Below are 141,853 nucleotides of genomic sequence, written 5' to 3'. Positions count from 1 at the left end.
GGATCATATGTATTCAAGTATGGAAAAACGGTGCCAAGTGATAACTTGAAAATTTGCTTTAGGTTAGGGGCCACATACATGTATTTAATGCCGGATTTGGAGGAACCTTCCTCCATTAAGTGCAAGCCTTCATTCCACACACACTCCCCAGCAATTATATATTCTTACTTATCAGCCTTCATTCCACACACACTCCCCAGCAATTATATATTCTTACTTATCAGCCTTCATTCCACACACACACACCAGCAATTGTATATTTTTACTTATCTCCGTAACATACTCTACACTTTTCATATTTGTTGTATTTATTGATTGCTCCTACTAGAATGAACACTCCATGATGGCAGGGATCTTTGTAAGCTAATGCGTCTCAAACACCTAGAACAGTTTCTGTACAAGGTAGGCCTCTAAAAAATATTTGTGTGAATATTCAGTGAATTAATAAAATTAGTTACCCTGGTTACAGGTCTTCTTTCTTGTGTGCGTTCTTCGAAGTATATGCTGTGTATCCCTTTATCACTTAATTCTTATTCCCCAGGGTGCCCTCAGAAGCCTCCAGTTGAAACTCCAGCAGAAGCCAGGAATGATGGCCGTGGACACAAGAAAGTCTGCTGGCCAGCTGTTCCAAGCCCCATGGGGTCAGCAGGGGCCTGTGATGGTGAAAGTGAAGTTGGAGGAAGACCACCTCAGGAATCAGGGTCTCAGCCTTCCAGAGAACCAGCCTCCTGCCTGGGAGATCTTCAGGCAGCAGTTTAGACACTTCTGCTACCAGGATTCCCCTGGTCCCCAAGAAGCACTGAGCCGGCTCCGGGAGCTCTGCCATCAGTGGCTTAGGCCAGAGACACATACCAAGGAGCAGATCCTGGAGCTGCTGGTGCTGGAGCAGTTCCTCTCCATCCTGCCCCAGGAGCTCCAGGCCCAGCTGCAGGAACATCATCCAGAGAGTGGGGAGGAGGTGGTGACCATGCTGGAGAATCTGGAAAGAAAGAGAAATGTACACATAGGAAGAGACTAGTATGATGTGGTTGCGGGGAACTGGGAGCAAAACTTTCTCAAGTGTGAAGGCTCTGAGAGAACAGTGGGAAAACCTAGCATTCAGCAGGGAACTGAGCTTCTTGCTAAGCCAGTCAGGAGGGGAAGAAGGGGAAGGGTGGGAAACAGCAGATTCGGGGATGGTGAGTAAAGATACTGAAGGCATCGTGCTCCTTTACTGGTCATTCATCGTTCACAGCAGCAAAGACGTAGATGGTATCACACATGAAAACTAAGTTCGGTGAGGTTGTGTAACTTAGCCAAGGACACATAGCCAATAAATGATGTGACAGAAACAATATTTGATCAAACTTTACTTTGCTTACCTTTCTGGCTGCCTCTCAGCGCCCTAGGGCCTGGTTTCTAGCTTCTTCTTCCTAGTCTTTGTTGGGGGATGTTTCTTGGGGACTCCTCCCTGAGGTTTGGTTCCTGTTAAATTCATGATATCCTTACAGGCCTAATGAGTGCTGCTTGTCTCTAGCTTTCAGCCTGTGCTCTGGAACAGAAGATCCTTTTGCAGACAGTGACACTTAAGACACTAGATGAAGAATCTTCATGTACCAGAGTTCAACCTCCAGCAGTCCAGTTCAAGGGCAAAGGACCTGAGCCCCACGCATCAGAGGAAAGAGGTGAGGCAAGAATTTCTCTAAGGAATTTGGACTGAAATCAACTCCCCTTTGGTTTTTTTGTGGAGTGTGACTTGTTAATTCCTTGTGATGAGAGTTGTTAAAGAGTGACAGAGCTGACATTTTAGGTAATAATGATTAACAGGTGATAAGTCATCTCAGAACAACCTCAGCAGTATGTCGGTTTTAAACATCCACAGTTGAATTTTCTGCAGATTGTCTATAGCAAATGTTACTTTCAAGTATTTTGATGCTTACATAAATAGACCCTGATAGGATATTAACATTGTAAAACTACATTGACTTTTTTGAAAGTTACCTCTTATTACTACCAGAGAAGTATATATGCATTGTAGAAAGTTAGAAAATACAGAGTTGCAAAATAAGAAAGCAAATCATGATATTCTTATCACCCAGAGATTACGATTGATGACTTTTTATTTTATATCTGTATATCTTTTATGTGCACATGTGTGTATACACACATATACACATTCCTTTCACCAAAAAGGGATCATTTCTATGTGCTATTTTATAATCTATTTTGCTCAGTTAATAATCTTCCCTTTTCCCTGTCAATACATCTTAATGTTATCTAAACTCAATCCAAATTCAAACTGGTCCATTTTTTTCCAAAATGTCTTTAAAGCTGATTTGTGCAAACCAGGATAGAAGCCAGGGTCACATAACACATCTGGTTGTTATGCCTTTTAATTCTTTTTTACTTTAGAACAGTTTCACTGTCCCATTTTCCCTCTCACAGCCCAGACTTTTTGATGAGCCCAGGCCAGTCTCCTACCCTCTGTATTTTTCTGGTTGCTTCCTCATTGTATCATTCATTTTGCTGTCCCTGTACCCTGGATTTCCATAAACTGGAAAAAAGGTTGAAAGACTCAAGTTAAACATTTTTGGCTAGAATTAATATTAGTTAAGTAGACATGAATACCTGGGTGACCCACTATAAAATCCCTGGATGGCTTAGGATGATGACAGTATGATCCCTCCATTGAACAGCTAATTTTCCCCCTTGTAATGGTGTGGTGTCACTTTGGCAGTTTGTGAATGGCCAGTTTCCTATCAACAAAATACAAAATATTTGAGAATTCTTGTGTGGGTCAACCATTTTATTAAGGGTTACAGAATGATTTTATAATTCTTTCATTCCTTCTACATTATTAACTGGCATTCTTCTTTATAGTAAAGAAACGGTCAAATCATCTATTTGTTGATTAGATTGACTTGACTTCATATTAGACAGTCAAGATTGATGCTTAGTTTTCCCCCTTTATTTACCAATTTTCATATTCAAGGAATGGTTTAATAGGTACCTCAAATGGCAACGTGAGATTTTAGGACTTTCTCTGTGTTCGTATCATTATGGACTTAGTAATTTTCATTGAGTCAGTGTGTTTCAATCTACCAGTTATTACTCTTTTTAATGCTCAGACTGACACATCTTTGCCTTGTATGGATGTCTCACATCTTGCCCCTGTCTCTTTTTGCCATGACCCTATGAATTTTGAATCCTTGCTTTCTGAACAAAATTAATTGTTCCAGGCTCACCTTGTACTTTCCCTAGACCCAGATTTGGTATCAACCCTTTCTGAAGGAGCCTTGATTCTTCTAAATGGAGAATGCTACTGAGGTATAAAATCTGGGTGCTAGGGGAGTTCTTTACCACTAGGGTAACAATACTTCTAGCACATTTTATGGGTAGAGCTAGAAGTACATTTTTTTTTTCTAAAAAATATGAGTTCACAATGGTGTATTCACACTACAATGTTCCATTATTTTTCTATATTTTATTTCTGCATTTATTTTTGTTAATTCCTTCCTTATGTTCTCACTTGTTTTTTAAATTTATTTATTTTACATTGTAGTAATTTTGTATCAGAGGTGTTCCCAGGAAGCATAAGGAAGGGGAATGAGACACAGAAGGGAGAAAAGCCAGTAAAGTGTTCCTAAATGAGCAAGTTATCTTGGTTAATTAGTTGTCCTTTTTATTTTTTAACTTTTGAGCTGGATTGATCTATATATCTGTTACTAATATAAATATTTGATGCTACAGATGAACACAGGTTTTGATGAATCCCAAATGTTTTGAAATGTAGTGTTTTGTTATTTTCTAGAAAATCGGAAATGTATGCTTGTATTTTGCCTTTGAACCAATAATTGGAAATTTTAAAATTTTCAGATGGAAGGGCTTATTTTCTGATTTTGTTATTAATTTTAGATTTATTCTATTGTAATCAGAGAATGTTTGTGTTGTTTTTACACCTTTGGGACTTTATTATGGTTTTCCTATGACCCCAAAAATAGTTTTCATTAAAGGTCACTGCACATCTGAAAAGATGTTCTATTTTCAGGATACAGAGCTTGATATACATATTTATCCATAAAATTTAATTTTGTTGATTTCATTTTGTAAATCTTCCGTATCTTTATTTTTTTGCCCATTTGGTGTTTTTTCAGACAGAGAAAGGATGATTAAAGTCAGTTATTTGTTTCGTCTCTTTATGTCATCTATAATTTCTGCTCTAGGAAAGTTGCTCCTCTGTTATTTTCTGCATAATTAGACATATCTGTTCCATTGTCACTGTAAATTGTATATTTTAGCATTATAAAGTTCTCTTCTTTGTCTAATTTCATGCTTTTGGCCCGAATCTCTCCTTTTTTCTGAAACTGAGATCATGATGCCTTCTTTCTTTTATTTGCATTTGCTTAATTTTCTCTTGTTCATCATTTATTCATAACTTTTCTCTGTCATTTTATTTTAGATGTGTTTCTTGTATATATAATAGAGTTGGGTTTTGCTCTGTGACCAAATCTATTTTTTTTCTTTTTCTTTTTCTTTTTTTTTTTTTCTGGCCACACTTTGCTGCTTGCAGGATCTTAGTTCGCCAACCAGGGATCAAACCCGGGTAATGAAAGCGCCAAGTCCTAGCCACTGAACCACCAGGGAATTCCCTAATTCTTTTCTTTTAATAGTTAAGTTAAGCCATTTGCATTTATTGATAATAAGTATAAACATATATATACACATATGCATAAATACTTATCTGTGTGTGTTCACGTGTGTATGGATATACATATACATGCATATGATTTTAAGTGTGTGGTTTGTTTTCCCTCCTCTTTTTTAAATTGTAGTAGTTCTTATAGTTAGGAAGCTTTGTATTTTTGTAGTAGTGGTACATTAGTTATCAATTGCTGCTTAATGAATTACCACAAACCTAGCAGTTAAACGACTCACGTTTATTGTCTCATAGTTTCTATGGGTCAAGAGTCTGGGTATGGCTTACCTGGGCCCTCTACTTCTGGGTCTCTCACAAGGTTGCAGTCAAAATGCCAAAGATGGGATCTCATCTGAGTTGTGACTGAAAGATCCACTTCCACCCTCACATGGATGGTGGCAGGACTCAGTTCTCTGTCAGTCACTCACACAGACACAGGGCCTCAGTTCTTTGCTGGCTACTGGCCATAACCCACCTTCAGTTCCTTGCCACATGGGCTTCTTCATATGGTGGCTTTCTTCATCAAAGCCAGCAAACCAGCAAGGGAGAGTGTCAATAGAGAAAATCTCATAGTAGGTGGAACTTACAGTCTTAGGTAATCACAGAAGTGACATCCTATCAATTTTACCATACTCTATTGGTAACTTGGCCATGCTTTATTCTTTCTCACTCCCACACCTGTATTACTCCCATTCCTTCTACTTGGCTGACCTGTTTCTCTGAATGCCTGACACTAAATAAAGAAAAGATATAAAATCCTCTGTTAAATCTAAAATAAAGATTAACCCTCCTACCTGTCTGTTTCTTAATTTTGAGTTGCCTTTTCTCCTCGAGTTATATGATGTGTTGTTTCAGATGGTGGTGTGAGGACTGAGAACCTGACATTAGAAGTGAAGCAGGAACCTTATGAAGAAATATTATGGTGTAGGGAGGGGTCTGATGGACATCATGAAACTGTGTGTCAGCATGCCACATACAGAGGAGACAGTGAGCCTAGTGGAAGTTTGGAGTTGCAGGATGGGGATGCCACAGGTGAAAAAACATATGAATGTGATGAATGTAGGAAAACCTTCACTTGGATAAGAGGCCTTCAGCTGCATAGGAGGATCCACATTGGGAAGAAACCATATTCCAGTACAGAATATGGAAAGGCCTTCATCAGACGTGTAGAACTTACCCAGCATCAGGGGCTTCAAAGCAAGGGAAGACCTTATCAGTGTAAAGAGTGTGGCAAAGGCTTCAGTCAGAAAGCAGGCCTCTCCCAACATCTCAAAATCCACACTGGAGAAGAGCCCCATCAGTGTAATAAATGTGGCAAATTTTTTAGTCAGAGATCGGTTCTTACAAAGCATCAAAGCTTCCACACTGGAAAGAAACCTTTTGAATGTATATACTGTGGGAAAACCTTCTGCCATAGTGCAGACCTCACTGAACATAGGCAATTCCACAACAAAGAGAAGCCTTATGAATGTAATGAATGTGGAAAAACCTTCAGGCAGCGTTCAAATCTTACTGAGCATCAGCGAATTCACAGTAAAGAAAAACTCTATGAATGTAAAGTATGTGGAAAAGCCTTCGCTCAGTATGCAGGACTTAACCAACACCGGAGAATCCACACTGGAGAGAAACCTTTTGAATGTCCTGTATGTGGACGAGCCTTTAGCCGGAGCTCAGAACTTATAATACATCACAGAATTCACTCAGGGGAAAAACCCTATGAATGTGCCGAGTGTGGAAAAACCTTTAGAGTGAACTCAACCCTGGTCATACATCAAAGAATTCACACTGGGGAGAAGCCCTATAAATGTGATGAGTGTGGTGAAGCCTTCAGTCAACACTCAGGCCTCAACAAACACAAGTTAGGAGGGAAGCACGGAAACCCTCCTAAACCAAGAAAATATACGTGTGATATATGTGGGAAGACCTTCACGCTGTTAACTGGCCTAAGAAACCACAAAAGAATCCACACTGGGGATAAGACCTACCAATGTCCTGAGTGTGGCAAGGCCTTCACAAGGGGAGAGCATCTTATTGAACATCAGGGGATTCACAACAAGGAGAAGCCTTATCAATGTAAAGAGTGTGGCAAAGCCTTCAGTCAGAAGACAGGTCTTAGTCATCATCTCAAAATCCACACAGTAGAGAAACCTTTCAAATGTTCTGAATGTGGGCGAGCCTTCAGCTGTAAGTCAAATCTCAATAAACATAAGAGAGTCCACTCTGAGGAAAAATCCTGTACGTGTAAGTAGTGTGGGAAGGCATACAAGCAGAGAGCAATGCTGATCCAACATCAGAGAGGCCACATCCTACTAAGCCCCAGCAGTGGTGAATGAGGTGAAGCCTGCAGTAGAAGCTCAGTTCTGATTAAGCACCAGACAATCCACTAAAATGACTCCTTGCCAAGGTGTTTGGTGACAACTTCAAGTAGAATTCAGAATTTTTTTTAATTGAGATAAAATGTTTCTTGAACTTCCTTATTTAAAGAATGTCAGAGATAACACATTGAAAAGTTGTTTAAAGGTCATAAATGCTGGAAAAGTTGAGATTTTGGAAAAATAAACATCAACAAGAAATTTACCTGTGATTACCTTTGTTAAATGCAGTGTCATTTAATACAATGAAAAGGTACACAAGGGCAGCTATAAAAAATATATTTTTTATACTGAATTCATGAATATGTTTTGCTTTTTCAAATAATTCTGATTTCTAACTAGCCTTAGCCTAGTCAGTCTAATGTTGAAATTGCTTCTCTTAGTACCAGTTGAGGTCACAGGACTATCCGAGAGCTTAGAATGTGTGAGATGAGTTGTCTCTGTTTCCCTCCCACCTTCGCTACCTAACCAAGCCTCTTGACCATACGTGGGTGGCCTGCAGACCCTTCCTGATCCCCACCCCCAGAACTAGCATTTCCTGGTGAAAAAGGACATGTTATATTCTAAGTGACATGGAGAGCATAGAGGTTTGGGCCCCAGTACATCAAAATCTAGTGTGGCCATCATGGCTAAAGCACAAAGCGTACATTTTGATTGTGAACACAGCTCCTTGAGCTCACAACAGAGGACAAAAGAGAAGAGGGGAAAGCAAGCCTTTCATTCCAGCATTTTCCATCTCCTACAAAGTATATTTATACAACTGAAACCTCTTTCAGCTTCAGCACTGCCTATATCCCTCAGTCAATGTAGTGAGGGACTTTGCTGAAGCTGATGATAGTTTTCAAGTACTGGAAGAATATTTCCTCATTTTTGTAACTGCTTCTGACTTCTACTAGAGTTACAGTATTTATAGGGCAACATAATTCCCTGTCAATAGAAACTCTGGCCCAGCTGTGGTAAAAAATTTTGGTGAATTTAAGTCTCCCTTAGGCTATCTAGTCTGCTAATTCGTCATTCTTTCGCTTTTCTTTTCTGCTCTACTGCCTCTGATACTCTGAATATAAGACTCTTGAAACTTTCCTGGTCATAGAGAATGTTTCCCATTGTCTCCTTTTATAGTTTTTTTGGTGTTTTTTTTTGGCGGTACACGGGCCTCTCACTGTCATGGCCTCTCTCGTTGCAGAGCACAGGTTCCAGACGCACAGGCTCAGCGGCCGTGGCTCACAGGCTCAGCGGCCATGGCTCACGGGCCCAGCCGCTCCACGGCATGTGGGATCTTCCTGGACCGGGGCACGAACCCATGTCCCCTGCATCAGCAGGCAAACTCTCAACCACTGCGCCACCAGGGAAGCCCTCTTTTTATAGTTTTTACCTCTCACTTCCATGGTGAATAGAAGTGGCGTTTCTATTACAGGCCAGTGATATTTAACTATCTCCAGGTTCCAGCCTATCCATGTAAATGCAATGTTTTCTTAAAAGAAATGGCAAATATGGGAGCATCAAAAGTTATTAAATGTTGTGTCAGTCCTTAAAACCCAACTCAAGTGTGAATCGCCACAAGCCCAACACTTTTTTGAGATGTAATTGACATAACATTATATTAGCTTCAGATCTACAACAAAACAATTCAATATTTGTACATACTGTGGATCACCACAATAAGTCTAGTTAATATCCATCAACATATACAGTTAAATTTTTTTTCTTTTGATGAGAGCACTTAAGATCTACTCTCTTAGCAACTTTCAAATATACAGTACAGTATTAACTGTAGTCACCATGCTATACATTACATCCCCATGACATTTATTTTATAACTTGAGAATTGTACCTTTTGACACCCTTCACCCATTTCACCCCTACGCTCTCTCCCAACTCTGGCAACCACCAATCTATTCTCTGTATCTGTGAGTTTGGTTTGTTCTTGTTTTAGATTCCACATATGAGATCGTATGGTATTTGTCTTTCTCTGTCTGACTTATTTCACTCAGCATAATGTCCTCAAGTTGTTGCAAATGGCAAGATTTTCTTTTTTATGGCTGAACTGTATACACACACACACACAACATTTTCTTTATCCATTCATCTATTGATGGACACTTAGGTTGCTTTCATGTGTTGGCTATTGTAAATAATGCTGCAGTGAACAGGGGTGGGAGGAGCATTGTGGGCTGGTGCAGATATCTTTTTGAGTTCGTGTTTTTGTTCCCTTTGGATAAATACCAAGGAATGGAATTGCCGGATCATGTTCTATTTTTTGAGGAATCTCAATACTGTTTTCCATAATGGCTGCACCTATTTACATTCCCACCAACAGTGTACAAGCATTCCCTTTTCGCCACATCCTTACCAACACTTATTTCTTGTCTTTTTGATAATTGCCATTCTAACAGGTGTGAGGTAATATCTCCTTGTGGTTTTAATTTGCTTTTCCCTGGTGATTGGTGACATAGAGCTCCTTTTCATGTACCTATTGACCATCTGTATGTCTTCTTTGGGAAAATGTCTATGCAGATCCTCTGCCCATTTTTTAATCTTTTTCTTTTTTTTCCTTTTGAGTTGTATAAGTTGTTTATACATCTTGGATTTTGCAGATATTTTCTCCCATTTGGTAGGTAGGTTGCCTTTTCATTTTGTTGATGGTTTCCTTTGCTGTGCAGAAGCTTTTTAATTTGATGTAGCCTCACTTTTTTTTTTCTTTTACATTTGTTCCCTCTGCTTTTGGTGTCAAATCCAAAAAATCACCAAGACCAGGATCAAGGAAACTACCCCCTATGTTTTTTCTAGGAGTCTTATGGTTTCAGGTCTTATATTCAAGTCTTTAATCCATTTTTACTTAATTTTTGTGTATGGTGTAAGATAGTGGCCCAGTTTCATTCTTTTGCATGTGGTGGTTCAGTTTCCTTAACACTATTTTTTGAAGGGACTGTCTTTCCCCATTGTATATTCTTGGATCCTTTGTTGTAAATTAATTGATCATATATGCATGGGTTTATTTTTGGACTCTGTTCTGTCCCATTGATCTGTGTATCTGTTGTATGCCAATACCATACTGTTTTGATTATTATAGTTTTGTAATATAGTTTGAAATCAGGAAGTGTGTTGCTTCCAGCTTCTTTCTCAACATTGCTTTTGCTATTTGGCATCTTTTGTGGTTCCATATGAATTTTAGGATTGTTTGTTCTATTTCTGTGAAAAATACCATTGGAATTTTGATAGGGATTGCACTGAATCTGTAGATTGCTCTGGATTGTGTGGTACAGTGTCAAAGTTTAACTTCTTATAAGGGATTTTTTTTGTTTGTTTGTTTGCGGTATGTGGGCCTCTCATTGTTGTGGCCTCTCCCGTTGCGGAGCACAGGCTCTGGATGCACAGGCTTAGCGGCCATGGCTCACGGGCCTAACCGCTCCGTGGCATGTGGGATCTTCCCGGACCGGGGCACGAACCCATGTCCCCTGCATCGGCAGGCGGACTCTCAACCACTGCGCCACCAGGGAAGCCCAGGGATTCTTAGCTCAGTGAAAATATTGGTTCCCAGCCTTCAGCACTGGGTTATTAACCAAAACAAGTCCTTTATAAGGCACAGCCTTACCCACAGACAGTAAAATCTTGTAAGGCATTCTGAAGACCCTCAATAAGGACAACTAGTCACTTCCAGAAAATGGAAAGAGGTTTTTTTGAGATTCTATTCTTTAGGAACATGAGAGCTTTGTATTCTCTTAAAAGTGATGTTAAAGGTAGAATTTCAGGAATGTTTGTAATTTCTTTTAAAAATGAGAAATATCCATTTTAAAAATAAGTGTAGGGAAGAAAACAACTAAATAGTATTGATTCATCAGAGACTGGGAAAGTAAGCCTACCATATGACCCAGCAATTCCACTCCTGCTTATATACCTGAAAAAAATTAAAACACTAAATCGAAAGGATACCATGCACCCCAGTGTTCATAGCTGCATTATTTATAATTGCCAAGATATGGAAGCAACCTAAGTATCCATCAACAAATGAATGGCTAAAGATGTTGTATATATATATACAATGGAATATTATTCATCCATAAAAAACAATGAAATAATGCTACTTGCAGCAATATGGATGGACTTGGAAGGGTATTATGCTAAGTGAAATAAATCAGAGAAAGCCACTGTATATCACTTATATGTGGAATCTAAAAAATAAACTAGTGAATATAACAAAAGGAACACAGATACAGAGAACAAACTAGTGGTTACCAGTGGGGAGAGTGAAGAGAGGAGGGGGTAGGGGTAGGATTAAGAGGTACAAACTATCATGTAAAAAGGAAGTTACAATGATATATTGTACAACACAGGAAATATAGTCAATATTTTATAATAACTATAAATGGAGTATAACCTTTAAAATTTTTGAATCACTATATTGTACACCTGTAACTTACATAATATTGTACATCAACTATACTTAAATTAAAAAAACAAGTGAGCACTGATTCATCAGAGACTCTGGCAAAGCAATTCCTTCAACTACAGAGAAGCTTGGCAGAAAGATAGGGGTCTTAATCTCAAGGTCCAAGCAATACCCAGGGAGTGCTCCTGCACTGGACAAATTTCCACGAAGCTCTTCCGGCATCCAGCTCATTAGCATTCCCGGGTAAGAGGAAAAGTCAGCCACGCTCCCCACCAGATTTTCCCTATATCTGGTCTCCTGGAAACAGGGAAGGAGGGCAATTTGAAAGAAAAGTCTGTGGTCTTGGGAACCTCCGAAAGCTAGTTGGGTGGATGAAAATGATGGCCCTGCTAGGATCCAGATGTTAACACGGGAAATTGTTGGATCCTTTTCCTGGTCATTATCCACCCTATCGTCCCCTCTCTCCCGGCTTTGACTATTTCGAAATTCCAAGATACTCTATTAACACTATACCTACAGAAAGAACGGGAGGGATACAGCCAAAGGAAGGGATCGGGCTGCTTTCCTGGGATTTCACAACCTAGACTGATTTCAGAAACTCAAGTGCATATCCCAGAAGGAGTGAGAAAGGCTGCAATCACGTCACTGCCTCCGAAATTCCCTGCAATTCACGTTATCCTCCTTGACTTTTCTTCTCCGTGCGCCTGGGGACACATACTTCTCGGAGAGGGTGGTGAGTACCTGGTCCCCAGTTCCCTTCAGGATGCAAAGAGGCGCAGTTTTGAAATATTAGCTAGGATTCTCCTTCAGATGGGAAAGGTTCGGCTCTGGGCAACTGATTTGAATAGAAGTGGGGAGTGTGACCAGGGCAAGAAGAGCCAAGCGGAGCGCGTTATAGAGCTAGTTACAATCACAGCTTTCTCCGTCTAGAGAACCGAAGCCCAGAGCAATATCCTTCAAAAATCTCCAGAAAAATCGAGGGAAGCCTTCACCTCCGCACTGAGCAGACTTTGTCTCCCGGCTTTTGGTTTGTTATTTGGCAGATTAAGTCCTAAGAATGACTTCTGGTTTTCCCAGCGTTCTGTTTCTCTTTAAGACTTTTGACACCACTGGTTTCCCCTTCTCCCTTCCCTCTCAAGCCTAAAACAAACCACTCAATCAAACACGATCGCGTCTCCATTGAATTTTAGGGGAAAATAATTTGCCATTTTCGCGTTTGAAATACTGCGTGGTAGTTAACAGCATGGGCTATGGAGACGGACTGCCCCGTTTAAACCTCATCCCGGCAACTCTGCGTGAGGCCCTCGGCAGGCCCCCACCTTACCAGGACGGTGCTGGGATTGCCTTAAATTTTTTTTTTATTTATTTTATTGAAGTATAGTTGATTTACAATGTTGTGTTAATTTCTGCTGTACAGCAAAGTGATACAGCTACACACACACACACATATACACACTTTTTTCCATTATGGTTTATCACAGGGTATTGAATATAGTTCCTTATGCTATACAGTAGGACCTTGTTGTTTACCCATTCTATATATAATACTTTGCATCTCCTATGGGATTCCCTTAATTAATGCATGTAAAGCAATTAGGAGTGTGCTAGGCAAAGTAGGCTCTGTGTAGGAGTTTGCCATTATTATTATTATTATTACCCAGCTATGAAAGACTTTAGAAGACAGAAACCAGAAATTTTGTAAACCTCCAGAGAGGTCCTCACCTCCCCCCACAAGGAGCATGTCCGGTTTAGCAGCATCGCCACCAGCTTGTGCTCCACAACCGTCTGCGCTTTCCAGGGAATAAAGTAAAAGCTAAAGCTTAGAGCGCGGGGGCTTTGCTGGCGAGGGGTCTTCACCGTCGGGTGGAAAGGTTTGCGGCCTGCGGGCGGGTGAGCACTTCTCATGCAGCTGTCAACCCGTGGACGGCGACGCTCTTCAATTTTGCAGTTTTACCTGCATGCCTTTAGGTTCTCGATAAGGAGTTTCCGACAAATAGGGTATTAACTCCTCCCTCACCTTTCCTTGTCAGCAGTTATATATGTCTTGCTTATTTACTTGTACTCTCCCTGACCACTGCATTAATTCTTCCTTGCAGGGACCATGACATCGGGAATATTTATGCAATAAAGTGAAGTTAAACATATTATAACTTTTAGTATGGACATTTAAATACACAAAGAAAATGATATGACGTAGCCTAATGTATTCATCACCCAACTGCAAGAATTAGCAATATTTTTGCCAATCTCTCTCCCTATATATATGTATATATATATTATTTATTTATTTATTCATTTATTTATTTATATTTCCGACCTTTTTCTCCTGTATTTTAAAGAAAATCCAGGCATCATATAATTTTATCCATAAAGACTTCAATATGTAAGAGAGATAGAATTTCTAAATATATGCCCTTCTTATTTAATGGGGATGGCTAGCAGGGGGGAAATGGCTTCTTCAGATTCCTTTGTTTTGTCCTATTTTATTTTGATCAGTGTGTTAATTTTCTTAGAATGATCTTAAAGGCTCAAGAGAACAATTCCATTGCACAAAGTTGGTGGGGTGTCAGTCCCATGTCAGTCCCAATCTCCCAGTTCATCACACCCCCAGCCCCGCCCCCGCCGCTTTCCCCCCTTGGTGTCCATACATTTGTTCTCTACATCTGTGTCTCTATTTCTGCCCTGCAGACCGGTTCATCTGTACCATTTTTCTAGGTTCCACATATATGCGTTAATATACAATATTTGTTTTTCTCTTTCTGACTTACTTCACTCTGTATGACAGTCTCTAGATCCATCCACGTGCAAGACAATTTTCTAAGCATTTCACTGATATTAACTAATTTAATACTCATCGTAACCTTATGGTTTTTTAAAAAGTAGGATTATTAACCCAAAAGTTTTAATTAATTGAAAATATCCTTTCTAGGAGGCTTAATTCTAAGGCTTAGATTTGGTATTAAATCTGTGAAAAATAGTTATCGTTTGCTTACACGGACACTGGTGTATTAAGACCAAAACAAATACATTCCATGTCCTCTTGCTGTAGCGAGAGTGGTCTAAGTCAAACTTCACCGAAGCTCTTAGTTAACAGCAGAAATCCAGCCCCGCCCGAGGCTTTCCCTAGGAACAGTTCTGAAGTCACTGGTGTGAAATGAGCTTGCTTTTGAGTCTCTGAAAAGTAAGTGTGAGTGGTAGCGGATGACTCAAAGTGTAACAATACTCAAAGGAACAAGTATTGTTTCATTCAGTATTGCGGATGAAGTACCTCTAAAGGTTTCGTGCTGATCGAAGATATTTTGAAATTCGGTGAACTGGGGTGAGAAAGAAGAGTCCCTCCCAACAAAGCTGAGAATAGAGCTAAGAGATTTCGTAGAGAGGAAAAAGGCAACAACATTTTTGTAGAAAAGAACAATTCAACCTCCAAAATTCTGCACTAAATATTTAAAAGTACACAAACTCTCACGAGTGGGAGAGGTTTTTTGCTTTTGTTTTTGTTTTTTTGCCGTGCCGTGCGGCTTGTGGGATCTTATTTCCCCCACGAGGGATCGAACCTCGGCCCCCGGGATTCTTAATGGTCGCTTTATCACAGAGGTTGTCAGAGCTGCAGGGGACGTTAGGGGTTACTCCGTCCGGCCACCCTAGTGGGGCTTAGGAAAGAGCCACAACCAGGAACTGCACCCTGCCTCCTGCATCAGGGATTACCCACCTCACCGGCCCTTCCCAGCGTTAATAGTAGTCAAGCTAAGCCGCTCTTGCGCTATGATACAAGTATCTTCCCATTGGGGCTCTTTCTCTTGTCTACTTTTTTCCAAAACATGTTCTCATGCGTTGCTGATTTTTCATAGACTGATCAATACCAAGTCCTAAAGTGGATAACAAAAGACAAATGAGGGCGTCTCCAGGCTGGCGGGCATATCACAAAAGCAAATGGAAAGGAATCGCAGAGCCGGGATTCTTGTACCACTCAGAAAACGGGAATCCCGGGATTTCTGATCAGGTGGTGGGGAAATCAGTCCCTCGAATGCGGAATGCAGCGGCGGAGGGACCCTGTGAACGTCCGGGTGTGTGTCTCCCCGGCACGCAGAGCTGAGTTGGCCAGCCAGGGTTGGCTTGCGTCCAACAACGTGTGTCAGGCCTAGTTCCACCTGTTATAAGGTATTTGCCAAGTAAATTCACCACTCCAAGTGTTGTGCATCAGTTTTGTGGTGGTTGTGAAATTTACTTTGACACCTGACTTACACTGTGGTTGTGACGATTAATCCAGGAAAAGAGCGATCAGATGCATTGCTATAAAATGCCTGGAAGTACTGCAGGAAGAAGCTGAATAAAAGAGAGTCACATGTGACGAGGTGGCCGAGTGGTTAAGGCGATGGACTGCTAATCCATTGTGCTCTGCACGCGTGGGTTCGAATCCCATCCTCGTCGGTTTGCTGTGCATAAGAAGAGTGAATGTTCCTTTTTGGTGAGTTAATTCTTTACTCATCACTCACTTGAGTAGTTCCTTCTAATCCCCCCTATTCTCCACTTCCTCAGTAGCATTTTCCTGGCTGTGAACTTTGTTAACTGATATGCTTGATTCATGTTTCATTCTCCCACAAAATGTTCATTCCATTACAAGTTTTGCTTAGCAGGGATTCCCCATTGAGGAAATAATTGAAGAATTAATTGAGGACCATAGAAAAACCTAATAAATTTAGAGGAGCTGATAAAATTGTCTGTAGAGTAATGTACACAAAATTATGGGTTATTTAAGGCATTATCGGGCTGATTTTATCTCTATGCAATTTTTGTCTATTATCTTTTAACTTTAAAAGCAACCATTATTGTCTAGGTATCCCAGTCTTTGACAAGGAAGAGTATGTATCTCTTAGAGATATGACAAAACTAAAAAGTACACGCTATACAACATTCTCAGTTAGGGCTAAATATTTCCTCCTGAGAAAAGGTAATAAAAATATAGGACTCCCCTGGTGGTCCAGCGGTTAAGACTGCATTTTCCCTGCAGGGGGCAGGGGTTTGATCCCCGGTCGGGGAAGTAAGATCCTGCCCGCATGCCATGCGCGATACACACCCCCGCCCCCCCAAAAATGTTAGTAACGTGTAGTTTCTACATGTGACTTCCATATTAGACCTTGGGAGGAAAAAAAAAAGAATAATGTATTTCTTCATTTTTTAATTTATTTATTGCCATTCTGGAGTAAGTACTACATTCACATGATTCAAAAACTATAAAAATCTAGACACCAAAGTTTTGTCACCAATACTGGCCTTCATGTGTCATTCCAGAAAAAAAGAATGCACGTATAATATTATGCTCTCCAAGATATATTATTTTTTAATTGAAGTATAGTTGATTTACAATATTGTGTTAATTTCTGCTGTACAGCAAAGTGATTCAGATATATATACACCCACACACACACATTCTTTTTATATATATGTTCTTTTCCATCGTGATTTATCACGGGATTTGAATATAGCTCCCTGTGCTATACAGTAGGACCTTGTTGTCATCCATTCTATATATAATAGTTTGCATCTGTTAACCCCAAACTCCCAATCTTTCCCTCCCGAACCACCCCTCCCCTTGGCAACCACAAGTCTGTTCTCTATGTCTGTGAGCCCATTTCTGTTTCATAGATAAGTTCATTTGTGTCATATTTTAGATTCCACATATAAGTGATATCATATGGTATTTGTCTTTATCTTTCTGACTTACTTCACTTAGTATGATAATCTCTAGTTCCATCCATGTTGCTGCAAATGGCATTATTTCATTCTTTTTTAATGGCTGAGCAATATTCATTGTGTATATGTACCACATCTTCTTTATCTATTCATCTGTCGATGGACATTTAGTTTGTTTCCATGTCTTGGCTATTGTGAATAGTGCTACTTTGAACACAGGGGTACATGAAACCAAGATATATTGTTAAATGAAAAAGAGCATAGTGCAAGACAATGTGTATAATTCTACTTATAAAAAAAAGGTAAATATATCTATATCTGAATATATACAACATTTTGCATATGTGTGTCTATAGCTATAATATAAATGTCTAGAAGGAGATAAGCTGTGTTCTAGGGTGTATTCATTTGTAAGATGTTGCCACATTTCCTCCATAGGAATTGTACTGATTTGCACCCCCAATCGAATAAGTAGAAAGGAGACCAGACCACACCTGCTTCTGCAGCCCTGTAAGAGGGATTATTTCAACTAGCATTGTCACAGATCATCTAAATGGAAGCACAAGCACCCACAGTGGAAGGAAATAGGAATCCTGATTTCTCATAAGCTTGGTGACTTTGGTTTATTACAGACTTTCTGGATAATCAGTGGCAGTTTATAAACTGGACTGATTAAAAATTCAAGATTTAATGGATTTGGGATATTGGTGAGATTGAGCTGCTGTGTGGTTTTAAGGTAGAACTCATTTGATTGATTTATTAGAATGAAAATTTTATATGTCTAAATCAGAGATCTGAAATTAGATCACTGGATTTGAAGCATTAGATCATATGCAACTGATGAGATTACTCTAGTTCAGTCGTTCTCTAAAGTGCAGTTCCTCCCAAGCAACAGCATTATTATCACCTGCAAACTTGTTAGAAGTACAAACTCCAGGGCTGGGACCCAACAATTTGTGCTTGAACAAGCTCTTAGGATAATCCTGATTTATGCTAAAGTTTGAAACTCTAGTTTTGTTTTGTTTTATTTCAAAACATGGTTAACCTAGTTTCTGTCCATCTTGGTAATATCTTTTCTCCCCAGGATGCACATTTCTCCCATCATTCCAACATCAACATGAGTGTCTATCTTGATTTTTCCCTGCTCTGCCAGGATTAATCGTTCTAACCCCTACTCTGCCTACAGAGCTAGGACCCACAGAGCAAGCTAATGTGGTGTAAAGACACCAGCCAAAGATCACCAGAACCAAACCTGACAAAATCAGTGTAATGAATTAATGCAGCGACAGGATACTCCAAGGTAACCGGGAAATACCTCTCAACAAGATAAATGAGAGAAACCTCTTTTATTAATAATTGAGTTTAGACGACTCTGAAGAGGCCCTAAGGGGAGCGGGTCTGGGTTGGTGGCTATTTCTGAGGCGGGATTAGAAGAAGCGCGGATTAGCTAGGGATTGGGTATGGTCATGAAGAGAGAGGGCTGTTATCCCAATAATAGGTGGACATAGCCGATCGGGTCTGGGGCGTCGTAAGAAGGCAGTTATCACTCAAAGTGGGGGCCGTAGTGGCATTTTACAGCTGCGGCATGATCTTGGGGAAAACATTGTTTCCTGTTTACTTTGCAGCTGGCATTACCTGTATCTGTCCTCCCAGCCCAATAACAGCAGCTTCACTTTTTTCTTTTTCAATTGAAGTAGGTTTTCTTCCTTTTAATCTAGACAAGGTTCCTGAGCCTCGGCTTCAAGGAACTACTCCCCGGTTGTTTCGACTTTGGTTGTTCAGGAGACTTTGGAGAGGACGGAGGCCGAGGTTTCCTCCTTTTCACCCCAATCCAAGGGGCCTAAGAGACGAGGCGCGGGAGAACGGCCCGCAGAGGGAACTTACGCTCTCGCATTCTCTGCCTGCTGCTGGGTTTTGAGGCCTTTCCAGGCTAGGGTTGGGGTCGTGGTGGGTGGTGAGGAAGGTAGAACAGAAGGCCGACTCGCGTGAATTATCCCGGCGAATTGCGAGGTCTCCTCCCGCGGACGCCCAGCAGCGAAGAAAGCGCCTCCCGCTGGAGGTCGGCGGTAGGGTTGCCGGGTAAAACAGAACTCCCAGTTAATTTGAGTTTCAGATAAAGAACGAACAATTTTTACATACAAATGTGGCAAACCTAATTGGTGGCTGCGCGTCCGTGAGCGGCCTTCAGGGCAGGGCGGGCGGCAGGGAGGGTTCCCTTCCTCGACGATTCAGAGGCCAGAGGGCGTCTCCATCTCAGGAAATGTCACTCTCCCGCCCTTTCCACCGGCTCCCGAGGGTTTGTAAACCTCCAAGAGAAAATGCCCATTTCTGACCTCTCCCGGGCTCAGCCCACTTGGGAATCCCAGAAAGAGGCATTAAATGATGGCTTGAGAACTCCTTCGCTTTGAAATATAACTCTCACTCCTTGAAGCTGAATGAATATATCATTACGTCGGAAAGGAGTGTTACTCAAAAAAAGGGGAGAAATGAGCTCCTTCAAGTCACTTACCCGAGAGGCAAATGCAAAACCAGACCCAAAAGTCGCATCGAGATATGAACTCCGATCATCAGATTCAAAGCCCATAATGCTAACCGTTACACAGCAGGACAGTTACCTGGCGGTGTTTACGGTGATGTTTAAGTGAAATGAACTAGCGGCCTCGGCTGCGGTGGAACGGGCGGCTCCTGAGCTCCCACTGCGCCGGCGGAATCCCCCGGCCTCCGCCTTCCGCTCTCTCAGTCCGCTTTTTTGCTCCAAGTCCAATTCTTTCGTTTCTTCATTCTCTTGCATCTCCAGTTCCCGCGAGTCTTCAAATAACCTGGCTGGAAGAGCGAGCCTGTCGAAATGGTGTGTTATGCGGCGATGCGGTGCCCCCTTCCGCTCCAGTTTCAATCCTGAGGTTCGCTGTTCTCTTTCGGGTGAGCTCCTGAAACGCTGTCGGTCGCCGGGCACAGCCCGTGGTGGCCGGAATGTTCGTAACCGCAAATGCAGGTAAAACTAAAAGATACTACCCTAATCAACGCTATGCAGAATAGTTTTAAGAACCTGGTTGCAATGTATATGTATTTCTAGAAAATATAATATACCGAAACAACTTTAGAAGAAATAGAAAATCCGAGCAGACCAGTTACAATTGAAGACATAAAGTTGTCAACAAACTACCCCCGAAAAAATATCAGACATAAGTTTCACAGGTGAATTTTAATAAACTAGTTACAGAACAGATAATTCCAATGCATTTAAAACTGTTCCAGAGTATAGATAAAGAAGAGAATCTTCGGTCTTGGAAGGCGGTGGCGGGGGGCGGAGAACAATCCAAATAATGATCTTGAAACCAAAACTGATTACCAACAAGAAAACCACATATTCTTATTCTTATTTATGCTTAATTCTAAATAAAATAGGAGCAGAATCCAGCAGCACGTTAGAGTAAATCATTTACTATGGCAAAGTGGAAATGAGATGAACATTGTTTAAAATTTTCAGAGCTTTAAATACAATTCACCATATTAGCATATCTAAGGAGAAACAGCATATATGCATTTAATACACGTGGGGATGGCATTTTATTATGTTAACATCCATTTTGATATATTAAAATTTTAAAATAAAAAGAATAGATTGTTCCTTACTTAACGTGATAAACATATCTAACTAACATCAACATCATCCTGCTTTTCAGAGGAAACATTTTATGCCTTCTCTTTGAAGCTAGCTAGCAACATGTTAGAAAAATGTCCATTCTCACTAGTATTATTTTATATTGTTCTGGAGGAACTAGACAATGCATTTAACAAGAGAAATAAATGAATTTGAAAGAAAGAGTTAAAATTATATGAAGGTATCCAAGGATTTGATAATAAAATTAAATATATTTATAAAAATAAACAAGAGAAATCAATTGCCTTCACACACACACACACAACATGAAAGACCCCCATTTACAATAGCAACAAAAGAGATAAAACGTTGAGAAATAAATTTTCTTCAGTTTTGTTTATTCATTTGTTTTTTTTTAAGATTCCACATATAAGTGATAATATTATAAATATAAATATAATACAATATTCCATTGTGTATATATACCACATCTTCTTTATCCATTCATCTGTTGATTGACACTTAGATTGCTTTCACATCGTGGCTATTATAAATAATGCTGCTATGAACATTGGTGTGCATGTATATTTTTGAATTAGTGTTTTCATTTTCTCTGGACACATACCCAGGAATGGAATTCCTAGATCATATGGCAGTTCTATTTTTATTTTTTTGAGGAATCTCCATACTGTTTTTCATAGTGGCTGCACCAATGCACATTCCCACCAACAGTGTATGAGGGTTCCCCTTTCTCCACATCCTCTCTAACATTTGTTATTTACAGACTTTTTGATGATAGCCATTCTGACAGGTGTGAGGTGATATTTCATTGTGGTTTTGATTTGCACTTCTCTAATGATTAGAGATGTTGAACATATTTTCATGTGCCTGTTGGCTATCTGTATGTCTTCTTTGGAAAAATGTCTATTCTGGTCTTCTGCTCATTTTTTAATCAGGTTGTTTGTTTGTTTGTTGATATTGAGTTGTATGAGCTGTTTATATATTTTGGGTATTAACCCATTATCAGTCATATCATTTGCAAATGCTTTCTCTCATTCAGTAGGTTTTCTTTTCGTTTTGTTGAGAAATAAATTTAAGAGAAAATTACAAGATCAATAGGAAGAAAACTTTAAATATTGTTGACTGAATCAAGATATGGAGAGGAAGGCATATCAATTTTCTCGACATGTTAGTCTAGGTGTTTAATTTAATGCCAATAAAAATTAACATAGAATTTCATTTTCAGATTGGATAAACAGCTTCTAAAGTTTATGTAAAAAGTAAACAAGCATTGGTAGTCAGGAAAATTCAGAAAAGAATAACAAAGAAGACACAGGCCTTTTGGGTTTTAAAACATATTACAAGCTATAATGAATAAAATATTGTAGTATGAACAGGATAGAAAAATCCAAGAGTAGGCACAAATATTTAAGAATTTGATAAAAATGGCATTTCAAGTCAGTGGAGAAAAGATAGATCATTCAGTAAATGGTACTGGGACATCTGGGTAGACTTCTAAAAAAAATTAAGTGTAATCCACACCTCACAGTTTACAACTGAATAGTTTCTAGGTGGTTCAAAAATTTTAAAAGGAAAAAGATAAAACCATAAAATTCCTAGAAGAAACCACATGAGAATTTTCCTTTATAGTCTTGGCACAAGGGAGGCCTTTCTTGAAATCACAGGAAACATAAAGGATTAGTAAATTTACTTAAAAATTTAAAATTTCTGTGTAACTAAAATGAACATAAACTAGAGTGGAAAAATTCCAAGTTACCACAACGGGCTAATTTCCCTAATATAAAATGATCATGCAAATCAGTGTAAAGACCGTCACAAAAGGAAAAAGGGAAAGGGTATGAACACAAACTTCACAGAAAGAAAATGTACATGAATATTAATTTATTCAATTTTGTTCATATTTAAAGAAATGCTAATTAATACTACAATAATATACCATTTTTCTTCTTTTGGCAAAGATCAAAAAGTTTGTTGAAGATTGGGGGTGGTATCACTTTCAGATATTATTAGAGAGCTGCAAATTTTCATAACTATTAATACTTTTGAGGGCAATTTAGTAGTCTATATACATAAGTGCATATATTCTTTGACTCAGAAATTCTACGTCTAGGAATTTACCCTAGAGATATACTCATACATGGGTAAGATGATGTATGTATGAAACTATTTAATTTAGTATGGTTTATAAATAGAAAATAATTGGAAAAAATGTAATTGTTCATCCATAGAGGACTGCCTAAAAAAAAAAAAAAATCTACATGATGAAATATTATACAACTGTCAAAAATAAAGAGGTAAATCTATGTCTATGGCTATGGGAAAAACTCCAAGATATATTGTTAAATTAAATAAGCAAAATGGAGAGCTTATGCATAATATTCTACTATTTGTGTAAAATAATGGAGATAAATTATAAATAAATATTTGCCTCTATATGTATAAAATATTTCTGAAAACCTACAGAAGAAATCAAAAGTTTTGGCTGTTTCTAGGGGATGAAATTAGATGACGGGGGGTAGGAGTAGGATGGAAATTTTTATTAAATAGTTCTTAAATTTGAAAATGTTTAAATAGACGGGGAGGGGGGAGGAGAGGGAGAGAGGGAGACTAGTACATATCCAGGATCCCTTATCCACAGTTCCAAAATCTATAAAATTCTGAAAACTTTTTTCCCCCATGAATTTGGCACTAAAACTCATCTGAGGCAAATCTCGAAGTGAACTGAACTCGGATTTTTTTTTTAATAGTCTTAAAAAATCTGAATTCTGAAACACAGTTACTCCCAAAGGTTTATGTGTAACGAACACCATATACTCGCCTACATTTATAAGTATTCATTTTGCCATATTTGCACTCTCTCTCACATACTCTCTGGCTGAAGTATTTGATAGCAAATTATAGACATCATGATATACCACCCTTGAACACTTCAGTTCCCATCTCTAAAAAATAAGGACATTTTCCGGGACTTCCCTGTGGTCCAATGGTTAAGACTCTGTGCTCTCAATGCAGGGGGCACAGGTTGAATCCCTGGTTGGGGAAATAAGACCCCACATTCCACACAGTGCAGCCAAAAAAAAATCTTAAAAAAAAGGATATTTTCCTACAGAACTGCAATACCATTGTCAAGCTCAACAGAAGAGAAAAGTCAAAGGGAGATGTTTCAATGTATTCCCTTTTGTACTTTTTGTATTTTGAATCTGTGGCTCTATAACTTATTCCATAGATAACACAATTTTAAATTAGAAACAAATTGGATGGGACCTTTAATACATAAAATTGACCAGAAAGCTTGGGATCTGTCAAGCCATCATTAAAGGACAGGAAAGGATTCACAAGTACCCAATTAATAATAGAGATTGAGAGAAAAATCATTTCACTTTAATGTCCAACTAATTTGGGGCTGGTGTGCGTAGAGCTTTCATCAAGTCAGTACTGACAGAAGCATGGTAGGCACAGAAAGCCAACCCAAATCCAACACAAGTGTCTATTGCTTTGAAGTAAGATTTTGTTCTCTCTGTCATAGAGAGTCCAATGTAATCAACTTGCCATTAGGTGACTGGCTGTTCCCACTGGGATATTACACCATATCTAGGGTTTCGGATTTGTTGTGGTTCAACAGTGGTGCTGTCTTGATTAGCTTTAATGAAAGAAAGTCTTTTTTTCTTTTTTTGAGAGTATGCACACCCTTTATCATGGTAGTCATGGTCACCATGTTCAAAAGTTCCTTGATCAAACACTGAGCTGAAAAAACAGTTGCTGACATCCATAGGGCAGATCAGCGTACCCACTTGCTTACTGAAACCTCTTACATGGTGGGTTAATGAAGATTTGTATGGGACACAAATAGTTTTACACTTGAATCTCACCACATACCAGCTAGTTCCCTCAATCTCTGTGTTACCAATCCTCCAAAACATTTCCTCCTCCTTCCTCTCCTCCTTCTTCTTTTCTTGAACTTACGACATAACACACAGTAGAGTTAGTATCCCAATATGCCTGTTTCCAGATTCAGGTGACCCTCGATCTTTTTAGTAAGCCATGTAGTCAGCATTTCTTCTTGTCTCTGAGCTAATGGCATTTTAAATATTTTGAGTAGAAAGTCCCAATTCTAAGTTAAAAATAATCCCTTCTGTACCAAGACACTCATCAAGCTACTGCTATAGGGGAATCTTCCTCCAAACAGACAAGTGGGAGCCAGTCTTTCTCTGGACCACAAGGAAGTCCAATGTGCTGTCCACTTGACCCTAGAGTCTAACTGGCCTGAGTCCTATAGTTGACCTACTTAACAAGCACACATAAGCCAGTTAAAGAGCCTAATTAACTGTTAGTGAGACATTTGAGAGCATGAAAACTGTGTTTACTTGTCACAGATAGGCATCAAAAATGGAAGAGAATAACACATTTAAAGCCCAAGAGAAGTTGAGCATTTACTCCCATTTTATAGTTTTTAGGAAAGTTGTACTGAGGGCTTTGCAAGTGAGGTATGCTGGAGAAAGTGATCAGGATTGGGGGCAAGTTTTCTTCATGCTGGTGCTCTTAATACACAGTTACTGGATATTTGGAAGAAGCTAAAGTAAAGGATGAAGCTTGAGCTTATTTAATGACCTCAGATGGCTAGGTTGTGTAAAACAACTAAAGAAATTTACACAGCTACAGTTTTGGAGTTAAAATGCATCATGGGGGCTTCCCTGGTGGCGCAGTGGTTGAGGGTCTGCCTGCAGATGCAGGGGAGACGGGCTCGTGCCCGGTCTGGGAAGATCCCACATGCCGCGGAACGGCTGGGCCCATGAGCCATGGCCGCTGAGCCTGCGCGTCCGGAGCCTATGCTCCGCAACGGGAGAGGCCACAACAATGAGAGGCCCGCATACCGCAAAAAAAAAAAAAAAAAAAAAGCATCATGGAACCTCCATTAACATACAAGATGCTTTTTTAGTACTGTGATAAAATAAATAAACAACGAGGTTCCATTAAAACAAAGCAAAACATAATCTATGAATTACCACCATTCTTTTTGGCATAATAAAATTAATGAATGACAAACAGTACTTATAATTATGCTCTTTGGTACTAATAAAGGTAATTTAATAGGTTTTGGACTGATTTTATATTACTACTAAGAATCCAGACAACTTTGTAGCAAACAAACAAACATATAAAACCAAAACCAAACCAAACAAACAAAAAAAAGGAAGGAAGGAGGGAAGAAAAGTAGGAAGGAAAGAAGACCTCTATCAATATGTAAGGGCCTGGTCAAATAAATTGCCAGGCATGTACTTGATGTACTATTATTATGCAGCCACTAAATGAGTTAGACCTGCCTGACTGATAAAGATGTCTGGGATACATGACGTGAAAACGTTAAAATAAGTGATGGGGGAAAAGCTAAATGTAAAATAGCTCAATGCCTGTCTATCCATCTATCTATCTAACGTGTGTGAGAGAGAGACAGAGATGAGAATTATACATGCAAATTCCAAGCTAACGGTGACAGCGGTTATCTCAGGGAACTGAGGCTTAGGAGGGACAGGATGGGATTTCACCTTTTACTTTATTAATTTTGGCATTGTCTGAGCCTTTTAAAAAGTCATAGGTAATGTATTAATTTTTTAAATGTGTTAAAAATAAGCATTTTCAATAATTAACGTTTTGTGCTTCATCTGTGTTTTCAGTTTAAAACCTATCTGAGGTCCACACACGTAACGAATTCTGATTATGTGATTCACAGTTGAAATCGAACCGGACGCCCAGGAAATTGGCGGCTGGTTCCAGGTGAGGCACGCGTAGGAGGTAGGAAACGAGACACTGAATCCTAGACCGGCCGGAAGTGCCCGTGCGCGGTGGGCCCCGCGGCGGGCTGGCGTCTTTCCCGCAGGGCCATTGTTCCCGGCGCGGTCCTCCCAGCGTCGGGGCGGGAGCCCCCAACCTCCTCACCTTTTCCAGGTCCGGTGAGTCGGCCCGGGAACCGGGGTTGGGTGGGTGTGGCTGAGAAAGGGGTGTGGAAAGTGAGCTTCGGCCCCGGGCCACTGGGTCGTGCCCCGCGATCCTGGAGCCGATCCGTCACCCGGGCTGGGGGGACGTTACGCGGGAGAGGTCTCGGGGAGGTTCACTGCGGTGAATAACGGCAGCAGGATTAGGACTCAGGGCAGGAAACGCCTGGAGTCTGGGGAAATATCCTCGGGGACAAGGAAGTTAAGGATAAATTTGTAAAGACTTTTTGCAGCCTTCCTCTTGGAGAGCCAGTGTCTATACACTCTCACTCTTTGGTTCTAAAAGCAGATGAAGGGGCGTTGAATGACTGCTTGTCAAGTGCAGAATGTGACATTTTCCGATTCCCTTTCCCTTAGTTCATTGATTCTCAAACCTTGGAGTGCGTACAAATCCCTGGGGAGCCTAGAAATTAAAAGTACATAATCAGGGCTCCCTGCTCTTCCCCTCCCACCCCTAAGCCCCGGATTCCGATTCCCTAGCTGTCTGCCACAGGGCCTGTCAAGCTGGAATTCAGCTTCTGGTCTGCACTCCTGACATTTTGGAGACACTCAGACCTCCTGGGTCTCAGGCACTGCCTGGATATGAGCACACTTTTCTCTTGGGCTTCTGTGGATTCTTAGAACTGTCCGCACAAAGAATTTGACCTTAAGAAACTTACTTAACTTCCCCTGGCTCCCATTTCTTATCTAGTGAAATAGTGATTGTAATCAAACCTCAGAGGGTAATTGTGAGGGTTAAATGTGGTCTTGTATCTGAAAGCATGTTGTAGACTGTTGTACAGTGTTGGCTGTTACTCTTAGGAAGCAGCAGAGCAGTGTGGAAAGCTTACAGGACTTGCAGTCGACCTAAGCTTTCCTTTCTGTAAATTTAGTAAAAATGAAACCAGCCTTAATGGTTGTTTTGAAGATTAATTTAAAAAACTCAAGTAAAGATTTCAATAAAAGTTAGTTCATTTAGTCAAAGACAAGAACAACAGGGACTTCCCTGGTGGTACAGTGGGTAAGACGCTGCGCTCCCAATGCCAGGGGCCCGGGTTCTATCCCTGGTCAGGGAACTAGATCCCGCCCCCCCCTAACTAAATGATCCCCCGTGCCGCAAATAAGACCCGGCGCAGCCAAATAAATAAATTTTAAAAAATTATTTTTAAAGGCAAGAGCAATATTTCCATTTATTCTTTCTCTAATTTGATTTTTATACAGTGAGTCTGAACTTTTTAACCATTCTGAGTGATCTGTATGGCCCTTAATTCCTCCATGAACTCCGTATGGTATTATTGCTATTTCTTTTTCACATTAAAAAAGTGAGATTGAAACAAGATAAGAAATTGGCACAAGGTCAAACAATTAGTAAAAGTTAGAACTGGAATAAAACCTAGGTCTGGGTAACTTGAAAACCTATGCTTTTTGTACATTATGACCTTATATTTTCCACTATTCTCATCTTTGGTTACCAAGTCACTTTACTTTCAGTGAAGAGCTTTAGGTGTATGACAGTTGCTTATATTATCAGTTTTTTGTCATTAACTATTGCCATTTTTCTACCTAAACAGTGATTTTTACTGCTTAGGAGGGAACTTCCAAAGGTGTTTCTAAAACATAGCTCCAGCTAGAGGGTGCCTTTTAAGCTGTTCGAGATCAAAATGAATACAGACTCCAAGGAGGTTATATCCCTGGATGTTCAAGCTCGTGATGTTTGGGAAGAACTGACAGTGAAAGCAGAGGCAGAAAGTCACCTCCAAATGCAGGAATCCGGACTGAAACGCAATAATCCACTGGCAAGGGAGATCTTCCGAAGGCGCTTTCGACAGCTCTGCTACCAGGAGACCCCTGGACCAAGGGAGGCTCTCACCCGACTCCGGGATCTTTGCTACCAGTGGTTGAGGCCGCATGTGAGCACGAAGGAGCAGATTCTGGACCTGCTGGTGCTGGAGCAGTTCCTGTGTATCCTGCCCAAGGAGGTGCAAGGCTGGGTGCAGGAGCACTGTCCAGAGAGTGGGGAAGAGGCAGTGATTCTGCTGGAGGATCTGGAGAGAGAGCTCGATGAACCACAACATGAGGTAGGAAGGGAGATTCGCCAGGGAAAGAGTATATGTAGGTCACCGAGGACCTTTGTGTCCTCTGCTTTGTATCCTCTTGACTTTGCTGATTAAATGAGACTCAGCTTTCTGCTTCTCTCTGGGAAATGTTTCTTTAGACAATTAATTTCTTCAGAAGTCACATCTTGTCTCTTTATTTCTAGATGGTAGCCTACAGACACCGACGAGAAGTCCTCTCTAAAGAGACAGTGTCTCTAGGAGAGCAGATGTCACTGGGCCTTCAGTCCCAGCCTAAGGAGCCCCAGCTCACATGTGACCCTGCTCAGGAGCCCCACCGTATCGGAAAGACAGGTGAGGGACAGGATTTATCTGGTGTTGAACATATCCCACCTGGTCAAGTACAAACCAACAAAAAAACAGAGCTGGGAAACCAGGGGGTCAGAATACGCTTTACCAGCAATGTTCAGTGCTTCCGAGTGCCTAGTGTGCTTGTCTTTGTCCCGATCCTCTGCATGCAGTCTTCCCCTGGGTACCATCCTGGAAGCTCTCTTGTCTGCTGGCACATGGTACATTAGGAAGACTTTTAGGAATCACTGTGGAGCACAACTTTAGAGAATGGGCTTCAAGGTTTGACAGACAGGTTCATATCATGGCTTTGCCTCTTGGAAGCTGCTTGTACCTGGGCAGGTTACTTAACCGATTGATCAAGGTTTCTTCATCTGCAAAATGGGGTTAATAATAGTATTGTCTTAGTCTGCTCAGGCTGCTGTAACAGAATATCACAGACTGGGTGGCTTAAACAACAGAAGTTTTTTTTCTCATAGTTCTGGAGGCTAGAAATTGAAGATCAGAGTGCCATCAGAGTTGGTTTCTGGTGAGACCTGTCTTCCTGGATTGTAGAGAGCGGCCTTCTTGCTGTGTCCTCACATGGGCATTCCTCTCTGCATGTGCCTGTGGAGAGAGAGAGAGAGAGACAGAGTCAGAGAGCGCTCTGGTAGTTCTTCCTCTTCTTCTAAGAACATCAGTCCTATTGGATTATGGCCCCACCTTTAATTACCTTAATTATCTCCCTAAAGACCTTATCTCCAAAAACAGGGCTTCAGGGCTTCCCTGGTGGTGCAGTGGTTAAGAATCCGCCTGCCAGTGCAGGAGACACGGGTTCGAGCCCTGGTCTGGGAAGATCCCACATGCCGTGGAGCAACTAAGCCCATGTGCCACAACTACTGAGCCTGCACTCTAGAGCCCGCGAGCCACAACTACTGAGCCCACGCTCCTAGAGCCCGTGCTCCGCAACAAGAGAAGCCACCGCAATGAGAAGCCCGCGCACCGCAACGAAGAGTAGCCCCCGCTTGCCGCAACTAGAGAAACCCGGGTGCAGCATCGAACACCCAATGCAACCAAAATTAAACAAATAAATAAACAAAAACAGGGCTTCAACATACGAATTCGCAGTGGGGATAACACAGTTCAGTCTATAACAAAAATGTACCTCAGAAGGTTGTTGTGAGCGTTGAATACAAACAATTTGTGAAAAACACTTGGCACGCATTATGCTTAATATATAGTAACTGTTCTTATCAGAAACTACCAGTGCCACCCTTGTCAATTTGGGTTTACATTTGCAGTCAGAAGATATGAGATACGCTTAGTAGGTGGCAAACTGGATGAGAAAATCCAGTGGAATAGACTTTGCCATTTCCTTGTATGCAATCTCCTTAGTGGTGTCAGTACTGGGCACCAGTGGGTATAGTAGTGGGCACTTGGGGCTGAGTCAGCTGCCTTCCCATTCTAGCTCTCCCTGCAGAATTTGGCTCCAAATTCTGTCTAATTTCCCACACATAACATCACAGCCTCTTTCTGACTTCTTGTTACCCTTCTGGTAACCCATCTACAGCAGAGGTTTCCTGTTTTCATTTTCACATTACTCCATATGTATCCAAGTCACAGCTTTTCTTGCTGCTCTGCCTCCTGCTTCTATTCATTTCATTTATCCTACCAATCATACAGTTATCTTGGATTTTGGAACACATCTCTTGATTTAAATTAAAATTATATTTGATGAGTAAATTCTGTGCACACTGCAGACCTTCCTCTGACTCCCATGACTTCATCTTATTAAAATTCTTTCTGGTTTCATTTTCCCCCTTTATGAGCATCTTTCCAGTCAGTTTCTTTGCTACTTTCTTCCTCCTCTCCCCATGAACTTGGATTTTTCATTTTCCATTTATTTTCTCCTTTCTTCTACTTTCCAAACTGCACCTAGAACCCTGCTGAGAACCCTTCCTCCAGGGTACATCTGAGTAAGTCTGTTCCCCCATCCATCCATCTAGTCATTCATTCATTCAACAAATATTTATTAAGCATCTACAGTGGCTACAGGAGAGTATCCAGAGGGCATCTACAGATCAGAGAATTCTCCCTATAGGACTATCAATGCAGGTGTGTGTTATACATTTAGGACAAGCTTATCTTGTAAAGCAACATAGTGTTTGGGATTAAAAGGACCAAATCGAAGTTCCAGCTGTTTGGTTTTTTAGCCAAGCAACATTTAAAGTTACTTTATATCACCGAGTTTGAATTTCGTTTAGAATTCTTAGTGATAGTAAAAGAAAATACAAATAATGCATAAGTTTACATAGTAAAAAGTAAAAGTTCTCCTCTAAGTCCAACTCCCCAGGAGTAACCACTCTTGTCAAATTGCTGTACATTTTCCAGACTTTTTTCTAAATATAGAGTCTGTCTAGCTATATGTCTGTCTGCCTTTTATTTTTTTCCTAGTTCTTTTTTTTTTCCTAGTTCTTTAAAGAAGTGGGATAATAGCATCAGGGGGTTTGTGGTGAATTAGTTTGATAATGTATGTGAAAGTGCTTTGTAAGTCATGGAAGGCTGTATAAATGATAATTATTAAAAGGTGAGAAATGTCTTCGTTTTTATATCCTACCCAGTTCCTTTGTGCATTTCAGATATAAATGTGAAGTTTGGGCAGCAGTACTGATCTCACTTGTGGCCCATTTCTTCTCTGCAGGCACATTTCTGTTTTGCAAACCTGTTGTCATCTCCCAGCTAAAAGGAGGAGAAGAACCATGGTCTCACCCCACAGGAGTCCTAAGAGGTACCTATCCAGGTGTGTGAGGGACAGTGCAGTTAGATATGGGAGAAAAAGCCAGATGTTGGTTAAAGGAGGGGGTTGGGGGCAATTTTCCTTGGGCTTTTCTGGGTTGCAAGGTGGGAATCACACCTTGGGAACCCTAAGAATTCCACAGCAGCTGCTCTCTAGTGTTTAGACAGTTTGAGTCTGTTTGTCTCCATTCTCACCTTCAACTCTTCCAAGCAGAGAGGGTCTAATTGGGTTGGTTGGACACTGTCCAACATGAACCAGTCCTACAGGCAGCCTTTGCCTCAGTGCTGGTCCCTGGGCCAGTCAATTGAGGCCATAGTAGTAGCACTGATTTCAGTCCTTTCTCTTTTATTCATTCAGCAAATATTTATTGATCAGCCACTATGTGCCAAGCTTGCTTCTCGGGGAATAAACCAGAAAGATCCTGTTTCCGCGGAGATGAGATTGTAGCAAGGGGGAGACAGACAATAAGCATATAAATAAGGAGATGATATGTTAGGAGGTGGTGTTATGGAATGAAGCACAAATAGAACTGCCTAAGGGGGTTATGACTGCTATGGATGGGGCACACAGATTGTAGTTTTAAATAGAAGAATTAGGGTGAGAATTGAGCAAAGACTTGAAGGAAGTGAGAGAGTGAGGGTTGCTGTTATCTGAGGTCCGAGCTTTCCAGAAAGAGAGAGGCGCTAGAGCAAAGGCTTTGTGCTGGGGATGCACCTGGGATGGTTATGGATTAGAAACATAAAGTACTGCCTGAAGCACCTAGAATAGGAGAAGCTCAGTGCTTGTTCCATAAATGACTGACTGAATGAATGTATACATAAGGTCAGTTTCCTTGGAAAGGGTCACTTGGAGGCTCCTTGCCTCACAGAGGGGAGGGAGTTCTCAGGGAAGACTCCAAAGAAGCCACTCTGATCCTGACCCTTCTCTTCCCGTGAAGAAGTATAAAAAAAATTCTCTCCAGGCCCCATCCATGTTGGGGTGGATCAAGCTGCATTTCTCCAAAGAGGGCAAACCTCCCTCATTACCTAGAAGAAGGTGTTAACACACTGGCCCTTCTGCTTCTAACCTCCTGCCTACTCTATGACGTAGAGTGACATCAGAATAGAAGCACCTTGCATTTCTGTGCACATAGTGACCCTCCTGTCACTAGGCTCAGGGGACAAGTGACATTTACCTGGTCTTTTTTGTTTCAGATGGAATGACCAAGACTGAGAACAGAGAGTTGGTGCTAAGGAAAGACTGTCCTAAGAGAGTGGAACCACATGGGAAAATGTCTTACGGACAGACCTGGGAGATATCACAGCAGGATCCGCGACACAGAGAAGTTGGTGACTGCAAGGGTGGGGTAGAGAGGCACTGGGGAAACCCCTTAGGAACCGGACCACACAGATGTGAAGAATGTGGGAAGAGCTTTGCTCAGAGCTCAGGTCTTGTTCGACATCAAAGAGTTCACACTGGAGAAAGACCCTACGAATGTAATGAGTGTGGGAAAACCTTTAGTCGGAGTTCGGGTCTTTTTAATCACCGAGGAATCCACAATATTCAGAAACGGTACCACTGTAAGGAGTGTGGGAAGGCCTTCAGTCAGAGTGCCGGTCTCATCCAGCATCAGAGAATCCACAAGGGAGAAAAGCCCTATCAGTGCAGCCAGTGCAACAAGAGCTACGGTCGGCGTTCATTTCTCATCGAGCATCAGAGAAGCCACACAGGGGAGCGACCTCACCATTGCAACAAATGTGGGAAAAGCTTTAATCGCCACTGCAACCTCATCCGCCATCAGAAGATCCACGTGGTGGCAGAGCTGGTCTAATCCAAGCTGTGTGCAAGTTTTCCAGATCACTGGCCAAGTCGTGCGGGGTAGGTTGAGACTAGAAAACGCCTTTCTTCCTGTCTCCACTAAGTGTATTTTGGTCTGGGGACATTCAAAGAGGGAGGTTTGGGTTTTTGAAGCTGCTACTTTCCCTTTGGTTCCTTTGCACTTTCCTGTTCTTACTACCCCCATCTCTCTTATTTATTCTTTTTGAGATGGCTGCTAAACTTTTCTAATAATGTAATAAATGGCACTGCTATAGCCAACATGCCAGAAAGATCTGTATCTGTGTTTAACCCCTAAAGATCCCGTAGAGCTCTGCTGATGTTTTACAGTAAATGGGTCTTTGGTGTTCCCCGTGACCAGTACCTGCATAGTAAATACCTTTTGTGCCTACTGCTTCCCTCTGACACCTGCGTGATGCTCCCCTGGGATAGTGACCAGCACTGGCTGGGTTCCACTTACTTAACCACAGTTGGTCCTCACAACAACCACACAGGGAAATGAGTATTATCATTATCCTGTTTTACAGATGAGGAATTGAAGATTCACAAAACCCAAGCCTCAGCACCAAGGCTTAAACCCTGGACTTTTATTTTTAGTAACTTTAAATTATGGAATAATTTTAGACTTATAACAAAGTTGCAAAGATAGAGTGCTTATATACCGTTCACCCAGCTTCCTCTAGTGTTAACATCTCACATCAGGTCTTCTTAGTTAAACCCTTGGCTTTTGACTCCAAATTCCAATCTGTTTACAGTGTCATGCTTCATACTGGTATTCTCAGATTCCCTCATTTGAGCTTAGTCACCTGAAATTCCCTTAGTGCTTTCCCGTCACATCTTCAGCGTTACAAAAAGTCATCGGTATTCTGAGTACAAGACATCGGAGCATTGGGTCATCATCCATAAGATGCTTTAAAAACTACCATATTAAATGTCCTGAGTTTTTCCCTTCTGTCGCTTTGCTTAGGTCTGGAGTTGTCTGCTGATGTTCTGATCTAATCTCATGTCCATTGTTTTTTTCACACTTAGGATCCTGGTGAATGCTCTCGTTCAGTGTTCTACATACCTTCCCATATAACTGTATTTTCTTTGGAACTGCTATCCCTTTATCAGTCCTGACCTTTCCATCTGAAACAATAATCCAGTGAAAAGAAGGGACCTGTTGTAAGGGAGAAAATCTTCCAAATGAAATGCAAGAGTAGGAAGTTTGTGTATATCTGAAAAGTATATGAAGAGGGAATAATATGAGAAGGGCATGAGAAAGGTGAAATCTGTGGTGCCAGGGGCCAGAAAGACAGAGAACATGTACGTGGGACGAAGAAAGGAAGGAAAAGTTCAGACAGTGGACATCAGTCGGTAAAAGGACTGAAGATGGGCATAGGAACTTATCCAGAATGGTACAGAATGGTTATGGATGCGTCAAGATTTGACTGTGCAGGGCAAATATGCAACAAACTGTCAACATGGTAACTAGGGTGGATGGGGGATTATATGGCCCTTTCACATTCTGTGTTACTTATCTTTGAACTGTGAATGTGATGATCCTACAGAGGTGGTATGGACCCCGCTTCCCAGTTACTAGAGATGATGCCATGCACACACACAAGAATGTATGAAAAATTTATTACTCTCATCATGGAACTCTCTGGAGATAGCAGGGCAGCACCCAAGCTGGTCCAGAACTGGCTTGAGTAGCATAAGGAGAGTGAGAGTTAGTGGCCCTGGTTTTTATTGTGATTAGGGGATGGGTCCAGGAAATAGTTCTCATTGCACAAATAGATAAGGGCTTGCATAGCTTGAACTTCCTTCAGGTGCCAAGTGAGGAGGCACTGGGATTTCTTATAAACTTGCCCAGATGTGGGGCAGAAGGGAAGGGGAAGATAGAGGTTGAAAGCTGTCAGTGATCAAACATCAAAAATGGAGTCAAGCTTTTTTAAAAATTACAGTTTAAAGAGAATCAGTTCAGGAGATGCTTTTATTTACCATGTGATTCTGGTCTCTCTGTCCTTATAAACTAAGGAGTAATTACAAATTTAGCATTCAATCAATTTTTAAAAGTGTGTAACCAGAAAAAACATGTGTTAAAAAACCAAAAATTCATACTTGTCCATTTGACTTCCTGAAACTCTCACTTCTGCAGAGTGGCTCACCTCCCTGTGAAGTCAGCTGAGGCTTTCTAGAAAAGGTGAGCCCCCAGAGGCAGCCTTTCCCCTCACCAGCCTCTTAAAGGGGATGTGGCTTATGGGACCAGAGGTGAAATTTCAGGGGTTCCTGATCTGTTTGGAGACATAACAACTCCTTCTTTCCTTCTCGAGAGGATCAGCTGGGACCTATGAGTAATTAAGAACATTTAGATTCAAAAGGGCATTACTATGGTAGTGATTAATTTTAATACACTGAGGACCCATAATGTCCATCATATTTTCAAAAGGGTTGGAGAACTAAATGAAGTCAAGAACCACTGCTCGAGGGGTGGTGGAATGACAAGAAATAGGTGTGGTGGAGCCTATTCAGAAAGAGCCCTGACTCACCCACTTTTGTTTTGTATCATACACACACACACACACAAACACACACACACACACACACACACACACACACACAGAGTCCCACATCAACCTTTTCATCTGCTCTCCTGGTTCACCAAGTTCTCTCTCCAGATCCTCCAGCACAGTCACTACCTCCTCTTCACATTCTGGATGACATCCTCACACTCGGACCAGTTGCTGGTCATCCTACCCTTGAATATTTAACAAGATGATACCCAATGCATCAGAGGCCAATGCTTTGGGGGCACTTTCAAGGTATAGAACTAATTGTTGAACAGAAAGGTATTACTATCAGATGAGCTAGATGAAGGCTGTAACCAGGAGATTCTCTGAAGCTCATATAGCAAGAAGTTAACTCAGAACTCAACCCACAATTTGGGAAATCCTAGATGTCTTCTACATTCTGTTCACCCTTAGGAAACTTTCTTTGACTCGTAGAGAAAATGCAGGTATCTGAGGCAGTGTTTCCAGGTTTGCCCAATCCCCTTGGGAGCAAGGTAGAGAAATGGAGAGAGAAGGAATATGCTAGACTTCTCTTTGAGATCACATCAAAGGCTGGCTTTCATCACAGCTCATGCTGTAGCCTTTCACAGTGGCAGTACCTAACCAAGTGCTTGATGTCATTTGCCACTTTCCAACTTCCTCCACTTCTGTTATTTACTTTCCTGAATCTGTTTCCTTAGGTCTGACTGAAATTCCAGTCTTATTCATGGGACTGTGGACTACCCAAGCCAGGAGAGTCACCACTGTTACCTGTACAACAGCTGATGAATAATGTAGGTGAGGGGTACTGTTCATGAGAAACAATATAGGTGGGTAGAAATCTTACTGGATAACTGAAGCTCTGGGTAACAAAGCTTCTAGTGCTAATTTTGCTAGTAATTAGATGGGGAACTTGAGCAGTCCCTAAATTTCTCTGTGTTTCAGCAGAGAAGTGAATCTTTTAGTTTCAAGGGGGTCTTTAAAAGTGACCATGGGGAGGAGTTAATAAACTGAAATATTTTTAAGGAGTCTACAAATTAGCCATAATACCTTTAATTTTGTCTGGCAGCAGGTGACTGTTCCTCAAGAGGTAAAAGCAGTGCAAGAGTTAAAATGTGTCTAGAGTGAGTGCTGGCCTCCTATACCAATATATGTATATATCTTGAGGGAATTTGAATTATTAAAAAATCATTATGCATGCAAAGCTTTATCACTATAATACTGAAAGGGAATATATGTCTAAGGAAAATTCATAAGTAATGCTCCAAATCATGAGATAGGTGTGTATGCATAACCAGAGTCTTTGACCCAAGAACAAATACGTGCAAAAGGACATCGACAAAGACTGTTGGACATATTTTCTCAGATTTTAGGGGTCTGGGATTTCATTTTACTCTAGTAACAAGCTAATTAACTTAGCCTGTGATTGTTTCATGGAATCTGGCATAAAATACGAGTTCCTGGGCCAGAAACAAAGGATTTTATATGATTCTAAGGAGGCCCAATGCCTTTCACATTTTGCCTTCAGAATTTCATTGTGTTTCTCCAATGCATCGATGGCCGCCCACCTCCCCACCCCCCAAATAGCCATACTATTTAAAAGTTCTTGTAATTGTTATTCTTCTCCAATTCTCAAAACCCTTAGGCGTGACAGTCCTCCTTGGGCCTTTTGTGCTCCTACATGTCTTGTTGCATGGGTCCAGGATATAAGGCCCTGATCTTTTTTTTACTTTTTTTCTTTTTTTCCCACCCCATTTCTTATAGATAGCAAGCCTAACACTTGTTATTCATAGATAGCAAGCAGCATGAGATCATCGTATTTACATCAGTTGCCCTTGCCCCCAAGTCCCAAGGAGGTGACATGATGGGCTCAGGTGGATGCTCTACACACAACATGCCTATGCTGCATCCAGGGAAGCCTGAATTTAGGAAATCCTCAGCTTTTATAACAAGCAGTAAGTAAGCCTGGTAATTGACCACTGGGATGTGTTATCTCATCTTTCAAGATTACCAGCTACATAAACAATCTTGAGGAATAGACTGGTAAAAAAATGACCAGGGTCTTGTCCTAATTCTGTTTTATTCTTTTATTCCTTTTTTTAAAACATTGTGCTCGTGACGTCCTATTAAAATTTATGTATTTATTCTTCTCGTAGTTTATTTTTTTGTTAATCCCCACCGGAATATAAACTCCATGAGGGCAGAAATCTTTGTTGTTTTTTTGTTACTGTTGTATCCTGAATATCTAAAACAGTGTCTGGCTCAGAAAAGTGACTCAATTAACATTTTTGTTCATGTACAAGACTCCTACAGGTTAAATAATTTAAAGCTGTTAAGTCCATGTGTATATCATTTTCAACTTTACTATACAGTATATACTGACATAGTTTTTTTTTTTTTTTTGGCCATGCCATGTGGGATCTTAGTTTCCTGATCAGGGATCTAACCCATGCCCCCGGCATTGGGAGTACAGAGTCTTAACCACTGGACCACCAGGGAAGTCCCTGACATTGCTTTTTTTTTTGGCTGTACGCGGGCCTCTCAATGTTGTGGCCTCTCCCGTTGTGGAGCACAGGCTCCGGACGTGCAGGCTCAGCGACCATGGCTCATGGGCCCAGCCGCTCCGCGGCATATGGGATCTTCCCGGACTGGGTCACAAACCCGTGTCCCCTGCATCGGCAGGTGGACTTGCAACCACTGCGCCACCAGGGAAGCCCCTGACATTGCTTTTTAAGATGAGCATACCAGCTTACACACCCATCAGCTGTGTACAAGAGTTCAAAAATTTTCACATTCTTACTAGCAAATATTATTGAAGCTCTGCAAAATTTTGCTGAGGTATGGGTATGAAATGGCTTAAAATTTATCTTCTCTTAGTAAATAATGAGGTTAAGGATCTTTGCTTATGTTTGTTGGTCATTCCAGATTCCACATCTATGAATTGCCTGTGTATGGTTCTTGTCAATTATTCTGTTTGATTGTTGGCTTTTTTCTTGTTTATTTGTTAGTGCTCTCTGTATAGTCTGTATATTGATCCTTGTTGATCATATGGCTTGCAAATATCTTCTGTCAGTCTTCTGTTTGTAGTTTCTACTTGTTTCCAGTATCTTTTGATGTAGTTTTAAATTTTAATGATGTCAAATTTACGAAATTTTTCCTTCACATTTTGTGCAGTTTGTGTATTTTAAAAGAAATCTTGCTTTATTCAAGAGCATAAAAAAATGCTTCTAATTTTTTTCTAAAAGTGTGAAAGTTTTCCTTTTTGACTTTTAAGTCTTTAAACAACTGGAAGTAATTTTTTATTTGTCAACCAAATTTTTTTTTCCACTTATATCAAAACATTGCAGTGCTATTTATCAAATACTGTATATACACGTATACACCTACATGCCTACATCTATATTTATTTCTATAAGTAACTGTAGATATTGGGAATTGAGTTCACGCTGATACCTTCAATTCCAATCCAACACCACAGGATACATTTCGGCCTTTCTCTTTTTCATGTTTGTAACTCCTTTTCTGACATGAGGAATCTGGCTCCCAATATCTTGTGTATTTACTTAATTGATTAATCCTTCCTGTGTGTAATCAATTTCCCCATGTCATCTTGCTCCTCTCATGGGCTCAGACCTCAGATCTTACGTTGGTGAAACTTGAATGGGGTCTGTGGAGTAGGTAGTTGTAATATATCAGTATAAATTTTCCTGCTGTAGCTTCCTTCCTTCACCCCTCTGAACACTCTTCTCACTCACTGGGGCTCCGAACTCACTCTGGGCTGGGATGCCACCTCCTCTCCCACTTCCTTTGGCCCTGCCTTTTGGATGGAATTATTCTGGAAGGAAGGTAGGATTTTGTTTAATTTAAAAGAAAATTACTATGGAAAATTTCAAACATATAAGTGTAAAGAGAATATTACAATGAACCCCCCCTCTGCCTCTCACGTAACTTCAACAACTCTCATCTTTGCACCATTTTCTTTTTTCCTCTGTTTCTTTCTGAGTATTTCAAAGCAAATCTAGACCTTATATCAGTTCACCCACAAGTACAAATTTCAGTATGAATTTCTAACAAATGAGGACTTTTTTCTTAACATGAACATAGTATCATTATGGCAACTAACTTGGTAGTGATTCCTTAATGCCATTGTGATATAGTTTTCCCAGTTGTCTCAAATATGCCATTTTACAGTTGTTTTGGTCTGATTAGGGCCCAAATAAGGTTTACCGTTGCATTTGGTTGGTATATCTATTCAGTCTCTTTTAATATATGACAGCTCCCCTTTCTCCCCTGCCCTTTTGAAAGATGCCATTTATTTGTTGAAGAACCTGAATCTTCTGTTCTATAGAATATAGAATGTCCCACATTCTGGATTTGGTTGATTACTTCTTTTAAGTATCATTTAACTCATTAATTCTCAAACTCAGCTGCATACTGGAATCACCTAGGAAATATTTAAAGTCATTCATGCCTGAGTCCCACCCTCTGACATTCTGATTTAATTGATTTCAGTTTCAGCCAAGGTATCAGGATGTTTTAAAAGCTCCCCAGTGATCCTAATGTGCTGAGGTGTTTGAAAACTGCTTAACTTGCTTCTGTATCTCACCTATACAAAGGCATTAGGATCTAGAAACTAGATTCAGGTTCACTTATTTTGCCAATGCTTCATGGCAGTGCCCTGTACCTAGTGTGGCAGCTCATCAAGAGAAGAATATTTTCTAGTAGTTTTCCTTTGTAACAGCCTTGACATCTCTCATTTTCTTAAGTTTTATCTCTTTGTTATCCCTTGAACTGCAGAGGGAACAAAAACTAGGGAATAAAAACTCAGGAAGGGGGCTTCCCTTGTGGCGCAGTGGTTGAGAGTCTGCTTGCTGATGCAGGGGACACTGGTTTGAGCCCTGGTCTGGGAGGATCCCACATGCCGCGGAGCAACTGGGCCCGTGAGCCACAACTACTGAGCCTGTGCGTCTGGAGCCTGTGCTCCTCAACAAGAGGCCGCGACAGTGAGAGGCCCACACACCGCGATGAAGAGTGGCCCCCGCTCGCTGCAACTGGAGAAAGACCTCACACAGAAATGAAGACCCAACACAGCCAAAAATAAATAAATAAATAAATTTATAAAAACAAACAAACAAAATAACTCAGGAAGGTATCAGCATGGTATTCTTCCATTTAATGAACTTCTACCAAACTTGTATTCCATTGGGTAGAAAGGGGACTTACTGACATCTTGGTCCACCAAAATAACTTTGCAGTCATTTCTGGCTTAAAATCTAATCCTGCCTGGCTCAAAGGAATCTCGGGGCTTCCATTTTAGGGTAGGCCTAATTTATTATAGGCCAGGCATTGTTCTAAGCACTTTACACAAAAACTCACCTTAATGCTCACAACATCCCTTTCATCAATGCAATAATCAATAAACAATCTATAATAATAATAGAAAAGAGTTTCATTTGAGCCAAACTGAGGACTGTAACCCAAGAGACATGGATTCAAGAAGCACTTGAATTGTGTTCTGTCAGACTACAAAATGGGGGGCGGGGGCTTAGGTAGGCAAAAAACAATTTGTACACAAATTGTCAAGAATTAGGATTGGAGGGAACTTCCCTGGTGGTCCAGTGTTTAAGAATCTGCCTTCCAATGCAGGGGACATGGGTACAATCCCTGGTCGGGGAACTAAGATCCCACATGCCACAGGGCATCTAAGCCCACGTGCTCCAAAGCCCACGTGCCACAACTAGAGAGCCTGCATGCTGCAACTACTGAGCCTGCACATGCACCACAACGAAAGATCCCACATGCCACAACTAAGACCTGACACAGCCAAATAAATAAATTAGGATTGAAGCTGGCAAGAAGTAAGGGTGCTTGCTAAGCAAGGGTTGGTTGGGGCCCAAAATGGGTTACATAGTTACAAGGGGAGACCTTGAGACCTTAAGGTTGCAGCTGGCAGCTACTAGCAGATATTGTTTTGAGAACAGCTGGTAGTGTCCTTGAGTTTGATACAGTTTAGAAAATTCAGGTTCTCAGTGACGCAGGAACATTTCTGAAACCACATGCACAATGGTTACCCGGTTCCATTTTGGATGCCCGAACCACAGTTTCATATCTTGTCGGAACAAAGAACAAATATCAAACATGACAGGGGTGATTCCTTCAAGGTTTCAAAAGAGATAGATTAGCACATACACAGCGAGTCAGCATGACCTTGGTGTCTGGGAAGGGACCCTTATCTTCGAAGGAGTAATAGCATTGGCATCATGGGCAGGGTGGGGGGGGCATTTATCTCTGTCTTCAAAGTGGAGATTGTGAACAATATGGTAAATGCATTCTTTTTTAATGGTTAGAACAGATGTACACCATATAAGTCAGAATGACTTCCCCATACCTCAACAGGCAAAAATTTCCTCCATCACTATCTACTGTTACTATCCCCATTTATAGATTGGGAAAGTCAGGCACAGAGAGGATAAGTAATTTACCAAGGTCACCCAGCTAGTACGTGGTACAGCCAAGATTACATACCCAGGTAACTTGGCTTGAGAGTCGGCGGATCTAACCACTATTCCAGACCATAAATGAGGGCTGGAAAGAAACAAGAAGAATGAAAGCCCAAGATAGTATGGTCCCTGATGCCAGGGACTAGAGAGTTTCTGATAGTGGGAAGCCTGGAAATCCTGGTTGCCTGAGAGGAAGCCATGGAAAATAGAAAGTGGTAGCTGTTGTGTGTGGAGGGGAAGAGGGACAGAATCTCTAGTTACTTTTGCAGGAGCAATCTCAATGGCTTTGTTGGCAGTTTGCCGCCTACAGTGTGTTAAGGTGAGGACTAGAGTCAGAGATAGGAGGGCTTTCCTTCAAGTAGTTTAGCCTTGAAAGGGAGGGAAGAATGGCAGCTGGAGTGGAGCAAGAGCCAGGGGCAGCCACTGCTTCTCCAAGCAAGTGCCTGGTGATGTGGTCTTCGATGTTTCTGAGAGAAAGGGCATGTCCTCCTGCCTGGTGCTCTGAGGAAGCTCTGCTTTATACTGAATTTTAGTGTCAATCTTATGCCAGCTCTGTAGTCAAGCTTTACATCAGAGCATGGGGGGGGGCACAACAGCATCCTCACAGGACTGAAAGATCTAGTCTTATTTCTTATGATACAGAGCCTGTCATCCTTTTTTTCTCCTTCCCCTAACTGCTTCGCTTGAGTGGAGGTAAGGGCGTGGTTGCTAACGGGTTAACTCGGGGACAACCACCGAGAGGTGCTTCCTAGAGAGCCCGGGAAGTGGCATTGATTCCCACCGAGGCTTCCTGTGCCCCATCCTCAATTTTTCTCCAGCATCTGGAATCTGTTCATTCCACCAAGACATCCTTTGGGGTTACTTATTGTGGGATTCGGGGTGGGGTGCAGAGGAGGACGCTGCAAAGGCACGGACTACAGGGGGCAATCTGTGAAGTTGCGCCCCAGGGGTGTCCTGGGCCCCTGGACACGCGGAAGGGGACCACTGCAGTTTTACAGTATAATTGTGATTTCCCACCTTTCAAGAATTTTCCGAAGAAATACAGCTCCCAGCTAGACTGAGGCCCAAGTACTGCCTTGGTCCAGGATGGCTAGAGAATCGAAGGAAAGCGCAGCCTTGGACGCCCAGTCTGCAGAGGACCGGACCGGGATCCTGACCGTGAAGGTGGAGAAGGAGGAAGCCTCCGCCTTGGCTGCTGAGGCGGGCGCCCCAGGCAGCCCAGCTCCGGGCTCCGAGCACTCCCGCCAGCGCTTCCGAGGCTTCCGCTACCCGGAGGCTGAGGGGCCCCGCGAGGCTCTGAGCCGGCTCCGGGAGCTCTGCCGACTGTGGCTGCGGCCAGAGGTGCACACTAAGGAGCAGATCCTGGAAGTGCTGGTGCTGGAGCAGTTCCTGACCATCCTGCCGGGGGACCTGCAGAGCTGGGTGCGGAAGCAGCATCCGGAGAGCGGGGAGGAGGTGGTGGTGCTCTTGGAGTATTTGGAGAAGCAGTTGGATGAGCCGATGCCGCAGGTAGAGAGAACAGGTTTAGCCTCTGAAAGCTGTGGTCTGTTTCTTCCTGAAATCTCCAGATCAGAGTGAGGGGATTTTCTTTAAGATCCAGAAGTTCTCAGTCTCTTTTTGTACCTGAACCTCTTTGCCAGTAAGGTGAAGTCCCTGGACTCCTTCACATAATAGTATTTTTTAAATACATAAGGGAAAATATAAAGGATTAAAAAGAACTCAATTATATTGAAATACAGTTAGCAAAACATTAAATGTATTATAAAGTTATATATATGCTTTTTAAAATTAATGCACTAAATATTAACATCTAGAGACAGGCCTAATAACTAGTATAATTTCAAAGTGGCGATGAATGACTTTGACATTTACCTGGTTGTAATGTGGTATGAGAACATCTGCAGTTTCAGTTGGTGACAGATTCCTGTGTACTGCTTATAAAACCTTGGTTTGTTGCTTCCATTCATAATTGAAGGAAATGCTAAATTTTGCTTAGAAGCTAGTAAAAATAAAGTTATTTTTCCTATTCACATTCATGGAATACGTGGGAGGGAGTCGGTGGACCACAAGTTAGAAACCCCAGGGCTCATTTTTACTTGCACCTTCCTGAATGTTGTATGAGTCTATTTTGCCTTTGCAGTATTCTGTGTCCTTGTGTGTTCCTTTCAGCATGTACATAACCAGACCAAAGACTTCTAACCCGTGACCCAGAGACCAAGGTTCTTGAGTTGGCATTTGTGCCCCTTAGCCCTGTAATAGAGAAAAATCATCTCAAGTCTCAGCTTCAGGCTCTTCATTCTTTACAGAAGATATGGGAAATTCTAAGCTGCACATGAGCTAATTATTATGAAAGTGACTCGAAAATTAATTAATGACAAATGTCTGGAAGGAAACCTTCATTTAATGAGGACATACCATGTACCAGGCCCTGTGTTAGGTGATTTCGCACACTGCAATCTTATTTGCTGGTCTCCAAAACCCTATAAGCTAGAAATTATTATTTTCATTTTTTAGATAAGAAAACATATTAGTATTCTCTGAGAACTTAGCCCCAATTCCCAAAGAGTTTTCATAAAAGCACAAATATATGTAATGAGGGAGTACAGAGTAATGCTTAAGAGCGTGGGCGCTAGATTCATTCTGCCTGAGCTCCCATCCAAACATTTCTGCTTTTACCTGGGTGACCTTGGGCAAGTTGCTTAAACATTGTGCCTCAGTTTCCCCATTACAAAAATACAGATAATAAAAGTACCTAGCTCATAAGGTTGTTGTGCTCTACATCAAGTGACTTAATATTCATGAAGCTCTTAGAAATAGTGCCTGGGAAATAGAAAGTACTAGCACATAGAGAGTGTGATAGAAGTGTCTGATGAATAAATAAATGAATGACTTCTAGGTCCCAGGTGGTGACCAGGGGCAAGAACTGTTCTGTTGCAAGATGGCAGTGTTGACACCAGCTCAGAGGTCACGAAATACCCAGTTCCAGCCAAGAAAGGCTCCACTCAAGCATGAATCTCTGGGATCCCACTCCTTACCAGACAGAAGTGAGTATTATCTTCTGGGCAATATGAATTCTGCAGACTCCAACCAATTTTATTTAAGGATCACCTACAAGATCTATTGATGGGTGTCTTATATGCCCCTTGCAGATCTACTTTACTTTGAGACTGAGACTAATAGGGAAATTTCAAACAATAGTGGAAAGCTTTCCTAACCAAACCTAGACATGGTAAATAAGACTTTATTAAAATTGGTGTTTGGAAAGAGTTGATTTTTGTAGCAACACAGTGATCTCCATTCATTCAACATATATTTCTGGAGGCTCCCTACGTGGTAGCCAGTGTTGTAGGTACCAGGGATAGCATTGTCAGTAGGACAGATTTCTTCCTCCAATGGAACTTACATTCTAGTAAGGAGAATAGCAAATAAATTAATATGATTTCAGATATTGGTGAGTGCTATGAGGAATATAAGGCAGAATATGTAAAGCCAGTCAGAATATTCCAGAATTGTAGGATTTCTACAAACCAAAGAGTATAAATCTTCTAAACCTGTCACTTACAACAGGGTGAAAATCACTCAGTAGGAAACTTTTATGTTCCCGAGTGTTCCCCACATGCTGTGAACATCTGGGCAGATTTCCAAGACAAACAACACTGGGATACACCAGCCAACAGGAAATCTTTATTTCTGAACAGAGGTCCTAGCCTAACCTAACTTGTTTACTGCCTCCAGCAAAGTTCACCTTTCATAGGAAAACCTAAAGTTCCCCTTTACTTCTCTCAAATCTGAGCAAGTTCTATATAGGCAGACTCCCATTTCCTCCTTTCTGGGCCCAGCCTTATCTGACTCCTCTTAGTCTTTCAGAACTAAAGAATAAAGCACCCAGGGCTTCCCTGGTGGCACAGTGGTTAAGAATCTACCTGCTGATGCAGGGAACACGGGTTCGAGTCCTGCTCCGGGAAGATCCCACATGCTGTGGAGCAACTGAGCCTGTGTGCCACAACTACTGAGCCTGCGCTCTAGAGCCCACAAGCCACAACTACTGAGCCTGTGTGCCACAACTACTGAAGCCCATGTGCCTAGAGCCCGTGCTCTACAACAAGAGAAACCACCACAATGAGAAGCCTGTGCACCGCAACGAAGAGTAGTCCCCGCTCGCCACAACTAGAGAAAGCCTGCTCACAGCAACGAAGACCCAATGCAGCCAAAAAAAAAAAAAAAAGAAAAGAAAAGAATAAAGCACCCAAAGAGCTACTAAAGAACTTTTAACAACAATGAAAATCTTTGGGACTTCCCTGGTGGTCCAGTGCTTAAGACTCCGTGCTTCCACTGCAGGTTGCGCAGGTTCAATCTCTGGTCAGGGAATTTCCTCATGCCGCATGGTGCGGCCAAAAAAAGAAACCACAGAAATCCTCTTATTCCCTCTCTCAGCAAAATTCAAGATTAAAGACTCTTCAGATGGAATGCTTTGTTTTGTTTTTATGTTGCTACCACTTCTTACCAAGGATCCAGCCCATTGTTTTGTGCATCTGTGGAGTACATCACATCTCTTCAGGCCATAGGATTTGAGCTGCCAGGGATCAGGAATTTTGGAAAGACACACTGTATAAACTTCTTTATGGGAATTTATGCAGTTTTTGAACTTGGACTTCACGGCTCACGGAGGCTGAATGCCAGGGAGGTTGAATGTCAGGGTCAATCTCATCCAGAGCTTCTTTCCTTCTTAGTTCTCCAGGTTCCTAGGCTTGCCTCTGGAGGGCGCTGCAGAGGAGATGAAGTGGTAGCCGCCAGGCTTGCCCCAGAGTCCCAGGTGAGGTGGAACCCCTGTCCCTCCCCCAGCACCCAGCACCCTTCACTGCTGATGGGCTTCCCATCAGATCCCTTTCTCTCCATGCCTCCTCCACCCTCATCCTGGATCTACATGGAGTTTGAGTATTCTCATTTATCCCAAGGTTGCTAATCATCATCTGTCATTATTTTGGTATTCACTTAAGAAGATTTTCCTGTTTCACTCCTAGCTTGGAGACTGTGCTTCCCTGCTCTTCCTAGCCATCTGTTTGGTCAGCTCCTTCATCAAGGAGATTTTCTCTTCAGCAAGGGAAATTTAGCAAATACAAACTGAAGATTTTGTTGTGATGGTGATGTAGTTTTGTTTTTTTAAGTATCATAAACTGTGCTGCTAGTGAGGGATATAGAGTCATGCCCGCTGCCCTCTAGGAACTTAAACTTGAAGGAACAGATAAGGCATGTGCTTTTAGTCTAAGATTTAATATTACAATTTGAATAGTCTTTACTTAACCTGGATTTTAATTTCTTATCCAGTCTTTCATGTCCTGCTTGAAGATCTCAGTATTTGAGGCTCCGTAGAACCTATTTTCCCTGATTTTTCCTCACCTCAGACCTAGATTTCACTGTATTTTAAAATCATTAATACAAATAAGCCCCCATCCCCACTTTGCCAAAGCACACCACAAATATTTTGAAAAGTTTGGATATGGTTCCACTCCTTTCACTGCACTGGCCCTTGTTTTTCCAAACCTTTCACCTTCTGGACTGTTTAGATGTTTATGTGAAAGTACTGATAATGTGTGTATTTCTTTCCTTTAATGGTTATTTTTTTGACAGAGATGTTATTAGAGATAGGGTTAAGTAGGCATAAGTATGCCATACTTGCTTTTTTGTAAAGAGCTCCTGTAAAGGGGATGCTCCTTCATTGCATGTACCCAGCTTTGGGAGTGATTTTGGGCAAGAGGAATTACATGGCATTACTCACTGTTTCAGGGGCTGCTGAAAATGGAAGATGTGGCCCTGACCCTCACTCCTGGATGGACACAGCTGGATTCATCTCAGGTGAACTTCTACAGAGATGAAAGGCAGGAGAACTGTGGCAGCCTGATCTCCTTGGGTAAGACTAATGGGCACTGATTTCTTATAAGGTTTCCTGGCTTCCTTTGTGTATTAGAATCTACTAGGCTGTTAGAAACTGTTTGAATTATGTTTGGAATTAGAACCACCATTTCTGAATCCCAACTACTAACCAGCTGTGTGACTAGTTTATTAACCCTTCTGAGCCTTGCTTTTCTATCTGTCCTGCCAGTGTCCTGGTCAGTTCAGTTTAAGTGGGATGAAGGAGGTACAGCCCTTAGTACAGGTCCAGCTCATAGTAGATACTCAGTAAATGCTGATTTCTTCCCCTTCCCTTCCTGTTGCTAGCCCTGATAGTGCAGGAGAGCTGAGGGATCTCTTCAGGAAGTGGGCCATGGGACCACTGAGTGAGAGCTAGAAGTGAGCCAGAGATTGAATGCAGAGCCTGGCCTTAGAGGTGAGCGTGCAGTGCAGAGGCGCACAAGATTGCCTGGCTTGTCTGAGTTCCCATAGCTCACTGGCAGCACAGTGGGGGCTCCAGCTCAGATCTCCCAGCACTGATGCCAGTTTTATTTGGCAGACCCTGCCTCTGCCTGGGGTGCAGCCAGAGATGACTGCACCTTCCAGTGGTCAGTGAGTTCTGAGTTCCTACTTTCCCTGTTTCTCATAGAACATTTTAGAAATCCTTTCACTTGCCTTGTTTACTGTCACCTTCTGCTCAGCCCTTTTAGTATCTAATCCTAAGCACATGGCCCCGCCTTACTTTTTTAGAACTTAGAGCATCTGCATTTATCCCCAGCACAGTCTTCAGGCCTCACCACCTTCCCTCCAATCTCTCCATTCCCAGATTGTAGCCTTCTTCCAATGGCCCCATTCTCATTCTCAGGTCTCCCTCCCCAGCACCCCTGTTCTCCCCCTTTATTCCCATCTTTATTCTAATACTTAAATCTTCATCCATGGCATGTATACACCTCTATAATTCTTGCCTCCCTGGGACTCATCACGAAGCTCTCCCCTGTGACAGGGCGTAATTGACAGTTGCTGGTCATTTGTTGTTCAGGTGGTGCAGTGCAGACGAAGATCAGGGACCTGCCTCCAGACGAGGACCATCCAGGACAAGAGTCTGGGCAGATGCCATGCCACCTGGGTGAAGCCATTGGCCAGATTCCTGCACGTGCAGAAGCTGGTGATCAGGAGGGCAGGTTGCAAAGAAAGCAGAAAAGTGCTGCAGGGAATAGGCGGCATTATTGCCATGAATGTGGAAAGACTTTTGCTCAGAGTTCAGGCCTGACTAAGCACAGGAGAATCCACACTGGGGAGAAACCCTATGAATGTGAGGAGTGTGGCAAGACCTTCATCGGGAGCTCTGCCCTCGTCATTCATCAGAGAGTCCACACTGGGGAGAAACCATATGAGTGTGAGGAATGTGGCAAAGTCTTCAGTCACAGTTCAAACCTTATCAAACACCAGAGAACTCACACCGGGGAGAAGCCCTACGAGTGTGATGACTGCGGGAAAACCTTTAGCCAGAGCTGCAGCCTCCTTGAACATCGCAAGATCCACACTGGGGAGAAGCCATACCAGTGCAATGTGTGCGGCAAAGCCTTTAGGCGCAACTCACATCTCCTGAGACATCAGAGGATCCACGGCGATAAAAACGTTCAGAATCCTGACCGTGGAGAGACCTGGGAGAGTCAGGGGAGGATGGGAAGCCAGTGGGAAAATGTTGAGGCTCCCGTGTCTTATAAATGTAATGAGTGTGAGAGAAGTTTCACTAGGAATAGAAGCCTTATTGAGCACCAAAAAATCCACACTGGTGAGAAACCCTATCAGTGTGATACATGCGGAAAAGGCTTCACCCGAACTTCATACCTTATTCAACATCAGAGAAGCCACGCTGGGAAAAAAATTCTGTCTCCATGACCCATGTCTTATATGCCAGAGTTGGTGCTCACTCCTCGTTGAACTGAAGCCACCCTGGAGCCCTTGCTGACTAGAAAATTGTGAGCTGGGCTTTATTTACTCCCACACGTCATCAGGTGTTTGTTAGAAAATAGAGACTGGCTGAGATGAATTATCTTCTACATCTTAGAAGGTGATTGAAAAAAAAAAAACAACTTGTTTGATAAGAGGCTATGGGAGAGTTGTCTGGAAGAGGTCAGACCTGAAACGATTCTCACCTTTTAGACTTAAATGGGCTTCTAGACTGGCTAATTAATCACCCTCGGCCAGCACTTTATGACGTCTCCTGGGTGGATGGCTCTGATTTGGGGGGCTGCTGCTCTGACTGTTCATTTTGCCTATAATGAATTCCTCACCAGTTGGTTGGATCAATGATGTCTTATACCCCCATTGTGCCTTGCATACAGGTGCTATAAACATTTATTAAATATACCAGTGAAACGACCTTCATAGCTCTGAAAATCTAATGTTGTCTAGATTTCTGAGGACTATCTAAGGCCATTTGTGTTCGTCTAATTCTCTGAGGTTCTAGATTCTGGGTCTAGAATATTTATCTAGATTCGGATTCTAGTATATTTATTGTCAAATATGTAAGATTGTCAGAGTTGGGGTGGAGGAATCCATATTTCTTCACCAGCATAGTAGTTATAGTAAGAATGCCTTAAACAGCTTCTTTATCATTAAGACATTGTGAGACTGCTCCATCTGTACAATTCCAGTCTATAGTCAATGTTAACTACATTAGTTCATATTAATTTTGCTACTCTTTAGGGGGAAACCTTTCACATTCAGGTAAATAAAAATCAATTTATCAAGTCAGATCAAAACTATTATGAATCTTGATGAAAATCCTATGATGCGAGAATTCCCTGGCTGTCCAGTGGTTAGGACTTCACACTGCCACTGCTGAGGGCCAGGTTCAATTCTTAGTTCGGGAACTAAAATCCCACAGGCTGTGCAGCCAAAAAAATTTAAAAATTAAGAAAAAAAAGTCCTATGATCCTCAACAGCTTGTTTCTCACCTTTCGGTTATCTTGGGCCTAACCAAATGCCAAGACACCATCCATATCCCTCTCTCCCAACTTAAAGCCAAGTGTGCATGAAAGCTCATGCCAGCTAAGCTTCAACACCCTCCAGGTCAGAGGATTCACACCAAACATTTATAACAAGTATTGTTCATGTTTTTAAAACTGCCCTGTGGTTGGGGAGAGGGAGATTGGGTCAGAGGCAGCCAATGTTGATAGAGACCCAAGTATGGGCAGTAGGAGAAAATGTATCTTTTCAGAAACACATTGGGAGTCCTGGGTATCTGACCAAAACGATTCCACAACATTCAAAGTATCAACCTGTGAAGTCAAGACTCTCAAGAATTTCATGATATCTCCTGTTTTCACCCAGATCACCTTCTGCTAAGTTCTTCAGAGACTGCTACCTTCTTCGTAGGTGCCTGAGTGCCCGTCCCCAGCTTCCAGCTTTAACAAGAATGGGTTCTGCCTCTGAGGAAATCGTCCCCAGCATGGCGTTTTCTTCTGTTCTCAAGTACCCTTGCTGGATTCCTGCTCTGAAGTACCCCTGGCTGACTAGGGACTTTGCAAACGGTGGGGCTCTTCCTTTATCATTTCCCTACAATCTTTCATTGCCTTCATTATCCCCTTGTTGCAGTATAATTTAAAACACTAGTGTTCTAAAATCCTGTAGACGTCCTCTAGTTAATCTTTTCTAGCCTTTTAAAATTTCCTTTTAAATTAACCGTATTTTTGTTACCTCCGCAAAGCTAGCCCTTTCCTCTTGTCTCCTTATCTTTATTTTTCCTAAATATTTGCTAATAGCCCTGATCTTAAACATTGTTCATTTTTCTTTGGTGTTTGTTTCTTATGTCATGTAAAGAGATACATATAAAGCCTTTTACAAAGCAGAAAACATTATACACTTAATAAGTATAATTTATTGAGATTAACAAAGGACCACTGCACCTCCTTTCACTCTTTCTGCTCCTTCCAAACCTAAAAAACTTCTCCGTAGAGGAAGGAAAGATTATAGAAAAATACTTTTGAGTGCCTACTATGCCTGACAATGAAAGCGATAAAGCATACACACACACATGCATACATACTTGGGCTTAAGCTTTCAGTATAGTAATATTGATAAGACTTGCACATAAAAATAAGACAGTGCCATGGTAAATAACTTGTGAGTGGTGAACTGAATGCTGTGGAAGTTCAGAGGAGGGAAAGGTTACTTCTGGCTGTGTGCTATTGCATGGACAGGGTGACATGTTAGCTGAAAAGACTAAAGGAGTTTGTCAAATTTAGTAACTAAGGCAAGTTTGAAGAGATACATACATTGTAGCGGCCTTCAATGCCAGAGCAAGGGGTTGAAATTTTATTCAGTAACACTGGGGAGCCACTGACATTTTATGATAAAGATATTATTTAGGAAACTATCTGGCATTATTGTATAATTTCAGATTAAAAAGTTACTTTGCTGATAGGCTTTTAGACACCCCACTTTTGTATATAACAAATGTGTGTTTATAAGTAAGTGAATTATAAAATGGGTTTAACTCTAGCCTATTTAAAAGGATGGTCAAAAAAATTATTTTCAGATGAAATTAGACCCCATAGAATAAGCTGCTTAGTTAGATATAAGCAGTATATAAAGTGGAATAAAACGTCACTTTTCATGCTTTTAAAAATTGTATTTAGGAATTTTAGTGTCAATTAACCATTCTGTTGGATTGGCCAAAAAGTCCATTGGGATTTTGGAAGTTTTTGGCCAATCCAATACTTCACTTCTCCAATTGAAACAATGCTGAAATCCCCCATTTTCTTTCTTCTTCCTTTTCATTAATAAGTAACTAATGATAGCTATTTTTTCTACTTGGGTAGAAAAAGAGATTTTTAATGAATAGCCCTCCTAGATGGGTTCTTAATTTCGGTAAAGATGTGTGTATTCCTGCGAAAGATTCTGTTTCTTTTCCTTCTCCGGCTGCGTTGGTCTTCGTTGCTGCGCACGGGCTTACTCTACTTGCGGGTGAGCGGGGGCTACTCTTTGTTGCGGTGCATGGGCTTCTCATCGTGGTGGCTTCTCTTGTTGCAGAGCATAGGCTCTAGGCGCCCGGGCTTCAGTTATGGTGCAGGGGCTCAGTAGTAGTGGCTCACAGGCTCTAGAGCATAGGCTCAGTAGTTGTAGCACACGGGCTTAGTTGCTCCGGGGCACGTGGGATCTTCCCATGTCCCCTTCATTGGCAGGCGGATTCTTAACCACTGCGCCAGCAGGGAAGTCCCTCTTTCTCCTCCTTTAGTGGGAAAAAAAATAGTAGGAGTGCCAACTTACCTCACAGGCTTGCGAGGATCTGCTCAGACAAATAAGAAGTGCTGGGTAAATAATCTGAAAACGTTAATATAGATAGAGAAATGGAGGTTAAACACTTTGTTAGCCAAAACCTCTATATATTGGAATGACAATTGTTTAATAGTAAAGGCTCTCTAAAAAAAGTGTCCTGACACAAGCGAGTGACAGTGTTGATCTTATCTTGTAGTGATGTCCCAAATCATCTGTGTGGTTCCATCTCAATTATTCATAATGAGAACTTTACTCAGTAAACTTAACTTATCTACTTTTCTCTAAACACACTTTTTAGTCTATCTTTTGTTACTCCTTGTGATAGCTAAAATTGGGTCTGACGAATTCAAATGCAGGAACTTTTTTTCAGTCAGTTCTGAAATGTGGTACCTGTTTTGTACGTTTTAAATGGAGTTGCTGCTACAGAAATATCTGGGGATGACTACTTTCCTGTGGACTTTTTTTGTTAACATAACATTTTATTGTAGAAATATCCTTTTATTTCTGCATCTACCCACATTTCTCACTTTGTCTGTAGCATTAGCAAGTCCTTTCTGTTTACCACATCAATCTAAGACCTTGGAATTTGAACATAGCAAGTGCTCCTGGTCTCCTTTCCCAATTAATGGCTGAATACTGTGATGTATTCCTGCCTGTTCGATGTATTTTGTTTATTAGGAATTGGGTTGTCATCCAAAATCCTCTGCACAACTTTCCAAATTCCCATTTTTATTCAAATTTCTAAGCTACTTCAAGATTTTTAAGGGTCTAGGAAAAAAAAAATCTGAACAACCCTAATGTAATTTATTTGTATAATAGTAATAAACCATGTGATTATTCCTTTCATCTGAGCGAATTCTTAAACAACTAACACATTGCATAATTTCCAAGCTGTCAGAAAATAACTATAGTTTCAGGTATTAACTAAAGTGTTAAAAATTTTAACCGTTTTCTTCCCTCTGTTCCTCACCAATTCTGCCCATCAGCATTGGGATCCTCGGAAATGAAGTTTGTAGCCTTTCAGACCCGCTACAGCAGGGGGTATAGAAGGGCTGAGACATATGTGTGAGATAAATGACAGGCTTACCAGAGCATCCTTAGCCCCTAGCAGAGTTCCTATTAAATGAGTGAATCTGGAAATTGATCCAGCTTGTTCTTTTGTATTATTTGTGAAATAAAATTCATATTTTATGGCAAGACAAGGAAAACTTAAACATAAAAAATTTTCTCTGGGGACTTCCCTGGCAGTCCAGTGGTTAAGACTCTGCATTTCCACTGCAGGGGGCCTGGGTTCGATCCCTGGTCGGGGAACTAAGATCCCTCATGCCACGTGGTGTGGCCAAAAGAAAAAAAATTTTTTTTTTCTCTGCTCTTTGGCCTCCTCTCTTTCCTCTACTGTGCATTGTGTATCTGCATTATGCATCAACCAAACCTCCCCATCAGCAGAAATACCTGTTCAACCATAAAGAGAAACATTCTAGCACCAACAAGGTACTCCTTAAAAGGTAACATTCCTTCTTAATGGGAAAAAAAGCCCCTTAAAATGAAATGTAGAGAAAAGCTCTCTCTCCATGTTTGGGCCTCTGTCATCTTTAGAAAAATTCACTCTGGAGTTAGTTTATAAATGTGATCATATTGTCTATGGCACTGCTTTTGCTCTACAATGGCAGCACCCCAATTAAGCAAAATGTTATTTTCTCAAAAAATTTTTTTCATTCTTCCCATCAGAAGACCTGTATTACGAAAAATTGTACTCAATTATTATAGTTTGAATAAGATAATTGTATTTCATTAATAAAAATGTGTGGAAATTTGTTTTCTGTCTTATTATATAAGTGCATATGTAATATCCTCAATTTTGTCTCTTGGTCCACAAAGTCTAAAATATTTACTATTGGCCTTTTACAGAAAAAGTTTGCTAATCCCTGTTCTAGATAATAGTTTTCTTAAGGAACAAAACTATATTCTAAAACTAATTTTCCCATATATTATCTGAAAGAGATATTCCATCAATCAATCAATATTTGAAAACCCCATCTAATACTAAGTGGCTTAATTTTATCCAAAAGAATATTTTTTTACATATAATATGACATTTTTACTTACAGAGAATCTGTAATACTTTATCCATTGTGATATTTTCACCATACATGTGACCATTCATTTTTAATACTCCCTCCTATTTGCCAGTTCCTAAGGTAGCATAGTTTATGGCAGGGCACCATGCCAGTCCTTGTCTCCTTCAATCACATTACTAAAATTTTACTTAGATCAAATGACCTCATTTGGTTCTATTTAATTTCTCCATTTTATTCATTTAGACGCCTAGCATCAGGAAAGCACCATTCCTAAGTTCTGACTTAACTTTTCTGTCACTTTCCAAGTCTGTCAACTAACTGAGCAGGTCAACTTAACTATAGAGAACCAAGATGACGGTAATGTCTATGCACATTTAAGATCCAGGGGAAGTAATCTTGCATGAAATGTTTGCCATTTTAGAGAGTGAACAAAGTGTCTGCAGAACGTGGTTCCCAAACAACAGTTTCTGAAAAGCTCAACTAGATAAGGAGACATCTACAAGCCTGGGTTAGATGCTTCCCTGTGTTTTGCGAATTTAAGAATACAAATCATGACTCCAGTCCTCACTTAACTCAGGCTGAGCTCAAGCTTTGATTTTAAAATAAGTTCTGGGTCTTGCTTCCAAGTGGGATTTGGTAGTCATTAATAAACGTAAACGTATCTCTGCCATGAAGATGGTGGACAAGGTCCTTTTTAAGGAGTTAACAAGAGGAGCGTGAGAAGTAGGGAAACTTCACCAAGGGGTAAAGATAAAGAGGGCGGAAGTGAGAATGATAGGAGAGAGGGTATCAAGATGCTTAACGGCAAGTAACCATGTAGAGAAGGGAGTGTTTGAACAGTAGAGGGATTCATTGATGCGAATTCCTCTTTTTACGTTCCCACGGGGCTCAGGATGGGGAATGTAAATCCTGACAACAGGCGCGGCCACGCCCCCTTTATCCGCTCTTGCGAAGAGGCCATCACGCAGCCTCAACCAAAACAGTGGCCTCACAGCCCACATGCTGATTGGGTTTTCTTCTGGCAAGCGCCGGAAGCGGAAGTCGTGCGCCGGACCGTTGCTAGAGCGCTTGCGTGGTCGGGGATCGCCGTCAGTCCCGGTCTTTGTAGTAACTGCCCTTGTGAAAGCGCGGCTTATGGTGACAGTGTCCCGGTCGCGCTACCCCGAGGACACCCCAGCCTCTAGGAGACGGCGACGCAGCTCGTCGGGGAGCCTGCCTTCCGCGCAGACCAGACCATCCCCGTGGGGGCAGCCGTTCCCAATCCCACTCGCACTCCCGCGGCCGCGAGGGCCTCAGGCCTCAGTGGGGTGGGTCGGGCGTCGGCGCTCCTTGTACCTTTAGCCGCTCTGGATCTCGGGAGCGGCCCACCAGGCTCCGCAACTACGCTTTCTCGTCCTCTTCTGTCTACTATGGCGGATACCGCTACCATCACCACCACTATGCGGGCGAGAGGCAGTGGGCGGAAGACTATGAGAAGGAGAAGGAGGAGAGCTATCGTCAGGGGAGGCTGAAAGAGAGAGAAAGGACTGGGGAGTTGGGAGCACCTGAGGTGTGGGAGCTGGGAGCACCTGAGGTGTGGGAGCTGTCTCCAGAGTTTCCTGAGCCAGATTCTGGTGAACACACCCCAGTTGAGGATGAAGAGGTAAAGACTAAGAAGAACAGCAGTTCACGTTCCCGCTCCGAAGAAAAAAGGAAAAAGGCCAGTAGTTCAAAAAATAAGAAAAGAAAGAAAAAGTCCAAAGGAAAACAGAGGAAATATTCTGATAATAGCGACAGTAATTCAGACTATGACACTAGCTCTGATGATGATAAAAAGAGAGCAACAAAAGCCAAGAAAGAGAAGAAAAAGAAGCACAGAGCTAAAAAGCCCAAGAAAAAGACGAAGAAGACTAAAAAAGAATCCAGTGTCAAAAGCTGTAAGGATTCAGAAGGGGAGGTGCCAGAAGATACCTGGATTGAGCAGTCAAAAGATTGCAGATAACATGGCTCTAATAGGTCCAGAGGCACCTATAATACACACCTCTCAAGATGAGGAACCTTTGAACTACGGCCATGCTCTGCTTCCAGGTGAAGGTGCAGCTATGGCTGAGTATGTAAAAGCTGGAAAGCGTATCCCACGAAGAGGTGAAATTGGGCTGAGAAGTGAAGAGATTGCTTCTTTTGAATGCTTAGGTTATGTTATGAGTGGTAGCAGGCATTGCAGAATGGAGGCTGTGCGACTGCGTAAAGAGAACCAGATCTATAGTGCTGATGAGAAGAGAGCCCTTGCATCCTTTAACCAAGAAGAAAGACGGAAGAGAGAATAAGATTCTAGCTAGTTTCAGAGAGATGGTGTACCGAAAGACAAAAAGGAAAGATGACAAATAACTTTTGTTCTATAGCTGGACTTTTAAGAATTTTATCTGACCAAAATTAAAAGGCTTTATGATGCTGCTGTACCTACTATAAGTTCCTCAAGAAAAAAACTGCTTTTTGAGATCTCTTTAGCAATTTATTTTTTGTTATTTTTAATTCTAAAAGTAAAATGTGCACGTTTTTAAAAATATTCAAACACTACAGGAGGAAAGTCAGTAAAATGTAAGTCTTTTACCCCAGCCCCTGATCCTTCTCCCCAAAGAAATCTCTTTTTGGAATCTTCTATATCTGTCCATAAGTTCTGTGTATATACAGGCATGTACGTTGCAGGCTAAAAATTGGATCTGTTAACCTGAAGGGTTTTTTGTTTTTTTCCCTGTTGCTCCGACTTTTCTCTCTTTGAGGGCTTCATTGCCTCATGGAGCCGTTCATTTACCCCAGGGAGAACCAGAAGAACCCCAGAAAGAACAAAGGATTCAATTGAGTGTATATTTCTGGTTTCCATTTAACACTGAGTTAAAAAGTAGAGGTTTATTGGCTCATTTTCCTCTTCAGGCTGGTTTCCCTTAAATAACGAAAAGGCTGCCAAAGTTCCTGAGTTTGGTTATATATTTTCCTGGTCCACCTATGAAGAGAGAACATTTTTGTCCTGGCATTCCAAACAAGAATACGAGATGCAGCCTAATTAGATTAGCTTAGGTCACATGCCCTTCCTCACAAAAGGAATTGTTGCAAGGGAAATAGAATGGCCTACTGAATCTGCAGGTTTTGTCACCCTAATGGGCTACATGGGCAAGGAATGGATACCTGAGTGAAAATCAGAGTAATGTTGGGAAGGGGGGGTAGGCAACCAACAAATGCCCACTACAGTTTTGAATGATTTTTTTTTTTAATATAGACTAGAGAGTACAGGTGCTGAAAGCCAAAGTTTTCTTGAAGAAAAGCTTGGCTTTGACTTAGAAGCCGAGTACCTGATTGAAGGGGTGATAGGATTTATCCATAAAAATAGACATAAAAAAGATAACGATCCAGAGTGTTGAGTATTCCAAAGAGTAGATTAGGCACCAGCTAGACTAGGAGGAGAAAGAACAAAATGAGAATAAAGGAGGAGCTCATGAAAAGGAGATCAGATCAGGTGGGACCAGGTGGGCAAGAGAGTTAGCATTGAGAGACTGGCTAGCACCAATGCTGGAAAAGACTTTTAGAGTGAGCTCCACTCATGTTCTGTGGTAAGGCTTTTGTTGTCATCCAGTGACATCTTCCTGAACTCTGAGACTTCAGCGCTAACCAAGCTAATTTGGATAAGCCCCTTTTCAAGGCTCCAGACCCTGGTAACCCCACAGAGCTGAAGGAGAAGGAGTGCAGTTCTAGAATCTGGCAGGGCAGAGTGATGTAGAAGGGCACTTTTACCCCAGTATGTGACTTGATTGACACTGGACCACACTAGCTTGAGATTTTCCCCAAAGAGAGTTGGGTGAAAGCCGCCTTGTTACCTATGTATATTTCCATTTTTAGAAACAAACCGTACCACACTATACAGATGGATCTATACCTTGCTTTTTTCACTAAACAATATATATTGGAGATATTTTATATCAATGCATGTAAATCTATCTCTTTTTAATGACTTTATAATATTCTATTGTATGGAAGAACCATGTTTTATCCAATGTTTAAGATGTTTTCTGTATTTTGGTATTATACAATACTTGCAGTGAAAATCTTTGTGGATGTATGAGAGTATTATCTGTATCATACTCATCTAGAAATAGAATTAATTATTGGGTCAAAAGTCCTTTGGGTCATCTAAAAATGGCCATCTAGAAGTGGAATTATTAAATCAAAGGGAAGATATTTATAAGTGCTTTCTATGTGCTAGGCACTATAGCAGATATTAGGGATAAACCAAACAGCAAGTTAGGCTTGATCCCTGTCATCAAAGAATTTTACATGCTACTGGGATACTTGTAACTCATGGCTGTAATGCAACAGTGCCTCTGATCATATAGAAAAGGAAGCTTTTATTTTAAATATCCTATGAATGGACCTGATGGAAACATACAGACGACAGTTTTGTTTACAAAAATGAGGATAATCCTGGAAAATGAAAATCTCAAGTTCGAAAATTGATTTGTATTATTAGTGAAATGTAGCTCTGTCCTGGTAAAAATTGCATTTTGATTTGTTCTCACCTTATCTACCTCTACCCCTTCCAAAAGATACAAACAGACTACATAAAAATGCACACCTTGAATTTTTGTTGAAAAACTCTTGTTTGTCAAGCTACGTTAAGTGTATTTATTTTCATGGGATAAACAACGCAATGCCAATAATCTCAGCCTTGATAATATGAGTGACATTTAAGAAGCCAGCCATGGTAGGGAGTTTGAAAGGGGGTAAATGAATTAGAATACATTTACTTCCTTTTAAAATTAAAATTTATGTTTACTCCTTGCATAATTTTTTTGGGGGAAAGCACTAATTTATAAATTTGAAAAATCAGTTGTATGTTTTCCCTTCAGGACAGAATATTAACTTCTAATTAGTAAAATATTTGCATTGACTGGATTTGTTAGCCTAAGGAAAAGTTTGTTTTTTGTTTTTTTTGTGTGGTACGCGGGCCTCTCACTGTTGTGGCCTCTCCCGTTGCGCAGCACAGGCTCCGGATGCGCAGGCTCTGCGGCCATGGCTCACGGGCCCAGCCGCTCCGCGGCATGTGGGATCGTTGCGGACCGGGGCACGAACCCGTGTCTTCTGCATCGGCAGGCGGACTCGCAACCACTGCGCCACCACGGAAACCCAGGAAAAGCTTTTAAGTAAATATATTTTACTTTAATTTTTTTTGTTTGTTTGTTTTGCGGTACGCGGGCCTCTCACTGTTGTGGCCTCTCCCGTTGCGGAGCACAGGCTCCGGACGCGCCGGCTCAGAGGCCATGGCTCACGGGCCCAGCCGCTCCGCGGCATGTGCCACCAGGGAAGCCCTACTTTAACTTTTAAAAGATATTTTCGAGCTCTGACCCTCAAGGAGAAGGTAACTCTCCTGATGATAGAATTTTTTTTCTTTCCTGTTATGAAAATTTCAGGCTTGAAACAATATGAATTATGTCATAAAACCATGGTTAGTATGATATTTGTTTCAAAATTATCAATGATGAAACCAAAGTTTGTTCAGGTTTTTTTTTTTTTTTTTTTTTTTTTTTTGCGGTACACGGGCCTCTCACTGTTGAGGCCTCTCCCGTTGTGGAGCACAGGCTCCGGACGCGCAGGCTCAGCGGCCATGGCTCATGGGCCCAGCCGCTCCGCGGCATGTGGGATCCTCCCGGACCGGGTCACGAACCCGTGTCCTCTCCATCGGCAGGCAGACTCTCAACCACTGCGCCACCAGGGAAGCCCTGTTCAGGTTTTTTAAAGGGTTTATTTTGTTCACAGACTATAAAAATACAGTGTGTGATGAGGTGGGCAAGAGAGGGAATATTTGTTTTCTTCTGCAGAATTTATTTTTGTAGTGATATATGATCCCCTCACCCCCATACATTGCAGAGAATAATCGTTGATTATTCTCTCCCATAGTAATAGACAGACTGTAACTGAGCAGGACCCTATGGGGCCTCCCCAGGACAGACACCTCCCCCATATCCTCTGCTGTGGCTCCTCTCTGAAGTATAGATACATAGATAATAGTATCTGATGCATTCTTCCTGAGTTGTTTTACAGATGCTAAAATTACCACCAAATGGAAGAAATTAACTACTTGATGATCATGAGCCCCCAGACCTACAGGCTCCTAAGAACTGATAATGTTAACCGCCCTGTTACCGCAACACCAACCAATCAGAGAAGTGTGCAGGAGCTTGACCACCGTCACCTGGCTTTTAAAAAAATGCTTTGCTGAAAACCTTTGGGGAGTTGGGGGTGTTTTGAGCACGGACCACGCGTTCTCCTTGCTTGGTCCTGCAGTAAACCTTTCTCTGTTCCAGACTCCGACGTTTTGGTTGGTTTGGCCTCACTGTTCGTCCAGCTCACGAACTTGCGTTTTGTAACAATTGTGAATTTTTTATTACCTTAAACCCTTCAATACAAATATACGTTCATTGTTCAATTTAATCTTCAAAATCCTTCGACATTTCTTTTTTCCACTGTATTTGATGACTTTTTAAATTGGGAAGACATGGTAATATATGTGTCCGTGTTTTAATTACGTGAGTAAGCAAAGTGGAACGCCAGCTGTTTGTGATAACAGTAAAGTGAGCTGGCCCGTTTTTTACATGAATAAAATAAATTTCGGCTTAAAAAATGAAAAAACAGTAAGCGCACAACGGGACGCCCCTCTCAGCTGCGGGGCTTGGAGAACGTTCAGCCAACCGTTGCGAGCTTGGCCGCCTCCTGCGAGGCGGGAGCAGAAGGCCATCGAGCCGCGGTCCTCCCGCAGTCCTAGAGTGACGCTAAAGTGAACCGCGGAGCGAGAGTCGGAGATCAGCAAAGAGCTAAGACGGAGCTTGACAGCGTTTGGCCCTTCCTGCCGGTCGTTGGAGCGGTGAGTGGTGACTGTGCCCCAGCTTGGGGAGGAACTGCAGCCCGTGGGCTGGGGATTAACTGATTCCCTGAGGGTGGAAGTGCAGGGAAGCCTTACCCGATAGAGAGGCCGTGTGGACTTGGGGCGGGGGCGGGCGAGAGGTGTCAATCCTGGGCCCTAGGAGGGGAATGATGCTGTGGATCTAGTTATTGGGGCACAACCTTCTGCTGCATATTTTTCATCCACTGAGCTCAGTTTTAAATACCTATTAAAGGTAAACCTTGGTAACATTTGAGCAGAAACCTGAGGGAGGTTAAAAGATCTGTGTGGCCTTTGGGGGTACGAATTTTCTAAGCAGGGGGGAACAGCAAGTGCAAAGGCCCTAAAGCGGGAGCTTGCTTAACATGTTCGAGGAATAGCAGGGAGACCAGCGTGGTTGGAGCGCAGTGAACCAGGGGGAAGTGTGTAGAAGATGATATCAGAAAGATTGGGGGGTGGGAGGAGGCCTATAGAAAAAGTGGGCATTGTATTGTGTAAGGAATTTGGTCATTTCTTGGCGTGAAGAGTTGTCGGAAAATTTTAAGCAAAGGAAAAACAGCTGACATGTTTTAAAGCATCTACAGCTGGGAACTCATGATGAGAACAGACTGTAGGAAGGCAGGAAAAAAGCCGGTCCCAGTTTGAAGGCTGTCAGGCAGGGAGAATTCTCTCTTACTTGGGGAAAGTCAGCCTTTTTTTTTTTTTTTTTTTTCTATTCTGGCCTTCAGCTGATTGGATGAAGCCCACTCACATTAATGAGCGCGATCTGCTTTACTCAGTCGACTGATTTAAATGTTAATCTCATCCAAAAACGCCTTTACAGAAACACGAGAGTAATGTTTGGCCAAATATCTGCGTACTCGGTGGCCCAGTCAAGTTGTCACATAAAATTAACCATTTTTATTTTCTGTCTAAGAATCATTACTTTCGCAGACTTTTTTTTTCAGTTTCATTAAGAGTTCCATTGCCCCTTGAACAATGCCGGGGTTAAGGGCTCCTACCCCCAGTGCAGTCGAAAATCTGAGTATAACTTTACAGTCAGTCCTCTGTATTCACAAGGCCGCATCGCAGATTCAGCCAACTGCAGATTCAGCCAACTGCAGATTCAGCCTATTTATTGGAAAAAAAAAAAATCCATGTATCAGTATAAGTGGACCTGTGCAGTTCAAACTTGTGTTGTTCAAGGGTCAACTGCAGCAGGATTGGCTTTTTGAATTATAAGTCCATTTTTGACAGAAAAATATCAGCTGGGAGTGCTACTCTAATACACATTCAGGAATATATAACAGCTGGGTGATATTTTTCAGCTAGCTGTTATATATTTGGAATTTGGAACCTAACTGGCCGCAGCCACTAACTGAGCCTCACGCATATTGGTTCAGAAGTGTGTGCCAGCAATTGGCAGACACTAGTCACTGATTTCTAGAGTCACTCAAGAGTTGTCAAAATCAAGAATGCTCACTCTACACATACCAAGAGCCTGTTTCAAAGGACGATGGTGGAATTCTCTGAGTTCAGTTTTGACATGTTGGGTTTGAAAGGCTTTTGTAAGGTATCCAGAAACCAGATAGCCAGAAGGAAATATAGATCTGGCACTCTTGATGTATCTGGGCTGAAAAATAAAGAAGTCATCAGCATAAAGATAGTAATTGAACTTACAGACATACCTGTCCTCTACATTACCCCCTCCTATCTTATGTCCTATTTCTCTCCTTCCTTTCAATGTCCTATTTTTTGAAAGTAATTTTTGCTTACTCTTGCCATTTTCTCATTCTCCTGTGGCAAGGTGACTGTCCTCCCTATCCCATGACCAGAATTGCCTTCACAGAGGTCACAATGACCTCTTTGTTTTTTAATTAAGTGCATATGTCAGTTCGTAGGTGAACGCACCTTCCTATAACATTTCACTCTCGAACACTGCCTCTTTATAATTCCAGTTATAAATCAGTCAGTTGCTATTCTTTTTCTGGGGGTGGGGGGATGTTCCAGTGCGGACCAGAAAACCTGCTAAACAAATTCTAAAAGAGCTGTACCACTATTTAGTTACTATTCTTTACAATTATTATCTCATTTACCTCAAAACATCTCTGTGAATTAGATATTACCTTCATTTTACAAATGAGTAAACAAACAGTGTAAGTGACAGAGCTAGACTAGAACCCAGGCCTGTCTGAGGCCCAGGCTCTTTCCATCACTCCACACTTACAGAAACAGATCCCCTTGGCCTTCTAGATACTACTATCCTTGTTTTCCTACCTCTGCAGTTGTTCCTTCTTACTTCTCTTCCTTACATGTAGGTGTTTCCCAGGGTTCCAGCCCACTTAGCCTTTTCCCAGCCGTAACTTACAACTACCCTGAACATGTGAGGTTTTCCAACAGTTCTGTGCTCAGACTTTTCTGTCTGAAAAACCCTTTCCCGATTTTCTTGCCTAACTTTCACTTGTCTTGTAAGAGTCAGAAGGACTCACCTCCAGAAAACCTTTTCTTTCTTTCTTTTTTTTTTTTTTTTTGCTATTTAATTGCTTTATTAGCTTTACATTTTCCCATGCAAATGGGTGAAACTCTACTGTTGACAGAAACTTAGATTGGGTGCCCAGGCAACCTCCAGTGAGAAGCTGGTAACACAGAACCCACCTGACACATGGAAATTACATAAGGTTCACAGCAAACGGATCAGTAAAGGCATATCAGGAAAATGTAAGGAAAAGGAGAATGAAAATGGGAATCACAGTATTAATCTCGTGGAAAATGGCAGGAGTCAAGGCATAAGGCAAAATTCATCATGATGGTCATGGTGATTAGAGAGCTCCCCCATAAGGATACGCAGACAGTTCCTCAACTGCAGCTCCCTAAGTTTTCTCCTGATTTCTCTCATCTCCATGAACATTTCCATATCATCTCCATCTCCACCCATCCCATCGTTGACCTGCCTCTTGGGTATGGCCCATGGGAAATTAGGGGCAAGTCGGCGAGCCTGTCCCTGTCTATTATTTCCTGCTGGCTGGTGGCCTTCGCCCCCTCCCAAAGGGCGGTCTTGCTCTGCATTCTGCACAGGCTGCTCCACTTCTCCGTTTTCCTGGACCTATCCTCGCTGCCTCCTGCTCTTGATTCTTGCCACGAGTGCGCCTCCTAGACGCTTAGTCCCGCAGACCTGCAAGGGGCCGGGGTGGGGGCAGGGGGCTTCAGAAAGCCTTTTCTGACCTGCTAATTCACTTGAGATTTCTTACGGAGCAGAGAGCTGTAAAGGCCAAGGAGTTCTTTTATCTCTGTGTCTCAGCAACTAAGAGAGTCTGGCACATTGTAGACAATCTGTAAATGAGATGAGTTATGAATATCCATATATTCTTTTATTTAATTCTGAAACTGGCTTTAATTAATGAACCTACAAGCAGTTTTACTCATTTTGTGTCTTTTTTCCCCTCTCAACATTTGGAGAATTTTCAAATCTACTGAAAATTTGAAAGAGTAGTATAATTAATACAATATACCCCTCATATAGCAGCAGCTGTGAACTTCCTGCTACATTTGTGTTCTCTCTCTCTCTCCACACACCGCCCCCCATAATCCCCCCTCCCCAAAACATTTGAAAATAAGTTTTAGTACCATCTCCTGAGAATAAGGATATTCTCTTACGTGACCACCTGAGAAAACTCTTAAGATCTACACACTTTTTCTGTAAAGGGCCAGATGGTAAATGTTTTGAGCTTTGCAGGTGATACGATCTCTATGGCAACTACAGTTGACCCTTGAACAGAAGGGTTTGAACTGCATGGGTCCACTTATGTGCGGATTTTTTCAATAAATATATCAATAGTATCAATACCTGTGTTTTCATTTTATAGATCTTTAAGTGTGGGGAAAAGTTTGTGTTTGATTAGAGATCACAATATGTGGAGTCAAAAGAACTAGAGTTTGAATCCTGATCCTATCCAAGCTGTTTCAGCTTCCTACCCTTGGTCATCTACCAGTTCCTTTTGTGTTTGAGGCAGAAATAGTAAGTAGTATACGGATTTTTGACTACACAGGGGTCAGTGCGCCATTGTTCAAGTACTCAGTCCTGCAGTGTATTGTGAAAGCAGATGTAAACACTATCTAAACAAATGGGTTTGGCTGTATTCCAGTAAAGTTTTATGTACAAAAACAGCCTTTGGGCCCTATTTGGTCGGCTGGGCCATAGTTTGCATATATATATATTATTCATATTCAGATTTCTGAATTCTTCAAAACATATTTGTATCTTTTTTTTAACTTAAGAGCAAATTTCACACATTGCATTTTGCTGTATCTCTTTAATCTAGAAAAATACCTTCCCCACACCTTCTTTTTATTTTCACGATATTGATTGTTTGGAAGAGTACATGCCTATTGTAGAGAAGCTGCATTCTGGACATTCTGGATTTATCTGAAAGTTTCCTCATTGTTAGATTCATGTTAAACACTTTTAGTAAAAATGCTACCTAAGTGATAAGGCACAAGCTCAGTTGTCTTGCTGTTGGTGTTACTAGGTTTCATTTGATTAAGTTTGTGACTGCCAGATAGCTCCACTCTTCCCCTTGTAATTCATAAGCAATCAGTGTGGTGATTCTCTGAGACTATAAGCTTGTCCTTTCCCCGTACTCCTTTCACCCAATGATTTCACCCATTTGTGGTCCTTGATTGAAACAGTTATTTCCTCAAGGGCTACAAAATGGTGATTTTTTCAAATCTGTTATTCCTGCTATGTTAGCTGGTAGTCTTCTGTAAAACAGAGTCTTCTCATTTTGTATGGTTGTTTCAGAGAGAAAAAAAAAAGGATAGTAATTATTGGAAATGTATAAACCCAACAAAGGGGTGTTGCTATTGTTGTTATTATCATTACTACTACTATACTATTACTGTTTCTGTGATTCTTGTTATTACATTTTCAGGGGTATCCCTGAGGAGGCAGTCAAAAGAAAGTTCTCCAGAACAGAGAGAGCAGTCTGAAGCTGGGGATGGCAACAGCATTGGTAACCACTCCTTCCCCGGCTCCTCTGAATCTGAAGAAGGAGGGACTTCACTTAGTGAAGGAGGATAACCGCTCTTCTCGGGAACAGGGGGCCAAGCTGCAAGGAAATGGCGCAGGCCTCGGGCAGGAGCCACTGTGCAAACAGTTCAGGCAGTTGCGCTATGAAGAGACCACAGGACCTCGAGAAGCGCTGAGCCGGCTCCGGGAGCTCTGCCGACAGTGGCTGCGGCCCGACGCCCACACCAAGGAGCAGATCCTGGAGCTGCTGGTGCTGGAGCAGCTCCTGACCATCCTGCCCGAGGAGCTGCAGGCCCGGGTGCGGGAGCATCACCCAGAGAGTGGGGAAGATGTGGTTGTTGTACTGGAGGATTTGCAGCCAGAACTGAGAGGAACAGAACAACAGGTGGTAAGGGTCAGATGTGCTCTTTTGTAGGAAAGCAGGAATTGAGACCTCTGGCCAGAGCGGTGGCCATGAGCTCACCAGTGGGAGAATCGCTAAGCTTTGGTTCAGTTTCTTTTCAGTCTGGCTGTTCATTGCTGAAGGTCTTACCTCAGCCTTACCTGTCTCTGGTGGGAGGAAACTGAATGTGCTCCAGCTTCTCCAGCCTCTTTTCTTTGCCCTTCTGTGGTTTCTCTTTGCTCTCTTTTCTAACATAGAAGTGTTTTTCTGAACAGCAGTTTCCTCCTAAACCCACGTGTACCTAATCATCCCTAGGACCCAAACCAGGCAAAGAAACAGAAAATGCTTGTGGAGGAGACGGCCCCTCTGAAAGCAGTGCTGAAGCAGCAGGTCCAGCCTGAGGGTGAAATTCCCAAGCCCAAGAGACAGAAGGGTAAGAAGTAGACTGCATCTTCCTGCATGTGAGATGTGGTGGGCTTCATGGTCCCCCCCGCACCCGAGGCCCTGCTCAGCACACTTGGCATTTTGCGTCTTATTCTTGTTTTGAGTCAGGTTTACTGAGGTGTAAATTACATGCAGTAAAATTCACTCTTTGTAAGTGTACAGGCCAATGACTTTTCACAAACATGAAATAATTGTACTTGTCTAATGATCACCACAATCAAGATATAAAAGTTTCCATCACCCCAGACATTTCCTTTTCCCCTAATCCTTCTTTCTGTTTTTGGATGTTTCTAGTTTGGGTGTTTTTTGTTTTGTTTTGTTTTTGCGGTACGTGGGCCTCTCACTGTTGTGGCCTCTCCTGTTGCTGGAGCACAGGCTCCGGACGCGCAGGCTCAGTGGCCATAGCTCACGGGCCCAGCCGCTCCGCGGCATGTGGGATCTTCCCAGACCGGGGCACGAACCCGTGTCCCCTGCATCGGCAGGCGGACTCTCAACCACTGCACCACCAGGGAAGCCCTGGGGTTTTTTTTTGTTCAGTTAAAACTGAATGCTTCTCCTGTGTAGACGTTCACCTTCCTCTTCTCCCCATTACTGTCGGGGTGAATTAAAAAAGGAGTGCTAGTTTCTTACCCAAGGCAAAGAATTCCAGCCACATGATTCATTACTCATTTTTTCTTACCACATTCAAATTACTGTAAACGACTACTGTCTTTTACTTCTAAATGTTACCTGAATTATTTTATTTTGCTCTACCATATTTTCGTTGACTCTGAATTTCTCTTTCTAATTTCTATCCCTTTCATTTTCTCCTCTTTCCAGTCTGATACAAGCCCTGCTTCTCTTTTTGTTTTACTGTCTGTCATTTTAGTGCTTCCACTGAAGTTAAATTACCTCCTGTTCATTCTCTGTCATTTAAACACATTCATTAATGTTGCTCTCCTCATTAAAGCCCTTCAGTGAGCTAAGTAATGTTATTCTTTCAATTTTTTTTGATGTTTGAAAAATTCCATAATAAAAAGTAAAAAATAAAAACCAACCCACCACCTTCAGTGACTCCCAATAGCCTTTAACAAAGGCCTCACACGGCATGTTCTGGCATTTGCAGACCTTGCAGCCCCATGTCCACTAGCATCACCAGCTTGCTCCGATTTGCTTGAGACTTTTAGCTCCAGCTGTTGCATGTGCTGGGAAACCCCTTAGTCCTAGACACATTGGGCTAATTAATCGCCCTTTGTCCCACCTGATCACACTGTGTGTTCCCCTCATGTTGAGTTGCATTCCATTTCCCATTTGCTCCTCTTCTGTCTGGAATACTTTTTCCTCACTCTCCCTGGCTAATTCCTCCTCATCCTTCAGGACCTAGCTTAGATATCACTTTCTTTGTCCTTCCCTAATTTCTCCAAGTCTGGATCAGTTTCCCCACCTGTGCTGCTAGAGCTCCAAGTTTTCTCCTACCACGGAACTGATCGTATTATATTAGAGTTGCTGGTTTACTTCTCTTTTTCTCCCACCAGACCAAAAGGGCATGGGCTTTGTTTTGTTTCCTGAGTCTGCTACTGTCCCTGGACTACAGTAGACCTTCAGTAAATGTCTATTTGATGAATGGCTGATTTCAATTCTAAAGGCTCCTTTTACCTACTACCTACTCCCCCTGCTCAATTTCTGAGTCTGCTTCAAAAGTCCACTTCTTCTGGAAGCTTTCTGAGTAAAGTCACTGAAAGAGAGAGGCCTACCTTTTCTAAACAGCCTTGCAGAAATGAATTTATGCCGTGTAATCAGTGATGGGTGTTTAAGTATGAAAAATAGATTTAGCAATAGTAGATTCTTGAAACTGTTCCTTACCCTCTAGATCTGTTGAAAATGTTATTTTATATTCTTCTTTTATTTATTTACTTTTGGCTGCATTGGGGTCTTCGTTGCTGCATGCGGGCTTTCTCTACTTGTGGCGAGTGGGGGCTACTCTTCGTTACGGTGCACGGGCTTCTCATCGCGGTGGCTTCTCTTGTTGCGGAGCACGGGCTCTAGGTGCGCGGGCTTCAGTAGTTGTGGCGTGCAGGCTCAGTAGTTGTGGCTTGTGGGCTCTAGAGTGCAGGCTCAGTAGTTGTGGTGCACGGGCTTAGTTGCTCCATGGCATGTGGGATCTTCCCGGATCAGGGCTCGAACCCGTGTCCCCTGCATTGGCAGGTGGATTCTTAACCACTGCGCCACTAGGGAAGCCCCATTATTTTATATTCAAGTTCAGGTTGTTTTTCAGTTTTGGAGGCCCCTGCCTCCCCCTTTTAGTTGTGTATGTCATTATAAAATCACTGGAAAAGAACCTCTTATTCTCATCCCTTAACTCTCACTCCCTCCCCCATGGAGCCTACTTCATCCTCTTGCAAAAGGCCTTTACACATAGTACATGTTTTTAATCTTCCCTCTCCCGCATGTGCTTTTACTTTCCCTGATGTCTCCTTCCCACACCCTTCACTTTCTCATCTACTCTCACTCATTAAATGATCTGCTGCCTTTATCTTGCTTACACGGGGTAACCCTCATTTGCTTGTTATTAGTGCTGCTTAGATGCTCCCTCTTCTATTTTCTCCATCCATCTCCCCTTTTACTCTCTCATTCTGACTTTGCATCCCCTTTCAGGCTCCTGGACTTAAAAGACTTATCCTATCTACTGTTCCCTCTCACCCTCTTCCCTGTGTGTCTGAGCTAAGGTTTTATTCAGCACACATTGTTATAATTTGCTTACATGTCTTATGTTCCAGACATATAAGCAAATTATTACAACACTGAGATATAATAGCTCCATTGAACCACACAGGAAAGCAGTTACTGCCGTCCAAGGAGATCAGGAAAGGCTAAGACATTTTTGTGGACTTCATGTTACCCTCAAGGCCTTGTGGCCCAGTGTTTTTGATTTATTAGTGAGGAGACTGAGCCCAGAGGAATTACCTAAGATTACGCAGTTAATCATGATAAAATTGGCAGCACATCTGCATGTCTTCATTTCCAGTTTATTTCTTCATTTCTGGTGCTAGCCCTTTCTTATTGGCCCCAGGGTACTCAGTTGACCTAGCTTTCTAATTTTCCACATGAGGCCATTATCAAGAACATACAGCCATGCCCTTTATGACAGTTTGCTTGCTTGCTAACTTCTGTTTGTGTGTATGTATGTATAGATGTACGTATCACATGATAAACCTCAAACCATTTAAAATAAGTTGCCTCTCACCATAATCCCCCAAAGGCAGCCACTGTTAAACAGTTTCTTATGTATCATTCCATGTATGTTCTATGCAAACACGAGCACCCACAACATTTCCACTTTGCACACATGGCTTGATTCAGTTTTTTTCCCTCCTAATTGTAGATTCCTTTCCCTAAGCACCAAAAAACAAGTAACTGGTGGTATATATTTAATGTTTCAGGTGAGGAGACAAGGACTGAGAATGGGAAGCTGGTTGTAGAGACAGACTCCTGTGGAGGAGTGGAATCATCTGGGAAAATATCTGAACCCAAAGATGCTTATTATGAGGACTCTAACTTGGATAGGCAGCAGGACAAGGCCAAGGAGAAGACTGACTATAAATGCTCAGAATGTGGGGAGGGGTTCATCCAGCACTCAGACCTGATTAAGCATGAAGGTTCACACAGGGGAGAAAAGCTCTGTGAATCTGAAGTGTGTCAGAGTTCTAGTCTTACTGGACATCAGAAAATCCACTCGAGAGAGAAGGGTCATCAGTGTCATGAGTGTGGGAAAACCTTTCAGAGAAGTTCACACCTTGTCAGACATCAGAAAATCCATCTTGGCGAGAAGCCTTATCAGTGCAAGGAGTGTGAAAAAGTCTTTAGCCAGAATGCAGGCCTTTTGGAACATCTCAGAATCCATACTGGAGAGAAACCTTACCTGTGTATCCACTGTGGAAAGAACTTTCGGCGCAGCTCTCACCTTAATCGACACCAGAGAATTCACAGTCAGGAGGAGCCCTGTGAGTGCAAGGAGTGTGGGAAAACCTTTAGTCAGGCCCTACTCCTCACCCACCATCAGAGAATCCACAGCCACTCCAAAAGCCATCAGTGTAACGAGTGTGGGAAAGCCTTCACTTTGACCTCAGACCTTATTCGACACCACAGGATTCACACTGGAGAAAAACCTTTCAAGTGTACCATATGCCAGAAAGCCTTCCGACTAAACTCACACCTTACTCAGCACGTGAGAATCCACAACGAGGAAAAACCGTACGAGTGTAATGAATGTGGAGAAGCCTTCAGACAGAGGTCAGGTCTTTTTCAACATCAGAGATATCACCACAAAGACAAACAGGCTTGATGAGGTGTCCTCTCCTTACGGACCATCAGAGACAGTACATTAACAAGCAAGCCGGCACTTCAGGAAAGGCACTCTAGCCAACTCTGGCAGAGAACTCTTGGGGACCAAGTTGGAGGCTATCTGCCTCCTCTCTCTTTACTTCGTTTTCCTTGTTGTCAGCTTTGGGCCACAGTAATTTGACTCTAGACCCTGGGGGATCAAAGGTAAATAGCATTCTTTACTGCAGGACTTCTCAGAGCCTTTAGCATGCTAAATGCATAGCTATGCATCGAGTAGTAGAGAGCCTCATGATTGAGTGAGGGCTTTAAGTCAGCAATGAATCAAGTGTCCACAGATTTACAGGCTTAAACAGAAAAAGAGCAGGTTGATATTTTCGCATATGCTACAGCAACAGACTCCTATACAATAAAACCAATGATGTTTGGAAATATATCACACTCAAAGGTATCTTAAAGCACAGGTTAATGGTAAACATTTTCACCCACTGGTTTTATTACCCTGCCTGCCCCTAGCATTATCCTCTCCTTCCCTACCCCCAATCAGCATTTTGGAAAGCAAAGATGATCTAATTTTACCATTTCACAGCCCCATCCCTGCCATAATACCTCATTGATTCAAGTTAGAGAGTAAGGTTTTATTTAGACTATGGAAGAGATTTCATAAGCCATTTGAATGAACTGGGCTGAATTAATCCAAGTAGCAACTGTCTTACTTCATAACTCCAGTGTCAGTATAGTGGCTGCTGCATAGAAACTTCAAAAAATGGGGAAAGAAATTGGACTTTTTTCCTTTAATACTGAGGACAGAATTTTAAAATGCTGCTTGTTCTGGAATTTTGAAAGTCAAATCAGAAAAACAGCTTGGAAGAGATCATGATCTTCATGTTGTGAATGCCAAAATGTCATGGTAATGATGAAGAATATTAAGCTTAGGGAAGTCCACTTCTGAATATATCACCAGAATGATAAACATCACTTGCTGATTGGTGGTAGCTGCTTGGGGTACTTCTCACTCTGTCACGTGAGTGGGAAGACTGGTGAGTCCTCATATTTTGCTGAGGTTTTTGTTCAGCTGAGTATAGTTTAAAAACAACAAAAAAAAGTGGGAATGATGTAATAAAAGTTCGTTTTTCTCTTAAATAGAAAAGGCCAGAGACAGCAGTCCAGCACTGGTAAGGTGGTTTCATGACATCACTAGGGAACCCAGCTTCTGCCTTTCATGCCATCATTCCTTAAGGTCATCATCCTTGATGGCTGCTGAAGCTCCAGCCATCACATGCAAAATGTGGACAAAAGGCAGAAGGACAAAAGAGACTCCTCCTGGTCAGTCAGCTCCCTTTAAGCAGCCTTCCTGTAAATCACTTCAGCGGTTGTATCATAGGCCAAATCTTAGAAAAGGAAAGCTGGAAAGTGTGTCTTATTCTGGGTTGCAGAATGCCCAGCTGAAAATCAGTCTTCTGTCACTAAGAGTAAAGAGGAGAGTGAAGGCTGAAATAGGCACTTGGGGGCCTTTTATATAGATATATTTTTTTTATTATTTTTGGCTGCGTGGGGTCTTCCATTGCTGCGCGCGGGCTTTCTCTAGTTGAGAGGGGGCTACTCTTTGTTGTGGTGGTGAGCTTCTCATTGTGGTGGCTTCTCTTGCTGCGGAACATGGGCTCTAGGCATGCGCTTAGTTGCTCCACGGCATGTGGGATCTTCCTGGACCAGGAATCAAACCAGGGTCCCCTGCATTGACAGGCAGATTCTTAACCACTGCACCACCGGGGAGGTGCCTGGCACTTAGGAGTCTTTGGCCCACTTCCCACTCGGAACTGAGTGGATGCAAGCTGAGCAGAGCAACAGTTAATACCATTATCTGGAGGAGGACCAAATCAGCAGGAGAAGCAGCTGTAATTTTATGAGAAATTAAAGAATTTCATGGAAAGTCAGTCATGTTCCATTGCTTAGGAAACCATAAAGGTATGTGTCTTTATTCTGCCTTTATGAGTAAAATTAAGTTGATAACAGGGATTTTTCCAAGAGTTTTGAGGGGTGTGCTGAGGTTTGTACCTAAACATTTAGCTCCATATCATAGTTTAAATCTATTTGATTCTGTTCAGTTTAAGGAAAGAACATGGAATATCTTTATTATTCTCATTAAAAAGCAAAGATAATTAAAAGATTCAAAGTATGAACAATTGATATATGCCTTAAATATATGGAAAATTTATTTTGGCTTTCTCTTTTCATGATGATTCCGTAGTATAGGTATTATAAGCATTGTAAGTTCATTGACACCTTAACCTAATTCTTCCTTACGGTTCCAAAGGAAATGGTGTTCTCATCTGTACCCTGGGGCAGATCCATAACCACCTGGGCAAAATTTTGGATACAGATATATTTAAATAACGTGTTTTCCTTATTTATTCCTGAAAATTATAGAAACATTGAACAAAGGGCAAATGTTATAACAGATCTTGACTGGGGTTTTGCTTGCAATGTAAGACATCCTAGACACCCTAAAAGGCAGTTAAAAATCTTTTCAGAGAGCAGAAGTCCAGGAAGACTAACTATTGCAGCAGTATCTTCTACTGGTCAGCCATTTCTGTTTGGGTCTGCTTTTTTTTTTTTTAATTAATTAATTACTTATTGGCTGCGTTGGTCTTCATTGCTGCGCGTGGGCTTTCTCTAGTTGTGGCGAGCGGGGGCTACTCTTCGTTGCCCTTGCGGTGTGCGGGCTTCTCATTGCGGTGGCTTCTCTGGTTGCGGAGCATGGGCTCTAGGCACATGGGCTTCAGTAGTTGTGGCATGTGGTCTCAGTAGTTGTGGCTCACAGGCTCTAGAGCGCAGGCTCAGCAGTTGTGGAGCACAGGCTTAGTTGCTCCGTGGCATGTGGGATCTTCCGGGTCCCCTGCATTGGCAGGCAGATTCTTAACCACTGCGCCACCAGGGAAGTCCCTGGGTCTGCCTTTTTTTTTTTTTTTTTTTTTTTTTGCGGTACGCGGGCCTCTCCCATTGCGGAGCACAGGCTCCAGACGCGCAGGCCCAGCGGCCATGGGTCATAGGCCCAGATGCTCCGCGGCACGTGGGATCCTCCCAGACCGGGGCACGAACCGGCATCTGCTGCATCGGCAGGCGGACTCCCAACCACTGCGCCACCAGGGAAGCCCCCTGGGTCTGGGTCAATTTTGATAGTTTTACTGTCAAAATTGAAAGTCTTTTCACATGTTAATTGGTTGGTAAGTAACATGTTAATTCTGATTTTGAACCGCCATGTTCACCTTGGCTGAATTATTCTATTAGATTCTCCTTTTACTCTTAAACAGCAATGCCCTTAAAAATTAAATAAGGGAGCTGTATATCAAAATTTAAATGCACATGCCCTTTGACAAATAAATTTCAGTGTGTAGTATTTACGCTAGAAATATACTCATAAAACCATGTAAAGATATTCAATGGTGTTCTCTACTTAACAAAGAAAAAATATAGTAGGAATAGTTAAGTAAATTAACCCATACAATGGAATACTAATTAGCTGTTAAAAGATAAAGTGGTATGGAAAGATCTCCAAGCTTTCTTAACTGAAAAAGATAAGGTGCAAAATTATATTGTGATGCCAGAGGTGGTTTAAAATACATACTTATTAAACAGATGTTTAATGAGTGCTACTATGTGGCTGTTAGCGTCCTGGGAAGATATACACAAAATATTAACAATGGTTAAATGGGGAGTGGGATACTTTTCATTTTATAGTTTCTATGCACCTTGTGTTTTAATTGTACATATATGATCTGTATATTTAAGTTTTTAAAATTTGTGCTGCTTGCTGTATTGTAATCGTTATTAATCTGTTCCCCCAGCAGCCTGTGAGGACTCTAAAGACAGAAACTCAGTTTTGTCTTCATCATCGAGTTGGTTTTTAATTGAAATGATTGCAAAAATGAGGGGCAGGCTGGGAACATCCCCATGGCCTGGTGGGGACTCAGCAACTGAGCAGGGCGGGCGGGGGCTGCGGGGGTCCGCCAGGCGCACCAGTGAGACGTGCGGCCGCATTCCTAGAGAGGCATGGAGCCGGCCGGGCTGAGGTTCGGCTGCTCGCGCGGCAGGAGAGGAACTCTGACCCCAGGTCCCGACGGCCGGAAGCGGCAGACGCCCGGGCCCTGCGGGGACAGGCGACTGGCTCATCCCGACTGTGGAGAGCCGGGCCTCCGCCCTCCGGTGGGGCTTTTCACTGGGTCGGCCATGTCTTCGTTGTGCATGTTCCTTGAACTTTTGGTCCGTTAACCAGCAATTAGACAGTCACTCACCGAGTGCCCGCTATATGCCAAGCGCTAGGAGCTGGGGGGCAATCGCAGTAAGATGCGTTCTGGGCCCGTCGCAGGTCCCGGCTACCGACATCCCAGTACATCTACGTGTCTCCGGCAAGACGTTCGCCAGTATTTGTTGAATACCAGGTAAGCCTGGGCTCGCTGAGGTCATGCAAAGATAAACCCCTGTCCTCAAGGGGCAGGGGTGGTGGCGGTGGTGCGGGGTGTGATCCGTAATGCGGGTTGGAGAGGGAAATGGGTTGGTGAGGCAGGTTTGGGCTCACTTCCATGGGAACACCCTCCACCTGAGCGGCTCAGAGGACAGAAGACTGTCTGTACATTAGGTTTGGGGGTGGCATTTGCACGGAGCCTTGGGAATATACCGTTAGAAGACTGGTCGTGGCCATAAACTACAAGGTTGGTGGAACAAATCTGAGTATCAGCTGGCAGTGTTACGAGGCATTTGGGAAGACGATGGCTTTCTTGGAGGTAGGGTCTATGTCTTTTATTATGGGGTTAGCGTTATGCTTGGAAAATGACGTGCTTGATAAATGTTTATCGAGTGACAAACACACAAGTCAAACTCAGTTAAGATCAGATCCTGGGGAGTTTGAATTTAGTTCATCCCGCTTTTTGGTGGGACAGGTGTGTCGAATATGTTTCGAATTGTGCTTTAGGAAATATCGATCCAGTGATGATGGAGTGTGTGGTGCGGCAGGAATACCACACAGAAAATTATTGTAATAGTGAATGTAAATCGTAAAGCAGGAGTAAAAAGGAAGGAGTGGCTGCAAGAGGGGTTGTGGAGGAAGAATTGACTGGACTCAGGGTGATTATATATAATATATGTAAGCTGGTTTTGAGCCTGAATGCATGGAAGGTGGTGGTGATGCCAGTAGAAACTGAAAAATACAGAGTGAGTGCAGCTTTGAGGGGATTCTGATTTCAGTTTGGGATGTGTTGAAATTACAGTGCAGGAGAGGCCCAAGATGTGAGTTTGGAATACGAAAGGCAAGTCAGAGCCAGACAGAGATTTAAGTGTTCTTAGAATAGAGACATATTGAATTTTGATTGAGATCACAAAAGGAACAGGTGAGAAGAGAAACAGAAGTTGAAGTGTTTCTACTGTTTGTTATCTATTGTTACATAAAAAAATAAAGCCCCAAACTTAGTGGCTTAAAACAACCTCAGCTTATTCTTATGATTCTATGGGTTGACTGGGCAGTATTACTGGAGTTACTCATGTGGCTGCTGGTCAATCAGCTGGGGACTGGGCCCAGCTGGGGCTCCGTGGTTCTCTTCCACGTGACCTCTGCATGGCTAGCTTGGGCTTTCTCACAGCATGGAAGTCTCATGGCTGTGTGTCTGGCACTACAAGAGCACTTCCTCTTACATTGTCATTTCTGCCATACTCTATTGGTTAAAACAAGTCACAGGTCAGCACAGACTCAAGGGAAGGAAAAGTAGACTCCACCTCATGATGAGAAAAGTGACAAAATCTCATCATAACAGGTTTTAGGGGATGGAGGCTTTGGAAACAGTCTACCTCACCTACATTTAAGGTGGAGTATTCTGTGAGAAATATGCAGAGATAGATGAACTTTAAGGGTATATTAATCTGTCCATAAAGGCAGCCATCTGGCTCCTCCATGGATCAAATTATCCCTTCCCTCCATCTAAAGTATAAGCTGCTCAAGCATTCTTATTGTTAACCCTTCTTCCCTGGTGTCCCTTACCTTACATCCCTTGCCTCTGGGCTCAACTCCCTTAGGATTCAAGGTGGACTTCTGATTAATTTCACTGATAATATTGACAAGCAGGCTCAGTTTTTGAGCATCACTTAGAGTGGGGACAAAAATATAATATGTTACATAGAGTTTTGAAGCTCTTATAATTTTTATGTTACTGATCAATTCTTATGCTTCAGATGTACATTTGGAAAAACATTTCTGGAGCATAGACCTCAGCTAAGTGAACCTTTTTCTAGCCTTTAAGGTCAACATGGATGAAGCTTCGCCAGGCCCCGCTCCTGAGAATGGAGACAGCCTTGTGAAAGTGAAGGAGGAAGATCCCACATGGGAGCAGATGTGCAGCTCACAGGACAGCAGCTCCCACACTCTGGAGCTTTGCCGCCTGCGCTTCCGGCGGTTCTGCTACCAGGAGGTAACCGGGCCCCGGGAGGCTCTGGCCCAGCTCCAAGAACTTTGCCATCAATGGCTGCGGCCGGAGACCCACACCAAGGAGCAGATCCTGGAGCTGCTGGTGCTGGAGCAGTTCCTGACCATCCTGCCCCAGGAGCTCCAGGCCTGGGTGCAGGTGTATCCTCTGGAGAGCGGGGAAGATGCAGTGACAGTGCTGGAGAATCTAGAGAAAGACACAGGAGACTCAGGACAGCAGGTGGGAAGAGAATGTGTGTGGTGGCCTGGGAGATGTAATGGCGAACATTTGTCTGTTAAGTTTTAACTTTTTACTTTGAAGTAATTTACAACTTATAGAAGTTTTGGGAGAGTAGTACAGAGAACTACTGTGTACTCTTCACCCAGATTCACCAGTTGTTAACATTTGTTACAGGATGTGCCCCTCTCGTGTGCGAGCACGTGCTCCCTCTCTCTCTCTGTATATGTACATATATGTGTACACACACACACACAGGCTCACACATTTTTTTTCTTGAACCATTTGAGATTGGAGTTAGTTGGAGATACCATACCCCTTTATCTCTAAACACTTCGGTGTGTATTTCTGAAGAAGAAAGATATTCTCTTGTATAACCAGAATACATACTATCAAGTTTTGGGAAATTAAAATTTTTATGATACTATCACCTCAACAGTAGTCCTTGTTTAGATACATCCATGATAGCCCAGTAGGATTCTTTATGACAGTTTTGCCCCAATCCAGGATACAGTCCAGCATCACACATTACATTTAGTTGCCGTCTCTTCAGTCTTCTTAGATCTGGAAAGGTTGTTCAGTCTTCCTTTGTCATAACAATGACATTTTTTTTTTTTCTGCGGTACGCAGGCCTCTCACTGCTGTGGCCTCTCCGGTTGCGGAGCACAGGCTCTGGACGCGCAGGCTCAGCGGCCATGGCTCACAGGCCCAGCCGCTTCGCGGCATGTGGGATCTTCCCGGACCGGGGCACGAACCCATGTCCCCTGCATCGGCAGGCGGACTCTCAACCACTGCGCCGCCAGGGAAGCCCAACAATAACATTTTTGAAGAGTACAGACTAGTTATTTTTTGGAATGCCCCTCAATTTGGGTTTGCCTTGTATTTTCTCATGATAAGACCCAGGTTGTGCATTTTGGCTAGAATACCACAGAAGTGACATTGTGGTCTCCTCAGTGCATCACATCAGGAGGCACATGGTGATGGATTGTCCCATTACTGATGAGGTTAAGGTGGTATCTGTCAGGTTTCTCTACTATAAAGTTACCATTTTCCCCTTTGTAATTAATAAGAAATTTGTGGGAGACATTTTGAGACAGTGTACATATCCTATTTCTCATTGAACTTCCACCCACTAGTTAAGCAACCATCTGGATTTTTGTTTTGTTTTTCTAGGCACGGATTTTTGCCTGTCTTGTGTCTCTTCTTTGGCACTATATCCCCAGCACATAGAACAGAGCCTGGCTTTTAGTAAGCATTCAGCCCATATTCATCAAATGAGTGAAGGAAGTCTCTGTCTTGCTACTCTGTCTTGCTGCTGCTTAAGGATTAAATGGAGCTTCTCTGGTGTTCCCTTGAGGATATCCCTAACTGCTGTTGGGTCCAGTTCCCACCAGGATGCCTTTTCTTTTCTTTTCTTTTTTAATATCTTTATTGGAGTATAATTGCTTTTCAGTGTTGTGTTAGTTGCTGCTGTATAACAAAGTGAATCAGCTATATGTATACATATACCCCCATATCTCCTCCCTCTTGTGTCTCCTTCCCACCCCAGGATGCCTTTTCAAAGTGAACCTTTTGTCCCCAGGCTTCTGTCTACACTCAGGGACAGGATATGCACCTACCGGTGACAGAATATCAAGGAACCTCTTTGGAGTGTCAGAGGCCCCAGCTACTGCCTGGGGTAACCACCTTGAAGTGTGAACCCCCAGAGCCCCACCAAGAGGTCGCCCAAGAAGTGAGTGGTGAGTGCCGGAGGGTGAGTTTAGTAAGGACACTGGGAGCAGGCCGCTGGCAGGTGCATGGCCTTCTAAGTAAAGCTTGTTTATCTGTGGGTTTTTTTTGTTGTTGTTGTTAGCCCTATACCTAAGCAAACTTTTAAAAACATTTGGAATTGTAAAATGTTAGAAGTCTAAGATATTCTGATCCAACACCCTTAATAGTTAGGAAAACCAAAACTCAGAGTTTAAGTGACTTGACCAGGGTCAACAGAGGCAGAGTTAAGTCACGTGACCTTCTGACCAAGATTCTCTCTTTACTATATATCTCTATTCCACATTTCTAATTCTACACTTGTGAATATTTTAAATATTTACTTGGTAGCTTTCCATAAATTTGTCTTTTCCCCATGGTAACATTTTCTTCAGTAGCCTCCCTGCCTCTAATCTTTCAGTAATTTACATACAGCTTTAGGTTTAAACAGGTTCTCTCCTTCCTGCACTTGGAGTGTACCCTCCTGTGTGCACGGCTCTCTCACTTTCCGTATCCATCCCAGCTACTGGTTATATTTCAGCTGTGTGCAGTAAGATAGGCCATGCAAAGAAGGCAAAGTCTGCGGCCTGCAGTTTGCAGATGGTTTGAGAACACACAGAAGTATACAGATCGTTCAAAAAGGAGACCTCAGAGCTCTGTAGTGCAATGTTTTTTAACCTTTGTGGTGAGGGATGCTATCATTTTCCCCCAGAATTTATTGAAAAGGATTAACTCTCTTCCCTAGAAAAGGCATACAAAATGACACACACAACTTCATGATTTACCACATTGGTTTACAGTCACCACATTGGTGATCTGTGAATACTGATATTTTGATATTAAGTGCAGAATAAATGGTTCATATAATAAATGATTTAAAAACATTCAAGGGAGATAAAAGAAAATGTATGAGGCTCAGATTACTTGTGATATTTACCCATTGGAGCATAAATAGAACTTGATATTTCCCTACTTACTTGATTGATAGTTCTGTCTTATTTCTTTGGTTATTAAAAACCACCATGACATGAAGCCCAAATGTTTTACGTGAAGAAGTTTAGACGTGGTAGGGAGCCTTACGGCCCTGGGGTTGGGAAAGCTTTCCTGGAGTCATGAGCTTGCATTGAGCCTTGATACATGAGGATTTGCAGTGGAGCAGGCATAGGGTGAGTATTCCCATCTACCTGTGAGATGATGAACATGCATCTGCTGAAATCAGTTTCATCTCATTTTGACTGTGGAGGGGGAGGGGGTAATGAAGAATGGAGGTACTTGTCAGAATGGTGATGATAATTGACAGAAAGATAACAGCGGTCATAGGATATAAGATTCTTTCGTGTGAGCATGAGCTGGCTCTCAGAACTGGACTCCAGCAGCATCTACTGGGCGGAGGGGGGGCTTCTTTGGTTCTCTAGGTCCCCGTGCGATGCGCCACTGCTGTGGTGTGTGTAATCAGGTTGCTCTGTTGTCCTTTAGGAAGCACACCCTGTCATTCTCAAGGGCTTTTTATACCCTCTAAGGCCCTCCCAAATATTCTGGAGATTGGCTAAGGGCCTCCCTGCTTACTAGTCATAACCCAAGCACATTTCTCCAGGATACCTGCGACCAAATGAACTGAAGATCAGTTTCCCAGGCTACCTGCATTCCCTCCTCTCCTGCTAGTATTTTCAATGGGGTACTAAGTCAACCAGCATGACAGGATGGTGGGGTCTGTTTAGGGGAAAGAGTGGGTGGGGGGAATGGGAAGGTCAGTTGGGGCCATTTTATGGGGTGTTTAAATTCAAACCAGGAGGTTTGGACTTTATCATTAAAAAGTTGGGTGCCACTGAAGCCCTTTTTTAAAATCAAAAATATGATTTATAGTGACTGTTATTTGTGTGTATATAGTATTTCATTCTCACCTGTCGTGGAACACTAGATTTAAAATGAAAACTATTGAGTACTTTATTTTTGCCAGTCTCTTAATGCTCAAATGTGATTGATTCTTAGGGTCAGACACATTGTTAAATTTTTGATATGTTGATGGAGAAGTAGAAAAGACCTTGAGATCATTTTATTCATTGCAACTTAAGCCCATTTTCTCTTGTTCTGTCTTTGGCAGAGATATAGAGCAACAGATCAGTGTGGTATTTGTAGTGAACTTTAATATGTTTGAAAACATTCCTCCGCCTTCTTCCCAGGCTTAACCCTAATGCTTTTCCACCTCAGGAGGATTATAAGAGGCAAACACAGAGTCTGATCTGACCTTTGCTCTCTCAAATTTCCCATTGCTGTTGCTCTCTTTCCTCACTGCATTATACCGTTGCCCCCTTCCATTCTCTCTTGCCATCCTGCCCCTCCTCGGCTTAGCCCTTTCTCTGACAGCAGACCTGCTTTACACTGCGCTTTTTAAGCTGTTGGTTGTTTGGCATATATGCATTGTGGGGAGGTAAGGTAGTAACAGTGAATCAGGGGCAAGGCTATTTTATTGTCCTAGCAAGCCTTATTTGCTCTAGATACGAAACAACAGCAACAGAAAGATTATACAGTGATCCACTGTGTCTGGAGCAAGGAAAAGTGGCACTATGTTCTGTGTTATATTTTGGGTTAGAATTATCCCCTGTGCTCTTCATTTAGTAATTTTGGGCTCCTTATATTGTTGCCATCTTGAAAAATAATGATACATTACCTTGTGTGGGGTCTTACAACTTACAGAGGGCTTTTACAGAGAGTTTTTATGTTACCTCAATCTTCATTAACCTTGTAAAGTAGACTGTGTTCTCCCCATTGTACAGATAAGGAATTGGAAAGAATCTTTTTAAGTAACAGTGCAGTGCCTGGCACCTTGCAATCATTATGACTGTCTGAATTATTGTTACAGTTTCCAGTGTGGCAGATTCTCAAAAGTTCTCCTAGCTCAGGGTTAGCATCTTTTCTATGTATGTATGTATGACTGTTTTTGTGTGTGTGTGACTTTTTTTTACTGATGTAAAGTTGATTTACAATGTTGTGTACATGTATGACTTTATTTTTTTAGAGCAGTTTTATGTTAAGCAAAATTGGAAGAAAGGTACAGAGATTTCTCATCTACCCCCTGCCTCCCTCCATACGTTGCCTCCCCCATTATCAACTCTATTTTTTGTATCTTTATTTTCTCTTTTCATCTTCCTCTTATCTGCTTTCCTGTTTCCCCTTTGCCTTCTCTCTCTGTTCTCCGCTTCTTTTCTTTCTTCTTTGTTCTCTGGTTAATGTTTCCTTTATCACCAAGTTCTGCCTTCCCTCTCCTTATTTTCATCAATGATTTCTAATTTTTCTTTATGAATGTGAAAGTGCATCACTGTAGAGCACCTCATGAGTTCATAAACACCACTTATTTTGTGGGTAGGGACCCTAAAGTTTTAGAATTTTAGAATTCTGAAAGAATGAAAGCAGATATGATGTTCTAGCGTAAGATCTGTATCTTAGTTCCTGGATGTTTAACAAACATAAGAAGAGTTGGGGTCTGGGTCGCCCACAAAGGGCTCTCTCCTAAAAGCCATTGTGTCTCATTCAGGACTCTTGTCTCTTCCTTCCACAGGGCCTGCTCCCCAGGGACCAGCCCCTCCCCAGGAAGAGAATCCCAGAGACCAGGGGTTTAACTCAGCCAGGTCCCAGGTGAGCATGGTGCCCGGGCTATGCGAACCTCAGTCGCAGCCCTGCTTCCCTCAATCACCTGTCCCTGCCCTTTTCTTGGCTCACACTGCTCACCCTGGAGCCTTCCAGGTGGCACCGTCCCTCTGCCTTCACCTTGTCACAGAATATCACAGACCACTTATGCCTCATCCGGGGAGCTCACATAGATCACATAGATTATGCAGTGGCCTCATTCCATACCGTATGCAGGAGGCACATCCAGATCTCAAGGTATGAGAATAAGGGGCAGAGTTAGGCCCTTGGTTTCAGAAAGTGCCTCTACTCATCTGATGCTCAGTGACTGATGTTTTATCTTTTGAGGGGGTCTCTGGTTTCTCTCCCCAGTCTGAGAAGCAGTACTCTTCCTCATGTTACCTTATAGTCCCAGTGTTCTGCACATACCCAATTAATATTTGGTGATGATAATGGAAATTCTGTGTATCCAAGGCAAAACTTCACATCTTCACAAAATAGACTCTTGGTTTTTTTCCCCCTTATTCTCTTAGTGGTCCAATCATTTTCCTAGTCATTTAGTTAAAAAATATTTAAGTCTCCTATTTCCTCACTGTGACTTTTTTTTTTTTTTTGGCGGTATGTGGGTCTCTCACTGTTGTGGCCTCTCCCGCTGTGCAGCACAGGCTCCGGACATGCAGGCTCAGCGGCCATGGCTCACGGGCCCAGCCGCTCCGCAGCATGTGGGATCTTCCCAGACTGGGGCACAAACCCGCGGCCCCCGCATCGGCAGGCGGACTCCCAACCACTGCGCCACCAGGGAAGCCCCACTCTGTGACTTTTAATTTGTTCTTAATCCTATCAGACCCAGTGCCTCCTGTTCTTAACAAATACTTCACCTTCCTGAAAAGAAATGTATAGCAAGTAAAACTTACCTATATGTATATTTAAATCAATATAATTATCTAAAATGCTATATAATGGAGAAACAAAAAGCAATTTATTAAAAAAAAAAGTATTTCAAAAATGTAGGGCTTCCCTGGTGGCGCAGTGGTTGAGAGTCCGCCTGCCGATGCAGGGGAAGTGGGTTCATGCCCCGGTCTGGGAAGGTCCCACATGCCGCGGAGCGGCTGGGCCTGTGAGCCATGGCCGCTGAGCCTGCGCGTCCAGAGCCTGTGCTCCGCAACGGGAGAAGCCACAACAGTGAGAGGCCCGCGTACCGCAAAAAAAAAAAAAAAAAGCAAATGTTTGTACATGATCACACCAAGAAATAACAAAGTAGTTAAACGTTTGCACTGATGTGTAATCATTAGGTTTGAATTAAGGAGGAATAAGAAGATCAAAAGGCTAGGAAAATGAAAGGGCAGAGATGTGGGTGGACAGTAGAATGAAACTAGCATTGAGTCGAATAATGAAAGACCAGCCAGAGAAAGAGAAAAATAACATTAATTGAAGTAGACCTAAGATGAAGTTATGGCTTGTATTGTGTCCCGAAAAGATATATTGAAGTCCTAACCCCAGGTACCTATGACTGTGATCTGATTTGGAAATAGATTCTTTGTAGATGTAATCAAGTTAAGATGAGGTCCTACTGGAGGAGGGTGGGCCCAGCATCCGACGGTCGATGTCCTTATAAGAAGGCCATGTGAAGACAGGGAGACACACAGGGAGAAGGCCATGTGACGGCAGAGGCAGAGACTGGAGTGATGCATCTACCAGCCAAGGAACACTCAGGACTGCTGACAACCCACAGAAGCTGAGAGAGGCAGGACAGTCGTCCCTTAGACCTTCGGAGAGAGCAGGGCCCTGCTGGTTGGCTTGGTTCGACTGGTCTGCAGTGTGGTGTTCAACACCCTTCACACCTAGACCCCTTATCCTTACCACAGTGAAGACTGAGAGGCCATTTTTTGCCTTTTTAGACATCAGTGAAGACTGAGGAAGCAGCAGCCCAGGCCCTTGTCCCAGAGCAGTGGCCACATCTGAGTCTGGCCCAGAGGAACCTCTATGGAAACTCGGCTCAGGAGAAGGTTACAAACATCAGTCTGATGCGTAAGGACAGGCCTCTGGCTGGTCCCCAGCTGTGCTCACCTTTCCCATCATTAACCCTGACTCGGCCCTTGTGAACCCACATTTCCTACATGCCCTCACCCTTCCTTCCCCTTCTTCTGGCCTCTGCTTCCATACTTCTCTCAGCCCCTGCCATTTTGAATCCTGCCCAGTCCCCTTATCTTCTTCTGTTGCTACTCACTACTGATTCTTGCTGTTATCTTCTCTCATCATGATTCCCTCAACATCTCCTCCTCTGCTCCCTTTTTTCTTCCCTTTTCAAGGGTCCCATATAATTTGTCATTTTCAGACATCCCTTAATATCTGAAAGTTCCACAAACACCTCTGCCTGATCCCTTCTTTATCTCAGAGGAAGTTTTCTTCACTCTCTGTGAGCACTACTGTCTATATGTAATATGCTTTGCCCTGTTAGATACTCTCCCCTGCAAATTGACCTTTCTTATTATCTTCCCATACTCTGCCACATGTTTAGGACTGTTGTGACTGCACTCCTGGTACACCTGTTGATTTTTTGTTTGTTTTAATTTGGAACATCCTATTCCTTACCCTAGAGATTGTTTTTCTAGATTCAGGCAACAAATGACATTTAAATTATTAACATATTATTTTAGCTGAAGAAGTTGTAACTAAAGATGGATTGTTTAACACAAAGCAAGAAACTTCTGAAGAAATGGAACGAGGTGCTGAGGTCTCAGGAATACCCAACAGGTGAGTGTCCATGGTCCTAAGTAGAACAAATCCTATAGCTGTGAGAAGAAATTGAAATGAAACTAGAGAAACCAGTTGGTAAAAGCCTGCTTCCCTGGAATAATACAGAAAGAGTAACGCTCACTTCTGTGATCATAGGAGGTCCCACGCCAAGGAGGTGACCTGTCAGTATATCACAATTATACAAAACTTCCATTTGGTACACGGTTGCCTCCAAGAATCCTCTCTGACTCAGTTTACCTTGCCTGATCACTCTTCCCCTGGCTCCTTTATGTCGTGGGGCTACAGATACTGAAGCCAGAAAGAAAAGAAGATAGAGAAGCAGAGGATTTAGACAAGAGAGTGAGGTCTGCAGGTAAGGTTTGTTGCCATGATGGTTAAGAAAGAAATATCATCAGACCTGGAAGAGGACTTGGGAAGACAGGTAGGGTATCTTCGACCTCCATTAGGAGAATCCTGAGCAAGGATTAAAAGGAGAGTAGCTGATGACAAAGGACAAATTAAAGGTAGTAGTGGGTGCTTAATGAGTGTTGGTTGTGGAATGAATGTCTAGCATAGGTGCTCCTAAAGCAGAAAGAGAGGGACCGGATCATGAGCAAAGGTTGGGTTCTGGTGAGGCCATTAACTCCTTGGAGACGTGAGGAAAGAAGAAAAAGGAAACAGTGTGCGATAATTACACTGAAGAGTAGGGCAGGGGATGAGGATTCTCCTTATTGACATTTGTTCATCTTAGGGAAACAGGGAGCTAAATCTCAGTTAAAAGAGAAATGTCTTGAAGCCTAAGAAGAGAAGTAAGATCTTTCATAAAGCTGGTGAACTCCGAGCCAAGCTGCACTAAAGTAAGAGAAAGAACACTGTGACTTAGCTCAGAGTTATAACTGGAGAATAGGAACCTGCTGTTGTGTCTGTCAGGTACGTTTACATCAGGTAACTGAAACCATCACTCACAGTGCCTCCGAGAATCAAGATACCTTACTGTTTCACATGACAAGAAGTCTGAAGGGGTAGGATGTTCTAGGTTTGGTGTTCCATCATGATGTCAGAGACTGAGTGTACCCCCCCCGCACCCCCAGCAACCTCCCCCCTCATTCAGCAAGCATTTTATCACTCATATTCAGTCATGTATAAGACAGAGACCCTACCTTCAATAAGTCACATGAGGGTACAGCAGATGAGAAAACACAGAACACAATGCAGTATGATGACGTGCCCTGTAGCTATGACAGAGCTTGCAGGAGAGGACCCAACAGAGATCTGGATACTGGAGAAGACCTCCCAGAAGAGGTAACATTTGAAACAAGCCCTGATGAGTAAGCAGGAATTTACCAGCTAAAGAGGAGGTGGATCAGAGAGAGGCAGAGAAAGAAAATGCAAATGCCTAGAGAGGACAGGAGAAGACTAGGAGAGAAGAGTTACAGGAGCCACAGAAGATCATTTTATTATTTTATTTATTTAGCCGCGCTGGGTCTTAGCTGCGGCATGCAGGATCTTCATTGCCGCATGCAGGATCTTTTAGTTACGGCATGCGGGATCTAGTTCCCTGACCAGGGATCGAACCCGGGCCCCCCTGCATTGGGACTGCAGAGTCTTAACCGCTGGACCACTAGGGACGTCCCAGAGGATCATTTTAAAGAGCAAGTTTCTGCTTGAAAAATTCTGGGTCCTCTTTGGAGTAGGAAAGGAAGTCATGTTTGGAGATAGACTGGTAGATTTGAGAAGAGTGATGAAACACCTGTTGTGGGGAACAGGGAAGAAAGGGACGAGAGGACATGAGAAGGATTTCTGGGCAGTGTTGAGTAACTAGGTGAGTTTTGGAGACCATCATATTTAGCAGTGTCAGTCTACCTCGTTGTTTGATTTCTCTGGCACTACTCACTCCTGGGTGAGGAACAGAGACGACTAAGTATGGGGTTGATCTGGTGCTGAGTTTTGCTGGCCCACCACTACAGAAGGACACTGGGGCAGGGTGATTGATGATCCTGGCAAGAGAAGGACTAAGGTGGTGATGGATCACGAGATCTAGACAGAATAGGAAGGGAGGTAAAAGCAGGAGGAAACGGAGGAGTCAGAGTGAGATGGAAGAACAGGTGTTGTGGGACAAGAGTGCAAGGAGGCTAGAGTGAAAAGGAATTGGCTACAGAGTGAGCTCTTGGAGTTCAGTTTTCACCAGTGGAAAGTTCAGTGTAGTGACAGGATTCAAGCAGGGCCCCTGAAGTTGAAGATGTTAGGGAACTCTAAGATGGATCTACTGAATGGATCATACATGCAGACATTAAAGACACCCAGGATGATAAATGCTCTAAGCAAACAAGTATATATAGTGTAAATTATATTACAACATACTCTTTTCACTGCTTTTTCCTCCCTTATGTCTTCTTAAATTGGTCTAATTTAATGTACCAACAGGACATTTGTAAATGACATGCATATTTCTAGAATTAAAGAAGTTTGTGTAAAATAATACTTTCTATCTTAGTAACTTCAGCTGTTTCCTTGAAAACTGCATAAAAATCAGTCCAAGGGCAATAAGTTTGAGTTTCTCTTTTGTTTCTCCCCAGAAACAGTGCATCCACCAGATGAATGCAGAACTAGGGGAGGCTAAGTTGTTCCATGTTCAGAAATTCTGTGAGAGGTGAGGGGGCTCAGTAAATAACAACCCATTTCCTTGTCCAAATTCAGAACCAATTGATAGAGACACAGGAGTAAAACAGATGATTCTGGAAACCTCTGCTTTATGACTGACACAAGCTAGACTGATAAAGCCACTCAGAGGCAGAGCTAAGTGGCCGCATAGTGACAGCAGACCCTCCCCGCACATAGGCCTTCCTGATGCATCTTGGGGGAAAAAGGAACATGGAATGTCTGCAACTGGCTTCTGAAGAGGACAGCCCAGTTCTTTCTCCCAGATTCAACAATTAGTTAAGTCATGAGGAGTGAGTGGGAAGTGAGAAGAGGCCAGAAATGTTCAGTCTGGCCAAAGCCCTCCCCATGGAAACATGAGGAGTGAGAAGGAAGTATTCCCCACAAAAGAATCCTTAGGCGTCAGTGGATTTATCCTGTATCAGTGAATGAGACAGAATTTTTATAGCATACATTCTTTTTTCTTTCCCAGAGATTGGGTACCCCAGGCCCCTTGTAGTACCCCTGTTCCTGCTGAAAGAACAGTTGCGCGTTTGAACACTCTGAAGGACTGTCACCCTGCTGACTTGTGGGCTCGGATGCACATCTCATCCCTGGAATATGCTGCAGGAGACATTACCCGAAAAGGGAGAAAAAAAGACAAAGCTCGAGTGAGTGAACTGCTCCAAGGCCTCGCATTTTCTGGTGATTCAGATGTGGAAGAGGATGACGAGCCTGAGACTCCACCTGCTCCAAAAAGACCAAAGGTGTCAAGTGTCCCAGAGAAGAACTGGACTAAAAGAGACATTAAACCCAACTTTCCAAGCTGGTCAGCACTGGATTCTGGACTTTTGAATCTCAAGAGTGAAAAGTTGAACCCAGTGGAGCTCTTTGAGTTATTTTTTGATGATGAAACATTCAACTTGATTGTCAGTGAAACCAATAATTATGCTTCTCAGAAAAATGTCAACTTGGAAGTCACAGTTCAGGAAATGAGGTGTGTGCTTGGTGTCCTGCTTTTGAGTGGCCTTGTGAGGCGTCCCAGAAGGGGAATGTATTGGGAAATGTCTGATGCCGATCAGAACCTGGTTAGAGATTCAATCAGAAGGGACAGATTTGAATTGATTTTCTCATACCTGCATTTTGCAGATAATAGCCACCTAGATCAAAATGATAAGTTTACAAAATTGAGGCCTCTCATAAAGCAAATGAATAAAAATTTTCTCCTGTATGCTCCCCTTGAAGAATACTATTGTCTTGATAAGACAATGTGTGAGTGCTTTGATAGTGACCAGTTCCTGAATGGGAAACCTATTAGAATTGGCTATAAAGTCTGGTGTGGTACAACCACACAGGGTTATCTGGTTTGGTTTGAGCCCTATCAAGAAGAGTCAACTATGATGGCAGGTAAGGATCTTGATCTTGGTTTAGGTGGAAATCTAGTGATGAATTTTGCTGATGTTCTTTTAGAGAGAGGTCACTATCCCTATCACCTGTGTTTTGATAGCTTCTTTACAAGTGTCAAATTGATGTCAGCCTTGAAGAAGAAAGGGGTGAGGGCAACAGGAACAATTCGTGAGAGCAGGACTGAAAAATGTCCCCTGATGAGTGCAGAACATATGAAAAAAATGCAGAAGGGGTATTTCGATTTCCGAGTAGAAGAAAATGATGAGATAATTCTGTGTCATTGGCATGGTGATGATATTATCAGTCTGTGCTCCAACGCTGTTGGCATAGAGCCAGTCAATGAGATATGTTGTTTTGCCGATGACAAGGAGATCCCTCAGATAAGTCAGCCTTCCATAGTGAAACTGTATGATGAATGCAGGGAAGGCGTAGCTAAAATGGAACAGATCATTTCCAAATATAGGGTGAGAATAAGAGGCAAGAAATGGTACTCAGTTTTGGTGAGCTACATGATTGATGTAGCCATGAGCAATGCATGGCACCTGCACAGAGCCTGTAACCCAGGTGCCTCTCTAGAACTTGGGGATTTTCGGAGAGATGTTGCCCATTTCTACTTGGCACATAATGCAAATATGTCAGATTAAGGCAGGTAAAACAGATACAATGCAGATATTAGTAAGACACAGAAAAATCAAAACTACATCAGATTGTACCCAAAACAAACCTGATGTATGTATACAGTGAAATTATTAATTAAATGACTAATATTTCTTTTAAAAAATCTATGTAGAGTTTCAAAAACTGTTATAACAATGTTAATGATCTGTAAAAATGTTGAAATCTATTGGTATCTTTTTCTAGGTCTAATTTTGATATCAAATGTGGGAACTCCTTTATTAGTTGAATTGAATTGATTAATTTGTGCATTTAAAGAATGAAATCCTGCCTCCTTTTCTTTTTTTCCTGGTAGTTTTCTCTGGGGAATGCCTTTTTTTTTTTCTTTTTTTGGCTGCGTTGGGTCTTCGTTGCTGCGCAGGGACTTGCTCTAGTTGCGGCGAGTGGGAGCTACTCTTCATTATGGTGCGTGGGCTTCTCATTGCGGTGGCTTTTCTTGTTGTGGAGCACAGGCTCTAGGCACACAGGCTTCAGTAGTTGTGGCACATGGGCTTAGTTGCTCCACAGCATGTGGGATCTTCCCGGACCAGGGCTTGAACCTGTGTCACCTGCACTGGCAGGTGGATTCTTAACCACTGCACCACGAGGGAAGCCCCGGGAATGCCATTTTAAAATGCAGGCAGAATTTAATGCCATCCCTATCAAATTACCCATTAACACTTTTCACAGAACTAGAATAAATAAACCTAAAATTTATATGGAATCATAAAAGACCCAGAATTACCAAAGCAATGCTGAGGAAAAAAAACAAAGTTGGAGGCATAACCCTCCCAGACTTCAGACAATACTACAAAGCTACAGTAATCAAAACAGTGTCATACTGGCGCAAAAGCAGACACATGCATCAATGGAACAGAACAGAGAGTCCAGAAATAAACCTACACCTACGGTCAGTTAATCTTCAACAAAGGAGGCAAGAATATACAATGGAGAAAAGACACTCTCCAGCAAGTGGTGATGGAAGAGTTGGACAACTGCATGTAAATCAATGAAGTTAGAACACACCCTCACACCATACACAAAAATAAAATGGCTTAAAGACTTAAATATAAGGCATGACACCATAAAACTTCTAGAAGAGGACCTAGGCAGAACATTCTCTGACGTAAATCGTAGCCATGTTTTCTTAGGTCAGTTTCCCAAGGCAATAGAAATAAAAGCAAAAATAAACAAATGGGACCTAATCAAACTTACAAGCTTTTGCACAGCAAAGGGAACAATAAGGCAAAAAGACAACTTATGGACAGGGAGAAAATATTTGCAAACGATGTGACAAGGGCTTAATTTCCAAAATAGACAAACAGCTCATACAAATCAATAACAACAACAAAAAACCCAATCAAAAAATGAGAAGACCTAAATAGACATTTCTCCAAAGACGACATACAGATGGCCAAAAGGCACATGAAAAGATGCTCAACATTGCTAATTATTAGAGAAATGCAAATCAAAACTACAATGAAAAGATGCTCAACATTGCTAATTATTAGAGAAATGCAAATCAAAACTACAATGAGGTATCACCTCACACCAGTCAGAATGGCCATCATTAAAAAGTCTACAAATAACAAATGTTGGAGAGGATGTGGGGAAAAGGGAACCCTCCTGCACTGTTGGTGGGAATGTAAATTGGTGCAGCCACTGTGGAGAACAGTATGGAGATTCCTTAGAAAAACTAAAAATATAGCTACCATATGATCTAGCAATCCCACTCCTGGGGATATATCTGGAGAAAAAACTAATTCGAAAAGATACATGCACCCCAGTATTCATAGCAGCACTATTTATAATAGCCAAGACACAGAAGCAACCTAAATGTCTATTGACAGATGAATGGCGAAGATGTGGTACATATATACAATGAAATACTACTCAGCCATAAAAAAGAATGAAATAATGCCATTTGCAGCAACATGGATGGACCTAGAGATTATCATACTAAGTGAAGTAAGTCACACAGAAAAAGACAAATATGATATCACTTATAAGTGGAATCTGAAATAGGCTACAAATAAACTTATTTACAGAACAGAAACATAGACATAGAAAACTTATGGTTACCAAAGGGGAGAGGGTGGGGGAGGGGTAAATTAGGAGTTTGGGATTAGCAGATACACACTACTGTATATAAAGTAGGTAAACAACAAGGTCCTACTGTATAGCACAGGGAAGACCAGAGCAGAACTGGCCCAGGTGCTCTATACACACCAGTACCTGCTCAGGAAGTGATGGAGTAATAAGCTAGAAGGAACCTGGTTCCCTAAAGGCTGGAATAGAGCCCTGGAAATTGCCTCCCTCCAAAATTTACATGTGAGGACATAAACATATCTTGGTGAAGTCACTGCTACTGGGAAGAGGGAGGGGTTGGGTCTTTGTTACTTCCAGATCTCACAGAGATGGCTCAGAGCCAAGGCCCAAGGAAATCCTGGTAGCAGAAGTGCTATCTGCAGATTTCCTGGTGTAAAGGACTCTTTCCTAGCAGGCTAGATTCCTGATTCTATGTGAAGCTGTTTTTCTCCACCTTGGTTCCTGTAGCCCTTTTTTGTTCTGGAGGGAACTGGCATGGCCACAACTGGGACTTCTCTTGCTTCTCCAGATAGTCCAGATAATTCAGTAGCAGGTTCACTCTGCCTGGAGCATGGGATTCAGCAGGACTCCAATTTAGCATCTTGGCTTCAGAGGTAGTCCTATTTTTTTAATGACACGTGTGTGTGTGTGTATACACACATATTAATATGGATTAACTAATCCATATTAATTAAGGGATTAATATACAGACTATAAAGAATTTCTGCCAATCAATAAGGAAAAGTTAAAAAGCCCAAAAAGAAGCTGGACAAAGGATATGAATAAGGAATTCACAAAGGAAGAAATGCAAATGGCAAATAAGCATATAAAAAGATCATAATTCTATTAGTATTTGGAGATTAAAAATAAAAACAACACACCATTACACACCTAAGAGATTGGCAACTATTTAAAAGTTTGATTAATATTGGCAAGGATATGGGATATGGGATGTAAACTGGCAAAGCCAATCTGGAGTTACTTTAGTATCTATTAAAATTTTAAATGCATAAATGATGTCTTTTTTTTTTTTTTTTTTGCGGTATGCGGGCCTCTCACTGTTGTGGCCTCTCCTGTTGCGGAGCACAGGCTCCGGACGCGCAGGCTCAGTGGCCACGGCTCACAGGCCCAGCCGCTCCGCGGCATGTGGGATCTTCCCAGACCAGGGCATGAGCCCGTGTCCCCTGCATCGGCACGCGGACTCTCAACCACTGCGCCACCAGGGAAGCCTGATGTGATATTTTAATTTTATCATCCCACTGTCCTTGGTAACTAGAATTCTTGACATGGGAGAAAAGTGTGGTAGGCAGGCTGTAAGATGTCCTCCAATGATCGCAGTTCCCAGTATTCAAAGCCTTATATAATCCCTCACCCCCTTTAAATAGCTTGCTTCTAACCAATAGAATACAGTAATGTTGAGGGGATGTAACCTCTGTGAATAGGCTAAAAATTTTTTTTTAAAACTGTGATTTTTGCTTGATAGCTGATGCTCTCCTCTGGGGATTTACATGAAGCAAGCAATCATGTTTTAAACAAAACGAAATGACAACTTATGGACTGGGAGAAAAATATTTGCAAATGATGTGACCGATAAGGGCTTAATTTCCAAAATATACAAACAGCTCATACAACTGAATAACACAACCACAACAAAAACCCAAACAACCCAATCAAAAAATGGGCCAAAGATCTGAATAGACATATCTCCAAAGAATACAGATAGTCAAAAGGCACATGAAAAAATGCTCATCATCACTAATTACCAGAGAAATACAAATCAAAACTACAATGAGGTACCACCTCACACCAGTCAGAATGGCCATCGTTAAAAAGTCTACAAATAACAAATGTTGGAGAGGGTGTGGAGAAAAGGGAACCCTCCTACACTGTTAGTGGGAATGTAAATTGGAGCAGCCACTATGGAAAACAGTATGGAGGTTCCTCAAAAAACTAGAGTTGCCATATGATCCAGCAATCCCACTCCTGGGCATATATCCAGACAAAACTATAATTCAAAAAGATACATGTACCCCAATGTTCACAGCAGCACTATTTACAATAGCCAAGACATCGAAATAACCTAAATGTCCATCAACAGATGAATGGATGAAGACGATATGGTATATATATACAATGGAATATTACTCAGCCATAAAAATGAAATAATGCCATTTGCAGCAACATGGACCTAGAAATTATCATACTAAGTGTAGTAAGTCAGAAAGAGAAAGACAAATACCATATGATATCACTTATATATGGAATCTAAAATACAACACAAATGAACGTATCTACAAAACAGAAACAGACACACAGATATACAGAACAGACTTGTGGTTGCGGGAGGAGGGATGGAGGGAAGGATTGGGAGTTTGGGATTAGCAGATGCAGACTATTATGTATAGAACAGATAAACAACAATGTCCTCAAAACCCTGCAACTCAGTTGTGGGGAAAACCTAATCTTGATTGGGAGACAAGACGGCAGAGTAGAAGGACATGAGCTTACCTCTTACATAAACACCAAAATTACAACTACTGAACAACCATCAACAAAAAAATGCTGGAACCTACAAAAAAAGATACCCTACGTCCAAAGATAAAGAAGAAGCCACAACAAGACGGTAGGAGGGGTACAATCATGATAAAATCAAGTCCCATGCATGCCGGGTAGGCGACCCACAAACTGGAAACTAATTATACCACAGAAGTTCTCCCACAGGAGTGAAACCTCTGAGCCTCACATCAGGCTCCCCAGCCTGGGGGTCTGGCAATGGGAGGAGGAACCCCCAGAGAATCTGGCTTTGAAAGCCAGTGGGGTTTGATCACAGGAATTCCACAGGACTGGGGGAAACAGAAAGTCCACTCTTAGAGGGCACACACAGGGTCTTGTGTGCACCAGGATCCAGGGGAAAAAGCGGTGACCTCATAAAAGACTGGGCCAGGCTTAACCTGCTAGTATTGGAGGGTCTCCTGAAGAGGCAGGGGGTAGCTGTGGCTCACTGCAGGGACAGGGACACTGGTGGCAGCAGTTCTAGGGAGTACTCATTGGTATGAGCCCACCTGGAGGGCACCATCTTCTCACCAAGATGTGGCCCCACCCAACAGCCTGTAGGCTCCAGTGATGGGATGCCTCAGGCCAGACAACCAACAGGGCGAGAACACAACCCCACCCATCAGTAGACGGGCTGCTTAAAGTCTTCCTGAGCACACAGATTACTGATAAACACACTCCCTGGCAGGGCCCTGCCCACCAGAGGTACAAGACCCAGCTCCATATACCAGTGGGCAGGAACCAGTCCCTCCCACCAGGAAGCCTGCACAAGCCTCTTAGACAGCCTCATCCACCAGGGAGCAGAGAGCAGAAGCAAGAAGAACTACAATCCTGCAGAATGGAAATCACAATCACAGAAAGTTAGACAAAAAGAGATGGCAGAGGAATATGTCCCAGATGAAGGACCAAGATAAAAACCCAAGAAGAAAAACTAAGTGAATTGGAGATAGGCAATCTACCTGAAAAAGAATTCAGAATAATGAGAGTAAAGATGATCCAAGATCTCAAAACAGAATGGAGGCACAGATCAAGAAGATACAAGAAATGTTTAACAAAGACCTATAAGAACTAAAGAATGAACAAACAGAGGTGAACAATACAATAACTGAAATGAAAAATACACTAGAAGGAATCAATAGCAGGACAACTGAGGCAGAAGAACAGATAAGTGAGCTGGAAGACAATGGTGGAAATCACTTCCATGGAACAGAATAAAGAAAAAAGAATGAAAAGAAATAAGAACAGTATGAGAGAACTCTGGGACAACATTAAATGTGCCAACATTCACATTACAGGGGTCCCAGAGGGAGAAGAGAGAGAGAAAGGATCTGAGAAAATATTTGAAGAGATAATAGCTGAAAACTTCCTCAACATGGAAAAGGAAACAGTCACCCAAGTCCAGGAAGTGCAGAGAGTCCTAGGCAGGATAAACCCAAGGAGGAACATGCTGAGACACATAGTAATCAAATTGACAAAAATTAAAGACAAAGAAAAAAAATTAAAAGCAATGAGGGAAAAGCAACAAATAACATACAAGGGAACTCCCATAAGGTTATCAGCTGATTTCTCAGCAGTATCTCTGCAGGCCAGAAGGGAATGGCACAATATATTTAAAGTGATGAAAGGGAAGAAGAACCTACAACCAAGAATACTGTACCCAGCAAGGCTCTAATTCAGATTTGACAGAGAAATCAAAAGATTTACAGACAAGCAAAAGCTAAGAGAATTCAGCACCACCAGACCAGGTTTGCAGCAAAAGCTAAAGGAACTTCTCTAGGCAGAAAAGAAAGGGCCACCACTAGAAACAAGAAAATTATGAATAGAAAAGCTCACTGGTAAAGGCAAACATACAGTAAAGGTGGAAATCATCTGCACACAAATATGACATCAAAACCAGCATCTGTGAGAAGAGGAGAGCACAAATGCAGGATATTAGAAATGCATTTGAAATTAAAAGACCAGCAACTTAAAACAATCTTGTTTATATATAGTCTGCTATACCAAAACCTCATTGTAACCATGAACAAAAATCTACTATAGATACACACACAAAAAAGAAAAAGGAATCCAAACACAACACTAAAGTTAGTCATCAAATCACAAGAGAAGAGAACAAAAGAGGAAGGGAAAAAAAAAAACACCTATAAAAGCAAATCCAAAATGGCCATACGAACATACATATTGATAATTACCTTAAATGCAAGCGGATTAAATGCTCCAACCAAAAGAAACAGACTCACTGAATGGATTAAAAAAACAAGACCCATATATATGTTCTCTATAAGAGACCCACTTCATATCTAGCGACACATACAGACTGAAAGTGGGCAGATGGAAAAAGGAATTCCATACAAATGGAAATCAAAAGAAAGCTGGAGTAACAATACTCATATCAGACAAAACAGACTTTTTTTTTTGGCCGCACCATGCAGCATGCGGGATCTTAGATGCCCAACCAGGGATTAAACCCATGACCCCTGCAATGGAAGTGTGGAGTTTTAACCATTGGACCTCCAGGGAAGTCCCCAAAATAGACTTTAAAATAAAGACTGTTACAAGAGACAAAGAAGGACACTACATAATGATCAAGGGAGCAATCCAAGAAGAAGATGTAACAATTGTAAATATATATGCAGCCAACATAGGAGCACCTCAATATATAAGGCAAATACCAACTGCCATAAAAGGAGAAATAGACAGAAACACAATAACAGTGGGGAGTTTAACACCCCACTTTCATCATGGACAGATCATCCAGACAGAAAATCAATAAGGAAACACAGGCGTTAAATAACACATTAGATCAGATGGACTTAATTGATATTTATAGAGCATTCCATCCAAAAGCAGCAGAATACACGTTCTTCTCAAGTGCACCTAAACATTCTCCAGGATTGATCACATGCTGGGCCACAAAGAGAGCCTCAGTAAATTTAAGAAAATTGAAATCATATCAAGCAACTTTTCTGACCACAATGTAATGAGACTAGAAATCAACTATAGGAAAATAACTAAAAAACACAAACATGTGGGGGCTAAACAATATGTTACTAACCAACCAATAGATCACTGAAGAAATCAAAGAGGAAATAAAAACATACCTAGAGACAAATGAAAATGAAAGCATGATGATCCAAAACCTTCTGGATGCAGCAAAAGCAGTTCTAAAAGGGAAATATATAGCAATACAATCTTACCTCAAGAAACAAGACAAATCTCAAATAAATACCCTAAACTTAAACCTAAAGGAACTAGAGAAAGAACAACAAACAAAACCCAAAGTTAGTAGAAGGAAAGAAACCATAAAGCTTAGAGCAGAAATAAATGAAATAGAGATGAAGAAAACAACACAAAAGATCAATGAAACTAAAAGCTGGTTCTTTGAAAAGATAAACAAAATGGATAAACCTTTATCCAGACTCAACAAGAAAAAGAGAGAGAGGGCTCAAATCAATAAAATTAGAAATGAAAAAGGAGAAGTTACAACAACGGACACCAGAGGAATACAAAGGATCACGAGAGACTACTACAAGCAACTGTATGCTGATAAAATGGAAAACGTAGAAGAAATGAACAATTTTTTAGAAAGGTACAATCTCCCAAGACTGAACCAGGAAAAAACAGAAAATATGAAGAGAAGAAATAGAAAATATGAACAGACCAATCACAAGTACTGAAGTTGAAAATATGATTTAAAAACTCCTAACAGGGGTTTCCCTGGTGGTGCAGTGGTTGGGGTTCCACCCGCCAATGCAGGGGACACAGGTTCGAGCCCTGGTCCAGGAAGATCCCACAGGCCGTGGAGCAACTAAACCCATGCACCACAACTACTGAGCCTGCACTCTAGAGCCCACGAGCCACAACTGCTGAGCCCACATGCTACAACTACTGAAGCCTGCGCACCTAGACCCCATGCTCCACAACAAGAGAAGCCACTGCAACTAGAAGCCTGTGCACTGCAAGGAAGAGTAGCCCTGCTCACTGCAACTAGAGAAAGCCCATGCACAACAACGAAGATCCAATGCAGCCAAAAATAAATTAAAAAAAAAAAACTCCTAACAAACAAAAGTCCAGGACCAGATGTCTTCACAGGTGAATCCTATCAAACATTTAGAGAAGAGTTAACACCTATCCTTCTGAAACTATTCCCAAAAATTGCAGAGGAAGGAACACTCCCAAACTCATTCTATGAGGCCACCATCACCCTGATATCAAAACCAGAAAAGGATACCAAAGGAAGGAAGGAAGGAAGGAAGGAAGGAAGGAAGGAAGGAAGGAAGGAAGGAAGGAAGGAAAGAAAAAAGAAAATTACAGGCTAATATCACTGATGAACATAGATGCAAAACTGCTCAACAAAATACTAGCAAACTGAATCCAACAATACTTCAAATGGATCATACGCCATGATCAACTGGGATATATCCTAGGGATGCAAGGATTTTTCAGTATCTGCAAATCAATCAGTGTGATACACCACATCAACAAATTGAAGAATAAAAACTATATGATCATTCAATAGATGCAGAAAAAGCTTTTGACAAAATTCAACACCCAATTATGATAAAAACTCTCCAGAAAGTGGGCATACAGTGAACATACCTCAACATAATTAAGGCCATAAATGATAAACCTACAGCTAACATCATACTCAACAGTGAAAAGGTGAAAGCATTTCCTTTAAGATCAGGAAAAAGACAAGGATGTCCACTCTCAATGCTATTATGCAACATAGTTTTGGCAGTCCTAGCCATGGCAGAGAAGAAAAAGAAATAAAGGGAATTCCAATTTGGAAAAGAATAAGTAAAACTGTCACTATTTGGGACTTCCCTGGTGGTCCCATGGTTAAGAATCCGCCTTCCAATGCAGGAGACGCAGGTTCAATCCCTGATCAGGGAACTAAGAGCCCACATGCTGCGGGGCAACTAAGCTCACGTGCTGTAGAGCCCACATGCCACAATTAGTGAGCCCATACACTGCAACTACTGAGCCCGCACGCTCTGAAGCCCGCATGCCACACTAGAGAGAAGCCCACATGCTGCAACTAGAGAGCCCATGCACCACAACTACTGAGCCTGTGCACCACAACCAGAGAGAAGCCTGCACACTGCAACTAGAGAAGCCCATGCACCACAACAATAGATCCCGCATACTGCAACAAAGATCCCGTATGCTGCAACAAAGATCCCACATGCCACAACTAGACCCGATGCAGCCAAATAATAATAAAATTAAAAAGAAAAAACAAAAACTGTCACTGTTTGCAGATGACATGATACTATACATGGAAAACCCTAAGGATGCTACCAGAAAACTGCTAGAGCTCATCAATGAATTCAGTAAAGTTGCAGGATACAAAATTAATACACAGAAATCTGTCGCATATCTATACAATAACAATGAAAGTTCAGAAACAAATTAAAGAAACAATCCCATTTGCCATCACATCAAAAAGAATAAAATACCTAGGAATAAACCTACCTAAGGAGGCAAAAGACCTGTACTCCGAAAACTATAAGACACTGATGAAAGAAATGGAATATGACACAAATAGATGGAAAGATATACCATGTTCTTAGATTGGAAGAATCAGTATTATCGAAATGACTTTACTATCCAAGGCAATCTACAGATTCAGTGCAATCCCTATCAAATTATCAATGGCATTTTTCACAAAACTAGAACAAAAAAATCTTAAAATTTGTATGGAGACACAAAAGACCCCGAATAGCCAAAGCAATATTGAGAAAGAAAAATGGAGCTGGAGGAATCAAGCTCCTGGACTTCAGACTATACTAAAAAGCTACAGTCATCAAAACAGTATGGTACTGGCACAAAAACAGAAATATAGATCACTGGAACAGGACAGAAAGCCCAGAAATAAACCCATGCACCTATGGTCAATTAATCTATGACAAAGGAGGCAAGACTATACAATGGAGAAAAGTCAGTCTCTTCAATAAATGGCTCTGGGAAAACTGGACAGCTATATGTAAAAAAATAAAATTAGAACATTCTTAAACACCATAGACAAAAATAAACTCAAAATGGGTTAAAGACCTAAATGTAAGACTGGATACTGTAAAACTCTTAGAGGAAAACATAAGCAGAGCACTCTTTCATATAAATCAAAGCAATATCTTTTTTGATCCATCTCCTAGAGTAATGGAAATAAAACCAAAAATAAACAAATGGGACCTAATTAAACTCAAAAGCTTGTGTATAGCAAAGGAAATCATAAACAAAATGAAATGACAACCCACAGAATGGGAGAAAATATTTGCAAACAGTGTGACAGACAAGGGATTAATCTCTAAAATTTACAAACAGCTCATGTGCCTCAATATGAAAAAATAAACAACAACCCAATCAAAAAATGGCAAAAGACCTAAATAGACATTTCTCCAAAGAAGACATACAGATGGCCAAGGGGTACGTGAAAAGATGCTCAACATCGCTAATTATTAGAGAAATGCAAATCAAAACTACAATGAGGGAATTCCCTGGTGGTCCAGTGTTTAGGACTCCACGCTGTCACTGCTGAGGGCCCAGGTTCAATCCCTGGTTGGGGAACTAAGATCCTGCAGGCTGCATGGCAAAACAAAACAAAATAAACAGAAAACTACAATGAGAGGGACTTCCCTTTGATCCCGTGTCTGGGACTCCATGCTCCCAATGCAGGGGGCCAGGGTTCGATCGCTGGTCAGGGAACTAGATCCCACATGCTGCATGCTGCAGCTAAAGATCCCACATGCCACAACTAAAAAAGATCCCATGTACCGCAATTAAGACCCAGCATAGCCAAATAAATAAATAAATATTAAAAAAAAAAAAAAAAGAAACTACAATGAGGGAATTCCCTGGTGGTCCAGTGGTTAGGACTCCGTGCTTCCAATGCTGGGGGCCCGGGTTCCATCCCTGGTTGGGGAACTAAGATCCTGCAAGCTGCACAGCATGGCCAGAAAAAAACCCCAAAAAACTATGAGACATCACCTCATACCAGTCAGAATGGCCATCATCAAAAAGTCTACAAACAATAAATGCTGGAGAGGGTGTGGAGAAAAGGGAACCCTCCTGTGCTGTTGGTGGGAATGTAAATTGGTACAGCTACTGTGGAGAACAGTATGGAGGTTCCTTAAGCAACTAAAAATAGAACTATCATATGATCCTGCAATCCCAATCCTGGGCATATATCTGGAGAAAAACATGGTTCAAAAGGATACATGCACCCCAGTGTTCATTGCAGCACTATTTACAATAGTCAGGTCATGGAAACAACCTAAATGTCCATCAACAGATGAATGGATAAACAAGATGTGGTACATATATACAATGGAATATTACTCAGCCATTAAAGAGAATGAAATAATGCCATTTGCAGCAACATGGATAGACTTGTAGATTATCATACTAAGTGAAGTAAGTCAGAGAAAAACAAACATCATATGATATCACTGATATGCAGAATCTAAAAAAAAATTGATACAAATGAACTTATTTATAAAACGGAAATAGAGTCACAGACTTAGAGAATGAACTTATGGTTACCGGGGGGATGGGTGGGGGGGAAGGACAGACTGGGAGTTTGGAGATATACATGTACACACTGTTATATTTAAAATAGATAACCAACAAGGACCTACCATACAGCAAAAGGAACTCTGCTCAATACTCTGTAATAAACTAAATGGGAAAAGAATTTGAAAAAGAATAGATACATGTATATGTATAACTGAATCACTTTGCTGTACACCTAAAACCAACACAACATTGTTAATCAACTATACTCCAATATAAAATAAAAATTTAAAAAAAAATCCATAGGAACTGAAATCTAAAAATAAATAAAAATAAAACAATAAACAACAACAACCCAGAAACAAAGTCCTATTTATAGCACAGGGAACTATATTCAATATCCTCTGATAAACCATAATGGAAAAGAATATGAAAAAGAATATATATATATATATATATATATATATATATAACCGAATCACTTTGCTGTACAGCAAAAATTAACACATTACAAATCAACTATACTTCAATAAAAATTTTAAAGTATATAAAGGCAGCCATGTTAAAGAGGCCTACATGGCCCTCTTGTCAACAGCCAGCAAGTAACTGAGTAAATAAGGCCCTCAGTCCAAGAACCCTCAAGGAACAGAATCCTGTCAACAACCACGTGAACTTGGAAGCAGATCCTTCCCCAGTCAAGCCTTCTGATGAGACACTAGCCCTGTTTAACACCTTGATTTCAGTCTTGAGAGACTCTGAAGCAGAGGACCCAGTTGAGCCATACCTGGATTCCTGACACATGAAAACTATGAGATAATGTGTGTTGTTTTAAACTACTAAGTTTTGAAATAGAAATAACTAACACAAAAGGAGATACAAATGTAAGAGAAGTAAACACCCTATAGTCCTGAATTTTAATTGGAAGTATCAATAAAATATAGATGCCCTAGGTCTTTCTACTAAAAAGGCTTAGAAACAGTGAACATCCCCTGGCATCCAATTTGTGGTCTTGAAATTGTTTCCCCAGGAAGAAACCAAGGCTCCTTGGAGAAATGGCTGAATACAGATCTGAGGCAGGAATTATATGACATAAGCCTGAAACATCTTGTCACCATAAAGCAAGGAAGTTCCTGACTATGAGGGTCTAATGTCAGAAGCCAACTTGAAGAACTTCCCACTTGAAGATGGGAAAATTTGAGCATCAGTAAAGATAATGACAGCAGTGGATTGAAACACTTTAAGGATGTTTACATCCATGAATTCATAATTACTCTTATTTTAAAAAACTGGATTGGTCACCAACTAACTATTCTGAAAACTGGTAAATAAAAGGAAACAATCAAGGATTTATCCTGCCTTTTCCATGTGAATTATAACACTTGGTAACCAAATAGATGATTAGAAAAAGTTTCTTTTAATAAATGTATTCTTCTAGGGAATTCCCTGACAGTCCAGTGGTTAGGACTCCGTGCTTTCCCTGCCAAGGTCCCGGGTCCGATCACTGGTCAGGGAACTGAAAACTCCCGCAAGCCAGGCCGCGCAGTCAAAATAAAAGTATTCTTCGAGTGAATAAAGAAGGAATGATATAATTAGAATATTGTGATTTTGCCACCAATTATGAATTAGTGGATAGAGACACTATTCATCAGTGGCTGCTAACATCACAAAGAGAAACCAGACATTCTTTCTTGATGGAAGAAAGTGACACCAGGATTAAGTGGTCTTGCCAGAAAGGCTGAACCTGAATACGTTCAAGCCTCCAGACTGAACTACCAACTCCCAGGAAGTAGAAACAGAGAAAGGTGTGAAAGTACACTACAGGGAAGCATTTATCAAAATGCATACTGGGGGGCAACTACAGGATAAACAACCCCCACGCCCAGGAAATACAATGCAATGGGAAGAAAGAAATGGAGCAGAAATCCAATTAAAAGAGACAAGAGGGACTTCCCTGGTGGCGCAGTGGTTAAGAATCCGCCTGCCAATGCAGGGGACACAGGTTCGAGCCCTGATCCGGGAAGATCCCACATGCCGTGAAGCAACTAAGCCCGCGAGCCACAACTACCGAGCCCACGCGCCGCAACTAGTGAAGCCTGCGCGTCTAGAGCCCGTGCTCCACAACAAGAGAAGCCACCGCAATAAGCCCACCCACCGCAACAAAGAGTAGCCCCGCCCGCCGCAGCTAGAGAAAGCCCGCTGGTAGCAACCAGGACCCAACGCAGCCAAAAACAAACAAAAAAATAGACAAGACCTACCAGTCAAACACATTTTGTAGACATAATGGGGAACCTGATTCAACTAAACATTTATATATATATGATATATATATTTAACTAAACATATATATACGATAATAAAAATTGGAATGTAAGCACTTACTGGATATGTAATGACATAAGGAATAACTATTAAGCTTTTATGAGATAAAGGCATTATGCCTATGTTTTAAAAAGTATTTGTTAGAGATACATACTGGAATATTTACAGGTAAAACAGTATATATTTTTGCTTCAAAATAACAAGGGAAGGGAGTGGGTGGATGGGGACACACATGATACAAGACTGGTCAAGAGCTGCTAAATGTTGAAGGTGGGTGAGCATGTAAGGGTTCATTATATTATTCTTTCAGTCTTTGTCAACGTTTTAAATTCTTTGTAATTAAAAAAAAAGCTTTTAAAACATGTGCATATGCTATGGTTCTGCACTTAACACTTGTGCTCAAGGAGGCAAGTGCACAACCTGGCACTGCAGTGTTGTTCCTAATAGTGAAAACAGGACACAACCTCAATGTCTATCAGTAGAACTGCTAAAGAAACGGGGCTCTCAATTCTAACTAGGGTAGCAGTTAAAACGGAATCCAGTACAGCCTTGACAGCACTGATGTAATACTTTATAGCTTCTTACTGAAATGGGGTCAAGAGCACAAAGGGGGCCTTCAAGCTGTGTGACCTTGAGCGAGTGACTTACCCTCTCCGTGCCTCAGTTTCACCCTCTTTAACATGGAGTTGATAATAATCATATAGATTTTTTTTTTTGGCCACGCCCCTCGGTTTGCGGGATTTTAGTTTCCCGACCAGGGATTGAACCCAGGCCCTCGGCAGTGAAAGTGCGGAGTCCTAACCACTGGACCGCCAGGGAATTCCCGTATACAGACCATTTTTTGACGCTTAAATGAGTTACTACCTGTTAAGCGATTAGAACAGTGCCAGGCTCGTGGTGAGCGCTACAGAAGTATCTATTAGTAGTCGTGGTATATCTATTCCTGGAAGGCCGGCCTTCGTTCTTGGCGCAACCCGCACTGCGCGCCCTCTTTCCTGGATTTTAACCTGGAGCCCGATGCACCGCCCCCGCCCGTCCCGCTCGCCCAGGGACTCACCTGAACCCGGCCGACCCGCGACGGAGACTCTTGAAACACCGGTGGGGCCTTGGGTCTTGGGCCGAAGGAGCACCGCGGACCCTCTCTCCGCTCCGCTAGGCTGACACTTCCGCTGTCTCTTTAGGCCGCTCGGAAGCTGTTTCATGTTGTCGGCCTCCACGCTTTGGGCCCATCCAGTGCAAAGAGGCCAATAGGAAACTGTCCCCCTTCCCCCGCTGCCCCCAAATCCTGGGACCTCCTGTTCCTGTTCCATACAAGCCTGGCTCTTCCCTTCCATTTCCTAGCCCCACCCCATCCTGACCCTGACTTGCCCCACAAGTGAATTTCATTTGGCGATCTGAGGAGCAGCACCGAGAGACCCAGAGAAAGGGTCGCCTGCATTGCCTTACCCCTGAGAGCTCCACACACCCGCCTGGCCTTCTTGTCTTTCCACTTGGGCACAGAGAGGTGAAGTAACTCGTCCACAGCAACACTAGTGGACAGGGACAAACCACAGCAGCGCCCCGCTACCAAGACACTCAATCTCCCACCCCGCGGCTTTCCCCGCCCTTCCTTCCCATCAGGCTCTAGCTGCCTGCGGAGTGCCTGCACCTGGCCACCCTCACTCCCCGTGCCTCCCACCCCACATTAACATCACCTGACCTCCAGGAGTCTCTCCATTTCTTCCTCTTGTGCACCAACAGGGTATGTGCACCACCCCCTCTCCCAATCCTTTCAGGACACAGCTAGTCACACAAAATAATTACTTGACAACTAGTTATGTGGCAACACCTATGTTTTCTAGATAAGGAAGAATAATAACTTTCCAGGTAGGGAAACAAAGTTTCTGGATGCTTAATAGGAAAGAGCACTAAACAGAGAGTCAGTCTCACATACAGACAACTGTCACCTCCCAGGCATGCGACGTTGGGCAATCACTTCATGTCACCAAGCTCAGTTTACTCAACTGTAAGTGTGAATGTTAAATGCCCACGCCTTGCTCTTCTCTGGGTGATTGTGAGGAGCATCTGAGAAACCCCATGGGAAAGCTTTTTAGTCTATACCCTGAGGCCTTTTCACCAGCTGGTCCCACTTCCTGGATTACCCTCCCAGGTAGCACTGAGCTGACTCCCTCATCTGCTCTGTATCTTAGCTCAAATGCCTCTTAACGAAGCCGCCCCTGACCACCCTAGATAATGAAACCTCACTCCTTTAACCTGCTCCACTTTCTTCTGTTTCCAAAGCACTGTATCACCTATACATTACACTATACCGTTTATGTATTATACTTATTGTTTTTCTCAGGCAGGGTTCTCTGCTGTGTCCCAAACCCCTGCCAAGTGGCCGAGTGCCCTGTTCACTGCCTGAACTTCCCTTCTTCTCTAGGTGCTCCGCTGATCACAGGCACTGAAAATCCTTCATGACACTGTCAATGAGGCTGAATGGAGGGGAGTGGTATCAGCGCCTATAACACTTTGGTCTAGATTGATGAAAGAGAAACTGAAAAAAACCTGCAACATTCCCAAATTCTCCCTTCAACTTTCTCTTTGCTGCAGGCTTACCCTATCAGGCCCTCTCTTCTCCCCCGTCTCTCCCTTCCCGTCTCGAGGCCTCTCCTCCCCTTTGCTTTTCTCCTTTACTCCTTGGGCCTCTTTTGTGACTGCTTTCTCCTCTGTGAGCTTTTCTTTGCCTCTCTGGGTAGGTGAGAGAGGAAGGGGCTGTCTGAGCACTGGGGTTGGAGTCTCAGAGAGACCAAACTGAAATTCAGTGTTGAAGGTGAGTGTGGTCTGTAGTAGCAGCCTAGATAAGGACACGGCGGCGGAGACTTTGTCCCTGTGTCCTGAGATGCTCAGGGAGCACAGGGAGGACTGCAGGTCTGCACTGTGCTCTAAACATGCAACAGCTGCTTTCCCCTCACCCTGGGAGCTCACGTGAAGGGGAGCTCACGTGAAGGGGAGGGAGGAGGCAGAGCGGAAGGTCTGTAGCAGCGGCTTTTTCCGAAAGCAAACGTTTACAGGAACTGCTTAGACTTCCCAGATAAAGATTTGGCTGAATCTGCCTATGCTAGAGCAGAGAACACTGCCTGTTTTCCCAAACCCACCTCAGCCCACCTGCCCATTGCACTTCTGGGGCATCTCACTTCTCTGAGGGTGGGGTAGGCAGTGGGGAGCACAGGTATAGGGGCAACATGCTGAGGCAGAAGTTGCAGGTGGAAGAAGGATGGGAAGGAAATGGATTTGCTGGCACCTCTAACTGATTACAAGGACCATCAGGACTGTCTGGGGCCTTGATACTCAAAGTGTGTTCCATGAACCAACAGCATCAGCATCACTGGGAGCGTACTGAAAATGCAGATTCCTGGGCTACCTTCTGAATTAGAATCTGTATTTTAACAAGATCTCGGGTGATTTGTAGATACTCTAAAATTCAGTAAGCACTATTCTAGGGCCTTCCCTGGTGGTCCAGTGGTTAAGACTCCATACTTCCACTGAAGGGTGCATGGGTTTGATTCCTGGCTGGGGAACTAAGATCGCACATGTCACGCAGTGCAGCCAAAAAAAAAAACAAAACAAAACAAATTCAATAAGCACTATTCTAGGTAGTCTGCATTTAGCCACTGTTCTATTTACAAATGAAAGGGTCAAGGAATTTTAGAGTTTTTTGGTTGTTGTTATGGTCCCTAAGCTATAAGGAAAACCAAATATATATACATATGCATATACATATATACACACATATATAGACTTCTTTAACTTTTTAAAAATAGACTTTGAAGACATATTTAGTACAGTATACTTTTAGGTTGAATTTTTATTTCCTTTCTTTTGAAATTCTGATTCAGATTTTGACTGTGGAGAAAAGTATAATGAGCCTGTCAGCAGAGGCGTTTAACATTCTATTTCGTTCAAGCATGATACTTACAATTCCACCTACATTCATTAGATGGTATTATTTCTTTATGTAAATCATAGTGCACGTTTATTGAGAGTTATGTTTTCAGTGCTTTACAAGTTTGTATTAATTTATTCTTATGTTCCCTATGAGAAAGTTACTCTTATCCCCTATCTTACAGACAGGGAGACTGTAGCATAGGGGCATTTAATTAAACTGCCCAAAGTCACACAGCTCACAGATGGAAAGGCAGGTAATGAACCTACACAGTGTGGTGCCAGATTTGTGTGTTTAACCCTGACAGTAAATGGCCTGAGAAAGCTGGACTCCCCAGTTAAGCAGCAAGCTGCCCGAGGTCAGAGGCTCCTTTTCCTGATAGAGTCTCAATGATTCTGCTCGCAATGGCCCTCCAAGTTACTGACTAGCCTTCAAAAGGCAGTGGCAGAAAAGGCTATGAATAAAACCGGCACACTGCAAAGGTTTTAAAGTATCATCTTATTCATTGTTTATAACAAAAATGGAAACCTTAATATGGTAATGACCTGCACTGGGAATTTGGAGTTAGATATCAAAATGGGACATGGATTTCTAAACCATCAAATCTATAGGTTTCACACCATGGGTAATGCTGCTTAATAAATGAGTTTGCCACCCATTCCGATGAAAGCAACAAAGAAATCATCCATTAAATTCCTGGGGAGACTGTGGCAATGATTTCCTATGGGAATGGGAATGACTCTTATTCCCCCAAATCTTAATTGTGTTTAAAATGTCACTTTTACAAAAAAAAAAGGCTCATCTCTGAATATCTTTTGAATGTACCCAATCTTAAAAAAAAAGTATACACAATTGCTAGTCATTTAGAGTTATTCAATATTAAATATTACTCAATAACGGCCCATCCATACCAATTTATCTCCAGGTAAGATTTGGTCCCTTTAAGAGAAATTGTTAGAAATGAACCAACGGATAGGGAAGAAGGAGGTTACCAAGCAACTGCCAACAGTCATCCACCCAGGAGACAGCAGCACTTGGTCTGCAGAAAAGCCACACACTCCAAAGCAAAATAAATTTCACAAGAGCAAAATTAGCCACTTGAAAATCTTACTTTCCAAGATCACCTCATTTAGGGGCCCTGGTGGTCCATGGGATTAGTCCAGTTTGGCAACAGTATGGATTCTAAAATGCCTAATGAGGTTGCAGTGATGACTGAAGGCTTTTCCACACTCATCACACTCATACGGTCTCTCTCCTGTGTGGCTTCTCTGATGCTTTATAAGGAGTGTTCGCCTACTAAAGCTTTTACTACACTGACTGCATTGATAGGGTTTCTCACCAGTGTGGATTCGGAGGTGCTGGAAAAGCCCCGCATTCTGGCTGAAGGCTTTACCACACTCGTTACAGCGATAGCGCTTCTCTCCAGTGTGTATCCTCTGATGCTGAACAAGGTATGAGCTCAGGCGGAAGGCTCTCCCACACTCTTCACATTCATATGGTTTTTCCCCTGTGTGGATCCTTCTGTGTCTAATGAGGCCATTGCTGGCACTGAAGGCTTTCCCACAATCCTTACATTGATAGGGTTTCTCTCCAGAGTGGCTCCTCTGATGTTCAACCAGGCCTGACCTCTGGCTGAAGGTCTTTCCACATTCTTCACATTCATATGGCTTCTCCCCAGTGTGGATTCTCTGGTGCTGAATGAGAACTGAACTCTGAGTAAAGCTTTTCCCACATTCATTGCACCTGTGACGTCTCTCTCCAGTGGGATGTCCCCTCTGCTTTTCTACCTTGCTCTCACGTTTACAAGTTTCTCTGTACTTAGAATCTAAAGGAACATCTCTTTGGAGTCTGCTATTCTCAAAATGTCCCATTTCTTTTAAGACTTCTTGTTTCGATGCCAAATCCTGGTTTTCAAGTACAGTTTCACCATCTAGAATAATAAATAGATCAAACAATGTCATCTCTTTCTTTTATGAAAGAGTATAACCACAGGATGGGGAACAGGAAGATCCATATCAAGCACACATATTCTAGGAATCCAAAGAAGACCTAAATGGAGATATTGAGACCAACAGAGTAAGGGGTCATCAGCACCTGCTGAAATGGCTGGAGGGGGTCACCCAGAGAAGGCGAGGCTTCCAGAGAGGATGTACTCAAGCAGGCACTGTGGAATGCTTACTAGGAAGCAGGAACTGTTCTAAGTGTTTTATGTATACTAATTTATTAAATCTTCAAATGACTCTTTGACTCCATACTATGATTATCTCCGTTTTTACAAATGCATAAACTGAAGGCACAGGAAGGTTACTTGACCTGCCCAATGTCACACAGCTTCTAAGTGGCAGTGCTTAAATTCCAACCCAGGCAATTTGGTGCCAGAGTCCACAGTCTTTACTACCCTATACTGAACCACCAGAGATCCCCTGAATGGACCTGTGAAAGTCCTTACCTTGTTCTCCAAATTTGTGGGACCCAAAAGATTCACATTTGAGCTGTGTCACCATGGACTGAACCTGGAGAGCTGTTGATTCCTGCTTGGCCTTCAAATGCACTGCATCCCCTGAGAGCACTTCAGAATGTCCATATTCACAGTCTGGGGCCTGAAGGCAGGTAGGTATATTTGGGTTCATAAGAGGAGGATTAGAGGAATCCAGGCTAATACTCAATGAAAGAGATCATATGGAACCATATGAGACATTTTGTAGAGCAATGGCACAGTGGAAGACCCAGAGTTTAAATCCACACCCAAAAGCAGAAGGGGGAGAACAAGAGTGGCCCAATGTGATATGGTGGTTTAAAATATGTTTATAAGTTCTTTGATGCTCCTTCCATTAACTCCTCTCTCCTTGAGTGAGAGCTGTATTTAAAATGACTCATTTCTACTGAATAGAATGTAAGGCAGAAGTGACGGTATATAACTTCTGAGACTAAGTAGTAAAAAGGATGTGGTTTCATCCTTATTCTCTCTTTCTCTATTTCTCTGTCTGTCTCTTGGGGAAGCCAACTGATATGTTGTGAGGACACTCAATGAGCCCTAAGGAGAAACCCATATGGTAAAGACCTCCCGCCAACAGCCAGTGAAGAACCGAGGCCCCCTACCAACAACCATGGGAGTGAGCCATCTTGGAAGTGGGTCCACCAGCCATAGTCAGGTCTTCAGAGGACTATAGTCTTGGTTGACACCTTCACAGCAACCTCATGAGAGGTCCTCCTAAGTGGCTCCCAAAACCCTGACTCAGAAACTGGGAGATAATATTTGTTTTTTGAAGCCATTAAAGCTTAGGGAGGCAGGTAACTTGTTACCCAGCAACAGAGAACTAATACATGAGGCTATGGCCAACCAACCTGGGTCACCAAACTTCACCCTTCGTTTAATATTCTGTGTCCAGGAGCCTATCTTCCTCCTCTCACCTGGTTCTCTGGCTCACTTAGCTCTCGCTCCAGATCTTCAACTGCAGCCACCGCCTCCTCCCCACTCTCGGGATGGTGCTTCTGCACCCAGGCCTGGAGCTCCTCGGGCAGGATGGTCAGGAACTGCTCCAGCACCAGGAGCTCAAGGATTTGCTCCTTGGTATGTGTGTCTGGCCTCAGCCACTGATGACAGAGTTCCCGGAGCCGGCTCAGTGCTTCTCGGGGACCAGGAGTCTCTTGGTAACAAAAGTGCCTAAAAAGTTGGCGGGAGGCCTCCTGGCCAGAAAAGCTGTTCTTCTTAAGGTAGGTTCCTTGGTCCCAGATAGGGTCTTCCTCCACCTTCACAATCTTAAGTCCATCCTGTTCCCCTGTTGAAGCCATTCTGGGATTAACTTAGAAGGGCTCACTCCAGCCTGAGGCAGAGGGGTAACTGATTTAAGATCCCCTGATTTAACCTTCTTTAGGAGGATGTACCTGATGAGAAAAATATGTCTTAATGGAAATTAAAAAGTAATGGGGAAAAAAACCAAAGTATAAGAACAATAAATATTATGCTATCATTTATGTTAATAAAAGGTATATATAGTATTTTACTTCTGTACGTTTAGAAATTAGAAGAAAAGGCATATGGCAGAATACATTACTGACCCCAATTCTTCACCCTTCCCTGTAGACATGTACTTTGTTGTGCCCTCCCACTGTGATTCTGGGCTCAGCCATGTGACTTGACTTGGCCAGTGTGTTACTAGCAAGTGTGATACAAGCTAGACTTGAAAAGTACTTGTGTGATTGGGCTTGCTTGCTCTTGCCTGCTATAATTACTAGGAGGATATGCTGGCTTTCAGATGATAAGAAACATGCAGAACAGAGCCAAATCACCCCCAGAGGGGCAGATGAGACCATCCTAGGTCAGCTAACTGCCAGCTAATCCCCAGAAATGTAAGTGAGCCTAGCTGAGATTTGCAGAGCTGCCTGGAGGATTCACAGCTGACTGCAGATATACAAGTAAGCCCTACCCCTATCAGCTGAACCCCAGACTCATGTGCTAAATAAATGTTTATTGCTATATGCTGCCAAAGATTTGTAATTGTTACACCACATTATTACACCAATGAAAAACTAATACAGAGGGGTGGCCTCTGGGGAGGGAACTAGGTAACTCAGAATAAGACGGGAAGGAAAATAATACTGTCTGTATTTTTTCTGATTGTTGAGCCATTTCAAATAAAGTACTTATTCCAAGAAAATAAACAAATAAATAAATTGTAGTGATTTAAAAGCCTCATAGTCAATATATGGTAGCTTTAGGGGAAGAACAGGACATAGAAAACTAGCCATAATATCAAATGATGAGTGCTATATAGAGGCTTCAACAGAATATCTAGGGAGTGATGAGCAGGAAAAACATAATTCTGACAGGGTATGTATGGAGCAGTGAAAGAATGTGGCTTAGGGGCAAGTACATTTGAATTAGGCCTAAAATAATGAACAGAAAGTTGTCAGGCAGAGAAAGGGTGATGGGAGGAGATTCAACATGACAGGCCAAGCAAACAACAGAATCAAAGGTATTTAAGGTTACACGCCACAGTGACTCTAAGGACAGGCAGGGGGTCCTGGTGGCTGAACTACAGAGTATAGCGTGTGGGGAGAAAATGCATGACAAGAGATAAGGTTGGAAAGATGCATTTCATCGGAATAGAGAACAACCCTGAACTCTAGGCTAAGATGTTTAGACTTTACGATATGGAAAACCGAGGGTCATCAAGGTTTTTATTCCACTGTCATAGAGTTAGAGCTGTATTTTAAAGGAATATTGAGTAAGATTCAGGAGGGAAATGGTAAGAATATGCTGTAGGGTTGTGGTAGTTTAAGTTGGCAGGTTTAATGGTGGTTACACTGATACAATGTTTACTTTAGCGGTGGAATTTAAGTTTTATATATGACTTTAGTCCTGTTTTTTGTTTTTTTTTTTTGCAGTACAGGGGCCTCTCACCGTTGTGGCCTCTCCTGTTGCGGAGCACAGGCTCCGGACGCGCAGGCTCAGCGGCCATGGCTCACGAGCCCAGCCGCTCCGCGGCATGTGGGATCTTCCCGGACCGGGGCACGAACCCACGTCTCCTGCATCGGCAGGCGGACTCTCAACCACCGCGCCACCAGGGAAGCCCTTTAGTCCTGTTTTAATAGAATCATTAAGGTCTGAGAGAACTGAGAAAAGTTTCTCAGTTATACTTTATTGGGGGAAAATGTATTTATCCCATTCATTCAAATATCATGTGCCTACTAAATGCCTGGCATAGTGTGGGCACTTAGGTCAAAGCAGTGAAAGGGAACAGACCTGGTCCTTGCCTTTATGGGATTTGCAGCGGGAGAGACAGACTTTAGTACAATATTCACATCAACTTACGTTGTAGTGTTAAGAATAGAGAGCGTTACAAAGATTGTGGGTCTTATTCTTTGTCCACGTCCAGCATCAATCCTAATTTTTTACTCTTACTGCAACATCTGGGTATCAGGTTTGTTGAATCTTCAGTCCAGGAAGATTTGTAAGCCTGAGAATTCTTATGAATTTACATTGGATTCCACTATTATTAAAAATGTGGCAAAAATTGTTCTGTGACTATAGGCTCTGAACCTGAACGCTACTGAGAAACCATGGTTATCAGGTTTTTCTCTTGAGTACCACAGGCAACCCCTCACAGACCCAAAGCCCCAGGTGGGGCAGCCTCTGCATTCGCTGTGCTGCTCTCCCCACAGTTGGTGGACTTAGGATTTACCTCCTGATCTTGTGCCACCATGAACTCTGTCTTTATCCCTGTTTTCTGGATAAATAAGTGAATTCTCCCTATCTACGTCCCTTTTCCTTTCATCAAGCCATGGCAAGGGCAGGGAAGGGAGAAGGCAGAGAAAATGCACTCTTCGTATTCTCCCCTATGCCACCACTGCTCCCAGGATCTGTATGTGTTACCCTATGTTACCAGCTAGTCCTCCCTTGTTTCCTGTCTCCTCTCCCACCCATGTCCCAACCTGCTACAGATCCCAGACACCTCTTGTACTTGATACACCTCTGATAAACTGAATGGACTGAGTTTTTTAAAATCATCTTTAGAGAAGCACTGCAAGGTAGAGACTAATGTTCAAATCATGTGGCCTCTCTAAAATGGGACTGACCAAAGCACCCCTCTCACAGAACTGTGATAATTATATAAGGTAATGCATATAAAAAGCTTAGCATGGTACCTGGCCCATAGCAATCGCTAAACATTAAAAAACTACCAGGTATTATTAGCAAAGCAGTACTAATAAGTTGAATATCCTCTTTTTATAGAGGAAATAGACCCTACAAAATAAACCATTGAATTCACAGGCCAAATTCAGTAGACAGTTGAAAATCTTGGAAGAAATATTTCCTGATGCTAGAGGCTTCAGTGGACTTCCACACTCATGAAAGGGGATAGGAAAAAAAAAAAAGACTGTAGGCTACTGACTCAGGCTACGGCTTTATCAGAAACTATGGACCCAGGGGCCAAGGGACAGGACCAGTCTCATCTGCAGTAACTAAGCCCTAAAGCTGCTGGCCCCATACTAGGTCTGCCCGCCCTAAGAACTTCTTGGGGCAGCAACACTCAAACACTGGATGTAAGTCCCAGAAAGGGTCTTAAAATATAATAAATATAATGCTGAATGAAGAAGAGAGAGAAATCTAAAACAGAAAGCTGCCCACACAAAATAAACCTACAAACTAAATTCCAAAATGCATGAATAACTCTAACCCTAAGAAAAATAATCAACAAATCAGAATAGAAATTCACTTGGACTATAAAATTCATTTTATAGTCCAAGGAGTTTTTTAAATAAGTGATTTTGAGAAATACATGAGATAATGAAACCAAAACAGGCAAACAATGCAACATTGGGTAGATATAAAAAAGGACTAATGAGAAATCTTAGGATTTAAGAAAAAACTTTGACATTTAAAATGCATTAGAGGATAAACAACAGAACGGACACAGCTGAAGAACAATAGTGATTTTTAAGACAATACTGAAGGCTTTACTCTGAATGCAGCAGAGATGAAAAATATGAAAGAGCAGTTAAGAAGAAAGAGAGAATATTTCATATATATATATATATCTTCTTAACTGCTCTTTCATATATATACACATATATAATAAATATATATATATATACTATATATATTAAGAAAATACAACATTAAGATGTTGTAAGAAAATACAACATTAATATACAGGAGCTTCAGAAGATGAGAATGTAGTGAATGACTGAGAAATAATAGTTGAGAAAATAAATTAAGAATTTTCCAGAAATGAAGGCCTGACTTCTCAGATCAAGAGTGCACACCTAGACATAATATAGTGAAACTGCAGCCTATTGAGGATAAAGAGACAATCTTAAAACCTGCCAGAGGAAAAGAGACAGATTACCTACAAAGGAAACACAGCAAAGTGCTCATTAATGGAGTCCAGAAGGCAATCAGAGTGGGGAAATGACTGTGAACACAGAATTTACTCCCAGCCAAATATAAATAAATAGAGCAAACTGAAGCCATTTACAACCCACGAACCCTTCCTAAGAGAGTAACTGAAGGATGTAGTTCAGCAAACAAAAGTGAACTCAGAGAGAAGGTATGAAACAGAGGAAACAACATAAGTCCAAAAACTGACAAAATATGGCAATAAATTTAAATGATTATGGGAAAAAAAACCTCCTGTAAAGTAATATATTCATTCACATGTAAAATGATGTACATAAAAGGTTATTTACTGTAGCACTGTTTGTGAGGCAAAAGGTTGGAAACAACCTAAATGTCCACCAATATGGGACTGGTTAAATAAATTAGAGTAATCCATATATTGGACTACTACTATGCAGTTTTTATAAATGAGGAAGCTCTTTATGTACAGATATGAAAGCACTGGCAAGATACATTTAGTGAAAAAAGCATGGTGAAGAACCACTGTGAAAAATATTATCAGTTGTATTTAAAAAAGGGAAAAAAATATATATATATTGGATACCCAAGCAACATTACCTGTCTCTGGGGATGGGAAACATCCCAGAGGGAGCAGGCATGATGTGGAATTTTTCAATGGATAACCCCTATTACATTTTTTTACATGAGAATGTTTTACTACGCAAAAGGGGAAGAATATAAAACTAAAATTCTTTATAATAACAAGATGTGGTAGATGGTCAGTTCAGTAGAAAGAGTATTAAGGCCCTTGTTGTCAGGAGAATAGAAATACTGAACAGACCTCATTTTAAAAAATTCTAAAAGTAAATACACATCTTATAATTTAAGGGTAAATCAGCAAGGAATTGGAGCAAATGGAACTCTCATACATTAATATGATAGTTTAATGGGTACAACCACTTTGGAAAATTCTTTAGAACTATCTCTTAAAGCTTGAGAATAAAAAAAGTTCTGCAGCTGTGGTATCAAGTAGCCCAGAACTGACCTAAATGGGAAGGAAATCCAAAAAAGAGGGGATATATGTATACGTACAGCTGATTCATTTTGCTGCACAGGAGAAACTAACACAACATTGTAAAGCAACTATACTCCAATAAAAATTAATTTAAAAAAATAGCCCTGAACTGGTCTGTTCAATCAATCAACAATTCACTTCAGAGAACATGTTTTTGTAAGTCCATCAATTAGTGGCAACCCATAGCTTCTGAAAATCAGCCAATCTGTAATGACTCGTTCCAATAAACACAGCTCTGAGAGCCAACTAATCAACAACAGTTTGTCCCATGAAACCAAGCCCCCAGAGATGATGTCAGCCCACCGAACTCCATGCTTCTCAAAATGCCTGTGTAAGAGCAGCAATCTCTTCTGTACCTAGTGAGGTGTTCCTAGTCAGGATCTCTCCAGCTCTCTTTTCATTTCAGATATTGAGTGATGGTCTCATCATTCTTTGACAAGCTGAACATATGTGTACGCCATGACCTAGTAATTCCACTCCCAGATATGTACCCCAAAGAAACAAGTGCTTTCGTCCACTAAAAGCTAAAACTACAGGAATGTTCAGAGCAGCTTTATTCAAAATAGCTCCAAATTAGAAACAACCCAAATGTCCATCAACTGCAGGATAAACAAACAGTGGAACTGTGGTAGGCAGAATTCTAAGATCGCCACATGATCTCCGTGCTCTATGATTGTCATCATGTCACTTAAGATTGTTAGTTTACATGATAAAAGGTGTAATTAAGATGTAATTAAGGTACCAATCAGTTGACCTTAAGAGATCTCTAGGTGGGCCTAACCTACTACATAACTCCTTTAACAGCAGAGTTTTCTCTGGCTGGTAGCAGAAGACGAAGTCAGAGATTTGAAGCATAAGAAGGATTAGATACACAATTGCTGACTTGCTGATGGAGGGAGCCACCAGTAAAGGAATGCAGGCAGCCTCAAGAAGCTGAGACCAGTCCCACAGTGGCAGCCAGCAAGGAAAGGGAGACCTTGGTTCTACCAGGGACTTCAGTTCTACAACTGAAAGAAATTAAATTCTATAAATGGTTTAAGACTCTTGTATTTTTAAAACACAGTCAGTAAATTCAGTGCCATTTATATTAACCAAAGATTTCCTATTTGATTTCCTCTGCTGTCCTGCCTCCTGGCTGTGTTCCAAAGAGAACCAGTCTCTGTGTTGCTAGAGCTTTCATTCTAATGGGGAAGACACTGAGTTATCAAATAAATGGAGGACCTATTAAGATAGGATGGTGAGAGATGAGCCCTTAAGAACAAAAAGGAGTGAGCCCCGTTCAAAAGCCCTGAGGCAGGGCATGGTGTGGTCAAAACAATGAAAGGAGGCAGAGTGCCTACAGTCATGTGAGAGGAGAGTGGCAAAAATTAGGCTGGGGGCTTCCCTGGTGGCGCAGTGGTTGAGAGTCCGCCTGCCGATGTAGGGGACACGGGTTCGTGCCCCAGTCCGGGAAGATCCCACATGCCGCGGAGCGGCTGGGCCCGCGAGCCATGGCCGCTGAGCCTGTGCGTCCGGAGCCTGTGTTCCGCAACAGGAGAGGCCACAGCAGTGAGAGGCCCGCATACCGCAAAAAAAGAAAGAAAGTAAAAAATTAGGCTGGTAAGATAAGGCAGATCATGCAGGGCACAGGAGTTTATTTTTTAATTCTAATTACACTGAAAAGCCACTGAAGGCTTTTAGGAAGGTAAGTGACAAGACTGGGTTTACGTTTTAAGAAGCTCTGCTACTGTATGGTAGGCGAGCTGAGGGAATGAAGGTGGAGGCAAGAGAGTGGAAGCAGAAAAGGCAAAAATTGAAAGCGTGGTGGTGGAGGCTATTGAACTGGATCCAAAAGACTGCCACTTAGGTATAATGTTAATGTATTCATCAAATTAATTTAACTTCGAAAAATACAACTGAAAGGCAAAACAGCTTAACTTTTGTTTGAAAAAAGTGCTTCAGTCTTTGGACAGATATTTATGGAGCTGTGCTAAGGGCTGGGTATACACAGGAGTTTATAACTCATGGAGATAAAATTATAATAGAATGAAATAAAAGCCATAATCTCGAAGATGTGCATAAGGTACACTCCTGGAGGAAGTAGGACAACTCATCCTAAATTCAGTGCATTACCTGTAACCCGCAAAGGAATTCACTTCAAAAATATTTACTAAGTGCCTATTATGTGTCAGGCAGCAAATACATGATAAAAGAGTGATACAATTGCAGAATTTGATGTGTTCTCATCTCCCTAATTGAACTAAAAAAATTAAAACATGACGTGGCGTAAAGAGCGTTTTCCTTTCTTTCCCCGGCAGGGCCCCGCGGTTTGCGGAATCTTAGTTCCCTGACCAGGGATCGAACCCGCGACCCCTGCGATGGAAGCGCGGAGTCCTAAACACTGGACTGCTAGGGAATTCCCGAGCGTTTTTCTTATTAACTTCAGCATATTAGCATATCAGCACAACGAAGAGATAATGAAAATCATAAACCACCTGTGTCACAAAATAAATTCCAAAGGAAAACTGATCACAAAGGCAAGGAAAAGAGGAACAACTTAAATACCACAAGGAAATAGGCAAATCCGGAAATTAAGATACTCTACGGGACGACTGGCAAGTCCTTCAACCAGGCAATAGGATGGGAAGAAGGTAGGGGAAGGATAGGACTGTTTTAAATTAAGAGACTTAACTACATGCTTCGAATGGTCTTTAATTGGATCCTAGTTGGTACAAACTAACTGCAAAAAACATTTGTAGGACGAGGGGAAATCTGAATATGAAGTAGGTGTCAGGTAATACTAGGGAATGCGCTTAGGTTTAGTTGGGTGTGTTGATATTGGGGTTATGATTTATGTATGTAAAATGTCCTTAATTTTCAGAGATGCACATACGAAACTATTTAGGGGTGACAAGTCATGATGCTTGTAATTTATTTCGAAACATTTAAAGAAAAAATAGGTCCGATAAATACTGTATAATGTTAACACTTGTTAAATAAAAGTGATGGGTATATACGGAGTCGGGCTTTTGACAGAGAGCGAGACTCCCAGTCGGACGCTCCTCCTCCACCTCCCCACATCCGCTCAAGACCACAAAGCCCCGCCTGGGCAGGGGCGGGACCTCCTTCTACTCCACTGGGGCTTCAGCCTTGTGTCGAGGCGACGGCGAGAGGATGACAAGGCCACGCCCGCGCAGACGTCCCCTCCCGGTCTACCCCAAGTCACCGACTTTAATCTTCCCGGGGCGGGAGGATCGGGACGCGGGGCGTGGGACTCACCTTCGGGGTCCCGGGAGCTTCGGATCCGTGGCGAGGGCAGCAGCGCCCGTAGAACCCACAAACCACAAAGACCGGAAGTGCGTCATCGTTCTGAGCCCCGTTGCTGAAGCCGAGCAGCCCTTTCCGCGATCTTGTTCTCTCTAGGAGCTCCGGAGGTTGATGCACTTTATGACTGCCTCATTACAAGGCTCGGAACCAGAAATCCAGCCCGAGGCGGGGAAACCCAGCGAGATTTCTGTACGGAGTGGCTCCCGGCATCTGGGAATCAGATGGTCATAGCAATGCAAAATGTTAGGGCCGAAAGGGACTTCATAGTTCCTCTAGTCTAGTACTTAACCGCCCATTGCTTCCTGAGGCGCTCTCCTAACTCTGGTCCCTTTGACACCACAAAGGAGAGATGGTAGTTGTGGTTGGGGGTTTTTGTTTGTTCATTTTTAACTCTCAACCTCTGTTTTCTAGAATCGCAGTCTAGAAGGAGACACGGGCACAGAAACAAGTAACTATATACAGCTGATTTGTATGTGAAATGAAATAAAAATGAAGTAAATGTTTGTAAATAGATTAGGATAGTCCCTGTACCATAGTAAATGCCGTGTAAGTATTTAGAAGGTAAATGTATGTATTAGGCCAAAGAGGAAAACTAATGGAGCAGATCAGGAAATTGTAGGAGTTTGCCCTTGTATTTAATACCAGGGAAATAGAACAAGAGAAAGGAATTTCCGGAGATGGAATAAAAGAATAAAATCAGAAATGGGGTGAGATACTTTGGTCATCCAGAAAACTGGGCAAATCACGATGGCTGGAGAAGAGAATATACAGCAGGGGCACCTGCAGTTACTGTTCCTGGATCCCTAACCAGAGAGTTTGGGCTGATATGATCAGATTTGTCCCTAGAAATGTTACCATGGCAGCAGTGTGGAGAGTAGACTGGAAGGATTTGAGATTACAGGCAGGTAGACCAGTTAGGAGACAACTGCAAGAATCCAGGGTAGATATAGTGAGGGCCTGAATCAAGGCAGTAGCCACAGTAGTGGAGAGAAGGGGATAGATAATATATGTTAAGAAGTTGAATTTATTTTTTTATCCATTCATTTAACAAATTCTCTTTGAATGTATTCTTTGTGCCAAGGGTTTCCTCTAAGGACTGGATATAATAATAATGAACACAGATCTTGACCCTCAAGAAGCTTAAAAGAGAAATATAGACAGTGTGAGATCTAATATATATAATTTGGGTGAAACATAGGTATGAAAATGGAGATTTGGAATGGAAAATCACATATTACAAATTTTAAAGTCTTAAAAGCATCACAAACATGAAAGTCAGAAAAATAATAAAATATTTTTATTAATTAACTGCCTGATGCACTTCTATAATAATTTTCTCCTAAATTGGTGTCTTTATATTCTTAGACTGTCTTTTAATGTTAATTTTGTAATTTAAATTTTTCTAAAAAGAATGAAAAGATAATGTAGCAAAATCGATCCTCTAGCATAACTCATCAAAAACGTTTTAGGGCTTCCCTGGTGGCGCAGTGGTTGAGAATCCGCCTGCCAATACATGGAACATGGGTTCGAGCCCTGGTCCGGGAAGATCCCACATGCCGCAGAGCAACTAAGCCCGCGAGCCACAACTACTGAAGCCCACGCGCCTAGAGCCTGTGCTCCACAACAAGAGAAGCCACCGCAATGAGAAGCCCGCACACCACAACGAAGAGTAGCCCCCGCTCGCCACAACTAGAGAAAAGCCCGCATGCAGCAATGAAGAACCAACGCAGCCGAAACTTAATTAATTAAAAAAAACATTTTAAGTTGTTATTTGGGTAAACCTCTATCAAGTTTCTTTCTTTTTTTTTTTTTAAATGAAAGCTTATTTATTTATTTATGGCTGTGTTGGGTCTTCGTTTCTGTGCGAGGGCTTTCTCTAGTTGTGGCAAGCGGGGGCCTCTCTTCATCGGGGTACGCGGGCCTCTCACTGTCGCGGCCTCTCGTGTTTCAGAGCACAAGCTCCAGACGCGCAGGCTCAGTAGTTGTGGCTTACGGACCTAGTTGCTCCGTGGCATTCTGGGATCTTCCCCGACCAGGGCTCGAACCCATGTGCCCTGCATTGGCAGGCAGATTCTCAACCACTGCACCACCAGGGAAGCCCAAATTTCTTCCAATTTTGAGCTACAAGATTTTAGGATGTTTTAAGTTTTTTGAGGACTAATCTGAGAATCTCATATCGATGACACATTAACTAGATTGTTTTGATGTCCTCATTGTCAGTAGCAGACATCGTCAGTGTCAGTATTTTATGTCAAATGTGCAAGAAATGTAAATCTCTTTTCACTGTGTTCAGCGATACACTGTTCTTCATTAACTAGATTATTGAACAATTCAAGAGCTGATTTATTATTTTATTTAATATTTAGCTTTCCTCTTATTGAATTACTGTTTTCATGTAATCTGAAATTTGTTTTGTTATAACTTGCTTCTTTATATCAGAACAAAAATCTGTTTATTTCATTTAATATCTTTATTCCTTTTGTTTCTCACATTACATCCTTTTAATTTGAATTTTCTCTGTTCTTTAATAAATAATCTTTATTTCAAAATTTATCATTTGTTCCTTAAATCATATCAAAATGTCTTTCCAAACTGCAGATAAAATGACTTATTTCTAACCTCGAAAGAGGTTTGGATTACACAGGGACATGCATTTATGAAAACTCAAAGAATGTACAATTAAAGTAATATATTTTATTATACATAATTTTACCTCAGAAGAAAAGAGCTATAAACAAATATTGAAATCTAGCTAATGACATGCACACTGAAGTATTATATTTAGGGGGAAGTATACTGCTTGATGTTTGCAATTTACTTTGATATATTAAGAAAATATAAACATATTAAGAAAAATGAATAGATACGGGAATAGAGATGTGGAAAAGCAAATATAGTAAGATGATAATTGTAGAATCTCAGTTGTGGACAAATATCATATGCACTGTAAAATTTTTCAAACTTTCTGAATGTTTGAAGGTGTTCACAATAGAATGTTAGGGGAAAGGAGCAAAGGTTCACAGCAAGTGAAGTAGAAATGCAGAACTGCTACTGCAAACGGTGGAGGCAGGGATCAAACAGTTCAGAGAAGTGTGCACGCCAGACTGGACACAGCACGTAAAGCTAGAAAACCCATAAGCTGACTACATTCTGTGGGGTTGATGAAGAATCCTCTATTAACCAAACTGATAAGAATATGCTGATGAAAGATGTACCAGCATCACTGAGGTCTGTGGTGAGTGTCTGCTGGAGACCAGGGCTGACAGTAGGAATATTAGTTTTCTAGGCATGGTACCACAAACTAGATAGCTTAACCTACAGAAACATATTGTCTTACAGTTGTGGAGGTCCCAGATCAAGGTGCTAGCAGGGTTGGTTTCTTCTGGATTCTTCTGGTGAGGGAAGAATCTTCCAAGTATATCTCCTAGCTTGTGGTGGTTTGCTGGCAATCTTTGGCATTCCTTGGCTTTTTGATCTCTGCCTTCATCTTCTGGTGTTCTTCCTGTGTGCTTGTCTCTGTGTCCAAATTTCCCTCTTTTACTCATACTGGATTAGGGGCCAAACGTACCCCAGTATGACTTCATCTTAACTAATTACATCTACAGTGACTCTATCTCCAAATAAGGTCACATACATTCAGGGCAATGATGAATGTCATGGCTAGTTTGTGGGGGCCTGGAAAGAAAAAGTTTGAAAAATCAAAAACGAGGTCTGAGGAAGAGGCATCTGGATGGACTTTTGAAAGTGAGCAGAAAGTCTGAAGATCATTGTACTACAAGTTAAAGCCCTTCATAGAACATACGTCATGGAAGAGGCAGCAAACAACTTTATGAGTTTGAGTTCTCCCATACACAGACACGGTATCTCCATGGTATATATCTCCATGGAAACATGTATGTTTCCATTCAAGTACTGTATTTCTTTGCTCCTGTAATTTCTGTCTTAAAAATTACATTTTTTAACTTGTGCTGGTGATGGGAAATGCAATTATGAATATGAATTTTTAAAAATTCTACAAGCTTGCTAAACTCTTTTATTAATCATCATAATTTGAGTGTTCAATTATCTTGGACTTGCTCCTTAAACAATTCAGCATGTTCCTTATAAAAGTCATGCACTGTAAAAAAGAACAAGGAGTGTTGCTCATCATCCAGTTATACAAAGGGTTAAGTCACAACCCACTGCAGTTGCCCACGGAATGAAGATTCTGGGCTTTGGATAAAGGAGCCCCTAGATAGTTAAGATGCAAATCTAAGGAAGAATTTCAATGATCCCCCAGATTCTTGCATCTTCCTGTGCATAGAAAAGCACTAAAATCATTAACTTGAGACACTTATTCTTCGTGATTAGCAGTGATCTTTTACCAAAATGTATGTTGACTACTTGTATTTCCCAGGGGGGGAAAAATCATATATACTGGCTCCTCCTCTACCTTCCCTGCTACTGAGAGGCTGGTTCCCCAGGCCCTAGTCCTCAGGTCCCTAAATAAAACTTAACTCACACCTTTTACATTATGTGTTTTTCTCTCAGTCAACAATATTTATAATTAATGTTTTAATTAGGTAATACGATCAGCTCTAAAATTTACAATATATTTAAAATACTTAGAGTAACACTCTTCTTCTCACACTTGTCCTCCTTTTCACTGAGTTTCTAACCATCGTTGACTGGAAAATAAAATGCACAACATGAGAGTCATGAGTTAAGTTTTATTTGGGGCAAAATGGCCGGGAGACAGCATTTCAGATAGCTCTAAGAAACTGCTCCAAAGAGGTAGGGGGGAAGGTCAATATATATGTGATTTTGGTGAAGAGGGAGTACATGCAATCAAGCACATACTTTTTGCAGAAGGTTGCTACTAGTCATGAGGAGCAGACGTCACCATGAAGGATTTTAGTGCTTTTCTAGATATGAGGAGATGCAAGAATTGGGCTCGTAAAATCTTCTCCTGAAAATATTTCACTGTCTGAAGACTTGTTCCGCCAGTTTTCCCCAGAGTACAGAGTGCCTCATTCCTGATCTCTACCCTGAACTCCTTTCAGGGGGTGTTGAAGGTCATAATTTAATCCTTGTAGAGGTAGATGGCTAGTGCCAGTTTGTAGTTGACACCATTCACCTCTTACAGGCAACCACTATTATTAATTTTCTTATGTGTTTTTCCAGAGTTTCTTTCTGACTATACAATCGATGAAAAATTAATCAGATGATCTAAGAAAGAAATGGGAAATCTTATTCGAGCCAAACTGAGAATTATAACCTGGGAACAGCCTCTCAGAAAGCTCCAAGAACTGTTCTCCCGTTATAGGTCAAAGCAGTCGTGTAAGTGTTTGAGACAGAGGGCTGTACATTAAATGACATATTATTGACAGTTTATACAATCTAGCCAGTAGTGGGTCATGAGTCATTGCAGTCCTTACAAGATTAAGAAGGAATGCTATCTTTTAAGGAGTTGTCTTGGTGCTGGGAGAACGTTGCTCTATATGGTTGAGCAGCTTTGGTCGATGCATCATGCGGGTACACAATGCACAGTGGAGGGGAGAGAGGAGGCCAAAGGGCAGAGAAAATTTTTTATGTTAAAATTTTTCTTGTCTTGCCATAAAGTATGAATTTTATTTCACACTTCAATTCACAAATGTAGCAAACTATAGACAGAGACCTGCACCTTTCTTTCCTCCCTTTGTTACAACTGAAAAAGTCATTTACTAAAAGCCTCTTCAGTAGCCAGAGGGGAGGGGAGCTGACGGGGCAGGGAGCTAGTAAAAGACTGAGTGTCTGTCTGGGAGGTGGAGGTAGCTACAGAGGCCTGGTAGCGGTGGTTTGCTAGTTTGGACACGTGGTGAGTGTGGGGTGAGCGGGGTATGCCCACTGGGCACCCACACCCCAGTGCAGGTTTAGGTCTCCTTTCCAGGCTCTCCTCTGGCACACCCACCGTTCTTCTGTGTTACCTGTGTGTGTAGAGAAGCCCCTCCCTCGCCAGTCCCCTGCAGTCCCTGGAAGAGACCCTGGGAGAGGCTGTGTGGAATCGACCGAAGGGTGCTCTGCTGTGGTGTAGGGCTCCCCACCTAGGTCCCACTCCCGTATCTCTTGTCTAGGGCTGTTTCTGGGAGCCTGGGTCCGTGCCTCAGGGCATCTGAAGACAGGATTCTTGGGTTGCTTTCACAGACGAGCCTTGAAAATGGGAGTCGTTACATTTTTGCTCCGCCTGGAGACCAGGTCAGTACAAGGGTCTTTAAATTACTCTGTGGTACTGGACAAGAGCCTGGATTTTGGAGTCAGACTGCCTCGTTCAACTCCTGCCTTATTCCTGCCATTTGCTGTGTGACTTTTGGCCAACATCTTAACCTCTCTGTGCCTCATTTTACTGCTTTGTAGAATGGGGCTAATGATATCACCAGGAATCACATTAAACAAATTTGTGATAAAGTTATATATGCTTTTTTATTGGTGCACTAAATAATAAGACCTAGGGACAGGCCTAATAACTGGCAATTTCAAAGTTGCTCTAAGCACGAATGACTCTGACAATATTTGCCTGGTGGTAATGTAATGTGATGTGAAAACATCTGCAGCTTCTATTGCTGACAAAGTCTGGGATATGCTTATTCCATATTGTGGTTTTTGCTCCCATTTATAGTGGAAGGAAATGCTAAACTTCTCCTGGAGGCTAGTAAAAATTAAAATAGTTTTCTCCACCCAGGTTCATGGACCACTTGGAAAGGAGCCCATGGATCACAGAAAATGGGTTGATTTTACTGGCATCTTCTTGCCTGTATTATGAGATTGTTTCCTCTTTGCATTATTTTGTGTCCTTGTGAATGTTCCTTCAGAGGATGTGTAGCCAGAGCCTTCTAACCAGTGACCAAAAGGCCAAGGTTCTTCACTGGGATCTATTGCACCCTGTAACACTGAAAAGTGATTTCAGGTCTCTTAGCTTCAGGCTCTTCATTCCTTACAGAGGATGTGGGGAATTCTGAGTTGCACATGAGAAAGTAAAACTTGAAAACTGTAATTTAACTATAAATGTCTGGACAGAAGCCTGCATTTAACAGGGACACATGTGCAGGGTCCTGTGTTAGGTAATTTCACATAATGTGATCTTATTTGCTGGTCCCCCAAACCCTGTAAGCTAGAAAATATTATCCTCATTGTTTTCAGTAAGAAAAGATATTAGTATTCTAAGAACTTAGCACCAATTCTCAAAGAGTTTTCATAAAAGCACACATATGTAATGAGGGAGCACAGAGTAATGGTTAAAGAGCATGGGCTCTGGACTCACTCTCCCTGAGCTCCCATCCTAAGCATTGCCACTTATTAGCTGGGTGACCTCAGGCAAACTTCCTAAACTCTCTGTCCCTCAGTTTCCCCATCAGTGAAATGGGTTAATAATAGTCCCAACCTTAAGGTGGTTGTTGTCTATATTAAATGAGTTAATTGTTTTAGTGCTCTTGAAACAGTGCCAGGCACATAGAAAGTGCTATAGAAGTGTTTGATAAATAAATGAAAATAAATGAATAACTTCTAGGTCCCAGGTGGTAGCCAGGGGCAAGAATTGCTCTGCTGCAAGATGGCACTGTCGACACCATCCTGGGGTTCACAAAGCAGCCAGTTCCAGCTGATGAAGGCTCTACTCAAGCATGAATCTTTGGCCCCTATTGTTTTAGGGGCCGCTGAAAATGGAAGATGTGGCCTTGACTCTTTCCCCTGAATGGACACAGCTGGATTCAGCTCAGGTGAACTTCTACAGAGCTGAAAAGCAAGAGAACTGTGGCAGCCTGACCTCCTTGGGTAAGACTGATGGGCACTGATTTCTCATAAGGTTTCTTGACTGCCTTTGTGAATTAGAACCTACCAGGCTGTTAGAAGCCATCGAACCCACTTATGTTTGGATCAGAATCATCATTTCTAAACTCTGCTACTGACCAGTTCCTTAACCCTTCTGATCTTGCCTTCTCCTCTGCCCTGTAGTAAGGTTAAGTGGGATGAAGCACTTACAACCTCTAGTACAGGTCCAGCTCATAGTAGATGCTCAGTAAATGCTTATTTCTTCCCCTTCCCTTCCTGTTGCTAGCCCTGATGGTAGAGGAGAGCTGAGGGGGTATCTTCAGGAAGTGGGCCATAGGACCATAGAGTGAGAGCTAGAAGGGACCCAGAGATTGACTGCAGAGCCTGGCCTTAGAGATAAGCATGTGGTGCAGAGGTGCACAAGATTGCAGGGGTGGCACTCCAACTCAGATCTCCTAGTGTTGAAGGTTGAAGCCAGTTTTGTTTGGGGATCCTGCCACTACCTGGAATAATAGGAGAGATGGCTGCCCTTGTTATTGTTTGGTGATCAATTTTTGAGTCCCCACTTCTCCTGTTTTCTTACTAAATGCTTCAAAAGTTCTTTCACTTGCCTTGCTTACTGTTGCCTTCTGTGCAACACTTTTAGTATTTAATCCTAGGTGCACGAGCCTGCCTTACTGTCCTTAGAACTTAGAGCCACTGCACGTATCCCTAGCACAGTCCTCACAACCTTGCCAGTTTGTATCGTTCATCTGATGGACCCATTCCCATCCTTGTCTCCTTCCTCCCCAGTATTCTGTTCTCCCTCTTATTTTCATCCTTATTTTTGTACTTAACTCCTCATCCTTGCCATGTATACACCTCTATAATTCTTGCCTCCCTGGGACTCATCACAAAGCTTTCCCCCGTGGCAGGACATAATTGACAGTTGCTAGTCATTTGTTATTTCAGGTGGTGAGATATGGACTAAGATCAGGGACCTGCCTCCAGATGAGGACCATCCAGAACAGGAGGCTGGGCAGATGCCATGCCACCTGAGTGAAGACACTGCCCAGATTTCTACATGTGCAGAAGCTGGTGCACAGGAGGGCAGGTTACAAAGAAAGCAGGAAAATGCCTCTGGGAGGAGGCGGCACTATTGCCATGAATGTGGGAAGACTTTTGCTCAGAGTTCAGGCCTGACTAGGCACAGGAGAATCCACACTGGGGAGAAACCCTATGAATGTGAGGAGTGTGGCAAGACCTTCATCGGGAGCTCTGCCCTCGTCATTCATCAGAGAGTCCACACTGGGGAGAAACCATATGAGTGTGAGGAATGTGGCAAAGTCTTCAGTCACAGTTCAAACCTTATCAAACACCAGAGAACTCACACCGGGGAGAAGCCCTACGAGTGTGATGACTGCGGGATAACCTTTAGCCAGAGCTGCAGCCTCCTTGAACATCGCAAGATCCACACTGGGGAGAAGCCATACCAGTGCAATGTGTGCGGCAAAGCCTTTAGGCGCAATTCACATCTCCTGAGACATCAGAGGATCCACGGCGATAAAAACGTTCAGAATCCTGACCGTGGAGAGACCTGGGAGAGTCAGGGGAGGATGGGAAGCCAGTGGGAAAATGTTGAGGCTCCCGTGTCTTATAAATGTAATGAGTGTGAGAGAAGTTTCACTAGGAATAGAAGCCTTATTGAGCACCAAAAAATCCACACTGGTGAGAAACCCTATCAGTGTGATACATGCGGAAAAGGCTTCACCCGAACTTCATACCTTATTCAACATCAGAGAAGCCACGCTGGGAAAAAAATTCTGTCTCCATGACCCATGTCTTATATGCCAGAGTTGGTGCTCACTCCTCGTTGAACTGAAGCCACCCTGGAGCCCTTGCTGACTAGAAAATTGTGAGCTGGGCTTTATTTACTCCCACACGTCATCAGGTGTTTGTTAGAAAATAGAGACTGGCTGAGATGAATTATCTTCTACATCTTAGAAGGTGATTGAAAAAAAAAAAACAACTTGTTTGATAAGAGGCTATGGGAGAGTTGTCTGGAAGAGGTCGGCCCTGAAATGGTTTGTTCTGACCTACTCAACTTAAAAGGGCTCCCAAACTGGCTAATTAATTACCCTCAGCCAGCACTTTATGATGAGTAGAAGGCTGTGATTTGGGGGCTGCTGTGCTGACTATTCATCTTGCTTATAATGAAACCTCCATGGTTTGTCAGATTCATGAACTCTTATACACCCATCCCCCCACACACACACCTACACTGTACCAGTGAGATTACCTTCATAGCTCTGAAAATCTGATGTCTAGATTTCTGAAAAATTTGTCACCAAAACCATTTGTGCTTGTGCCTAATTCTGAGGTACTAGGTTCTGAGTTAGTGGTAGTGCATGTCTTGTCAAGCACACAGGAAGGGCAGAGTAGGGTTACGGTAGGGTTACTGCGACAGAAGGAATCCAAATTTCTTTACCAGCCTAGGAATTCTAATATGAATGCCTGAAACAGCTTCTTTATCATTAAATCAATGTGAATATATGTCAACCATCGAATTACATTCTTTTATTAATGTTTCCCTGACACTAATTTTGCTACTTTTGAAGGAGAAAATTGTTCCTATGCAGGCAGTGTGAAAATCAGTTATCACATCAGGATAAAATAATAGATTCTCTAAAGCTCAGCATCATGGTTCTCACCTTTTAGTTCTCTTGGGCCTGACCAAGTGTTCTCTGAAGCTCCTGGCACTATCCTGCCCACAAACTTTCTCCCTCCCCCCAACTGTATCATAGACTACATCAAGACTTATACTTACTAAGTTCAAACTTTCTCTGGGTCAGTGGATTCACACCAGATATTTACAACAAGTATCACTTATGGTTTCAAAACTCCATTTTTAGTGTTGACCATCTTGGTCTTCTTATATATTGAATCCCAAACAAGCTGTGTGGTACCTCTTCCTCCATTATTCATGATGAGAACTTTAAGCATTAAGTTAACTCCTCAGGCTATCTACTTTTCTTTAAACACACTTTGTAAACCGTCTTTTTTTTCTTCCTGATAGTCAAAATTGCAGTCTTACGAATTCAAGTGACAAAAGTTTTTTTAGTCAGCATTATGCAAGAAGTATTTATTATGTGTATTTCAAATGGAATTGCTTTTAAAAAAGTATTTCAGGATGACTACTTTCCTGCAAACTTTATTTGTTAGTGTATCACTTCTCTTTATGACAGAAATATGCTTTTGCTTTTGCATCTACTCACACTTCTCACTTGGCTTCTGGCACCAGCAATCTCTTCCCTATTTACAATATCATTCTAAGACTATTTACAATATCATTTACAAAATTTACAATATCATTCTAAGACTCAGGAATTCATATAGCAAGGTTTTCTGGCCACTTTTCACAATTAATGTTTCACCATTGTGATATATTCTCTCTTGCTTATCCAAAATCCTTTGCAGATCTAAGTCCCTGTTTTTATGCCAGTTTCCAAGCCTTGGTACTTCATAGTTTTCAGGGGACACAAATCTAACAAATCATTATGTAAATTATTTGTATTACAGTAGTAAACAATATAGTTATTTATTTTGTTTAAGTGAATTCTTAAACCAATAAAAATCTACTGTATGATTTCTGAACTTCCTGAACATACTCGTATTAGTCTGGGTCCTTCAGACAAACAGAACCTATAGGATGTACATGTAAAGAGATTTATTATAAGAAATTGACTCACATGATTATGGAGGTTGAGAAGTCTCAAGATCTGCAGTTGGCAAGCTGGAGACCCAGGGAAGCTGATGGCGTAGCTCCAGTCCAAAACCCAGTAGGCTTGAGAACCAAGAAGAGCCAATGATGTTTCAGGTCAAGTCTGAAGGCAGGAAAAGACAAGTCTGAAGGCAGTTCAATGAAGTTAGGCAGGAGGAGTTCCCTATTACTCCAGAGAGGATCAGCCTTTCTTGTTCTATTCAGGTCTTCACCTGATTGGATGAGGACCATCCACATTAGGGAGAGTGATCTGCTTTACGAAGTCGACCAATTCAAATGTTAATCTCATCCCCAAACACCTTCACAGACACACCCAGAAAAATGTTTGACCAAATATCTGGGTATCCACCTCCTAGAGAAATGGAAATAAAAACAAAAATAAACAAATGGGACCTAATGAAACTTAAAAGCTTTTGCACAGCAAAGGAAACCATAAACAAGACCAAAAGACAACCCTCAGAATGGGAGAAAATATTTGCAAATGAAGTAACTGACAAAGGATTAATCTGCAAAATTTACAAGCAGCTCATGCAGCTCAAAATCAAAAAAACAAAAACCCAATCCAAAAATGGGCAGAAGACCTAAATAGACATTTCTCCAAAGAAGATATACAGATTGCCAACAAACACATGAAAGTATGCTCAACATCATTAATCATTAGAGGAAATACAAATCAAAAGTACAATGAGATATCATCTCACACAGGTCAGAATGGCCATCATCAAAATTTCTACAAACAATAAACGCTGGAGAGGGCGTGGAGAAAAAGGAACCCTCATACACTGTTGGTGGGAATGTAAATTGATACAGCCGCTATGGAGAACAGTATGGAGGTTCCTTAAAAAACTAAAAATAGAACTACCATATGATCCAGCAATCCCACTACCGGCCATATACCCTGAGAAAACCATAATTCAAAAAGAGTCATGTACCACAATGTTCATTGCAGCTCTATTTACAATAGCCAGGACATGGAAGCAATTGAAATGTCCATCAACAGATGAATGGATAAAGATGTGGCACATATATACAATGGAATATTACTCAGCCATAAAAAGAAACGAAACTGAGTTATTTGTAGTGAGGTGGATGGACCTAGAGACTGTCATACAGAGTGAAGTAAGTCAGAAAGAGAAAAACAAATACTGTATGCTAACACATATATATGGAATTTTAAAAAAATGGTCATGAAGAACCTAGGGGCAAGATGGGAATAAAGATGCAGACCTACTAGAGAATGGACTTGAGGATAGGAGGAGGGGGAAGGGTAAGCTGGGATGAAGTGAGAGAGTGGCATGGACATATATACACTACCAAACGTAAAATATATAGCTAGTGGGAAGCAGCCACATAGCACAGGGAGATCAGCTTGGTGCTTTGTGGCCACCTAGAGGGGTGGGATAGTGAGGGTGGGAGGGGGGGAGATGCAAGAGGGAAGAGATATGGGAACATATGTATATGCATAGCTGATTCACTTTGTTATAAAGCAGAAACTAACACACTATTGTAAAGCAATTATACTCCAATAAAAACATTAAAAAACATTACAGTAAAAGTTGTGATATTTTTCAATGAAAAAAAAAATATCTGGGTATCCAGTGGCTCAGTCAAGTTGACACAAAATTAACCATCACAATACTGTAGTTTCAGGTACTAGCTAAGTATTACAACTCTTAACCATGCTGCCTCACTGTTGATCTCTAGTTCTTACAAGTGACAGTAGGAGCCTAGGAAATAATGTTTGTAGCCTCCTTACCCTGCTTACAGATCAGGATAAAGAAGGGCTGGTATGAGGCTGAGTGACAAGAGGTAATGACTGGCTTACTACTGTATCCTCAGCACCTAGCAGAGTTCCTGATGAATGAATGATTCTGAAGATTGGTTGATTCTACTTGCTCTTTCACTGCAACATAAAATCCCCCCGGCACCTACTGCTTGAGGCCAAAGTGTTCACATACCTATTTCCAGAAATAACAGTTTTTCTGTTGTAACAGAAAAGAGTCTCTGAGACTCAGTAGCATATGCTACCTGCTGATGAATGTTTAGGAGTTAAGTCCCTGAAGGTAGGATTGAATCCAGCTTTCTAATGCCTTAGTTATTAAAAGTTTGTTTCTTGAGGCTGAGTAGACGGCCACTGAAAAACGAAAGTCAGTGCAAATCTACGCTTACTGGTGTGGAGCTGATCCTCTGTGCCTCCTGATCTCTTCCCAACCTCAGTTACTTTAAGGAAAAGAGGGTTCCCAATGCTCTAGCCATCTCTGTAGGATGGACTCCACATTACTCCCTGAGCTCCCAGTCAAGCAGACAGACAATACTCACCTGGTAGTTGGTGTTGTAACCCTTGAAGTGTCTGTATTACACTTCTTTCTCCACATTTTTGTTTAAAAAAAAAAAGTGTCTAAATTCAACTGATGGAATTTAAGAAAATCTACAATGAAGAGAAAAAAGTTAAAGTAACCTTGGGAGTGAGGGTGACTGGGAGGTGATATGGGGGCATGAAATGGTGAATGACACAGTGCCTCCATTTTTAGGTACTCTTCAGTAAAATGTCTGTTCATGAGTTTTGCCCATAGCTAATTGAATTGTTTGTTGTTTAACTGTTGCGATTAGGTGAGTTCTTTTTATATTCTAGATACAAGTCCTCTGTCAGATATATGGTATAAAAATATTTCCCCCGTCTGTAGCTTGTCTTTTAATCCTCTTAATAGAGTCTGTCACAGATCAAAAGTTTTAAATTTTGATGAAGACAAAATTACTAATTTTTCCTTTAATGAATCATGCTTTTGATGTCAGTTCTCAGAATCTTTGCCTAACTCTAGGTCCTGATGATTTCCTCTTATGTTTTCTTTGAAGTTTTAAGTTATGTCTTATGTTTTAGCCCCATGATCTGTTTTCAGCTGATTATTGTATAAGGTGTGTGGTTTAGGCTGAGTTGTTTTTCTTTTTGTTTTTTGCCTATCAGAGTAATCTTAGCAACATGAAAAGAGTTGGAAGAGTGGCATGGACTTATATATACTACCAAATGTAAAATAGATAGCTAGTGGGAAACAGCCTCATAGCACAGGGAGATCAGATAGCTGCTTTGTGACCACCTAGAGGGGTGGGACCTAGGGGGGGTGGGATAGGGAGGGTGGGAGGGAGATGCAAGAGGAAGGAGATATGGGGATATATGTATATGTATAGCTCATTCACTTTGTTATAAAGCAGAAACTAACACACCACTGTAAAGCAATTATACTCCAATAAAGATGTTAAAAAAAAGAGTTGGAAAATATAACCCATCTATTTTCTGGAAGAAATTGTGTAAAATTGTTGATAATCCTGCCTCTAATGTTTGGTAGAATTCTCCAGTGAAGCCCTCTAGACCTGAAGATCTGGGAACTTTTAAATTATGAATTCAATTTCTTTAATGGCTAAAGGACTATTCAGATTATCTATTTCATCTTGGTTGGATTTTGGTTGCTTGCACTTTTTGAAGAATTGGTCCATTTCTTCTAAGTAGTCAAAGTTATGATTATAAGTGCAAAATTGTTCATTGTCTGCGCTTACAAAGCTTTTAATAAATGCAGGATCTGTAGTAATATCCCCAATTCATTCCTGTTACTAGTGATTTGTATCTTTCCTCTTTTTATCTTGTCGGTTTTACTAAAGGTTTATGTTTTATTGGAAAATTTTTTGAAGAAACAGCTTTGTTTCATTAACTTTTTTCTATTGTTTTCCTATTTTCAATCTCATTGATTTCTGCTATTATCTTTATTATTTTCTTCTTTCTGATGTCTTGGGTTTATTTTGCTCTTGATCTTTAGTTTCTTGAGGCAGGAACTTCAATTATTGATTTCAGACTATTCCACTTTTCTAATATAAGCATTTAGTGCTATAATTTTCCCCGTCAGCATTTCTTTAGCTGTGTCTCACATACTGTGATAGTTGTATTTATTTTCCTTCAATCTAGGTATTAAAAAAAATTCCTTTGAGACTTCCTCCTTAACCTGGGCATTATTTAGAAATGCTTTCCTTAGTTTCTGAATATTTGGAGATATTTCTGTTTAGTTTGGTTTCATTGTGATCAGAGAATATACTCTGTATGATTTCAATTACATAAACAGCATTTTCTGCCACTGCTAGCCATACGGTTATTTCCTATGTATCCTATACTTTTTTTTTTTTTTTAATTTAGCGGTCCTTTCTTTCCTGTAGCCCTAGAAGACTCTCTTTGCCAGCAAACTGGCACTTCCCTCCTTCTGGATGCACTTCTGGGTCCATTGTAGGATTGTAGGAAGGCCTCCAAACTCCGTTGCTCTTGAGAAGTTTGAAGGACCCTAGGCCACACAGACTGAATGGACCTCTTCTCTAAGCTGGACTTCCCTTTCCTTGCTGAAGGAGACACTCTGTACCCCCTATCTGGCAATGTCCAGTATTGATTGTTATGGCCATGGACTCAATTCCCTTTATCTGTAAAATTCTGACACTTCATATATGGTTGGTTGCTGACATTACCGGACTTTTACATGTATAGCATCTAGGGACAGGTAATTTGTATTTGTTAAATAAGGTACTGCTTTACCTCTATTGGCCTGACATTCAACTGTCGTACCTTTGACTGATTAAAAAATGGGCAGAGGAGCTGTGTAGCCATTTTTCCAAAGAAAACATAATATAAATGGCCAATAGGTACATGAAAAGATGCTCAACATCACTAATTATTAGGGAAATGCAAATCAAAACCACAATGAGCTATCACGTCATGCCTGTTAGGATGGCTATCATTATTATCTTTTAAATAAATTTATTTATCTATTTTTGGCTGCATTAGGTCTTCATTGCTGCACGCGGGCTTTCTTTAGTTGCGTCGAGCAGGGGCTACTCTTCGCTGTGGTGTGCAGGCTGCTCATTGCGGTGCTTCTCTTGTTGCGGAGCACGGGCTCCAGTAGTTGTGGCACGCGGGCTCTAGAGTGCAGGCTCAGTAGTTGTGGCGCAAGGGCTTAGCTGCCCTGCGGCACGTGGGATCTTCCCAGACCAGGGCTCGAACCCATGTCCCGTGCATTGGCAGGTGGATTCTTAAACACTGCACCACTAGGGAAGCCCCAGGATGGCTATTATTAAAGAAACAAGAAATAACAAGTGTTGGCAAGGATGTGGAGAAAAGGGAGCCCTTGTGCTCTGTCGGTGGGAATGTAAATTGGTGCAGCCCCTATGGAAGAGAGTATGAAGACTCCTCAAAATATTAACAGAACCACCATATGATCCAGCTATCCCACTTCTGGTTATTTACCCAAAGAATATGAAAACACTAATTTGAAAAGATATATGCACCCCTACGTTCATTGTAGCATTTATTTAGTCAAGATATGGAAACAACCTAAGAGCTCAACAGATGAATGGATAAGGAAGATGTGGTATATATCTACGATAGACTACAACTCAGCTATTGAAAAAGATGAAATCTTGTCATTTGTAATATGCTAAGTGAAATAAGCCAGATGGAAAAACACAAATATCATATGATTTCACTCATCTGTGAAATATAAAAAACGAAGAAACCCCCAAAACACAAAATAAATGAACAAACCAAACCAAACAAAATCAAACGTAAATATGGAGAACAGAATAGTGGTTACCAGAGGGGAAGGGGCTGACAAGAGGGTGAAATGGGTAAAGGGGATCAACAATATGGTGATGGATGGAAACTAAATTTTTGGTGGTGAGCATGCTGTAGGGTATACGGAAGTAGAAATATAATGTTGTAATCATGAAACATACAGTGTTATAAACCAATGTTACCTTAACCAAAAAAAACCCCAAAACCTGTCATGTTCAGTCATATACTTGTGCAGTTTACTGTGTATCAATTTCCCTCAATAAAACTGTTTAAAAAGTCATAACAGATTATACTGCAGATTTTAGGCAAATAACTTGAAAGTCTAGACAAAATGGAGAGTTTTATAAACAAATAATAGATTATCAAAATTGACCCCCATTATAAATAGCCTAAATAGACCATTTTTGTAGAAGAAATAGAAAAAAGTTACCATGGAACTATCCCACAAAAAAGTACCCAGCCCAGATGGTTTCACGTCAGAATTCAACTTTCAAAAACCAGATAATTTCAATGCTTTACAAATTGTTCTAGAACATTAAAAAATAAAAACTTAGCCCTTTTTATGATGCAAGTAAAATCAAAACCTGAACCTGAAAAATACAGAAAATTACAGACCAGTTTTACATAAATATTGAATTAAAATGTACTAAATAAAATATTAGCAAGTAAACACATTAAGAAAACACCATGCCTAAGTGAAATTTATTCCAGGAATGCAAGATTGGCTCAATGTCAGGAAAGCCTGTCATGTAATACAAGAAAATAATAAAATTAAGGGAAAAAAATACTGTCGTTTCTATGGATGCTGAAAAACCCTTTTACAGAACAGAATCCATCTTTTAAAATAGTGACCGTAATGCTTATTCAGAAAATTTAGGCATATACAGCAGATATAAACTCCTAATTGTGAAATAATCATTGCAAAGTTTTGAAATCTGTGGTTCCTATATTTAGTGACCTACTATAAAATCCATAAGCCTCATTTTCATAGAGATTGGGCTACACTGCCAATTTGCTGAATTGGAGCTTCTAAAGGATTCTTCTAAAGGATTCTTCCCTCTTTTAGCCTGTAGGTTTTAGAACTGAAAAGAATAATAAACAAATTACTTAAAGTATTAGCCTTCAGGATATTATGTTATCTATAAGGGAAAATACCTCTATTATTGTCAATAAACTATATGTGAAATATCTTTTTTTAAAATAAATTTATTTTATTATTTATTTATCTTGGCTGCGTTGGGTCTTTTGTTGCTGTGCACGGGCTTTCTCTAGTTGTGGTGAGCGGAGGCTACTCTTCGTTGCAGTGTACGGGCTTCTCATTGCGATGGCTTCTCTTGTTGCGGAGCACGGGCTCTAGGCACACGGGCTTCAGTAGTTGCGGCACACGGGCTCTAGAGCACAGGCTCAGTAGTTGTGGTGCACGGGCTTAGCTGTTCCGCAGCATGTGGGATCATCCCGGACCAGGGCTCTAACCCATGTCCCCTGCATTGGCAGGTGGATTCTTAACCACTGTGCCACCAGGGAAGCCCTCTTTTTCTATCTTTAAAAAA

The 141,853-nt window shown here is 41.8% G+C and overlaps 10 protein-coding genes and 2 non-coding genes across 20 annotated transcripts in view; 8 read left to right on the top strand and 4 right to left on the bottom strand.

The window, feature by feature from the left end:
- Positions 1-7,250, top strand: part of LOC115848767 (zinc finger protein 345-like) — an 8,713-nt gene extending 1,463 nt beyond the window's left edge. The window contains exons 2-4 of the mRNA XM_030849697.2: positions 542-997; positions 1,517-1,664; positions 5,531-7,250. Coding sequence (XP_030705557.1) covers positions 587-997; positions 1,517-1,664; positions 5,531-6,924 — 1,953 coding nt within the window. The 5' untranslated portion in view covers positions 542-586 and the 3' untranslated portion in view covers positions 6,925-7,250. The remainder of the gene's footprint in view (positions 1-541; positions 998-1,516; positions 1,665-5,530) is intronic.
- An 8,530-nt stretch (positions 7,251-15,780) lies between these two features.
- TRNAS-GCU (transfer RNA serine (anticodon GCU)) lies at positions 15,781-15,862 on the top strand. The gene has a single exon. It is a non-coding gene; the product is annotated as a tRNA-Ser (tRNA).
- Positions 15,863-26,585: 10,723 nt separating this feature from the next.
- On the top strand, positions 26,586-34,854 carry ZSCAN9 (zinc finger and SCAN domain containing 9). 2 transcript variants are annotated; one of them, XM_060308198.1, is made up of 6 exons: positions 26,586-26,695; positions 28,288-28,794; positions 28,977-29,124; positions 31,799-31,885; positions 33,088-33,751; positions 34,739-34,854. In XM_060308198.1, the coding sequence occupies exons 2-5, from the start codon at positions 28,378-28,380 to the stop codon at positions 33,702-33,704; spliced, it is 1,269 nt and encodes a 422-aa protein (XP_060164181.1). In that variant the 5' UTR covers positions 26,586-26,695; positions 28,288-28,377; the 3' UTR covers positions 33,705-33,751; positions 34,739-34,854. The 2 variants fall into 2 exon arrangements, with proteins under 2 accessions (XP_060164181.1, XP_060164180.1); XM_060308197.1 differs by having other exon boundaries at positions 31,799-31,897.
- Positions 34,855-43,526: 8,672 nt separating this feature from the next.
- ZKSCAN4 (zinc finger with KRAB and SCAN domains 4) lies at positions 43,527-55,717 on the top strand. Of its 2 annotated transcripts, XR_004037828.2 has the most exons (6): positions 43,527-44,249; positions 45,637-45,784; positions 47,471-47,553; positions 48,525-48,648; positions 49,669-50,703; positions 51,969-55,717. XR_004037828.2 is itself a non-coding variant. In XM_030849703.2 (5 exons), exons 1-5 carry the CDS (start codon positions 43,827-43,829, stop codon positions 50,529-50,531), a joined length of 1,641 nt encoding a protein of 546 aa, XP_030705563.2. In that variant the 5' UTR covers positions 43,527-43,826; the 3' UTR covers positions 50,532-55,717. The 2 variants fall into 2 exon arrangements, 1 of the variants encoding a protein (XP_030705563.2); XM_030849703.2 differs by having other exon boundaries at positions 49,669-55,717.
- Positions 55,718-57,084: 1,367 nt separating this feature from the next.
- NKAPL (NFKB activating protein like) lies at positions 57,085-62,533 on the top strand. The gene is given in 6 exon segments (XM_060308200.1): positions 57,085-57,247; positions 57,249-57,956; positions 57,958-58,295; positions 58,297-58,570; positions 61,003-61,164; positions 62,063-62,533. Coding segments are annotated over 4 exon segments (1,230 nt in total). The 5' UTR covers positions 57,085-57,127; the 3' UTR covers positions 58,361-58,570; positions 61,003-61,164; positions 62,063-62,533.
- A 181-nt stretch (positions 62,534-62,714) lies between these two features.
- On the top strand, positions 62,715-73,052 carry LOC115848774 (zinc finger and SCAN domain-containing protein 26). Its single transcript, XM_030849711.3, has 4 exons — positions 62,715-62,882; positions 67,808-68,293; positions 68,603-68,720; positions 72,151-73,052. Exons 2-4 carry the CDS (start codon positions 67,874-67,876, stop codon positions 73,050-73,052), a joined length of 1,440 nt encoding a protein of 479 aa, XP_030705571.1. The 5' UTR covers positions 62,715-62,882; positions 67,808-67,873.
- On the bottom strand, positions 64,877-64,938 carry LOC115848835 (U7 small nuclear RNA). The gene has a single exon (XR_004037846.1). It is a non-coding gene; the product is annotated as a U7 small nuclear RNA (small nuclear RNA).
- On the bottom strand, positions 65,540-66,735 carry LOC115848823 (protein BEX3-like). Its single transcript, XM_030849761.2, has 2 exons — positions 66,724-66,735; positions 65,540-65,982 (listed from the first exon to the last, which is right to left on the bottom strand). Exons 1-2 carry the CDS (start codon positions 66,733-66,735, stop codon positions 65,659-65,661), a joined length of 336 nt encoding a protein of 111 aa, XP_030705621.1. The 3' UTR covers positions 65,540-65,658.
- Positions 73,053-73,126: 74 nt separating the features above from the next.
- PGBD1 (piggyBac transposable element derived 1) lies at positions 73,127-92,824 on the top strand. 4 transcript variants are annotated; one of them, XM_070046746.1, is made up of 8 exons: positions 73,127-73,255; positions 77,415-77,487; positions 79,328-79,737; positions 81,317-81,473; positions 85,037-85,113; positions 87,003-87,132; positions 87,762-87,858; positions 90,971-92,824. In XM_070046746.1, exons 3-8 carry the CDS (start codon positions 79,342-79,344, stop codon positions 92,526-92,528), a joined length of 2,415 nt encoding a protein of 804 aa, XP_069902847.1. In that variant the 5' UTR covers positions 73,127-73,255; positions 77,415-77,487; positions 79,328-79,341; the 3' UTR covers positions 92,529-92,824. The 4 variants fall into 4 exon arrangements, with proteins under 4 accessions (XP_069902847.1, XP_030705546.1, XP_060164149.1 ...); XM_030849686.3 differs by lacking the exon at positions 73,127-73,255 and having other exon boundaries at positions 77,144-77,487; XM_060308166.2 differs by lacking the exons at positions 73,127-73,255; positions 77,415-77,487 and having other exon boundaries at positions 77,505-79,737.
- An 18,040-nt stretch (positions 92,825-110,864) lies between these two features.
- Positions 110,865-123,234, bottom strand: LOC115848775 (zinc finger and SCAN domain-containing protein 31). Its single transcript, XM_030849713.2, has 4 exons — positions 123,115-123,234; positions 114,350-114,823; positions 113,388-113,538; positions 110,865-112,868 (listed from the first exon to the last, which is right to left on the bottom strand). The coding sequence occupies exons 2-4, from the start codon at positions 114,728-114,730 to the stop codon at positions 112,093-112,095; spliced, it is 1,308 nt and encodes a 435-aa protein (XP_030705573.1). The 5' UTR covers positions 114,731-114,823; positions 123,115-123,234; the 3' UTR covers positions 110,865-112,092.
- A 6-nt stretch (positions 123,235-123,240) lies between these two features.
- ZSCAN12 (zinc finger and SCAN domain containing 12) overlaps positions 123,241-141,853 on the bottom strand; it is a 46,740-nt gene continuing 28,127 nt past the window's right edge. The window contains exons 5-6 of one of the 4 annotated variants that reach the window (XM_070046756.1): positions 134,673-134,807; positions 123,241-123,372 (exon numbers count right to left, since the gene is read on the bottom strand). In XM_070046756.1, coding sequence (XP_069902857.1) covers positions 134,696-134,807 — 112 coding nt within the window. In that variant the 3' untranslated portion in view covers positions 123,241-123,372; positions 134,673-134,695. Of the gene's footprint in view, positions 123,373-126,698; positions 126,838-134,672; positions 135,057-139,459 lie in introns of those variants that run through there. The other 3 variants (XM_070046755.1, XR_011377835.1, XM_070046754.1) reach the window with 3 other exon arrangements.
- Positions 130,727-132,928, top strand: LOC132598131 (zinc finger protein with KRAB and SCAN domains 4-like). The gene is given in 3 exon segments (XM_060308207.1): positions 130,727-130,821; positions 130,823-130,947; positions 131,896-132,928. Coding segments are annotated over 3 exon segments (1,083 nt in total). The 3' UTR covers positions 132,759-132,928.

This window comes from Globicephala melas, chromosome 11, assembly GCF_963455315.2.
Source record: "Globicephala melas chromosome 11, mGloMel1.2, whole genome shotgun sequence".
Classification (NCBI taxonomy): domain Eukaryota; kingdom Metazoa; phylum Chordata; class Mammalia; order Artiodactyla; family Delphinidae; genus Globicephala; species Globicephala melas.
The sequence above is the reverse complement of the archived record's forward strand: the minus strand, read 5'-3'. Positions and strand labels throughout refer to the sequence as shown.

Coding starts and splice junctions, on each gene's coding strand:
- ZSCAN9 (XM_060308197.1), top strand. CDS start 28,378: ATGAATACAGACTCCAAGGAGGTTATATCCCTGGATGTTCAAGCTCGT. Junction 28,795..28,976: donor TCGATGAACCACAACATGAG/GTAGGAAGGGAG, acceptor CTTTATTTCTAG/ATGGTAGCCTACAGACACCG. Junction 31,898..33,087: donor CCTAAGAGGTACCTATCCAG/GTGTGTGAGGGA, acceptor TTTTTGTTTCAG/ATGGAATGACCAAGACTGAG.
- ZKSCAN4 (XM_030849703.2), top strand. CDS start 43,827: ATGGCTAGAGAATCGAAGGAAAGCGCAGCCTTGGACGCCCAGTCTGCA. Junction 47,554..48,524: donor GGCTTGCCCCAGAGTCCCAG/GTGAGGTGGAAC, acceptor TCACTGTTTCAG/GGGCTGCTGAAAATGGAAGA. Junction 48,649..49,668: donor TGGCAGCCTGATCTCCTTGG/GTAAGACTAATG, acceptor TTTGTTGTTCAG/GTGGTGCAGTGCAGACGAAG.
- LOC115848774 (XM_030849711.3), top strand. CDS start 67,874: ATGGCAACAGCATTGGTAACCACTCCTTCCCCGGCTCCTCTGAATCTG. Junction 68,294..68,602: donor GAGGAACAGAACAACAGGTG/GTAAGGGTCAGA, acceptor AATCATCCCTAG/GACCCAAACCAGGCAAAGAA. Junction 68,721..72,150: donor CAAGCCCAAGAGACAGAAGG/GTAAGAAGTAGA, acceptor TTAATGTTTCAG/GTGAGGAGACAAGGACTGAG.
- PGBD1 (XM_070046746.1), top strand. CDS start 79,342: ATGGATGAAGCTTCGCCAGGCCCCGCTCCTGAGAATGGAGACAGCCTT. Junction 81,474..85,036: donor GGTCGCCCAAGAAGTGAGTG/GTGAGTGCCGGA, acceptor TTCCTTCCACAG/GGCCTGCTCCCCAGGGACCA. Junction 87,859..90,970: donor GTCTCAGGAATACCCAACAG/GTGAGTGTCCAT, acceptor TTTCTTTCCCAG/AGATTGGGTACCCCAGGCCC.
- LOC115848775 (XM_030849713.2), bottom strand. CDS start 114,730: ATGGCTTCAACAGGGGAACAGGATGGACTTAAGATTGTGAAGGTGGAG. Junction 113,539..114,349: donor TAAGTGAGCCAGAGAACCAG/GTGAGAGGAGGA, acceptor ACCTGCCTTCAG/GCCCCAGACTGTGAATATGG. Junction 112,869..113,387: donor CCACAAATTTGGAGAACAAG/GTAAGGACTTTC, acceptor TTATTATTCTAG/ATGGTGAAACTGTACTTGAA.